Source organism: Aulostomus chinensis, chromosome 15, assembly GCF_037954235.1.
Source record: "Aulostomus chinensis isolate RoL2024-O1b breed Wild chromosome 15, RoL_Achi_v1.0, whole genome shotgun sequence".
Taxonomy (NCBI): domain Eukaryota; kingdom Metazoa; phylum Chordata; class Actinopteri; order Syngnathiformes; family Aulostomidae; genus Aulostomus; species Aulostomus chinensis.
Genome location: NC_141334.1, coordinates 16453387 through 16597565, shown reverse-complemented (window position 1 = coordinate 16597565; position 144179 = coordinate 16453387). Strand labels below are relative to the sequence as shown.

Sequence of the window (144179 nt, the reverse complement as noted above, 5' to 3'; positions counted from 1 at the left end):
AAGCGTGAGCATCTCAGTTACTTGATAAGAAACAACTGATTTGAAGCTATCTGCCCACACAGTGTAGGCTGGAGGAATGAAATGACGTGTCGTTCTGTAAACCAAAATGTTACATATTTCCTTTCTTATGAATAATGTTTTTGATTGAGTGTATTGATTCAGGAGTGTCATGAGTTCATGAGCCAGCACTGGATTCAAAGCTGTCTCATGAAACAGCTTCAAGCTAAATCTTTTCAATCTGACATAATATTGGATGTGTTCAAATGAAATCCTGACACAGGAGGCATCCATGACTGTTCAAGACTGATGGATCTTTCACTTCCTGTCCATGATGCCTTCAAACGATTCTGCCTACGTGAATCTATTTGTGCAAAAGACTTTAATGCATCTTGAAAGAAAAAAAATCACCTCACAAAACTGAATTTGTAAATAAATGTGTTTTGGGGATGTTTTCTGGCTTCGATTTTTGAAAAGCTACCGAGAAATAAAAAAAGGACCGTAAAAACATTTGTATATGAATCCTGGGATCCAGTGATCCTGGTCCTGATGGATATCAGCAGTTGTCCATGATGTGAAACAATGTGGTGACATCAGATATTAGCATATCACAAAAAGTTGTTCAGAGCCTAGTTTCTTGAAACTGTGAGACAATAACCTTCTAAAATGTGCTATTGGCCCAGCTGAGGTACCACAGTGTGTTTAGAAGTGACCCTGAAGCTCCTCCCAACCTCTGTTTGGTGGAAAATTCAAAGTCATGTCAAGCTACACAGAGCAGGTCTAATCACCAGAGAAGAATGACAGGATTCGTTCAATATTCAAAAATTAAACACCCTTCGCAAGTTTAACTCTGTAGCCTCCTCAACTGCAACAGAAGCATGAAAATCAACTAACGAGTTAAGCTATTCTCAATTTAAATTCTTGACAAGGATTAGAGTGTCTTTCTCGTTTTGCACATTACAATTACCCTGCAGCAGTGGCAAAACAGTGATACAAATCAACAGATAAATAGCTGTAAATAAGTCACCCAGTCACAAATAAACATTAGGAGCAGCAGTCGAAGATGCAATTGCTCTGATGCTTACAGCAACACACTCGTACGGAGAGTAGCAGCTCAAAATTAGCAGTGACACAGTTACAGTAAACATGGCCATGTGCCAGTGTGACAGTTACAGTGTTAACAACATTGTAGTGTGCATGTGTGTGTGTGTGTATATATATATATATATATATATATATATATATATATATATATATATATCAGATTTGATGGACTTGTTCTGAGTCGTTATAGCTCTGGGGAAAAGGCATCTCTCAGTCTGGAGGTGCAGGCTTAGAGAGCTGTGTAATGTCTGCCAGATGGAAAAAGTTCAAACAGACGATGGCATGGGTGTGTGTCTAGTCCTTACAGATACTGCTAGCTTTACGGTAGATGTCCTCAAGGGCTGGGAGATGTGTTCCACTGATCTTCTGCCTGCTGAAGACTACTTGTTGAAGAGCTTATAGAGATGCAAGACAGTCACCAGCTTCTGATGGGAGCAGACCAGCTTTCCTCAGCATATCCAGTAGAAAAAAAAAAAGATGCAATGCTTTTATAAGTACTGGTGTTTGTGGACCTTGCGTGGCAGCTGGACAATTTATAAACTCTGCTCCTGACTGATGAGGACTGGTGCGTACTCATCATCCATGATTTATCAGTGTTGATTAGCTTGGAATGAGAGACGTTTTGAGCACCAGCCGATTAGATTCAGCAACTTCAGTCGCTGTTATGTTGTCTGCAAGGTTAACATTTACCTTTGAAAAACTCAGTTGTGTGTGTGTGGTAGGGTGGTGGTTCTCTTTTGGCAGCTCCATCAACTGGCACATGGAGGAAACCCAGAAACATACCGTAAATTCAGGACTATAAGCCGCGACTTTTTTCGACGCTGCATGCCCTGCGGCTTATACTCCGGTGCGTCTTATACGAGGATTTTACGTTCACCCTGGGGTGTGGCGGGCAGCGGCAGCGGGCAGTAATTCCCTATTGTTCCTGATGGCAGCTCCAATTACCGTACTTAGGGAAATTCCTGGCCAAATGTTATGGTAATTTCTCTAAGTACTGTACTTGGAGCGTCCAGTCCATGCCGCGGTGCAGTGTAAAAAGAGCATCACACGATATTTTCAGTCATTTGCACTCACCCTCAAGATGGAGAGCAGAAGAAGGAACGTTTATGATGCAGCTTTCAAGTTAAAGGCAATCAATCTGGCGGTTAAAAATGGAAATAGAGCTGCAGCATGTAAGTTTGGCATAAACGAATCGATGGTGAGACGCTGGAGGCAGCAACATGACCAACTGACCCAATGCAAAAAGACTACAAAAGCTTTCAGAGGTTATAATAGCAGATGGCCCGAACTTGAAAATGCTCTGGAAGACTGGGTCAACACTCAGAGAATGGGCGGCCGAGGTGTTTCCACCGTGCACCGCGGCTTATTTACCGGTGCGGCTTATACGTGTTCAAAGTTGATTTTTTCGCTAAAATAAGCATCTGCGGCTTACATAACGGTGCGCTCTATCGTCCGGAATTTACGGTATGTGATGAGTCAAAAACCTTTCAAAACAGGAATACTATCAAAACATAAATACTTTTAGTTAAAAATACATAAACTGAATTGCAATTCACGATGACTTTGATCTTTCTTGAAATAATTTTGCTTCAGACTGCTTTGTTGTCGCATTCATTCACATGCGCTCGCGTCCAGTCAGCACCTGCTAATATTAGCAACAAATGATGCAAGACAGTCAGCAAACATGACTCAAGTTATCTCCACTTTGGTTCATTTGGGCTGAGGCAGAGTGAAGGCCCCAGTGAGTGGTATGTGGTGAAGTTTTCCACAGGGAATCCATGACACGGGCGCACCTCAGAAGATACCTTGAAACCAAACACCTAGGGCAAGCCGCTGAAAGACAAACTGCTGTTTTTTTTTGTTTTGTCCATGTCCATGATCCAAACATATGCTACACCAGTAGCAAAAGCACAGGAAGCCTCGACCCTGCCAGCCTCCGCATAGCGAAAGCCTGCTCACTAAGATGCCGTGTCTCAGTCGAAGAGATGACACATGTCCAGGGAGAAGGCTGCTGACAGTTCATAACAACATATCTAAGCAAGAAAAGCTTCTCTGCACTTTCTGCAATCAAGACCACATACAGAGGCAGGATGGGGGCTGACCTAGACCTGAGGCTGAAGATGACAAATGTTGATGGCACCCTTTCACATTAGGCTTGTGTACGCTGACAATACTAACTAGCATTCTGGTCACTAACAAGCTAAATAGCTTGTTAGCTTAATATTATCCATATTTAACCTAAATGTTCATGTAAGTAAGTGTGCGTGTGTGTGTGTGTGTATGTGTGTGTGCGTGACAGAGAGAGAGAGAGAGAGAGAAATAATAGTTTGTTTTCGCTGACTGTGCCTGCCTGTGTATGAGAGGGAGGGCTGTCCATTGGTGTATGGCAGGTGTGTGGCTGGGATGCCACTGGTAATGAGGCACCTTTGCACACCGTGGCTGACGGTAGTCAACAAAAAATTTATAATGGTATAAACATATTTTTTTGTAAGGCGGTACTTGGTTTAAAAGTTTGAGAACCACTGAAGTAGAGTGTAGGGCTCAATACATGTCCTTGTGGGGTGCCAAAGTCATTTTTATGTTAAAGGACAGGTGGGGTCCAAGTCTCACCAGCTAGGATCCAATTGTGCAGAGATGAGCTGTGAACTACAAGTCCTTCTGCAGGTGAGGCAGAAGAGTGTGATGAGTCAGTTAGTTGGTGTACACCATGAACCTGTTACACTGGGTCAGCGGCTTTAATATGAGAGCATACTTTCTTAATGAAAAATGAATCCGTTCGCATGTCTCTAGATGAAAAAAAATTGAAATACCAGGGTCAACGAATGTACATAAAAAAATTCCAGCGCTCTTTGAAGACAGTCATGACTGAGTACTTCCACCACTTTAGACGGACATAGTGAATTTCCAGCTGAGTTTTTGGTTTTTCATTGGTCAACTCAATGGAATTTATCCATTTTTTCGTTTAAATGCTGCCTCTGGTTTGTGGCCTGCTACATTTGGAGAGTTTAGCTGTCAATACAGACCTGGGAGTTCCAAATCATTCAGAAGAGATTTTTAAAAATATATATTATTAATTTAAATATAAGGGCGATGATATGGCCTTGGTAGCCTATCTGACAGAGAGGAGTGCTCCCTATGCACATGTGCACCATGAGGAGCTCACTGGAACTGATGCTTAGCAAGACCAAATAGCTGTGTTACAGGGGGCATTGAGAACCCTGATATGCTAGTGGCAGGTGACCTAACTGGTCAACATCTCTCAGTACCTGGGCGCTGAACGTATCAACAGCCAACTTTCCTCAGTACCTCCTTGCAGAGTCTTTTAAAGACCCAACAGCACTTGTATCTGCTGAGAAGGCTAAAAGGTTTTATTGCTACACAACGGTCTAGGAGCTGTGCAGGCTACTCATTAAATCCATACTCACATTCACCATCCTGTGCTTCCTCTTTGTCGGAGTATAAGCAAGATAAAACACCAAAGCATTCACCCTGAAATTACTTGTACCACTAAAATGCAACTCTTACATCTTTACAGTGATGCAGTAAACAGAGAGGCAGCCTCCATCACCAAGGACCCTTCACACCCCCTTCAACACTCCTTTCAGCTACTCCCACCAGGCAGCCGCTTCAGAGCGCCTCTGGCCAAAAAGAAAGCTTTCAAAAACCAAAGCTGAATAGACTGTCACTACTTTTTAATGCAGCTTTGCAGACCTGCCCTGGTCTATTTACGGAATTGTTTGTATTTGAAATCTTCCTGGATTTTTTTACGATTTTACTTTGCTCATGAGCCACTAATCTAAGACAATTTTCTGTCTTTTTTTTTTTTTTAACCTTAACTGATCTAATTAAGAGGTGGGAGTTTGATTTAAACAGCTTTGTTTATTTCACGTGTCGTCCTCTTTCCTCCTTCAGTTTCTTCTGAAGAAGGAGGTGCTGAATTAAAAACGGTGACGTCCTGTACGTTTGCGTGCCAATCATAAATTAGCAACATTTGAATGTATATAATACACGGTATAATAAAATCCACGTTGTCCTGATGAAGCTGATTACTACTTCAAGAATTCATGCTTTTTTTTGTAGACATTCTAAAGCAACTAATCAACTTTAAACACATAGCTACAATAACAGTAAATAATTAATGCTCATAAGCCAGTAATTGCTACAGCCACTTCAATCATTTAAACAGAGTAGAATAAATTGTATTCCGTTTAAAAAGGCTGATCATCGGTTGCCGAGGGATAACTGCTCATCTAAAAAAATCAACGAGCCACGCATCACATGATCTGAAAGGCGACACACAAAATACACACGCACACGCACACACACACATATATATATATATATCACTGCATGTTCAGAGTTAAAAATTGACACAGTGGTTATATTTCAGACTGTGCTGTCGTACTTTTGATGAGGCTATTGAGTCAATATCATGAGTGCATTCCATAGTAATAACATCATCAAGTACATGGTAATTATAGCTGTAGGCATTTCATTGATCTCTGAACAAAAAGGGCGATCCCCTTCTGCAGCAGTGGAAAAAAAAAAAAGAGCTAAACCTTTAACCTGGACCTGAATCAATGAACCTGCTGGATTGCTTCACTATGAATGAGCACCATCATTAAACAGCCATTATGCATTATGGCTATGAAATCATATCCACCTCTGGAGAACCTTCTTTAACAAAACAAAAAAGTCTTTGATGAGCTGATTGCTCTTAATATTAATTATGTTCAGAAAGCCCCCCCCCCCCCCAAAAAAAAATCAGGGTACAGATGAATAATTCATGTTTGTTTTTGAACCAGCCTTGTGAAATTGGCATTCACTAAATAATGTATGGCTGTGTGTCCTTGATAATAGGGTTTGCATTAGAAGTAATATGCTTTCCTTCATTCCATAGGGCAGATTCTTGCCTTGGCCAGTTATTGTGCAAAAATTGATTTCCTTAAAACCCTGCATGTCAGAAGACATTAGTCAGCACTGTCTGGAAGCCAACACTGTACATAAGAGCCTCACGTGTTGCTGCTAGGAGGTGAGGGATCTTTTTTAATCTCATATATTCGGCCTTGATAAATCTGATTATTCCTATAATGATGAGAAATTGCTGAACAAAGAGATCAATAAGATTTCAAGTATACAACCATCCGCAATGATGAGAAATCTGCGTTCTGAATATGAATGAAGGCCTCCCGTTAAATGAGGTTCATAACATCCAAATGAGATTTCCAGCTACTGAGTAGTGAGAACATGAACCTTTAACAATTAGTATTTGCGATACCCCCGGCTCACTGGAGCTTGAAGGCAATGTGTGATGCACGTATAATTCGCTACACCGTGTGTGATATCAGTGAGAGTTAAAATAATTAATTTAATAGATGTTAAAACAAAGCAGGGAATTAACACAATTTGCAAAAACTTGTAGTCTCAGTGGGAAATTAAACTGCCCTCTGGTAGGGAGCTACTGCATTAACATTGGGGTAAATATACTGTATAACTAAGAATAATAAGCACTGGAATAATGATGTGTATTTATTGTTTCAGCGTAACGGCAAGTTATTGTATTTACATCGTATAATACATTGTATTCCATGATAATATTACAGTAACTGCATTCATATAAATATTGGAGGTATTCAATACACTCAGTTTTCTTTCTGCTTGTCTTTCAGCGCACGAGTGATGACGGCTGGTTGATGGCACAGTAGAGAATGGGGGGGGGGGTTGTGTGTGATGCAAATCATACTTCTAACAGCTAATTCATAATTAGCTCATAAACAATGTATTTTCTGTCTTTTTTTTTTTTTCCCCTGAATTTTGCTGAGGGTGAATCAATAACTAGTTGATTAGTTTGCCAACTTGCAGCGTTTCCCTTAAGGTTTGTTTTTACGGTTTTCCAATGTAACCAAAACGCATCACTATAAACTACGTAGGCGGCAGAAATCTACATATAAGATGGTTCGCCAACCACAAGGGCGGTAACTTTTTTCAAACGGCGGAATGGTGACCTAAGAACCTGAATAACTTACTCGTACTGCTGTCCTCATGAGCTCATTCAGATAGTGTTGAAGGTCCAGTCTTATTCAGCAGAGGGCGCTCTGAAACTTCTTAGGTGAACTTTTCACTCCACCCTCCAGCAAACATTTGAACTTCGAATAAAAAGTGACTGAGAATGTTCACTGTTTACTGTCATATGTGTACAGAGTTGGAACAAGAGGGTCAATTCAGGATGGAAAAGGGCAGTTTAATTCCACCCAGCTAAAACAAGGTACCTGTGAAAGCACCCCATCATGTTGACATTTACTGACCAAAACTCCAGGATCTCGTCGTCTCTCCAGTTTGACATTTTAATCGGCATCTTTGAGTGTATAACTCTCCTTCACGCGTATCTTCAAATGCATGCATGATGGAAACATGCCATGATTTGTCCAGGAAATTGCTCTGTTCACACACGCATATCAGACTTTGCACTAGAGAGAGCCGGTAGGGGAAAGTCCATTTGATGTCCAGTCTTAATGATTCAAATATTTGCATCCTCACATACAGCCCCTGGGGGGGAGCGTCGAGATAAGTTCAGTATTGCAGCGTATATGTGAAAGGGGCTAAAGACAAATGACAGATTCCCCCAGAGAGTTGCATAGGAACTTCCCAGCAGGGCACACTTTGCAAGTGTGTGTGTGTGTGTGTGTGTGTGTGTGTGTGTGTGTGTGTGTGTGTGTGTGTGTGTGTGTGTGTGTGTGTGCGTGTGTGTGCGTATATGTAAAAAAAGAGAGAAAAGTTTGAAGCCTCATGCTTGCACTTCACCTTCACTGCTAAATTCATCTTAGGGGGAAACACTGTCACTAAGCCCAAGTTCTTCATTGCTTCCTTATGTTTTCTCCTTTTTCTGACATTTAGCAAAAGTAGTCAAGAGTACCTAAGAGTGAATAAAGAGCCAGTGAAATGGTTGCATTTTAATTTGACATTTGTATGTTTCGTGATATTTTTAGATCCTCTGAATACAAACAACAACATGACAAAGCATTGATCACTGTATTTGTCACAGTGGAGACACAAGAAGAGATTTATGACAAAAACCCGGCTTCATAATATGTCTCGCACATATTCACCATCACAAAGGCGCTGACATGGAACTGGTTTATTTTCCCCGTTTATTACTTCAAAGCTGAGATTAATCACATGGGGGGAAATAATGGCTCAACCCAATCACTGATTTCTGCTTCTTGCTCAGCAATAATTACAATCAAACTGGCAGCCTAGCTATATGATTTATGACAAAACTTGATGGATATTAAAGGATTTTCTGATTGGCGCATATTTGTCCTAAGACTGGTCAACTAAGGACAGCATGGAGACAAGAGTAATTTGAGGACCTTTAAAATATATTTAATTATCAATCAATGGTAATCAAATATTGTTGGACCAAACAGTGGAATCCAAAAGTGAAGCACAGCGATGTCATCCAGTCACAACATTGCAAACAGAACTTCAGTTAACATTTTAGTGTTAGAGCCTGGAACTGAAGAAGAAGAAGAAGAAGGAGAAATTCGAGCAGATAGGTATGGCTTGAAGTGGCGACCACCAGACCGTACTAATCTTAATGTTCTAAACCAATGGTCCTATGTCTGGAAGTACTGAAAAAACTGGACAGAATCCTTGAAAAAATATGCCACGTAGTCCAAAAAATTGATATGTAGGGCATAGTTTGAGCTGCCATTTATATCGAAATGGATAATGTCAGTCTAGTTGCAAGCCAAGTGAAAAAATAATCTTCCTGAAACATGATCTGCTGACTGAAGCATTTGAAAGTAGTGACTGAGAGAGTGAAAGGTAATGAGTGGCAGAGCAGACAGACACGCTAGCACAGTCAAAAGCAAGCAAAGGACGGTAGGTGGAAGAGCACAGCGCAACGCCAGAATACTGCGTAAGGCTCTGAAACTACAAAGACATCAAAAAAGCAGACTTGTGCTGCTTCTGCAAGCACACACAAAGCATCATGTCTAAGTTATCTAACCACCCCCCCCCCCCCCGTTTTTTCACAGAACCATCTTGAGATCACTTCCAGAAACTATTTGGGGTAAAAAAAGGCAGATACTTTTAAAAAATACTTGGTGTGTGATTGGATGAACCATCTGTCTATCGCCCTCATCACGAGCTCACTTCAAACATAAGTCACAGTCAGTTGTCAGAACAGCAAAAGCCTCTTTTCTGTTTAGAAAAACCCTCAGTGGCGTTCTTTGCTCTTGTTTCAAAGGACAGAGGTATAACCGACGCTATAGCAGCATCAATGCTAAACTCTGAACAAACAGTCTCCCCTTTGTCACACTTAAATCATCCTTCTACAGCCTACAACATTATATAGCTTCAATCCTGACAACATGGGGTTCTTGTATGATTTCATGATGGTGTGATCTCGTGAAACCTGCTGTCTCACAACATGAAAAGTTGTCTGCAGGCAATTTGTGTCCCTGCAGCCATTTTGGTGGATCTCTTTACGAAAACGCACAATGCTACATTCTCGGTGCATTATGGGAGCTGACATTCAAGTGAGGGTTTGTATTTTATAACTTTTCAAAAAAGTTACAGAAAGTTTTAGAATTTCTGGCAGAAAGCCTTTTTTGACTCTTTCTGTCAGGATGAGGTGAGGCTTATGAAAATAAAAATGGTGGTTCGAGCTCAAATGGAACCATCCACGATGGCTAGAAAGCCTTCCAGGCAAGTTAGGCAAAGTAAGTTGATGAAACTCTCCACGTGTTTCTAGCCAAGATGCTGCTACTGGCCAGGTCCGAACGTCCAAATGGCTGTTCAGCTTCTTTCTCCTTGAAGAAGCCTGGAGTGCAGAAGTTGTGTTGCTCTCTCTACATCAAGGCGGCAACATTCCTCCTGCTGGTGCGCTGCATTGGTTCTCTATGAATTGGTGCAAGTTGCATCCAACACCCATTGGTGGACCCCTCGCTCAGTGAAATATGACAATCAGGGTCCAGTGTATAAATATATTTGATCTCAAGTCTTTGCAGGTTAATATATTTTTGTCGGCCATTGGCTCTTCTAATAGTCAGGTAGTTGTCCTTTCTGACATTTTTTGTTGTTGTTTTTGTTTCCAGTAATCTGGATCAACAACAGGATTCATCAACGGATGAAATCAGTGATTCATATTTTACAATTCAAATCCGTTGGTGTCAGCCTATTACCAGAAAAAAGGAAATGCTAACTTCCTTAGCATGACGATAAGTTGATGCTGTCAGGCTTACCGATCAATCCATGTTCCAACAATAACCCGTGATCACAAGTCATGAGTAGGGAGAGAAAGAATGAGTGTGTGTCTTGAGCCACTCTCCCATTATAGGGGAGCACTTTTCGTCTTTTTCTACACATCATACCTTGAAGAGCCCCTCGTGGATCTGACTTCGAATTTTCTCCAAAAACTTTGGGAGAAATTGGTGACTGAGGACCATTGTATCAATTTGACAGTAATACGAATTCAGAGAGCACGATTCGCCCAATAATCATATGAGCAGCTCCGTAGATATTAATATTGTATGGAAATCAATTTTTGCTGCCAACTGGAGTGCATATCATTTTAAAGATTATACTTTGAGCTTGTGGTTCTACAGTGAGCAATGAACAAATAAAAACAAATTAACCGAACAACCAAGAGAAGATAGTATATCAAACACTGACAGGGTTTATTTACTTCTTGATGTCTTGGGTATCGTCAAAAAAATGTAACGCCCTAATTAAGGAACTTTATAACCTTATGGTACAGAATATGAAATTTTATAAAGGCGCATTAATGATATAAGACATCACAACGTCTGGCTGAAGTTCAAGGCCATTAGAGAGACAGATGTTTCCTCTGTTTACTGAATGTATCCCTTTGGCAGTTCAAGCTGCCTAAGAGCATGAAAGATTTTGACTCCTCGTGAAGTCAAGTTCAGATCCTGCAGGCTGGAGTGTGAAGGCTGACGATGTGCAGCACATTGCTGAGGAATTTAGAGACAACTAATAGCGGCGATGACATGCAGCACCAATTCAGGTCTCACCCTTTTTACTTCAATCCGATCTTGACGTGTTCGTTGTAAAGTTGTCTTATGTTAAATACACATGTAGTATTTCTAACGGATGACATTTTTAAAATCATGCAAGCATAATCTTGCAATTAGGGGTAGTAAAGCGTTGCATGAGAAATAGGCCTATTCATCTTCAGGATGTGCTTATTTATATATGGTTTCATCATCTGTTGTTCAGCTATTTTTCTCTAAATCATTAAATCATTTTTCAAAGACCAGCTGCTCACACAAAGACGATTAAAGAAACTTACACAGCACAGAAATGAAGTAAGAAAGCACCTTCCAAAATCTAAATTACAAAGCACTGCAATGAAGCTGACATGACCCATGAATGGGAGGAGCAGAGTTTTAATTTGGTGATTAGCTGGAGTTTATATTTTTAATGGGCTGTTATGTACAAGAATGGAAAACACGCTGACACATTTCCACAAAAAATGAACGTGAAAAAACAGTGATTGGCTCTCCTGCAATATTACAGCATTATAATTTATAGCGACATAATTCCAGCCTTAAGAGCGTGATGGAAGCGGAGCAACATGCTAACATGCCTGGTATTTTTGATAATTAGGGAGTCTGCAGAAGCTCTAGGGACTTGTTCTTTGTTTTTTTTTTAAAAAAAAAACATGAGACAGTGTATTTTGCATAATGGGTGACCTTTAAAGTGCATCATTTAAAATGTAACATTGGTTACTTCCTCAAAAGCTATGGAGAATCTCTTCATGTGAGTGACCTACTTCTAGAAGGGCTCTTTTCTCAAGTCTTGATGCTAAAACTGGATTCTGGCACAGTCTCACTGACAAACAAAAAAATTCTTTGCGAGTCTTCCAATATTTTCGTCAAAATAACTTCAAACGTGTTTGATCAAGGTTACATTGCAGAGGCCAGGAACATCACCAAGCACAATGTCAGAGGAGTCCATTTAGTTGTACTGTATTTCAAATGTAAATCGCTCCTAGCAGAGCTCCCTCACAATTCACAACAGAACATCAGGACAATGTGTGAGGACGGAAGTGCCAGTAAAACGACAGGTTGTCAAAAATTAGCACACTGGTTGATAATGGAAAAATCTATATAACTGGACTTAGCGCCAAGACAGTGTCATTGGTAAAAATCAGATCTTTACATGGTTAGAGGACAGCATCAATTCATCATGCAGGCAGAGGGGAAGCGCACAGCCTCCTCAGGAACACAATGACACTCTAACACCAGTCAACAGCCAAGGTCAGCTTAAGACTCTCCTCCAGTCTGAGCATCATATTATTAGTGCATTACTTTGTCCTCTATTTAGTATTCATCTTAGTCCTGAGATCAAAAGTCCATGTCAGTGGAAATGTGTCTAGTCCATTTATTACTTAGTATACACATTTAATAAAACCTCATAGGAAACAAATCTAAAATCAACGAAAGTGTACAGCATTCATTTGGGAAAACAAACAAAAACAAACAAACACACAAACAAAAAATGTTGAATTTCAGGCTAAATAACAGGAAATAAAATCTGAAAAAGATCTGGTTTTATACATACATGTTCTCCCTGTTCCTGTGTGGGTTCTCTCTGGTACTCCAGCTTCCTCCCACAGTCCAAAGACATCAAGAGGGGACGAGGCTGATTGATACTCTAAATTGACCGTAGGTGTGACTGTGAGTGTGAATGGTTGTCTGTCTCTATGTGTTGGTCCTGGGATGGACTGGTGACCTGTCCAGGGTGAACCCTGCCTCTCACCTGAAGGTTGCTAGGATAGGCTCCACCGCCTCTGGACCCTTAACAAGATAAGCAGAGGAAAATGAATGGATGGATATATTTATATACAATCTGAAAGTGAAAAAATCTGAAACAAAACAAAAAGTGCCTTTATTTTCAAGAGGAAACATGTTTTAATAAATTCAAATGTGCATGTTATGAAATTCACATGTCAATCTATCAAATTTCCTCTGCATTTCAATCAACAAGCAAGCTGATACCATTGATCTATCATATCGCAATCACAATGCAGTCCACTGGAATCACAAAAGCACACTTTTTTCCCCCCCAAATCACACAGCAGTAACCACTGTCCCCCAACAGCTCCGTCTCCGACTCTGGACAGTGTGTTTATTCGACATGAAAAGGCAGAAGGAGCAGCTCTGAAACCATATGAGGGTGCTGCAGCGAGTTGGGACAACACATTTCTGGAGCTGCAGGCAACAGCTCAAATTGATACAGTAATGTGTGATTTGTAGGTCTCTGGAGGGGGAAAAGTTCTCCACCTCAAAAAAGTAATTCTGTGTCACTCTCCATTTGGTGTGGTTCCATCATGGCAGTACACTCTTAACACCTTCTCCTCAGCTGCCTCCCCGAGCACAGAGTTCATTATGTGAATCCGAATCGTTATTTGCAGATCCAAAAGTTTTGTTTGTGAATCCAAAACAAAACAAAAAAAAAAAGAATTTGGTTGAACTGAATTTTTTTTTGGGCAGACACATCGCCATTAGACATTTTTTGTTGATTGCAAACCAATTTTAGCTAAAGCACAAAAAAAGAAACAGCTAAATAAGTGCCATTAGATTTCATAAAAAGCGCATTCGATTAGAATCACATCCTCCTTAAACACTACAAAACATGTTGTGTTGTATCACTCTCCTTGTGGCACTCCTCCTTGACAGCCGTTCCCATTTTAGCATGAATACAATCATGTATCGTGCTAAATTAGTGATGTTTATGCTCTGACAACTGCTCTTGTCTCTTACCATATTGCCACCAGTGTCGGCTTGTGCGGCCCAAAATATCACCCTCTCCAGCTGAGTGGGTTTTTTTTTTTTTAATTAAAGGTCCAGTTAGTGAATGTAATATTGCACTCTCATTTCTCCTCAACACACCCTTTTTTTTTATTGTCTGCTTCCTCCAGCGAGGGTGCCTGGCCAGTGATGCCAGGCCAGGGTTGTTTCCGTGGTAATGAGCTGTCAAGGATATAAAGAAGGCTGTTCTGTTTTCTTTGCATATCTCTTCTCTCCAAATAGGGAGTGTAGACGAGAGAGCTAGTCTGGCAGCAGCATCTGTGGAGAGTTTGCCCTGGGGATTCTAGTGTCACAGATGCAGTGTAAAAACCCTGTGAATGGAGGAGCTTTTGCTAACTGCAGGCTGCGGTGCTGGCGTGATTGGACCCTAACACGTCGTCTGTTGAATGAGAACGGAGGTGGTCAGAAAGGCCGGCCTAAAGGATTGATTTAATTTCCCTGAGTTTAATGACAAAAAAACAACAACCCCCCCCCCCCCCCCCAAAAAAAGACATTCACTCCTCTTTTTTTCAGTTTGCTAATGTTTCCTTCTGATGTGATCGTCTCTTTCAGCCTGCCACAAAGCTCAGTAATCCTCCACTAACAATTGTAGTTCAGGATTAAATCACTTTTGTTTTATCGCTAGAAACATTACCATTTTTTGTTGTTGTTGCAATACACAGATATTACAATAAAATGTAATTATTCAAGTCATTTTCTTTAATGTTCCCCATGTTCCCAGTCTCACGTACATGCATGCGGCTTTTTAAAAATGTCATTCAACAACAGTGAAGAACACAACAAATGCAGACTCTTTTGTTCTTGTATTTTCATAGCTTATCACCCAACTTGGATAAATAGATCCAGGATTAAGTGGTTCCAGATAACAAGGTTGAAATGAATAATATTGGCCAGCTGATCAAACTGGATGAGGAGCTGAGTCATTCCAGTAGAGGCCTTCAGTGGCATGAATCATAGCTGTGAGGTGTTCAGGAACACGACGACACAACGGTATGTGTACCTGTAATCTGAGCTATGTCAAAGGAGAAATGGCTAACAGCTAGCATAGGCCTTTCTGTTCTTGTCAGTCTTCAGCTTTGTTGAGTCAAAGAATATTTTTACTTTTTATCACCCTGTTTTTGTGGTGCTCGTGTGTGATTAGGCTGTATTGTTCTCGGTGATAATTGTGTCCGTGCTTGACAAGGTCTGCGTGTGTGTGTGCGTGTGTGTGTGTGTGAGTGCTTGCTTTGTTGTGGCCTTCAGTGCTGTTCAGTTCATTTATGGCTCTGCTCATTTGTCCTGAGCTTTGTCGTGTCAGCTAAAATATAGCTTTCTTTGTGTCGGCTTGTGACAGAGTTCACTATCACCTGGTGCTCATTCTTCCTCTCCCTTGTTCTCTCTCTCTTTCTCTCTTTATGTCTTCCCTGTTGTTTCAGAACACTTGATACGGATAGATTGCTGCTCCTTCCTGGGTCTTGCTTATGAACATTGAAGAAATGTGATTAACCTCTATTTTGTGTTCAGGTAATATTGAGCACTTATTTCATCCAGGACTCTGAACAACGAAAACTCATCCATGATACAAGTTGTTTTCATTTTCTGGGGCTCTGTAGCAGTTCTCCTCCAGTATCTGTTGCTCGCATTTGCCTTGACAGTCATGACCGTAGCTTTAGGCAGCTCGTGTAATATATGCAGTACCAGCATGTAGGCGTCATTGAACCGACCTGTGATATTCTGTCGTCGCGCGTTCCTATACAGTATTTTTGGTCTGTTTTACATTTACTTCCTGTCCTTTCCCACCTTCGTTGATCGCCTCATTTCACTCACCTGTGTGTGCTTCGTTTCCTTCCCTGTGTCAAGTGTGTTTCCCCTGTTTAGCTGCCAGATTGTCATTGTCTCCCTGGTGAGATGCTTCCGTTTTCTTGCCTGGGTTTTGACACGGACTGGATTTATGGACTTTGTTTTTGTGTGTGCGTGTGTGCGTGTGTGTGTGTGTGTGTGTGTGTGTATTTTCTCTGAAAGAACGTCCAAGAGCGTCCAAGTAAAGATTTTTTTTTCCTCACAAAGAAACACGACAACACCATTCTGTTCATGTTGTGTACCTGACATACAAACACATACTGAACTCACCACCCTTTTGCTCACCCTACGTACCCCTGCTTAATTTCTCAGGGTTAACTTCACCAAATAAACATTCCATTTAGTTCGATTTTGGGCCGGCAAAGCAAACTGTTCTCGGCCATGTTTATTTAAAGGTCTCGCATGGTCTGCATGTTTTTATTTTACCCACTAAATGTATAAAGCAAAAGCCAGATAAAATTAGACACGGCTTGGCAAAACAAAATATCTTCACTTTAACCTGCTGCACGCTTGATAGTCCAACCCCCCCCCAAAAATAGAAAGAAAAAAGGAGATATATCAAATAAAACAAACAAAACACACATTCATGAAAAATTCCAGAACTCTCTTTGCAGCGATGATCACTGCTGGCACAAAATACAGAAAGTGCCTCCACTACTCATCTCACGATGTCAGCCTGTAGTGGAAATCAAATTAGTTTTGCAGCCGGGATTGCTTGGCAGACAAGAATGATGTATTGCACTTGATATTAATTTTCCATCATCTTTGGCAAACTTTGCACTTTTTTGGCAGTCTAATAGGGATCCTTTAAGAGTGGGGACATTATCTGTTCAAATTCAAGATAACCTCCTCTTACATGAGGACTATCTGGGTTACACTGCAGAAATGTGGTTCCTTTCAGCCGGTGCACGACGGATATCTGTTGACAATATCCATTTACATTTGTAACAAGGTGCAACAATAATAATATCAATAATAATCCAAATGTTTTGTTTGACACTGTGACTTTTCTTGAAAGCTAATTAATGGCCCTGGAGGTAATTCAAGCATACAAAATCAGTATTAGCGTCGGTCTGTCACAATCTGGCAGATAAACCTTTGCCTCCGATGCAGTCAAGAGTGATGCTTAATTTCTGCTCCACCTGATGAAAGATAATTTGATTTGGTGTTATGAAGTATGTGGTAAATTGTATTTCATATTAGGATTTTGCTTTAATGATGGAAATTTGCAAGTCTGAGTTTGCTCTAGTCTGTCATACAGTGGTGTGTGTGTGTGTGTGTGTGTGAGAAAGACAGACAAGAAATGCATCATTAACAGTTCCAGAGTGTTTATTTTTTTGAAATTAATATATAAATAAATATAATTGAAATAAAAAAAATATTAAAACCCTTCTTTTTAGTGTCACAACCTCAACAGAACATTGTCTATACAGGGTGTGACAGGGTGAGCATGAAGGGGTTTTTTTTTTTTATATCTGAAATGAATAGTTGTAAAGTTCTAATGTTAGGCGGGTAACAAGAACATTCCGCGATTCATACCTGTGTTGAAATAGCAAACAGGCAAATAAACAGAAGTATTTTTATACCTAACCCTCTAAAGTATTGAAAGCAGAGGTAATGCCAGGACAAAATAAACAGATGGCCTCCTCCTGCTACAGACATATCTCCATCAGTGACAGCCTTATACTGTGCAAAGACACACACACACACACACACACACACACACACACACACACACACGCACGCACACACTGCTCTTGTGGGGTTCTCTCATGGGGGGTTGGGGGTATGTAAATCGATGCTAGTGAGGCTTGATTGACAAACACCCCTCAGTCATTACCGCTCGTGCCTTGGCTCAGCTCTGTAATGATGGCTGGTTCAATATTTGCAGAAAGCTGTAAAAGCAGGAGGAAAACCGGATGCTTATTTCGCTCTTACGTGCGATGCATTTGTACTGTTGAGTGGAATTTTGCTGTATTTTCACAAGTAATGATTTAAATATTCTACTTATCTAAATTCACCTGAAAGTGAATTTGTTTTTTGGAGCCAAGACAGAACAATTAACGGCCGGTGCTCATTTTCATTAGCTTAAGCAGAGAAGCATAAATCTGCCCAGAAATGTGGGTGTAGTCTGGGAGTATAAATGTGGAAGTCAGACCAATGTTTTAGCATACGATCGCAAAATCAGCCCAACCAAGTCACATCTCCGAGGTAGCGGTTCCAACAGGGGACCCCAGACTTCTTTTTCCCTATCACGATTAACCAGTTGTGACTGGGGGACCCCGAGGTGTTCCCAGGCCAGTGTGGAAATATAATGCCTCCACCCAGACCTAAGTCTGCCCCAGGGCCTCCTCCCAGCTGGATGTGCCTGGAAAACTTCCCTGGGGAGATGACCTGGAGGCATCCTGACTAGATTCCCAGACCACCTCAACAAGGCCTTTCCTACATTAGAGAGCAGCTCTACTTTAAGGTCCTCGCTGAAGACTGAGCTTCTGTTTACTCCTGTAAGAGAGGAACCAGCCACACGGATCTTCAGGTCATGGCCCTCATCTTTTGACTGACACTGAGAGGAGGAATAAAGACTGACCAGTTGATCAAGAGGGTCTTATTCAGCTCCAACATGGAATCAAGTGATCGCAACACCGCTGCTACTCCTTCCATCGTCCCCTCAGCAAAACAAAAACCTGACGCTAGACCTTCTTCACTGGGGGGGTAAGGACTCGTCCACCACTTGGAATGAGCAGTCCAGCGGTTTCCCAACTCAAAGAGTGTAGGTGGATTATGATGAAATGTGTCCAGGTTAACCGAATAACTCTGAGGAACAATCCATTCGGTTTTGGAATCATAGCAGAGGTTCGCACTCTCTAAGGTCCCTCTTGCTAAATATCCAAAAATACTAAAATACATTTTTCCATCTGTTATGTTATGACTCATGTGTGTAACCACATTAAAGACACTGGGGCATCCGACTGAGAGCCCTCCCCTAGATTTGCTTCTGCATTTCCTGTAATTGTACGATGATTTGAATTAGAAAATGTCTACATTTACAACCGAGTTTGGAGGAATATATTTAACAAATGAATCCACATTTCAAACAATCTTCTCTGAGAATATCTGAGATATTTGTCAGCTGACTTAAAACGCGCCGACCATTAAGAATTCTGTCTTTTTACAGGAGTTCGCTTCCAGAAAATTACATACTAAGGCATTTTAATATAAATATTATATCATAGTATGTTTATATTCTGCTTGTATTACTACTTTTCCACTGGCACATACTCCGCTATTAAAACTAATTATCCAGATGCTGCTGTTTTTCCCTTCCCGCTCCAATATCCCATTTGATCATCTATACTTCCACAGCAGACATTCCTGTTCTCGCCTGCCTGTCTGTGCTCGCCTGCATTGTGAGCAGATACCATTATTTTACCGGAAGAAAAAAAAAAACGACTCTGATGATCAATTTAATTTGACTGCCTAAATTATTCACCGTATTGTTGCCAGGCTATCCAGGTTTCTGTGTTTGTGTGTATTAAGAGCAGTGACTGACTGACGTACTGTAATTACCAGATAGGGTAGCTTTTGTGTTACATCGTGCAGATTGAGCTGACACATCTCGAAGTGCAGCCTCCTTGAGACCCAAACTACCCCAAACGAATCAGTTTATCCAGTTCATTACTGTATGTTCACCTCAGGAATGGTAGGTGTGCCCAACCGCAATTCCCGTTTTAGGCAAACTAAGACAACAAATCAACCTTTTTCTACCATCGTGTAAACATATTCAGTGACTGTTTATCTGCTTGTAATCAAAGTCCAAATTTTCACCTTCTTGAAATAATTGCCCGAGTCATTTTTTTTTTTAGAAAAAAAAAATGGCGTAAAACAACTCCTGATGATGTTTGGGTCCAGTTTTTTTTTTTGTTTTCTAAAAAAAAAAAAAAGAGAAGACTTTTGCGATTATTTTAAGAAAGCGACAAAACGTAAATGCTCAACAAGATATTGGGCTACTTGGACAAAAAAAAAAAAAAAAATACTCCACACTTGACTTACTTTGTGGAAACTGGTTATTCATATGAAATCTGTTCTACGTCGGTGGGGATGCAATAAATTGATAAAAACGTCTGCTTTCAATTCATTTTGTTATGGGGGAAATAAGAGGAAATGTTCAGTGGGTAGAAGTTGAAAGGGTGACACTACACATGTCTTGGACGCTCTGTGTGATGTTTGCTCTATGGCTGTAAAGTACACAGAGGACAGAAAAACTCAGCTTATCTGATCTGATTGTTTGCTGTTGTGTGTATGGATAGTTCCAGAGCACACCACCAATTACTTTCAGGCTTGTTAGCTGTCATCACCGCAGTTCGACTCACCCCCCCTCCAGACATAGAGGGATGCTTACAGCTTCAGCAGAAATGCAGGCTATTATCTATTGTTATGTTATCAGACATCCACTGGTATACTTGTAGGGCTAACACCCTGAAGGGCAATGGTGCTGTTAGCAGAACTGTTCGTTTATCTTTAAAAAAAAAAAAGAAAAAAAAGATAGCATCATTGTTTGACTTTAAGGCATTTATACATTTGATGTGTGTATGTCCCTTTTGCATGCTTTGGAAAGCAAAGTATGGCCATCAGCACAGCCACGGGGTCCAGTGATCTGTGGGATTGGCTGTGACGGCTGCCCCCCCCCACCCCCCCAATAAGATTTGATTTAGTGTTAGCAGACTGACTGTACAGCAGCAGACAGCTCCATCATGACTTCAGTCTCCCAACTCAAAGCATTTTACAAAATCTTCTGTAAAAACCCAAACTCCATTTCAGACAGCACATTTTTCACAAAACACATCGGAAAAATGGTATTGTATTTTTGAAAGGTTGGTGGGTTTTGCCCTGCAGAGCCCCTGGAGTATCTGATGTTTGTGACGTAAATGTAGACAGAACACGCCAATTATTCAAGAAACACACTCATTTGTCCTCCTCCCCAGAGCCAGACAAAAAGACACTTCTCTCCTCTGTGTGTGCATCAGGGAGCTGAGACTCGCAGAGACCCGCTGACCCACCAGTTAGCTTAGCACAGAGAGTAGTTGGAAATGTCGACATAGCTCCATAATGACTGCTTACGAATCTTAGTTTGCCCAGATGTCATCCTTCTCATCCTCTCTTACAGAGTCAGACATAGTTCGTAGCAGCAGCAGCTCTTCTAGTTAACTACGAATGATTTGTTCGCCAAAGTTATCATGTGGCTTTGGAGGTGCTGTGATGGGTCACTGCACCCAATCTGGAAATATATATTTGATACTAAAATGAATGTGTCTTGTAATTCATTACAAATGTTACACACAAACTGCTATAACACCCAAATACTGTTTGACAGAGGTGTGCTAACCTGCCCATTCACATCCATTCATTATGCTAAGCTAACTAGCAGTCATCTGGTTTCTGTGGTTCTCAACCCCCACACACAGAGGAGAGAATGGCCATTTCTTTACGTTTGTTTAATAAAAAAAGGAACAACACGTGCAGTTCCAAAGAAAGTTGGCGAGTTCCTTTAGCAGCATATATTGTCATCTTATATGAGCCGTGCCTGATAAGCTGATCAAATCACAACATTTTAAAAGCACTATTGAGCGCGCTGATGCTACCAAAAATCGATCAGCAAATAAAAGCAGTTTTAAAGCCTGCAAAAGCAAAGCTGCATGATTAGAGCAATACAATATGAGAATTGATCAAGCATCCATTTGATTTGAACGTCTCCTTACTGCCAATCTACTGCGAAATGACATGCAGCTGAACAGCAGTTGGCCGTTTCTAGCTCATTGTTGTGTTGCAGCCCACACACAGACTGCATAGTTGCCTCACAACAGCTCTAACCAGCCAATCCGCACGCTTCAGCCTGTGTGACAAACATGAATCCAACTCATGATTTGATCAACTTTCTATGTCCCGGTATTGTATACATTTTTAACTGCATCAGCTTTCAAATGCAAACTGATCTAATTCTGTGAGAATTGCCAAAGGCGCTGTGTTCTCCTCCTGACTGGAGCTGCACACAGGTGCTGAATGGCATAATTTTTCACACGTGAATTTCCAAAAACAACCCCCCAAAGAATATGTCAATAAATACGGAGTACTTGATAAGGAAGGGGATGCATACATGTTACAACATTGCAATGTCTGGTACATTGATAACGCTTGTGCTTATTTTTGTTTTTACATGTGAATTTATTGGCTTGTACAATCCTGAGACTTTTATTTGATATATAAGATTAAATGGGGAATTCGCTGCCTGTGTGCTTTTGTCTTTTAATTAGGACTCAGCAGGTTAAATTGCCACATCACCATCTGGTGTGTAAATTAAATTGCATTTGCTGAAGTTGTCTGATCAGCATCAATACAGTCGAACAAAAGCCGGCTCACGCCCTGCAAGCCAGCAGATGTCATATAGATTCAGCAAACTTCGAAGCCGCTGATCAAATGGAATTCTTAAAAATGCAAAAAAAAAGAAAAAAAAGGATTTTTCTTTTTGTTACATCTTGGCTGAAAAACTGCTGCCTACTGATAAAACCGGCACTGATCAAAGTGTTTAGATACAACCAAAACATAAAAAGTGCGCACAACACAGTGAACTTATACTGATACACTGGCAGTTGAGTTACAATACAAAAAAGGAACGCTAATAAGAATTCTCAGGGTGACCTCACAGGAAATGCGTTGTTGGACAGCGAACTCTTAACATCACAAGCTGGATGGAATAGGATTATGTGGTGATCGCACTGATTCTCTGGTTCATGAACCTGTCGCAGTTGGCAGGTGGGAGAGTCTTGATTGACTCCCGTTTACTGCACCGTGTCTCACAACTTTAATCCTAACCACCGCCTTTAGTTGAGTTTATTTCATCCATCCACAAAAGAAAAGACAAACAATGTGACATAAACACAAAAAGTTCCCCGAATCCTGAATAAAAGGAAGCAGAAAGAAAAGAAACCCTATTTACTCTGCCTCTTCATACCAAAAATAAATTTACAAAGGGCACCATGATGTTTTTGAGTTTAACTCTAACCAGCGTATCAACACATCATAAAAATGTTTCCAACCTTGAATATTTTTTCATGAAATCTCTGTGAATATGAAATGAAGTTGACTAAACTACATAATGCTGCCCACAACACAAGGTCAGTGCAAGCAGGGATTTCCCATGGAAAAATAATCAGTGGCTCCACCACATAAGGATCCTTACTGACTCGCTATAATGGACTTGTTTTCGCAGACATCATCCCATCACAGCATTGAGAGTTTAAGGTCGTTTCATGTATTTTTATGACATAGGGTTTCATAACCTCTTGTTACCGTGGTTATTTATAAAAGCATAATATTATACAAAGGATAAATGATCCCAACCTTCCCTGTTTTTGTCATATCTATTAAATTCGTCATTCCCGCTGCTTCTCTTTTTCCTTCTTGAGGGTCACGCGGTGCAATCAAGTCAACATTTAGTTGTTGTTTTTTTTAACTGCTGCATCTTTAAAAATGGAACCACATTATTGTCAGCTTTAATGATTGCCGAGCCTGTACTCGACACAAAATGTCCCTTCACATTTGCAAAGCATTTGTCTTCCTCGCTTGACATTTATTGATTAAATTGTGGCATTGTTATGTCCATTTTGCAGTATTGCCAACAAATATTTGGGGGTCTGGATATTGTTGCTGCAGCACGTGGGCAGCCTGCACTGCTCGAGCTGCTGCTTGAGCTACAGCACAGAGCATAAACGGCAAAAATACAGCACTGAAAATCCCTCAGTCAGTGAAATGGTCTCAAAGTCTGATAGAAAACCTCAGTGTCTTTATCTCATATTCGGTCTTTGATGCATGCGCGCGCACACACACACACACACGCACGCACGCACGCACGCACGCACGCACGCACGCACGCACGCACGCACACACACAAACACAAAGACATGCCTTTGTCTCTAAAAGGAGCTGATCTCTGCTTCTACAAGAATAAATCCTCATTTTCACCGAGGGAAACAGCGATTGAGGAATGTCACCAGGTTTTTGTGTAACATACCGACGCCTCTCAAGGAATCCGAACGGAGCACACTTGAGGTTCTTGTCCGTTTTTCATTTTTGTTATTGATTGACCCACAGTTTGTGAGGCTTGAATACTGCATTGGTGGCCTTGAGTCCGAGTCATCTCAAGGAAGCACCTCTTCTTCTATGGTTGTAAATATGGACTTGCTGGACAGGAGCCTTAATCACTGCTAAAGACTGAATACTTGCAATCATGGTGCCTGCAATCAAGAAAAACACCAAATGCAACAGCAAACACAGAATAAACAGAGTAACTGCACAAAATACAGTTCAAAATAGCTTTTTCTTGTATCCAAGAAGCATGTTTGCCCTTCACAACAAATACATACATTTCCACAACTTAGGGGGCAGTATCATGCAGTTTAATTTGGTGTTATATAACTGAAGTCGGGTTGATTTATTGATTGATTGATGATTGATTTATGGATTCAAGCACCCATGCAAGCACCCATGCAACTGTGCGTAAATAAATTGGAATGATAGAATAAATCACTCATCATAAGCAGAAAGATTGTCATGCATCTGCCAAATTTTTGACGCTCCAGTGTCCTCTAAATAACATTAAAACGTCAAATTGAACAGAGGAAACCGATTTGACAGGCAGTTAAGGGTTAATCACCATAGTTGGAGCCGCGGTTTCCTCCATGTCTCCAGGATACAGGAGGATTTCTGACGCTCAATAAGAGCACATTTTCAAATGCTTTATCTTAAAAGATGCACATTTTATCATGCAGTTTTGCCAGGATGTTCATCTCCTGGATTATATGTATTTTGCTGTACTGCTGTAGTAGTTTTATTAGTGCTACCAGCGTTGACAATTAATCTCACAGTACTGCTGTAGTAAGTTTAATGATTATTAATGATTGCAGTGTTTGTCATCAGTATGGCTGATTTTACACTGCTACTGCAATAAGTTTAGAAGTGGAATGATTGCAGCATTGTATTTCGCAGTACTGCTGTAGTAGAGCAGTACTGTACTAGTTCAGTAAGTTTATTGGTATCATGTGATTATGAAGAAACGATAGGAGCGTTTTGCAGTAGTTCAGGTTTATATTGCGATTCTGTTGTCACACCAGATATAAAATGCTGTATTTCAGAAAATCTAACATCTAAGATCATGGCTTTAAAACGATCATCGTGTACACAACGTTTTCTGCTGTTTAAGGAAGAATTTATGCAGCCAGTATTTCTAAATGTAAAAAACTGCAGAGGACAACACAGTTTGTAATGCTGTCATATGTCCTCTATTTTAATTGGACAAGGGATTTAGCCTCCAGGTTTCCAAGCTCTTACCTAACGGAGTGAAAAAGAAACAAATGAAAATCTAGTAGAAAGAGAGAGAAACAGAGAAGAAAAGAAAGACGCAGGGAGGGGAGCGGCCTCAACTTCGTGACAGAGTTGTATCATTCCTGTTGAGTTTTCATTTGGATCGCTGAGACTGAAGAGAGACTTTTTAACAGCGCTTTGCTGAAAATGTTCTTGTTGGTAGCTGAATTAGTTTTCTCTTTTTGTCCCTTATTTATTTTAAAGAGGGGAAACGTACCCTTCCGTCAACACTCCAGTTTTTCCCTTCATCTTTGCTGAAACCTGCCATAAATACCATTAGTAAATGATTATTAAACACATTAGTTAAATGTTAACTAATGCTTAAGAAAGCATTAACTAACTATTATTAATGTTGTACCTTTATTTTGCTAATAAGCTTATATAGAGATGGTTCTTAACTCTGTTTTCAATGGATCAGCAGAAGAATTTTGTGTTAAAAAGCAGCTTTAACAAAATGTATGTTTCATTGAGAGATATAGAAAAGGCGATACTTTCATTACCGCCTGCATCTACTTAAACTATTTGTACGGACTCTCATGTTAACAGTAGATACAGAATGCTTCTGCAAGATTTTAAACTGGTTCCTGCTGGCGAATGCATATCTCCCGCATAACTCTCACACACACACACACACACACACACACACACACACACACACACACACACACACACACACAAACACATGTGGGCACACACACACACACACACACAAACACATGTGGGCACACACACACACACACACATCCTTGTACTTATATCTTTGTGAGGACTTTCATTGAGGTAATACATTCCCTAGCCCCTCACCCTAAACCTAACCATCTCCACTGACTGCCTGACCCTAACCTTGACCCTAGCCCTAACCAGAACCTGATTCTAACCTCGACCCTAAAACCAAGTCTTGACCTTCAAACGGCCCTTTGAAGATGTGAGGACCGGCTAAAATGCCCTCACTTTCCAAAAATGTCCTCCCTCTGTTGGTTAAATACCTATTTTAGTCTTCAATATGTAGCAAGTACAAGAACACACACACACACACACACACACACACACACACACACACACACACACACACACACACACACACACTTGTCTGCGGCTGTCCCTATAGCCCACCCTCAGGTCTCAAGACCAGACACAAACCTCATCTCTTCAGCTGGGCTTCTGAACATCCCAAAATCATTGTTATACCTACACTGCTTTGATTCCCTATTATAAGACCCTTTTGACCTTTTTGACCCTGTGTACATCATGATCGCTCTTCACGCCTAGATGAGTGCTTTTTTCATCCGTCTACATGCCCTGCCTGATTTGAATTTGACCTGTAAAACACTGTGGTCAATTGATGTGCTCCAGAGTTCAATACGACTTGACTTGACTTGACCAGCTGCTGGCCAATAAAGACAAAAAGAAAAATACTGTCACTGTCCTAAACCTTCACTCATCGAAATAATTGGAAATTCAAAACATGCTTTCTAATAGGTGGACACATGAAAGAATATCAGACAAGCACATATAACTTTTAAGGAGAATTATTTTCAACATGTTTTATGAAACATGAATTATACATATATATATATATATATATATATATATATATATATATATATATATATACATACATACACACACACATATATATATTCACACATGTGTATATACATATATAATTCATATTTCATAATGCAATGCAATATACATAACAACTGAGGGAAGTGGCATGGTTGTCAAACCTCACTGAGCCACATGGCCACGTCTGCTAAAGTTTCCATTTGTTATTCCTTGCTGGATAAAGGGTTCATACTTTAACAGTGCACAACGGTGCGACGACGTCTTATTTTTTTTCCTGCTTATTGGAGATGTCAGGACCACGGACAACGCCGTCTGTTGTCGCAGCTTTCTCCGTCTCATGGAAAACACATCTGTCAAGCTATTAAGCAGTGACAGGCCCAGGATTTATGTACGCTAGGGCTGCCTTTAATTGTGGAATATTTCAATCAATATATTGATTAGTACCGGTGGACGTAGTGTTGAAATTGTGCTTAATAGCTCTTTTTTTTTTTTTTTTTTTTTAAAAAAAGGTCTTCCAGATTCCTGCATACACACTTAAAAGGGTTGACGATTACAACATTCAAAATAAAGAAAAGATGTAATGAGGATGAGCACATATAAAGAAGGATTAAGAGCATAGTAGTGAACACAAAGAGAGCTGGGGGACAGAAATAAATGAGAGGGGAGGATGGAGAATAGAATTACGAGAGTAGAAAGGCGGAGGAACGATAGGAGGTGACGGGGAAAAAAACAGGCAAATAAGAGACGACAGGAATAATTAAAGGGTAGATAAGCAAAATGGAGGATAGAAGAGCGAAGACAAGTACTGTGTATACAGAGGGGTGAAACCAATGTAAACAACATAATACAGAAGCGAGACAAGGAGGAATTAATTAAAGTGGAGAGATCCAGATCAGTGGAGGGGAGGGGGCTCGCGACTTTAAAAACTTGTAAGAATCACAATTTTTGTCAAAACATGAATCAAACATTGGAAGCTGTCATTTTGTCTTTTTCAGTTCGGATGAAAACCAAATGTCAGATATTGTGTACAAACAATATTTTTCTCTCTATTTTTTCTTCAATGTAATTCATCAAAATATCATTTTTAATCAAAGTAAATCAAAACTCACGAATTGTACTTTGCTGTTGCTTTTAAAATCCTGTCCACCCTCACATGAGCGCCTCCTATGTGCTGTTGATTTCATGTGCTTTTAAAAAAACTTCAAAAGTACGACAGGTTGTCAACAGGTCACCCAGGGAACACGACAACATTATCGATGAATTAATGTCATCGTTCCACGAGAGATAAATTTAAAAAAACAACAAAACTTCTATCTCTTCTTTTCTAAAAAGAAAACGTAACCTTTCCATCAGCTTTGTACATCTGGATGACTTTTGTGACTCATCAGACACATGCAGCAAAAAAACCCCAAAAACCCCACAACATCTGTCCTACTCATCTGTCCCGCTTGAACTACAGAACTCTACATTATAATAGAGTTTCTTCTAATAGTTTTTCTCGGTCACTTTGGTACATTTCTCAACTCGTCCTCAACATTTGCAAAACTGTAATTGCATTTCTTGAAGCAATTTGTGCAAATGGCAATACAGCCTGCAAAATCTTGTCCAAAAAAAAGAAAAAGAAACTAAAAATGAAATACTGAGGTCAGTAAATGTGCCGGCACCTCAGTGCTTGTGGCCGTCATTTATAAACATGACAGGCAAATACAGTAGCAACACTCAGTATTTCGTAAAAAAAAAAAGGCTGATTTTCAAGACAATGTTTGAAATGACTTGGCTGCACATGTGTGAAATATCAGATTCCCATTCATTTCTATGGGGGGGGGGGGTGTTGAATGCATCACTGTGCATATTACGATTTGCTGACAGACCACGTCATTGCACAGAGACCACAAGGGCAGCGCTGCATCACACAAAGGAAGAAAAAATAAAGTTACTCTTCTTCTTCTTCTTCTTCTTCTTCTTCCAGGCTCATTTCCTTGTTGTTCCTCCACAGTCAGTAGTTGCAACACCGTGTTGTGCTCTGACTTGCTTTCAGTTCATTAGACGCACCTCCGAGCTGGCGCAGCAGTGATTTATCCTTAGCTGATCTGATGCTTCACATTTATTTTTGAAAGTCGAGATTCACCTGAGAGTAATTCATCAAATCAGGACATATTTACAAAAGAAACTCATAGAAATGTTAAAACTATGCATGTCGTATTATGACAACTGCTTTTCAATGTAATGACTTTTGCTGAGATGTTGTTTTTTTTCGGAGGTGGACAGTTGAGAACCAGTATCATATATTTTATTGATATGTCATGAGCAGTTGATAATGTAGGGATTTTAAAATGCATGAATGTTGAAAAGAATGATAAATTGCTTTTATGATGTGCACGGGTGGATGACATGGAGTACCAACGGGTAGCTTTGAGAATTCCAAATTCTGATCTGAGAAATGCACCAAAGTGACCGAGGAGGGGGAAAAAAAACAACTGTCCTATTTTAAATTATTATCACATCAGAAATAATTTAAAGATGTCCCTCTATTCTAAAGGCCTGCTTTGGTCTTGACATAAGAGGTTTGTGTCTGTGGTTGTAACTCTGAGTGAGTTCGCTGGCAGTGGAGGGAAGCACACACTACTCACACTGTTCTGTCTTCGCTAAAGCTGTAGGCCATGTCTGCTGGTAGAATTAATGATTGGTCTCACGCATGAAAATGTAACAGGCTCACCCAAAGGGTACACTGACCTGTCAGCTGGAATAATGACTGCAGTCAGCATAAAAGATAACTAATGAGAATGGATCCATAGTATAGGCAGAAGATTAAAGATGTAATATGGCCCGATTACAGTGTAATAAAGCCTTATCCTTCTGCGTTAACACTGCATTACACCAAGACTTTTGTGTTGTGGGAAAGAATCGTGCTTATTGCAAAATCCGGTGAGTCGTGTAGATAAGAGCTACGGCTGTGATGACGACCAACAACAGGGACACACACACACACACACACACATATTGAAATTACCATATGGATGAATCAAATGACAAGTAATGCTCTGCAGGTAACCTTCCAGTAATGCAATTTTGGAGAATGAATAATAGGTTTGTAATTTCTGAGTTGTCGCGGGGGAAACCTGAACACGTGAGCCGCCATCTTTACAACTGTCGAGCCATGTGCACGACTGCTGTTAGCATTTGCCTCTAAAAATGGACCGAGGACTAAGTGTCATTCTTCTGATGTTGTTGTCATGGAATGATGCTAAATATCAATCACTACTTAACAGCCATGCTTGCCCTTTTTAAAACCAGCAAACAGGAAGCAGCTGCAAGCCCTTTTTTTTTCTTTTTAGTTTTATCAGAACAAATGGTCAGATATACATTGTGTGTTTCGCTCACTGCTCAACGTGTATTTCTAGTTTCCTTCTACAGGTTTGAAAATGAAAGAAGCAGATTGCAGTCGCTTTTCTGTCAAAGAAAAACAAAAGCTACAGCGTTCGTTTGACGATACGCTCAGATAAAATGGAAAAGCAAAAAAATAAATAAATGAAATAAGCGTTGCAGCTGCACTCGGTTTACTGGTTTAAAAAGGAAAAAAAAAAAAATTAGAAAAAAAGTGACCAGGATTCCATAACGGCAGCTTCAGAGGATTTACACGTTATGCACGGAACCGTTCTCGCAGTATTTCTGTGTTCATGCTAATGCCATCATGCTAACACGCTAACACACTAATCCTCCTTGTATTTTGGATACACGTCAACTGACACTCATTCACTCACTCAGTGATCGTGTTGAGGATTAAAGCCTGAACGCGTGTAAGGGAGATTTAGCGCAACTCCTCGTACACAATAATTTGGTGAATGACGAATGTAAACCCTGTAGAATCTGTAGAATTCTTACCGAGTCCCAGTGTGAAAGCTGAATTTTATCCTTATAAAAGTGAATGTTTGACTCTGATTCGAGCATTGCATAGTTCTAATTCGGTACAAATGAACCGACGTGTTCCAGAGGAACGTGACGCATGTGGTGCATTTGAGACGGATAAAAAAAAAAAAAAAAAAAACTCTCATTTTATCTGGCCTTATAAAACTGGTTCTGTTAGGCAAACCTTGCTGCTCTTTCATGCCTTGCTCATATCACCATGACAACACACCAGCCCCTGCAGGCGTCTGAAAAATTGACAGTGTAAAACAGAGCCCACACATCCACCCATTCATCCAACCCCCTCTCTTCCTTTAGCACAGAGAAGCTGCTTATATAGGTAATTACATTATGTACCTATCTCTGATCGTTTATCAGCCGGCATGGATTTTGTTGTTGTTGTTCTAGTTGATGGTGTGTTAGCCATAAACTCATTGATTTCTTTCTTCTATGTTTGATTTGTTGGAATTCAGGAGAAGTAAATAATAAAAGGTGACGCTGACCGAAAGCCTTACAGGTTGAGATGGAATCAGGCGTAGGAACAGGATTCCAGTGTAGGAGGATTTAATAGACCTGTACCTGCAGGGTACACAGGCCTTTTCAACAATTGAGCTGTGATGTTAGGAAGCTGTTTGAAAGCTCGAGATGGCTGTGACAGTTCAACTCTCTCTCCACATAAATACCATCCACTGCATACTTTCAGCACACGGGTTGTATCTTCTCTCCAGCTTGAAAAATCTTTTTTTTTCTTCCTTTTTTTTTTTCTTCCTTTGGAGGGGGGGGGGGGGGGGGGGATGCTTTTTTCCAAAACCAGAAAATCAAATATGTGTAATGGACATGACTCACGTACAAATGTGAATGCAAAAAATTACAAATATCTGAAAAAAAGTGCTCTTGGATAGGATTCAGTGAGTGAACTCCACGTGAAATGCACAGTGCTTGGCTGTTTGAAGATCTTCTTTCAGATCTGTAAACTGTGAACAGATAGCCTGCAGTGTGCAAGGTCTTTTTAATAGACACTCCCAAAGGATTGTCGAATTTCTAAATGCTCTGAGGCTATGTATGATGCTCTTGTCAGTCTGGAGTTGTTTTCAACTCGGCAAATGGAAGTTATTAATTACAACAGATGAGATTGCAAACCGTTTTACATCACAAATGTAACAGTAAATTCATAAACAGCTGTCACTATCCGACAAAAAAACATCATGTGAATCATCTGTACATTGATCTATTTTTAAATGTTTTCTGATTCAGTGATCGGCAAGTGAAGATGAGGGAAAACAATGAGGTCGAACTGTGTCCTCCTCCTCCTCCTCCTCCTCCTCCTCCTTGGGCGACTGTCATCTGACGGTCGCCACCCTCCTGGCCGGATCCATCGGTGAACTACATCACAAACACCGGCGCCAGGTTGAACGTGTGTCTCATCCCCGCTGGGCGCTCGTCAGTTTTGCTGTCCTTTCTCTGTATTGGACAGCACGAGGGCACACTGAGTTTACACCTTCATTTACACCTAAAATATCAACAACAGCTCTCTGGCTCAGTGTTGAGTAGTGTCGCTTCGCAGCAAGAGGGTCTTGTGTTTAGGTACCAGGTCATTTTGCACATTCTCCTCGCGTCTGTGTGTCCCAGTTTCTCTAACCGTCATCACAGATGTGTTAGACCGAGGCACCGATAGAACAAACTGGTGTTAATCCCCAGGCCCTCAATGCAGCCGTTGCTCCTTAGGATGGGTTAAACACAGGCTTTCTTTTTCTACACTTTTCTGAAAAATGCCTTGAATCTTCCTGGACTCATTGGAACAACAAATGACGCGCTGGTCCGGCCTGAGGTTTTATCCACGTGCGCCCGTAATCCCATTTCTATGGTTTCACAGGGACTTTTCCATGCATTATCTCCCTTCCTCTTTCCTTACATTGCAGAAAGCTTTACAGGGGAGTTAGTCATGACTTGGCCCTTCTCTCTGTCTCTCAGGGCTGTTTCGTTGTTCATCGTAATGCAGCAGTGGCTGCATCCTTCCCTGTTGGGATGTAATGTGCTGCCTTTTTTCTCACTGGCAAAAAAAAAAATATCCACTGATATCTGGCTTTTGTCTGCAGATGGAACAGGTTTATTCACAACTGGATTTTTCATTAATTTGAACACAAAACATGAATGGGTATTTTGTAACTTGCATCCAGCGCTTCGCTATCAGTACTTTACATGGAAGCAATGACATTTCTAACATCCAGGAGTTTTTGTCACATATTATAGCAATTTTCTGCCAACATTGTTCTGTTGATGTTGACAATGAAAACCAGACTGGAACAAATGATAAAGCAGGAACCACGGAGAAGCCGTCACTGCCCTCCACGCTGTTGTGGATCAAAGATCCCGGAGAAGCTCAAGACATCGATCTACGGTGCTTTTTTTTTCACCTCTTTGCAGTGTGCTGACTGCTTTCGGGATTGTAAAATGGTAGCGTAGCGCTGCCCTTTTTCTGCTCGGCTCAGATTTCACTGAGAACTCAGTCTGGCGATGAGGGTCATCTTAAGGATCGCACCAGCCAGATGTTTGGACCAATCAGAGAACAGAGGGAGAGTTTGAGTTTTATGGGACATGGCAGTAAATGTTCTAGTCAGCTCACTCATCGTGGCCGTGTTGGAGGCCCATGAAGCAAACGAGCAGTTGTTGAAACCGGGGATCCAGGATAGTGGATTTTTTTGTTGCTATTTAACAACCGATTTGGCCGATCGCCGATATTTGCAGTCTTATCTATTTTGTTTGTACTGAAAACAGACATAAACAAGCAGTCTTGTTGTTGGTTTCAAAAACATTTGGAAAAGCTCCGCGTTCATTGCCTCTTCATCATAAACAGCAACGACAAGAAATAAAGAAACAAATCTTGATTTTCTGGGTTGATGTTAATATCGGCAGTCGGACCAATACAAATACAATAAAAAAATATAGCATTATCTGTCAATACCAATGCTGTGCCAACTTTATCTAATATACAGATATTAAAGTGGAAACTAGAGAAATGCCTAAAGCTGCTGACTGAAGGTAAAGATGTGGTGACTTTACTGCTTTTGATGTTTGGCAAAAGTGTCCTTTGCTAGCTTGATCGGTGGTGGTTGGTTTAAAAAAGCAGGGTTATGTCAATAAGAACTGTAAATAATCTAAACAGGGATATCGTAGTTGTATATCGTTGTGTCACAAATTAAGAAGCAGTGAGTACAGTAGGAATCCATAAGTCCAGATTTCATTTTAAGAACGTTTATTCACTGAGTCTGACACAGCAAACCAACATTGCTACTTTATTTATTCTTTCTTTTAAAACATTACTTTCATGTTTGAAGAAAAGATTTCATTGATTAGTCGAAGCTGCTGGGGCGGAGGTCCCGTTAGGGTCTACCAAACAATAATTCAACAAGTTATTTCAACAAGAAGGGATCCAGATGCACCATATGGCGCATGCATACATATAGAAAAGGATTTCCACATATACGGTCGTGAGCAGGTGGCGGGGGCTGTGATGTGCTAAAATTGAAATGATCTATGCTTATTAGGTCTCTAGTGTCGTCTAATTAGCATGTAATAGGACACCCAATCTAGCACAGGAGGCTTGTTATTTAAGGATAAAGCTCATCTCTCATTTGGAAACATTTTTCATAAGCTGCTCTAATTAAGTTTCATTAGCATTATTAATTAAATATGAAAAGCTTCTCATTTCCTCTGTATCATGCCGTCTACTTCAAAACAGCAGAATGACAGCAGAAGCGTAAGTCAGATATCTCCCTCATGATAACTAATGATGTTGTCCCGAGCATTAATATTGAAGTAAAAAGCCTGACTCTGATCATGACACGTCTATTTGAATTCTTAAACTACACCAGTGTCAGATTAACATATCATAAAATTTGATATCCAAATGTATTAACTGGAATTATTACTTGTTTGAAGCCCTTTTTCAACGCAGCCCCCGGTTAAAGGTACGTTTTCTCCAACGACGTGACCCCGAAATTCAATCCACATCAGGTTTCTTTGTTTCGGTATCAGGTTTCTATCCGAGCGTGTGGCAAATTTGAACAGAATTTTCAAAATTTAGTCCAAAAAAAAGAAAAAGAAAAACTTCCATCTGCCACTCGTATGCGAATAATATTTTTTTTTTCATGGAGATAAACAGTAGGTCGCGCAGTAATAACCACTGCAGAAGAAGACTTTGCAGCATGATTGTGTAATCAAAGAGCAACGGTCAAACCTCAAGCAAACACAGTTTCTGACAAAGGGATAAAAATCAAACCAGTGTGGTGGATACGAAACCTGTTGGGAGGCGATGGAAACGGAGTGTTTTTTAATATTCCAGTTATGTGCTCTCTGAAGAGTTCTGGCAGCAACCCCGAGCCCTGACCGTGATGTAATCGTATCATCATGTTTCTGTTGGATTTATTTGAGCTTTAGTAAATTTGTATGATATTTAGAGATTTGTTCCAAATTCCTGTTTATTTCCACTTAATTTTATGATGCGCAAAGTGAAAATGCTCGTAAAAAGAGCCGGATAGAAACACAAGCGTTGGCCTCCGAATCTCTCCCTCCGTCTGTCTGTCTGTCCCCCCGTTTATCATTTCAGACGGACCTACTTTTGTTAAAAGAAAACTCGCGTATGTTTGTTTATTTTGGCCGTCTCTTCTGGCTGCTCCCTGCCCCTCCGTGAGCATCCATGGAGAGCCAAAGGCAGGGAGAGCAGCAGCAGCAGCAGCAGCAGCAAGACCCTCTCCATAGGCACGGAGAGAACAGAGTCACATTGATGAAGTCAAGTCAAAGTCTTCTATTGTTGTGTGCACGGTTCAAGTTTTTCAATGAAATTCTTTGTTTGCTCTCTGGTATTAATACCATTTACAACAACAACAACAACAACACACCTTTTTAAGACTAATTCAGATACAGCACGTGTCATTATGCCAGATTACATGAACATGCTCATCTGGATAAGAGATGCGCATGAATACTGTTCAGAGTATCTGTAGTTGTTGATCAGACTCCAATAAGCTCCATGTAGAAGGACCCATATTGACTTTACACTCTTCTCTCATTGATGTTTCTGCTGTCTCTGACTATCAACAGCGCCTTCCTTTATTATTGTTTTTCAACTTTGATATCGTCTCCAAATCATGAATGACATTCACAATTATTCCACTCTTTTTATTTACAATGAACAATTATTTATGCTGGCTATTCAGTCATAGAATTCAATCAGGCACACACGCTGGTTTATTCATGCTTACAGCAAATAAAATATGTAACCCGTATTTCCTCTCAAACAGGATCTACAACATTTCACACTTCTTGGCGTAGACTAGTTTCACATTGGAGACAAGAATATATAGGCTACTTTAAACAGTCCATAATGGTGATTATGAATCTTGTTTATGGCTTCACCCTTGGAGAACTCTTCCCCTGAAACAATAAAGTCCAGCTCTCTAACCTAACCAGCGTGCTGCTCAAGTCTCAGGACCTACTGCTGCTGCCCAGGAGCTCCACAGCTGGTGTTATGTTGAATTCTGTTCCACCTTCAGATTAGGTTCATCCCTCGTTGTCTTGCGATTATTGATTAAGGTTTAGGGTAAGGTTGACATCCGCTTAAACACATCAGATGACAAGTGGTTAATCCATCCATCTTCTTCTGTTTATCTGGGGTTGGATCGTGGGGGCAGCAGCCTAAGCAGAGAAACCCAGACCTCCCTCTCCCCAGCTGCTTCTTCCAGATCTTCATGGGGGATCCCGATGCGTTTCCAGGCCAGCTGAGAGACATAGTCTCTCAATTGTGTCCTGGGTCTTACTGAGGCCTCCTACCATTTGGACGTGCCCTGAACACCTCCCCAGGGAGATGTCTGGGAGGCATCCTGACCAGATGCACAACCTACCTCATTCGACCCCTCTCGATGTCGAGGAGCAGCAACCAAGCTCCTCCAGGCTGGCGGAGCTTCTCACCTTGTCTCTAAGAGAGAGCCCAGCCACCCTCCACAGGAAACTCATTCCAGCACAAGTGGTTTGGGTTTGTGAAAACGTCAGCTGCAGGTTAAGATAGTGGGAAACAGAATTTGACAAAACACCCGGGATTTTTCACCACCATTTTTAATGTTGTCCAATTAGAAAAAAAAAAAGTTACTTGACTGTAAATTTTCTGCAAAATAGCAGGCTGGCCAGGCCTTCTGTCAGTAGAGTATTCATGCATATAAACATTGTTCATGCACATTTACCACACATTATGGGCACCTCGAGGCACTCCTTTGCCCCCCTGAGGCTAACCCAGTTAACCTTTCTACAACACTGGTACGAAATATCACAATGGTTGCTAGAGGACTCAAGAAATGGATGACAAAATGCTTTCTGCTGATCTATATCCCCCAAGTTCACCCAAGCCAGTTCTGAAAGTCACAATAATTCATTCCCACTCAAAAAGGGAAGCGCCATCATCCTTACCCTTTCACAGTAAAGCCTCTTGTAACCATCTTAAATCTGTTTCTCTGTCGCCTGTAAATCATCTCATCATCTCAAATGCGGAGCCCATCTGGCTGACAGAGCTGGCTTTGCTTTCAACAACTCCCTTTGTCTTTGCTTCATTAGAATGCACTTAGTTTTAAAGGATGAGGATTCTGGCAATTTATTTTAGATTTGGCATTGGTTTTGTTAAAAATTAATATTTTTGACTAAGCAGTGTAATTGAACATTCGCGGAGCCACAATTTATGTGCATGTTAGCAATAATTGCCTTGGTTTTAATGTACCGTGTTGTTCCCTGAGCCTTGTTTTTCTTAAGGGTTTAAGAATATGAAGCCAATCAGGATTCTTTGTTTTGTTCAATTCAAACAAAGACGCCGCATTCTGTATTCCTGTTAATAAATTCTATTCATTTTGTTGTAAAAAACAAAAAAACACAGCATTACGAAATTGTCAGATTCATTGTGAGAATCATTGCTGATTGTTGTAGATGTGTGCCGAGTAAAAATTAAAATTATCATAAGAATAACAACAAGATTAGTTATGCAGTCCTTCTGCTACACCAGTGAACCCACTTCTAAGAAACAGAGAAAAGAGGCAGGGAGTAAGTTAACAAAATCATGTCTTTGTTAAGCAGGACATCAGGACATGTGAGCCGGGGAGTGGGGGATCCAGTGACCAGACTTGGGGGGTGGGGGTGGGGGGGTGGCTGGAGCCCCGGCGACAGAGGGCAGAGTCAGCCTGACGTTAATGTATGAGCAGAGTCTGTGATCTGGCTGCACAGTGGAGTCGAAACTGGGTATTAATCATGTAGCCTGACTCCTGCACACCTGTCTCCAATCCTACAAGTACACACACACACACATACACACACACACTGGGAGAGAGAGAGTCTGCAGGCTCGGTGGAAGTGGAGGCAAAGGTGGGGGGAGCATGACACTTTTAACACAGGTTTAACTGAAGCTCCTACAGATTTTGTGTTAAAGCTTTTTTTTTTTTTTCGCTACCTGCTGCCAAACTCCAACTTTGAAAAATTAGAAAAATGGAAGAGCTTCACTTCATTCCACCTGCGAGCTCTGCACACGTTTCTGGTCTATGTAATCGGGCAGGGAACGCGTGCCAACTCGCGGTGGTGCGTCCATGTTTGGTGCATCTTCTCACATGGGTAATGTTCTCACATTGTTCCGATTTTCACCACCAGAGGTGGACTCGTAGTTTTGTACACCGGATGTCACATTCTGTCTAAGAAAAACAAAACACACCGTTAACTGAGGTGACCACTAATTTTTTTTTTCTCACATTTTTAAGGGAAAAAAAAAGTAGCTAGACTTGTTTTTTGTAATAATCTTCTTGTAGCTATAAATCTTCACAACTCAGCCACCCACCAGTCAGGTCTGGAGGACATTTCAGACTCAAACAGGGATTAAGAAAACAAACCTGAAGGAGACACTTGGAGCTGAAAGGTAACATCTGGGGCAACCAATTCTAAAATACCAATGAAAAGGAGGACTGCAATAAAAGAGAAAGACACCAGATGCTTCTTCATCAGATGAAGATGAGTGCCTTTGTCTTGTTTGTGTGATCGCAAACAGCCGTCCAAGAGAGACTTTTGGGTCCACAGCATGAAATTCAAGCAGTCCATGAGGGTTGCAGCGCGGGCAACACAATTTATGTGTGCCAGAAATTCAGCTCTGACAAAGACTCCGACAAATGAGATTTAAAACCTGGTTTCAGATGCATTTGAATGTTACTTTTGCTTTGTATTGTGTTTGTTTTTCTGCTGTTGTAGTTGAGACGGATGTAACAGCCGTGCTCCGGGGCTGAGAGAAGTTAAGCGCTAAATCAGTTGTATTATCTGTGGGGGGGGGGGGGGGGGGGGGGGGGGCTAACTGTGACTTTTTTACGTTTTGTTTTTGTTGTACTTTTTACAAAATCCAATGAAACATCTTATCCAGCATAGTCTTTAACTTCCCCGCTGATGGGGCAACATGTAACCCACGTACTATTGGAATGTTTAGAACAGTGTCGTGACAGGCGATAAGAACACATAACGAATGCAAAATTTAATGCTGGGGACTGCATTTATTTTGCTATGCGGGTTTTTTGACACTGCAATGTACTGAACTGAAGATATCCACGGTAAAAGAATGTTAGCCCAGAGTTCTCAAAACAGTACAGGCGGAAACTAGGAAGAGAAACAGATTCAAAAAAAACAAAAAAAACCCAGAATACTTGGGCTTCATCCGTCTCAGTATGATGCAGCAGATTGACGGTGACAAGATGAGACCAATCACAAGCAATGAGGATGCTACCCTAACCAAAAATCTTTTCTTTTTTTTACCGTGTTTTTGTTCCTCACTGCCACAGTCTTGCTATTCTGCCTATGCCAGAGTTAACAGTTCTGTTACAGTATTTCACCATTTCTCATGGCAGAGGCTGCTCAACAAAACCATGCTTGAATATAACACTAAATAGTTGTTTTGGCTCTTCGTCTGACGCTGTCGACCGTGCCGCTCTGTCCCTCCCACATCTCTTGGGTATGGCGTGGTTCCAGATGACAGCAGAACCTGAGACGAGGAGACTAAACATCCTTGTTATAATTTGGCCTCTGTGGTCTGGTTGTTCGTGTTTGGCTGGACGCTGTCTCTCTGATAGCATCTGTGATTCTAGGTTGCAGTGATTCTTTTAACACAATGTTATGTCTGAGTGGAACTTTTTCTGATCTTTTAACCTCAGCTAGTATGTAACCTGACAACCTCGGGACCCCCCTAGCCATTCTGTAGTCAAGACCAAAGACAATTCAGTCTCTGCCTTCCAGGGGCCTCAGGCTTTGAAAACGCACAACCAGAAGAGCTTAAATTGGTGAAGTCAGAGCTGCTCATGTTTTTTTCATTAGATTTCTCTGCACAGACGAGCTTGTATTTCTTTTCTTCCTTTTGTAACAAATGTATTTATTATTTTGCATTCTTTTGACTCGTACGCTTTATTTTGTGAAAAGAAAATAATTGAAAGTGAAATTAAAAGAAGGTATATAATATCGAATGACGAATCAATTTCTTTTACTCTTAACTCTTGAAAGTAAAAATCAAAAAACAAAATTATTTAAAAAAAAAAAAAAACTGTTTCGGGGATGCATCAGTATAAACGAACTGAACGGCAAGAGAAACCACGACCAGTAAGTCTGTGACGTCATTAATCGAAGGGAACATTCCATACACAGAGGACGCCAAAGCTGAAGGGATCAATACCAAGGTGATGATGGTGAAGGTGATGATGGTTAATCATATATGATGACATGATCATCATCTGGGATTAACTTCAGCATTTAAAAGGAGGGAACGGCAAACTTTGGCTGAGGCATGGAGGTGTGTGTGTGTGTGTGTGTGTGTGTGTGGGGGTGGGTGTTTTTTTGTGTGTGTGTTTTTGTGTGCATGTGCGTCAATGAAAGTAAGTGACCTCCCGGGGTGGAGACAGCAGATCTCTCCACTCATTCTGAGTACGAACCTTCCATGCCAGTGATTTACACACACGTATAAAACTGTTCTACTCGAGGAATGGCTGACAGAATAATGAGGCTGGGAGAGAAACAACTGTATATGGAATTATCATTGAAGTTACAATATAATCTTTAGTTCCCCACTTATATGTAAAGGATTCTATAATGTAATTTAGCTGTTGTGCTCTCATTAAGGGGGGACAACTTTGGGTTGATTTATTGCAGAGAAGAGTGAGTAAAATCCCTCCGTGTGGACTTTATACTTTGTTTTCTTCTCCACTTTCTAACCTGAGCGTCTAAATTTGGAGCGTTTGAACGTATCTTATGTCTCAAAATTCCAGAACAGACTGTAAAAAAAGCAGTGTTGTGGGCACGCGCATGACTACTTCCTGCTATGATGCCTAATTTTATATATAATTTTCCACTAAAACTCTATCTTTGACCGTTTGCACAAACTGGCAGCGAGGCTGAGCTGCATATCCAGCTGTCTTAATACATCCATGCTTGAATCACACTGGGAGCGCCTGACTAGGCAATCAGGCTCTCAGCTTGTTAAGTGCCTCATCCCCCCCTAGAGAATTCAGTAATATAAGGGGTCTTATCCCTGCGGAAAACTACAAGGCATATATCATCTTCATTCTAGTAACAAGTCAAAAGTTGCAGCAAGGATATAGAATACACTATCATCGCAAAATTTAACTTCAGTTCTGCTTGAAGTGTTTAGCCCATTAAGGACATTTTTAATAGATTAAGTGTTCGTATTCCTTAAGACACTTACTGTGACCGGTTATTTAAGCTCTGTTAGGATGAAGTGCCACGCAACCGCGGGAGTCAGAGATGAAGAGATATGTACTGTCTAAGCTGAAGTCAGCAAAAAAAAAAAAAAAAAAAATGGGAAGAATACTGAAAAAAAAAACCTTATAGAACTCGAGCTTCCCCACTAAATAACAGCAAGTTTTTTTTTCTTTTCTGTGTATTCTTTTTAAAGGTATAGTATAGTTGAGCTTGCAAGGCTAGCCATTAAAAATAATGTAAAATGGTGCATGAGAGAGTGCCCAAGGACAGCTTTGAGAGAGAGAGAGATTAATCCTTAAAACTGTGAACCTATTTAGAGCAGTGAAGCAGCAGTTTTCCCTCCCTGTGTGGTCTAAACTCTAGGGTTTGTATGATAAGAGTGTATTTTCTGCTTCAGTGCTAGCCGCACTTCACATGAACAAGTTGAGCATATACAAATCTGGAGTCGCATAAACAACCTGACAAAATGGCTTTGCCTGCTAAAAGTGACGGCTCGTTCGTCATGATTATCACCAACCGAATCTTAAATCCTTGATATCTGCAGCATGTGCAGTTTTCATATAAATGTTTTATAAATGAACACAAATTTCACCTTAAATGAAGAGTTTATATTTTATTTATTTCATGTTGTCCTCAAGTATTCCTCAAGGACATGAAGTATCTTTGTGTGTAAAATGAAAGAAATCCCTTTGGTTAAGTCTAATTAAAATTTGGAGGCCAGATGTTTTGCCTTCTCTCTTTTCCCTGAAGTATTCCGTTGGCAGCTTCCAGCCTCTGTATTTTTCAAGAAGCTGCTTGGATGCACAATAAAGCAAGAAAATGTCTTTCATTTTCAGCCAATGAATATTCTTGTATAGATGTCATTCGCTGAATGTTTTTTTTTTCTTTTCTTTTTTTCCCACTGGTAAAGCCCTAGAAGACCGAGGGGGGTATGCACTGTTGCTCTCAAACTATTTCTCTTAATTGTAATAGCACAATGATCAAAAAGTAATTGTAAAAAAGAAAAATAGATTTCTGGCTCTTAGATTAGAAACTTCATGTGAAGAGAAAACAATAGTTTCTTTAAAACGGTTGAGCAGATTAGCAACATGACATCACGGCGTAAGGCTTTTCTTCTCTGGGATTTACAAATGGCCGATGCTATAATGCTGTTTAGGGATGATGCAAACTTTAGTCATGGTTAATAGTTTAAAGGCGAGAACACTTGAAATTCACACGTCAGTCAATGGAACCTATTCATACATTTTTTTTAATTCCAATTGAATGAAATAAAGACACCAGGCATGACTTTTTTTTTTTGCAATTTAACACTTCTATAAAAAGAATAAAAAGTTAATCAGTTAAAAATGTGTCGTAATGCAGTAAAATAAAGAGCAGGAAGTCCACACGTGCTGTTTTTCACCCGTTACATATCAGATTTTCAGTTTTTTGATTCATGTATTTTGTTTTTGTTTTTGAAATCAGGCAACGTTGGGGTCTGTAACGTCTTCCTCAGGCAAGTGTAAGAAAAGAGAACAGTCACTTCTAACAGAGGCAGCGATCAACATGGATCATTGTCACCTGCTGGTCAACAAGCAGCAGGGAAAGAACCAGCTGCACAAGATGGCGTCCACAGCACGACTGGGCCACCACAGGGTACCGAAAACAGCAATCTGTAAAAACGACTCTGTTGATGTAAACATCAGCTGATGATTAATCCACACATTTCAAATATACTTAACAGCCTTCGATCATACACTTCTTTCAAACCTCATACCAAAAGCAAACAACCCTTTGGCAGAGCATTTGAACATGTCAGTGACCATTTTTTTCTATATATACATTAAGCACTGACTTTATGGCCTTGCCTGCTGTGGCGTCTATTCAGTCCAGCTTCACGTGGGCTTGTAACGTGCGGTTGAGTAACACACTTTCGATGCACACACAGAAATTCATGTCAGTGCAGAAGGCATGTTTTGTTTTTTTGAATAAATCTCTTAAAAAAAAACAAAAACACATATTATGCAGCTGAATTGTACAAATACTCACTTGGACCTCATACTGGATAATAATTACTTTAGCACGGGTGAAATCTAAAAGCAGCCCGATGAAATAGGTCTTTATAAATCTGCATATTCAGGAGAAAGAACAAAATAATTGCCTTACAACCCTCTTGTTTTGTAAGCTGTCTTGATGCAGCAGAGCACACATTAAGGAGCCGCAAACAAAAGGGAATATGTAACCGAGGACAAGATGTATCCATTTAGAATATACTGCTAACGGCATAGGTCAAGAAGTGATTCTGTTCATGTACAGTCATAAGATTGTAATGTGTTGTATTTAATGGACTCTGCAGACAGTTATGTAATTGCTCCAGATAGAAGGTGAGAAATTTCTTGCATACTTACTGTGGGTGTGATGTGTTCTGAGTGCGCTCAGATTGATGATTAATACTTTTAGGTTGTCTGAGCGTGTGTCATGTCCATGTCTGCGAGAAAAGTGAGATCCGTGTGTTCTACAAGCTCTCATCTCTCCTCAAAACCGTTTTTTTGGGGTTTTTTTTTGTGCGTTGCAGATGCATTTAAATAGTTAAATATGTGAATCAAACGAAATTAAATGACTGACGGACTGTGTGTCACGGTACCATGTGGAGATGCTTTCAAGGACAACAGTGTTATCAACAGAAACAAGCCATGCAACCGAATGTAATAACATTTTTTTAATTTATTTTTTTTTAATGTTCAGTAGTCATGACATGAGTGATATGAGAGCCAACCTGCCCAGGCCAACGCTTGTTAACAAAGCTCACCCAACCTGCAAATCATCACTTAAATAACAGTGGTCATCAAATAACATTAAGAATTATTTCAACTTTTTATTCTTTTGTTTAAATAATGTTAAATTGAGGTACTTTAAGAATTAAAGATGTAACTCTCTCTCTCTCTCTCTCTCTCTCTCACACACACACACACACACACACACAGGGTTCCAGGATTTAACGTCTTTAGACGTACCTCAAACAAATGACCAGCTGAGCTGAAAGCACTGGATGTGTTGTGGTTTGAGAGAGTGACAGAGAGGGTGGAGGAGGAGTTGGGCTGCTGTGCAGCCATCGCATGCAATGTTTCTTTTATTAATTTATAAACTACTTTCAATGCTGCTGTGTCACTTTTTTTAACCGTCCCGACCAAACCTGCAATACTTTCAACAACTTTCTGCCCGATCCACTGGAACAGATGGACATGTCCATCCATCCATCCATTTTCTTTCGCTTATTCCTGTTAAGGATCATGGGGGGGGGGGGGGGGGGGGGGCTGGAGCCTATCCCAGCATCCCAGCATCTACGGGCGAGAGGCAGGGTTCACCCTGGACAGGTCACCAGTTCATCACAGGACCAACACATAGAGACAGACAACCATTCACTCTCACAGTCACACCCACGGTCAATTTAGAGTATCAATCAGCCTCGTCCCCTCTTGATGTCTTTGGACTGTGGGAGGAAGCTGGAGTACCTGAGAGAACCCACACAGGAACAGGGAGAACATGCAGACTCCACACAGAAAGATCCTGTGATGGAGCCGGGACTCAAACCCAGAACCTTCTTGCTGTGAGGCAACAATGCTGACCACTGCACCACCGTGCAGCCTTGCACAAATATCATGAAACTTAAACTATGACTGAATCAACGTGCAAGTATATTCCTGAAAAAATGAGAATTGTAAAGGAAATTGTAAATCATGACTATGGTCTGAATCACGCTCCCTGTTGCTCGCATGTGCACAAGAGCTAGCGCCACCACTGAGAGGGATAGAGTGGAACAATGCAGCTTTAAATGATGAATTGTACTTGCAGACATCCTAAACATTATTATTTGCAGCAGGGAAAAAAAAGGGTAACAGCAGTTGACAAAAAGTGGTGCAAACATTAACAGTCTCCTAACTATAAATATGGCGTTAATGAAGGCTTTAAACATGATAAAAACATCTTTTCCTGCTGTAGCCTGTGCACGACCGTCTGGGTGTCTGGTTGTTTTTTTTTCCTTGCAACAGATAAATAAGGAATATTTCATCTCTCCACATGGAACTCAATTTTTCACATCATCAGAGGATAAAATCTTGAAAATATTACCACCTCTATTAGGGTCTTGGTTTGGTGCAATGCATAATGAATAAGAAAAGTTTGGAAAATGAGACAAAGATACACCACAATTCAATTAGCCGAGCCTCCGATTTTGACTGCAAAAACTAGAGGAATTCTCCCATTTGCTAATCCATTCAAATCTATAGAATTTATTTATGACTTTGTGCACATTTAATCCTTTTAAAAAGCAAGACCGAGATGCTAAGAAGCTTAATTTGCTCCCTCACTCTCTTTCACAGCTTCTTTGGATGGTGCAGGGTTAGCTGCTGTGCTCTACGGCAAATGACTGCAGGAGTGTTTAAAGCCTACTGTTTCACTATCAGCACTGTTATTGTCCCTGCTATTGCATGCCTAAGTGTCAGGATCATGGGTATGTAATCCAAACCCAGTGGCAAATATAAACAATGAGCAATGGGGAAAAAAAAGAAAGGGAGGAAATGCAAACTCCTGTTGCTCCTGGCAATACTAAGCATGCTGCAACCCCCCCCCCAAACACCTATAAGACAAATAGGCGACTGATATCCAGTGCTGCTGCAGAACCCCAGAATAAACACTGGAACAAGACACGGATGTGCAAGACATGTTTACATGACAATAATAGCATGACTGTACTCCTCACACATTAATTTCTTAGAATATTCATTTGAAACATGAATTCAGAGGCTTTTTTCTCCTCTGTTTTGTGAAGAGGAATTGTTTCTAAAGCATCTTTTTTTCGCAAATTTATTTTTTGCATCTTTCACAAGGAGGTGGGATGATGCGCATCTCTCTACCCCCTTCACTTAATACTCTCTGCTTGCTAGAGAGCCCATTCTGTTAATTAACTAAACCACATGGGGCCAAACATAAGTCCAAATGCTCTCTCTTGTTTTGATTTAAGTGCGATAGAAGCGGAGGCTGATCATGAAATAAATGAGTCTATACATGTGTATAAGCTAGGAGGGTTCACCCTTCACACAGTGCAGAAACGACCCCTTTATTATCCCTGCGCCTGCTGTTTGCAGTGTTACTGACAGCTTTTGGAGAATTGTTGTTGTTTTTTTCCGCTCTCTCTCTCTCTTTTACCCAACTAACTGCTGAGCCCCCCAACTGTCTCACCTGTGATTGTACTTGAAAAAGATAAACAAGTGCGCATGAACTGAATTGATAACTGAATCGATGGCTGTTGGCGGGAATATCTCTAAATAAATTGTTCATTCTTTGCAATTGACGATCAAAAAACACACACATACACAGGCACGCGCACACACGCGCGCACACACGCTGAGTTGAATCATGACAGGAATGATGGAGAGGTCGTGTGGTGCAGGCCGCTTTATGTACACTCATGTTTTAAATTTATTCACGAGCCACTTGGCTGTTGGGAAATCACTCGTGCATTAACACACTTCACTTTTTGTAATGTTCTGGCTTTGTTTGTTGGTTCTTTTAACGCCTCTGAACTGACGATACCCATACAGGCCAGCGTCATTATTATTTGGGAGGTCTTCTTTCTTGTAACCTAAATATCCCAGGGACGCATTGAGGCAATTTGTTCGACACGAATGTCCACCGGGACTCCAGGGTGAATATTTTGGTGGTCGAAGCTCAGTGCCACATCACTTTAAACGTGCGTGATACCTATCCCATGAGTGAAATATCATTTCTTCAAAATGTTTCAAAAAGTTTCCACCGGGATTAATAGATGAATTTAAAATATTTCGGTGGTCAGAGGTACTCATTGCAAAGGTACAGATGTGGTATTTGTAGTGTTTCTCTAACCCTACGTTTACATGTAATCACCTTTTTTGGAAGATTTGAATAATTGTGATATTATCCTTTGAAAAAATTAAGATATACATTAAATACATTTGGTACTAATTTGATTCAGTGTTGCTCCTGTTAAGACAAACACGTCGGCTGTATTTTCTGTTTAAAATGGCTTCTATCTACAGTGATACACCACCATGCTCATTAAAAGGGTTTACAAAGCTAAACTTGCTTTGCACCAATTATATTGTAAATAATCCTCGCTTCCTGCTCTCCTTGACCAAGTTGTGTAATGAATTACTGGAACCAAAATAAAATCTCTTTCACTGGGATATCATTAAACCATTTAATAAGCTAACAACAGAGTTTGGATTAGTAGAAGGTACCATTAACAACTTTCATAAGCTGTGCGCCACAAACTTCATTCATTATTTATTGCAACAAAGAAAACACAACTACTCTACAAACAGACTTCAGACCCTCTCAATTCAATAGCTGAATGGAAAAACTAACAAAAAAATCAAACATTTCCCTACAGGGCATTGAAAAATCTGAAATGTATTATTTCACAAAACATGCTTCAACCAAAACACCATGTAACATTCACCACATTCTGTTTTTATGACCATGAGAGCATGCGTGTGTTGACTTAGCTACACTATTGCCTGCAATTTATCTGTTGGCTGTACTCTCATTGCTTAGTCTCTCAGTGTTGTTTGTTGTGTCCCTTTTATCTGGTTTCATCTGTTATTTCAGACGACACGAATGGAAGTAAGGCTTTGGGAGTTTATTTCGCGATGTGATTTTTACCGTATGTACTGTAGGTAATGACAGCAGTGCAGCATTGTGTTGTTTAAACCATCAAATAAATGCATTTATTAATTCATCCAATACAGTGTAGCGTTAAAGCAGAGATTAGCCATGTAGAAAAAGAAATTGGGCCGCACAGCGAACTGTTACAGCTGATAAGAACTGAACTGAGCAATGAAAATCGAAGAGGATGACTCCTGTAGAATGCCCCGGGGATGACATATATTTGAGGGCAAACCTGGAAGTCAGGATCACCATGGGTTCCCCTTGTCAAAAGCCAAATGGATTTTTATATTGGATTTAAGAGCAAAAAAAAAGAATAAACAAGCTCTGTGTTCCACAAGATAATTTCCACGAACGAACACCACCAGCATAATTTTTGAGGAGTAAACGACAGCGCTAGAGATAAAAAGCTAACGTTGCTTGGCTAACGGCTACAAACGAACCACAACTCAGACTCTGACTTGTGTCACAGTTCTTCATCCAATTCAATACCTCTAACCTCTGCCAACTGTCTTTTGTAAGACACATAAAAGCTTTAAAATTCATAAATCTTGTAATAACTGACATATGTTGTGTCTTACAACAAACGTATTCAAATGACGATCGCTGGTGTTGAATTCTTCCTTGTTTTAGACATGTAAGCAAAAATCACACTGACTTCTACATTCCCTGGAGGCCATTTTCAGAGGCCTTTTGATTTCTATGCACCCAGATTATCTAAGAATCAAATTTATATTTCCATCAAAGTTTGCATCAACTGGTCTGAACACACTATCAAGATTCTTTTCTCTACTTCGTTTGACCTCTCGGCAACTGTCCCTTCTCTACAAGTAGGTGTGCCACAAATTGAAATGTCATATAATTTTTTTTTCTTCCCAGTTGATGAAATTTCTCCAATTCTATTTTTTTTTTTTGTGGTGACATTTAAAGAGTAAATCCACATCAACGCCAAATCACATGCTCTGGCACTGACGCCTGAAGGCTCAAATGTTTGTTGCATGTCTGGCCACACCCCGTGATTTCACAGTGGGTGTTTTCTATCTGCTGTCAAAGGCAAAACACCTGCTGTGAAAGCATCTTTGAACGTTGCTGCCTTTAGAAAGCAGCGGATTTTACCCAGTCGCATTCAATGTGGATTTACGCTTCAAAGTGTTCATTGACAACTTTTGTTGCAGTTTTTAAACTTACCTTCTGTTGCCTTACTTTTCTCTGGTTTAGATATATAGCCGTCTGTGTTGTCTGTGCTATGTCTGCATCCGTCTCTACCTCTTGTGAAGGTGTCTTTCTCTTTTTTTTGGGGGGGGGGGTGTGCTCCAGGTGTGTTATGCGATGAGAGAATTGATGTAAATGAATATGGATCACATTCACATGTTGTGTAGCCGCACGCCTGAAATAGCAGGCAAACTGTGACTTTAAAATTATAACATTCTGCCTGTGATTCCCTCGGAATATTCAAGCATTGCTGAGCTACAGAGTTTTCTGCATGAAAGAAAATGAATGGAGATGAATCTATAAAGAAAACAACACACATTTTCTTGAGAGACTTGCCAAATACTTGATTGATAGAACCTGGAATGGAATGAGGCTCTGATTTTCAGGCCACTGGCAACATACTGCGGCAGATATGGTGGACAGACTGTTATGGGAAATTTGGGAGAGTTTGAGGGTATCCTCTGCCTTCCCTCTGGTGTGCCAATTACCCTTGCCTTGTCCTCATTTGTCTCACTCTTATTCCAATGTGGCCACAAGAAAAAGGTGGGTAGGAATCAGACTAGTGACTAATGAAGGCATCAAATAAAGTAGTGTTTTACCTGGCACTTGGCTGCCTCTATTTGCGCTGTTCCCCATCTTTCTCCCTCTGACCACCAGATGCCCCCAGACATTGTTTTTGTTATCTTGTGCATGACCTTTGCATCTTCCTGGATTTGTACCAATTCACCTGGCATGAACTGTTTGCCATGCTGCCTGATCTAGAGGTCTTTACGGATCACGGACACTTTACAGACTGAAGACTTGCACTGGTTTGGATCCACGTCCATTTGGTCTCATTCTTTTATAGCGGATCTTGGCTCTGTTTATCATGCTGAGCAGATCTGAATGTCTGTACTCAGAAGGGAGTAGAGAGCAGAGGTCACACGCCTCCCAGAGCACAGAAGATAGGAAATTAGCAGTGCTAACATTAGTGGCCTTGACAACGATGCAACAGAACTGCAAAGCAGATTCTCAATGAGGTTGTCATCCGCCACTATGATGGTTAGTAGACATTTACGATGAAATAATGAATGAGCCATGCTTCCTCATCAGACAGAGAGGCAGAACAGAGTACCTGGATGTATTTTACCAGTTTTCTTGGCAAGCGGGCTGGATTACAAGTGTCAGGGACAGGCAGAGAGGAAAAAAACACGAATGTTACATGAGGTAAGACACAAACTACTTGTCCAGCATTTCTTGGTCCTGCATGTTTCCTGGCTTTGGTAATAACAGATAGGTCCTGTTTGATTCCAAGATGTACATTTCCAGGTTACGATCTGTGGACCCACGAGGACCTCACGCCTGATGTTGCTCAGCTTGTCAAATTTTGAAGTTTTTGTTTTTTTCTCCCAGCCTGTCATTTCTGCAGCTTGGCCTGTGCTTGTTGTCCCAGTAACTTAAGCCTTTAGTCTGTTAGCTAGCTAGCCACCACAATGTTTGCCTCTTTTATGGAAACCACCTGCATGATAATCACCCATTTGTATCAGCATGAACTCCAGTTCCCCCCCCCCCCCAAGCTGCTAGCTCTCCTCCTGCACTGCACTATGCTAACACATGAACAAGACTTCCTGCTAATCTATTATACACACCCAACATCCTGCTTAAATTCTGAGCGGCTCCTGCTGATGCTGCAGGTGTTTGTGCCTGCATCACCCCCCCCCCCCCCCCCAAGCCAGATAGGCTCCAGTCATCTACCTCTGAATCCAAGTTCCATTCTTCTCCAGAGCCCACGCAGCAGCAGTGGCTCCTGCATTCACGGCCTGTGTTGCAGAAATGACTGCCTCTTGTTCCTTTGGCATCGACCTGGTCCTTGTGCAGCCTGTGCACAGCCCCCCCACCCCCCACCCACTCTGACCCTCAGCTGGTATCCTTGCAGCCCCTGCACCAATCTCAAGCTGCTGCCTTCCACTCCTGCACTCCAACCCCTGGATAACTATCCACCAGCAGCTACATTTTCTAGTGCCAGCTGTCTTCCTTGACCTCCTCTTTTACCACGCCGGTTGGTCCACCAGAGCGCTGGCACCAGGGTTGTCCTCAGCAGATTTCTTCACCAATCCACCCTGCCTCCAAGCTGCCCTCCATACTGCCTGCCTTCAGCCTTGTTTCTCCCTAATGAATTTTCAATAAATGATATAATGAATTCCTGTTGAAGATTCTCTAACCGACACAGTTGCAATTTGACCTACATGTTTAACGTGAGTATAATTACTTTAAAACGCTGCCTTGGTTTCATTTGATTCATCTAATTTGTTACGAAGAAACAGAAACCTGAACTGCTGAGAGAACGTATTCGACAACAATAGATCATCACAGCAAATTTCTGTTCACTGACAAGAAAATTGAATTTAAATTGTTGTCGGTCACATCAAATCTCACTTTAAATGAGGCTTTCAAGGCTTTGACTAAAGTGGCTTGTCACTCTGAACTGACTCCGAATGTTGAAATCGTCTTTTTTACTAGCCTACATATCAATGTTAGATTGTGTTCCTAACGTTCTGTCCATCTCTTCATACTAATCTCTTCTCAGACAACTTATAGCCCACCTGTGACTGTTCTTAAATGATATTAGTATGGCTGGGGAAGAGCTGCATTAGTGGTAGTGCGTGGGCGGGTGCTCTAATATGATTGGCTCTGGGACATTGTAAGCCTGAGTGACAGCCCTTAATGGGAGCCCTAGAGAGGTAACCCAACAGCTGTGTATTTGCAGCTAATGAGAGGTTGGGGGGGTGTGTGGGGGGGGGGGTGAAAGGAAGGGATGATGGGAGGCGGGGGGGGGGGTCACGCAGACTGGAAACATTCTGATAAACTCTTGTTTCAGAGTAGCCTGGGAAGATAGGAAATCGTGTTTTCTCCGGAGGACATTGCTCAAGGCTTTCCTCTGTGACAAACCCCACATTTGTCTCATTGCTCCCGGTCCATTGTTCATGCTTAAGTAGCTATGATCACTGGCATCTTCAGTTTTAGAGGAAAGGGGGGAGAGTAACATGGTATGGGATGAGTTTCGTTTTTTTTTCTTCCCCCTGCTGAGCCATGCTGACTTACAGCCCTGAGCATAAGCATTGTTTTTTAATTACACTCCTGCAGCTTTAGCAGATGATGTCAAACATAGACTCCAATGCGCATTGACAGTTTTTTTTTAAATCTTCTTTGCAATTGATTTTCACCTCTAGAAGACATTGTAATATGCATTACACCAGCATTATCAAATTCCTCTAATTTCCTCATCTGATGCAGAGGAGTGCATCACTCCCCTTCCATATAATAACCGCCTGAGGGTGGCGCCAAATGAATAAATAGTGGCCAGCCAGGTTCCTTTTTGGGCCACTCATTTTGCTACATGGAATGCATATCAACAAGTAAACTGTCAGTGCGGGCTACCTGTTACATTTGTGGCACACAATCAGTGCATTTGACATTAGAAGAAGCCCTGATGGTTTTGCAGCAAGGAATAAATGGGGTGCAGGAGGTGCCTGTGTGCTCGGTGTGCAGATTTAATGAGGTGCATTCCCTATTTGAGGTGACCCAGTTTGATGAGATCGTCTTAAACTGTAGGAATCACACAATTTCGTGGTAGGCAGCCCGGGCATAATGTGATGTTGAGTGTGAAGTTGCTGCGGTGGATGGGAGCCCCACCTCCTCCCACGCTCGGATGAGAGGAGCGAGGCGAGGGAGAGAGGAGAGAGGAGAGGGGAGGAGAGGGGAGCAAGTCACCTACCCACAGTATCTCGCCACTTGCTCTCTGGAAATGCTTCAGACTGGCTTATTGTTTGAGCTGCGAAAAATGACATACGTGTTGCTGCGGTTCAGACATCCGGTGCGTCCTTAGAGTGCGCTCTCGGCTACTTGGAGCAAACTTGGAGCAAAGCGATGCGCCAACGAGTGCATATCTCGGCGGGAATCAATTACTGAGGATGGCACACAGACAGCTGTGGACCCAGCCTGCTCGTTTCACATCTTTATCGTAAAAAGAATCTGCAGTAAAACGCTTAGAACTTCTATTTCCACGGACAGAAAGATCGAGAAGACTATAGTGAGCGGACGAGGAAGGTGGAGGAAATACAGTCAGCGGCATCCTGAATTTTAACGCGGAAAGTTATAAAGGGATTTGGTGACTCCTGAAGTTATTTGGATGTCAGCAGCGGTGTGACGGAGGTCTGAGGGTTGGACACCTGCCTCTGGGAGCTCTGGTGGACAGAATCAGCTGCGGACGAACTGGCGACGCGACAAGCGCTCATTGAAGTCTCTGGCTCAGGTACTGACAGACATTCTAGCCGCTACTGCTGCTGATGGTGCCGCTGCTGCTGCTGCTGCTGCTGCTGCTGCTGGTGCTGCTGCAACATTCACCAAGAAAGTTGCTTCCGTATAATAGATATGTGTTGAAATTGCATTGAAGTTTCTTTATCGAACATATTACTGAAGTCATATCTTAAATAGCACAGGCCAAATGGATCGCCTCGACAACAAGTTGTCCACTCGTGCAGATTCCTCGGTGTTGGAATGATGGGAAAGGCCAGATCATGTTAATAGGCTAATGATTGCATGATTGATAAGACGACGCACGGCCAGCATCCCAGTGAGCTTCAGGATGCATGAGTAATGGCATTAAGTCTGCATGTCATTGCACTTCAGCTGCTCTTCAGTGAGATATGTGCTGGCGATGGGGTAATTGCATTTTATTATAGCATTATGATCCTGTGAAGCAGAAAATGTGATCCATTTGTATCATCCCTCTACGGCCGGTTTCTTAATACTCGCTGCAAACATCACACTAATTGCCTTTATTAGAGGATCTTTATTTGGAGCTGTTTACTCATGAGCACGCAACAGTGCGCAAATAAATGTGACATATAGGCTGCCGTGTTAATAACTAATCGGCAGATTCCATCATAAAAAGGTTCCTTCATTCAGTTGAAGAAAAAAAAAAAAGATCTGCGCATCCACACGGGAAATCTCCCCCCCTCTGTCTCCCTCCCCCTCCCCTTCCCTCTCCCTCTCTCTCTCTCTCTGTGTCTCTCTCTCTCTCCAGTGAGAGTCTTGGGTGTTGTTTCTCTCCACTCCAGCGACCACCAGGCACATTTTAATAGTCTGTCGTTCTAAGTTCCCACACAGCTACAAGGCCGTCAAAACAGGCTTGTTGTAACCGCCCCCCGCCCCCCCCCCCCCCCCCCCCAATATCCGACATGAACCTGATGAATGTGATGATCTACATCTGTAGATTACACGTGATGGAGGTCTGGCCAGCGTTTATCTGCTTTCTTGAGGTATCTTAATACAAAGTGATGGATAAGGTGCACAGGAAGAGGCTGTCGGCTTGTTTGTGTATCATGACAGCTTGTCATGAAGAGGTACATTTTTTGTCACACAGCTGCTCAGAAACCCCCCCCCCCCCCAGTACTATCTTGCTGTAAGTTGTGAAAGGGATCTTTTTTTTTTTTAAAGAAAAGCAATAAATCAGCGATTCCAACTTCAGAACTGACCATCAAGCAATAAGAAATCAAACTAAACTTTGTCTTTAGAAGCAGAGAGGTTATATAGGAGGTGCGGACCTGTCAGTCATATGTGTGTGAATGGAGCGTCTCTGAGTCAATTCAATGGGATTTTTTTTTAAAACAAGGTGTGACCCTCATGCATTAGTGTTTTGTTTTGTTTGTTATTTTCATGTGGAAGCTCCCACATGAATAACTGATTTAAAACGAAACAAAAATTCCAAACATCAGCACCAGCAGCCAGTACGGGTCTCCAAAAGCAACATTTTCCAGCAAATTCTATTGGTAGATCAACTGTGAGGGGAGCCTTATAGCCGTGATGCCTATTATAAATCATTCCGGTGGGAGGGTATTGGATTTTACCTGTTATACTCACCGAAGGCAGCGAGTCAGCCAGTATATCAAATCACATTGACAAAATCATGAAATCATCCGTTATCTTTGGACACTGTAGCAAAGCCGGGAGGAGCAGCAACAGATCTGGACGGAGTAACAGGTGACAATTTCTTGCTTGTGCAGACAGACACAACATCAGGATGTGCAGGTGCTGCTCAATCATCATCTCCCCCCGTTGTTCCCTTCAAAAGCTACTAAAAAAAAAACCAAACAAACAAAAAAAACAACAACATTGTTGAAAAGGTTTTCCTTCCACTGACATTTTTTTTTCCTGCTCCCGTCACACTCACCCTTGACATGTTGATCATTTACAGTCAGCGGCGGCGGCGGCCAACTTAAAGAGCAAATGTCACGCAGTCAGAGTTGACTCAGTCTGTATGAGTCGGTAGATCGTCTGTCTCTATGGTAACAGGACAGGTGCACGTACATTCATCCGCAACACAATTATGTTGTTTTTCATTATTTGAACACCTTTTGTTCAGCCTTTATAAAAAAACAACAACAACACATACATGCAGACCCATAGCTCTCAATCCTTTCCTGTCTCTGCAGCTTTAAATTAAAATACAGAAAAAAAAGTCATGTGCATTTAAGATAATGATGAGAGTTTGTCTTTAAAAAGGATCTAAATTAATTAGGCAAGTTGATTATTTATATATTTGAACTCCTGCTCAGTATTTTCTTTATATAAGAACAGCTTTTGCGCTGTATTTTCAATGAAACTCAATTAAAATGCCATCTATGTTCCTATTTTACACCCTCAGTAACAAAATCTACTGGTTCTTACTATGGACTAGTGCTCTCCTCATCAGCTGCACAGCTTTTAAGTTGTAATTCATATGGTTGCCTTATGTTTAATGCTTTATGTGTTTCACAGTGTTTGGTCACGAGATGCGAAATCACTGCTCTCAAAATCCCCCCCAAAAAAAATTGAGGTGCATGAAGTTAACTTAAAAAATAATAATAATAATCTTTCCTCCCCCCTATAAAATGTCAAAATTTCTATACAGTTTGACAGCTGCCTGCAGTGCTAAAGCATTTTTGGCAAACCACACATGGGGTAGTTTTGGTATCCGTCAAAACAAGGTCTTTTCATACTTGCCAAGGTGATTCGGATATTTTTCTTCTTGTATTTCCCCTCAGATCCATAAGCAGATAGTCTCCAATGTGGTCTTGATGTTTATTGGCTGGGACAGTATCAGTTTTGCACAACTTATCACGACTGAGGTGGTCTCATTAATCCATTAACCCTCTGGTGCATCCAATTTGCCACAGTTAGATGTGGATAATAGACTAGAAGAAGTTAAAATGTGCTCTTGATCGGCGGGGTCAGTTAGGTGGTGCACTGTGTGTGAGAGCTCCAGGCGGGACTCAATCAGACCTTGTAGTTTGACTGATGTTGAGCTGCCGGTGAAATCTTTCACCTTTTCCTCTGCAAGGAGCAGAGCGGTTGCACTGGCGCTTCTAACTGGGCCTTAAGGGAGAGGTGGATGGATAGAGGATTGTAGCCAGTTGCTACAAGGAGTTTTGGGAGTTCACTGTCATTCAGAATGACATCGGAGGTAATGTGTGGAAACATGAGGTCAGGTGTAGATCAGACGGAAGGGGAAGGGAGCCACAATGTGAGGAGACATCCCCCTGTGCTTTCAACCACTGATGAAATTCAATATGATTGTTCACACAAAACCCATGTTTTGCATATTTTTATCAAATGGGTTTATTGTCACTTATATCCCATCACTTTTCCTGATTTTTTTTTTTTTTAATTTGAAAGGAAGACTCTTGTAAGTTTTCCAAAAGCGATTATATTCACATACTAAGATGTTTGGTTTTTTTTGGTCTATTTTAAACTGAAGTTGAGATCTGAATTAGTTTATTTAAGATGGAGTTGTGTAGATATCAATCCCAGCTGGTCTGCATACATTTCAGTGTAAAACCTCAATATTACAACAGTTGACATAGTGGGCAGTGGGAGTGAGAGCCATTTTCCAGCTATTTTTCTCTACTGAGGTCATTGGCAGGTGACGGGTGTATGATTGGGTGAACCTCTCCTGCAGCCTGTAGATATAGAGTGATGGCCGTTGTGGGCATGAGTCACGAAACACGGACTCTCTAGTCCTGTCTTGTACTTAGACTTGGCACCCTGATGGTCTTAATAAGCTGGCCTCTAGCCAGGCAGTGTCCTTTCTGCATGGCAAGCTTACTCTGGGTTATTCCTCAGGGTCCTAAACTCCTTTTTTACCTTGACTCCATTTATTTATGGAGACTTAAATGTCTTCACTGGAAATCTAGCAAGTCGCAAACCGATTATGTCATTGTAGAGAACACCTTTGAAGGTCTGTGTATGCATGAGCTACAGGCAGCCTTCAGTTTTTATCTCAGATTTGGAACCATCTGGAACATCGCATGATCACAGCATGGGATCTGAATATATGTGGACTGCCGCCTTTGGTGGACTTAAATTTCTCTCCTCGGTTAGACAGCGGATACTTTGACTTTAAGATGTATATTTTTTGAACCTTTCCTAGGAGTACATCCGTATGTCAAGCTCAGTGGGAGTATTGTTTTGTCTGTGTGTGGTGGATATGTTTTACAGCTCAATGGACTCACAGTATGAGCCTCTAGGATGTGCTGAGCCCTAATTCTGTACACTACAGTGGAAAAGAGGTTCGCTGTGTACTGCACTCACAAATCAAAGTACCTCACTCATTTACATGTCATCAGTTACAGCCAAGCTGTAGTTGTAGCTTGACTTGTATTTCTCAACTCAAACAAACAAACATTTGTACAGTGCTAATAACAAAAAAACAGTTTTACTAAATTCAAAAAAAATAAACAAAAGTCACAGAAAAATCATCTGTTATTTTTCCAAAAATGATAACTGCATTTTTCTTTTGGCAGTTTTTTAAATGCATAGGGTGACATCACGGCAGGCGTTAGGTGGTGCAGTGGTCAGCACTGTCGCCTCACAGCAAGAAGGTTCCGGGTGTGAGCCCCACCTCCAGCCCAGGATCTTTCTGTGTGGAGTCTGCATGTTCTCCCTGTTCCTGTGTGGGTTCTCTCTGGTACTCCAGCTTCCTCCCACAGTCCAAAGACATCAAGAGGGGACGAGGCTGATTGATACTCTAAATTGACCGTAGGTGTGACTGTGAGTGTGAATGGTTGTCTGTCTCTATGTGTTGGCCCTGTGATGGACTGGTGACCTGTCCAGGGTGAACCCCGCCTCTCACCCAAAAGCTGCTGGGATAGGCTCCACCCCCCTCACCCCCGGTGACCGTTAACAGGATAAGCGCAAGAAAATGGATGGATGGATGGACATCACGGCTCGATTAATCTTGCAGCATTAACTGTAATTTCCAATTTTATTTTTCTGTTTCCTAAAGACAAAGTTAAACCAGTTAAGCTCACGTTGTGTTTCTTTTTTTTTTTCAACTTCAAAGATGGACCTCTTGATGCTTATGAAGGGGGGGGGGGGACTGTATAGGCAATGCAATCAAACAGAGGAGCCAGAACGTGTCACAGACGGACCCAGTGGGATCCATCAGTTCCAAAAGGCGCTTGTTGACCAGGACTGTATTATTACACACACATTAGCACATACTGGGGAAAAAAAAACAAAAAACGAACCTCTTGTTCCCTCCGTTTGATTTTCTGCTGAGTTATGTATCGCGATCTCCCTGAATCAGCTTGTAGTCTTGTGGGTCTACCACCACCATCTGGGATGGCAGATGATAATCAAGTTTTTCCGAGAGAAAGCGCTGAGACTCAGGAAATGTCACTCCTAGTTGTGTTCAGCAGTTCTAATTTATCTACTTTGCTGCTCAGATAGTGAATTCTGTGAGACACGAAGGAGTCCACATCCTCCAGCAAGTTCCCTTTCCTCCGCCACCTTTCAAGCACTTGCAGTTGCTGCCAAGCTTTTGATAAAATATTTGTGAAATAGCTGAAGAATGCCAGATAAAACCCAAAGGCATTGTGTCAATATTAATCTCATAAGAGATCCCCATTGACTGATGGCAAGAGTATATTAACCAAACAGCATGAATTTTAATGTAAATGTAAACAAAGAAAAAGAGAGCATCAACTGGTTGTGGCTGCCAGGCACGGTGCCATCTGGAGGACAGGCATGAGGCCAACTGGAAGACATTAAGTCATGAGTGTCATCAACCATAACAATCATGTCACAATCAAGGCACGCCTATTCATTCTAGGAAGATCTGTAATGATACCATTAAAATAAAACTATATATTACATTTTGGTTTGTTTCATTTTGTGAAAAATAGTAAAGCTGAACAGTTGGGCTTGCAGAAAAAGCATATGACTTAATCTCAGTCTGTATCGTCCCTGTGTTGTATTAATTATTTTGTTAGTGTTTTTGTTATTTTGTTATTGATCGGAGGTTAAATTACTTTATACACCATTCTTTAATACAAGCTCAGAGGGGACAGCAGCAATATGAAACATTTACAGACAAATTAAGAAAAAAAAACAAAAAAAACTTAATAGCTGTGGCACAAATGATATTGTTTGGACATAAAAAGCTGTGGGTAAGGCAGGCTTAATGTTTCCTCCAATTATATCTTTACTCTGGCGTTCTTTTTCTTTCATGCACACATGATCACACGCGACCATTCATGCCATATTGACTAAAGCTCCCCCTGCAAATGTAAAAAGGGACACATCGATAACTGAGCAATTAGTGCATCAATAATCTGCACTTCCAATTTTAATGTATTCAAAAGGAATTGGATTTCTCGTTGAATGCTGCATATTTGTTTTTTTGCTGTCCAGCTGAATGCATATTTGCTTTGCTCCTCCTGTGGAATGTTGTGTCACTTGAGGAGATGGAGAATTCATGGATTTAAGCTCAGAATATGTCCATATGCAGGTTTAATTTCTAGGTATATCCTTGTCTCCTTTTCTTCGAATCCATTTGTTTGTTACAGTCCCAGCCAATTCCAGAACCTGCGCATTCATTTTGCTTGATTTTGCCTACAATGATAATTTATGGAAGTCAGCCACACTTCACGAATATGAAGATGTTACATATTCACTGAACATTTAATTTTTTATAATTTGAGGAATTCTAAAAAAAATAAAATAAAAATACTAGGTTACATTTGCATTTGACAGTTCAAATGGATGTATCTAGTATTACAACTTGATAATTTAAAGATTGGTGCATCACTGACATATCGTGTACAATTGGCGTCACTGAAAGCACAACTACAATTGAACTCTACAAGAATATTACCCAATGGTAGCACACACACACACACACACACACACACACACACACACACACATACTACTGGTAAAATGTTGTTAACACTAAGTTTTCTAGAGCACTGGACCTTGATACTTAACCTCAATGTCTACTCCCATTTCAATTACGAAAAGTACTCCACACACACAGGAAATAATTATATTCTAAAATCATCGCAGCATGAAAAAAGCCAGAATTCTTTAGCTACAGGGAATACAGATCAAAGAAGACACTTAAATAATGGGTCATAATTACAGAGTTGAAAGGTTCAAAAATCAAACATAATGATTAGAGCGTTTAAGGTTGCCAGCAGCAATGGAGCGTGGATTGAAATTTCTGCATTCTGCATTGTTACTTGCTGAGTAAAGACCTCTGTGACCCTTCATGGGCAAGCTAATGTTGTCATAGTACTCTGTGGTAATGAAATAGGACAAACAGTTTCACTCTGTCAATTGACAATAATACAGCAGGTTCATGAGGATTTATTTTTGAGGGCATTTTTATACTGAAGGTTATTTTTGAGCTATGTTGATACCACTCAATGTCTAGTGGTGTTGAGAAATAATGAGTCTCTTAGGCTGCAAATCTACAAGATTTCGTATTCCACTTTTATTTGATTATGCTGCCGAAACAATCCACTTTGGCCCTGAAGTTTGTTTTGTGTGTGAGTGCACAAGATATAATTTCTTGTTCCTACATTCATTTCAACAGTAATTTGTGAAACTGAGAAATTTTTATTGACAATATTGAAGCTCTGGGACTGAATAGAAACCATGCTGGGGTATAGTCATGATTGCATTTTCTAAAACTCTTCTTCTCCCTTTGTTGTTGTTGTCTAATTATTATGTTTTGCTTGCAGACTTGCTGTTTGATTTTGTACAACATATTGGCAAAGTATTTCATTTTATAGCTTTTGAGTTATAAAATAACAATACTATGAAGGCTGTTCTTTTTCCTGCTGGCTGATTCACTCTGGTCCTCATGACTTGTTGATATGAGCCATGTGATTTTCTCTTATAATAAAAGTTAAGTAATTATAGCTTGTGGGGTTTGATCGAGCTCCCAAGCGTGTCAAGGTTAAACCGTCCAATATGATTTCCTGTGGGAAACCGTATTTTAACAGAAATTCTCTTTGTCATTTTGCAGGCACATCTTCTAATGACCTAATGGAACTGAACTTAAAAGTGGTGCTGTTTTGGCTCCTGGTGCTGCACTGTGGCTCCACTGAAGGCAGTATCCTGTACCGGGTTCAGGAGGAGCAGCCTCCCAACACTCTCATTGGTAGCCTGGCAGCAGACCAGGGACTGCCAGACTCAGGTCATCTTTACAAGCTGGAGGTGGGTGCCCCTTATCTTCGTGTTGATGGAAAGACCGGAGATATTTTCACCACAGAAATCCCCATTGACAGAGAGACATTGAGGGACTGTCGGTCGCTTGCTAAGGGTAAGCCCTGCTACCTGGAATTTGAAGTATCAGTGACAGATCTGATACAAAATCAGAGCCCACGTCTAATTGAAGGACGAATTGAGGTACAGGACATCAATGACAACACTCCCCAGTTTCCATCTTCTGTGCTCACCATCTCCGTCCCTGAAAACACCATAATGGGGGCTCTATTCTCCATACCTCTGGCTACTGACAGGGACTCTGACAGGAATGGGGTTAGCGATTATGCCCTGACAGCTGGGCCAGACGCAGCAACCCTGTTTGGTTTGCAAGTGGCGGACGACAGGGGTGGAAAGCTCCCACAGCTCATCGTTCTGGGCAACCTGGATCGGGAGTTGAAGGATTCCTATGACCTCACTATTAAGGCTGTGGATGGGGGAAACCCACAGCGCTACAGCAGTGCTTTGCTGAGGGTGGTAGTCACCGATGCCAATGATAATTCACCGAAGTTTGAAAGGTCGACGTATGAGGCAGAAGTGTTGGAAAATAGTCCAGTGGGGCACTCTGTGTTGCAGGTAAGACTGTAATAAGTATAGAAATTTTCAATCCTTCCTGCATCCAATGAAACTGCACAAATATCATAAAAGAAATAGCCTCAATATTATCTGTTTTCATTTTAACTTCTCTCCATCCCAATTTGTGAAAAAAACATTAAAAAAAAGTTCTGTGCTTTGAAGTGATCAGTCATCAATTAATTCATTCACTGGCCAATGATTAGTGGAGATAATCGTACACTGTCTTTCTTTAATGCCACCCCAGCAGAAAATTCACACCTTTTCCTTTTATTTGTAGGTCAAAGCAAATGACTCTGACATGGGCCCTAATGGAGAAATTGAGTACACACTTCACCAAGCAGGAGACCCAGTGCCGAAACTCTTACGAATTGATCGGTCCACTGGAATTATCTATGTCAAAGGACCACTAGACAGAGAGGAAATTAGCAGTTTTTCCTTCTATGTGGTGGCAAGGGATAAGGGTCCTCAACCGAAAAGCTCTAAGACATTTGTGACCATTGAGGTGACTGACCAGAATGACAATGCTCCAGCAGTGGAAATACGCGGTATTGGCCTTGTGACCCACAGCGAAGGTGTGGCTAACATTTCAGAAGACATGCCAGTTGGAACAGCTGTCGCTTTGGTGCAAGTGTCTGATAGAGATGAGGGTGAGAATGCTGTGGTGACTTGTGTGGTAGCAGGAGATGTGCCCTTCCAGCTTCGCCCTGCCAGCGACTCCTCCAGTGACAATAAGAGGAAATATTTCCTTCAGACCACCACTCCTCTAGACTTCGAACGGGTTAGGGATTACCGAGTAGAGATTGTGGCTGTGGATTCAGGAAATCCAGCTCTCTCAAGTACAAACTCTTTGAAGGTGCAGGTGACTGACGTCAATGATAACTCTCCAGTATTCTCCCCAACCTTGTTTGAGGTCGATTTTGCTGAAGAAAACCAACCTGGGGAGAAGGTTTTGGATGTTACTGCTTCGGATGCTGACAGTGGCACCAATGCAGAGCTCCTTTATAATATTGTGGCAGACTCATCCATCAAAGGTCTGTTCGAGATAGATCCAAATACAGGAGAAGTTCGAGCCCGAAGCCCCCTTGATCGTGAGCATAAAGAACGCTATGAGTTCCGGGTCACTGCAACAGATAAAGGGTCACCTGTTCACAAAGGAACAGCAAATGTTCTGATAAAAGTCCTTGATCGCAATGACAATGACCCCAAGTTCATGCTTAGTGGCTACAGCTTTTCTGTTTTGGAAAACATGCCCCCTCTTAGTCCAGTCGGCATGGTGACAGTCTTGGATGTGGACAAAGGTGAGAATGCCCGTGTCCACCTCTCTGTAGAGCCTGATGGAGGGAAGTTTGTAGTTCAAAATGGAACAGGCACTATTCTCTCAAGCATTTCATTTGACAGAGAGAAGGAAAGCAGCTATACCTTCCGTCTGAAAGCAGTGGATGGAGGAGAGCCACCTAGGTCTTCATATGTGGGTGTTACCATCAATGTACTGGATGAAAATGACAACGATCCTGTGGTCACTAAGCCCTCCAATTCATCTTTCAGGAAGTTGTCACCTCTAGCTTCCCCAGATAGCCATGTGGAGATTGTTGAAGCTGAAGATCTGGACAGTGGTCCTAATGCAGAGCTGGTCTTCAGCATTGCTGGAGGAAACCCTTATCAATTATTTCGAATCTCCCCCTCCAGTGGGGAGATTACCCTTGCAAAGGAGATGACTCCCAAACACGGTGGTCTACATCGTCTAGTTGTTCGAGTGAGTGATAGGGGGAAACCTGCACGTCATGCCACTGCCCTGGTCCATATTTATGTCAATGAAACCATTTCAAATGTTAGCTTGGTGGAAGCTCTAGTTGGACACAGTCTTTACACTCCATTGGACCGGGATATTGCCGGTGATCCTGACAATGGTTTTGCTGCACAGCGCAGTAACATTTTGTTTGGAAGCCTTGCCGGTGTGGCAGGGGTTGTCATGCTCATCTTAGTGGTGGTTTTTATCCGTAACCGCATCCAGAGAGAAACTAAGAGTGGTTATCAAGCTGGCAAGAAGGAAACAAAGGACTTATATGCACCCAAACAGGCACCAAAGAATGCCAAAGGCAAACGAGGAAGGAAAGGAAAACCCCAGAAGTCCCCAAAACCACTCGGGGAAGACGAGGAGGTCAGCCTTCAGAAGAGTCTGAAGTTCAACCTTGATGGAGTCAATGATAGCCCCAGGATACATCTGCCCTTAACCTATTCACCAGGAAGCCCTGACATAGGCAGACATTACCGCTCCAACTCCCCCTTGCCCTCCATTCAGTTGCAGGCCCAGTCCCCCTCAGCCTCACAGAAGCATCAGGCTGTCCAAGACCTCCCTGCCACCAACACCTTTGTAGGAACGGGCGGCGATGATAACTCCACTGGGTCAGACCAGTACTCAGATTACAGCTACAAGACCAGTCAGCCGAAGTACAACAAACAGGTAAGGTTATGCCATACACAATGCACCTACTGTTTAGATGGTCTCTATTAGAGAAGTGATGTAGAAAGTATGTATATCTGGAGGTACTGAAATTAATTTCTCATACTTATTCTAAGTGCTCCAGACATAAAAATAAATTCCAGAATGAAGATATTTTTATGTAGAACTAGTAACTGGGAGCCAGTACTCTGGGCTGTCAGCTACAGCAAAACTCTTTGATCTATTCAAATAATGTGACATCAGATTTGAATAACTTGTTTTTGTGTTATTGTCCTGCCATCAATCTGGATGGTAAAAAATCATATTTTCCACAGATTTGTTTCCGTCAAATCTGTCTTATTTGCAGTGTAATTCTCTGTGGGACTGCTCATAAAGTGTCCAGTGTCTGTCATGTGTCGACAGATATTGGACAACATTACTTGACGATGATCTAGTAATAAGCTTTTCAGACACTTGTGTTTCAACTCAATAGTGTTTCTCATTATTCATTGCATTGACATGCTGTCATATGTTTGACATCCCATTATATAACTTCTCTGGAGGATGAAATTGGATACATAGAGGAAGTTGCCTCAAAAATCATTAACAGGTATGTGCTAAACCTAGATAGCCCTTCATATGCAGTTTTCATTTCCATTGGCTCTGTAGTGGAGTTGGACAGCGAGGAGTCCATTTCTCAGTGACTTGCGTCTGCTCTTCTGCATGACCTCTGTGCTCTGATCTCTGGAGGTCACTTGCTCTTATCTTTCTGCTCCTTATGCTCTTATCTCCTCTTATCTGTACAACATTTGGCAAGGCTTAAATCGCCATGGAAACAGAAATATTAATAGACTCAGAGGGGATTACGAAAGGAAAAAACTGTAGAGTCTAGGGATATAAAGCGAGTATGTCTCTGGGTTTCTGTGTCATTTACAAGTGTGTGAATGTGTGTCTCGGACTACACTAGTGAGTGTGTGTGTGTGTGTGTGTGTGTGTGTGTGTGTGTGTGTGTCTTTGTGTGTAAGTGCAGAGGGGATAAGATGGACTAACACCGCCTTTAAACTGTGTAATGTTCCTTGAAGTGCAGCAAAGTGCCCAGATGTCATGATCCCATGTTTATTAAAACAGCTATACTCTCCTCCATTTGAGTAAATGGCTTACTGAACTCATCCAAGGGGGGAACCACCCAGTATCAGTAGAATGTCCTAAAGTGTCACACAAGTCCAATAAAACCAAAAACTGCCTGCAACAAAACAAAAAAAAACGTCAAATAATTATTTTCCACCACTCTGGCAAAGAGTAATTATGGATTACACAGATAGATAGTTCCAACAATGTAATATTCAGATGATGCATTTCACTCTGTATTGAAAAGTATTGATATATAAAATGTATTTTCATCCAAAAGCAAACTGCCACAGGCTTTCGGAACACTCCCATACATCAAATTGCTCTGACATACATACAAAACAGTTTGACATTCTCTTAGACTGCTGATAAAATGCGCCAGATATAAATTAGCGACAGAAGAAAAGAAAAGAATTGGAAAACATGTTGCTGAGTTCTGACCACAAGTAGATGACACACTTTGTGTGGAGATATCTTCAGAGCCAGTCTCGCAGTTGGCTGGTTGGCAGTTTCAGCAGATGCTGGCTGACATGTGAGGTGATCACAAGCCTTTGTGGGTGGAGTCAGTTTAGAGAACAGTCACTGCCGTCTCCTTGATGGACAGCATTAGGCTACAAATTCACTTCTAACCACATGTGTGTGTGTGTGTGTGTGTGTGTGTGTGTGTGTGTTTGCTTCTTAAGAAGGCAGCGTTAATTGTCAAATGCTGCACAGATGTACACGTTCAGCACTTGACATTGTTTGCAGTTTTTCAATATGATAACATAAATGCCTATGAAAAATAACTCAGTGATTGACAGGCTGAGTAAAAACACTAACAGATGTTGAAGCTCATGTGACATACCTCTGCAGATGTTGTCTCATGTATGGCATCCACGCTCACATCAGGAAGAACAGATTGACCAAAATATATAATTAAAGTAAACTCCAAGTGATGTGACAGATGTAGAGTGGTGCCCTTTGCCTTAATTAACTGAGCTACACTCGAGGATGGCTTTTCACTGGGATTGTAGTGAGGTGTCTAGGGGTTGTACCGAGCTTGATATTGTGTCTGAAACTTGCAGCTTGCAGTTTATGGACTACGAGTGCATAAATTATAACCATTTTTGTTCTTTTATGACTCTTTTAGTCGAAGGATTTGATGCACTGCTGCTGATGGAACTGGGCTCATCTGCAACATAATTTCTTCTACAACAAACTCAGGCTGTAATTAAAGACAGTTTACTTATGAGCTTCAGTCTATTGTTGGTTAAAATCTGGGACAGTGCTCAACAAAAGAACGAGGTCTGATTTAGAAGCTATACAAAGAACACTAAGCATGTGTGCATTTGTGAGCTATTCAGTTCCAGCTATTCCAGGGTTAATTGGTTCTGGTACGTGATCGGGTTGCTATTGAAGGTGTACTTCCCTTGTTCAGAAACCAACCTAACTCCTATTAAACAAAAAAAGAAAGAAAAAAGATTTCAGTTCAACAATATCCACGTGATTCTTTGATTTTTATTTTTTTCCTGACCCATCCCTTATGAATAGTTTGTTAAAGGTCATTTTATGTTGTCACCTGACAAGTCAGACGAGACATTGAGTTACTCAGCTCGTGGCAGAAAATACAATTAATTAAATTTGTTTTGTAGCTTTTCATGTCATGTCTTTACTTTCTAGACCAAACTATAGCTGATAAGTACCGGTATAGGCGTCAACGCAGTCCGAACGGTACCTTATTCAAGGTGTCGATGAGGGTACGAGTTGGAGGTGGACAAGGGTCTGCTTCATAATGTCACCGTGCATGTACCAGTTAACAGTGTACTGTGAAACATGCATACTGAACACATTTTATATCGTAGCTCTAGTGTGGCTGTTACTATCATTACTACACCAAACTGACTTGCTGTTCCCGTCACTGTTGGTATTCATGTCTACTGAGGAGGAAGAATTCCGATCATTCCTGTATAACATCAGTTCTTGCGAGCCAAGAGTGAGGGTTTGCAACCCTGTTTCTGGGGACATAGGATGTGGTTTATTTCAGTGTTGTTGTTGTTTTTTGTTTTTTGGGGGGCGATACTTCAGGACATTTGCAGCTGTCATTTATTCATTTACTAAAAACAGGATTTTTTTCCATAAATCTAACCAAGTCTTTAATGTACCAGCCCCTAACCACAGTATTGTCAGAACTATATCAGAATATCGCATTTACCACCAAGAAGGAAAAGGAATGTGAGCTTGATGTTCTACCTGCAAGGATTTGCAAAGTCGTTCCCTGTGTTGCGTCAACCAGCAGCGCAGTCCCACATTGGCCTAAAACTGTAGGAGAGGCAAAGAAATCAGAGAAGCCTGGTCACTGATCACGAACAAGTGGTATAGAAAATGAATGGACTGTGTCAAACTTCGGGTAATATATATACAGCAATAAATACATTTATTAAACATACCAGGCTAATATGACACTAGATACCGCATACGACCCCCTTATACTTGCTTATCTCTATACATATTTTGTGCGTATTGATTAATTTATCATTACAATATTTATCTATTTGATTCGCAAACCTCGGTGAAATATTTTCATACATCTGCACTCAACAGTGACTTGTTAAGAGAGCCAAGATACAAACAAGCTGTTGAGATGCTAATCTAATCATAATATTATCTCAGCATTTGCCAGCTATAAGTGCTAAACTGTATTTGTTTAGTTTCCTACATCAAAACTTGTACTCCTTTGATTGCTTTAGATTAACCCACTTTGGGAGAAAATTCCTGAAATGAGTTTTCTGGGAAATAATACATCACAACCAATATACTGCTACTGCTTCACTACAAATGAAAAATATACAACTCTGCTAAAATGTATTTTCCAAAATATTAAGCAGTAGGCTTGGACATATTAGACGTTCAACTAGAGTTGTAGAACCAATGCAACAACTCAGAATCATGGACAAAGCTTGACTAAAGAGAATAACAAAAGGTCCAAGTGAAGCTGATACAAATGACTTCTACCATCCAAGATCAACAACCAGATTGAAACCAATTTAAGAAAAAAAACATTTTTTTGGGGGTTAAATCTTCATTTTACTGGGAGTGTGAAATGATTTGACATCTTCCGATGTCTCTGAACTTTTTTGTTTGGCAAGAAAAAGCCTTTCAAAGTGCTAATGTACCATCACAAAAGCCCAAATTACATCTAGATGTTAAACACAGCCAGCTCTCTGCTTTCTACTGCTGACTAAGGACCTTAAACGTGGTTTCATACTGCTTCCGCTTGTGTTGGAAATAATACATTAAAGTGGGAACATTGTATGTTTTCTTCTTGGTAATCCATCAAGCTAAGCCATCATCAGAGAGTTTTATTTTGATTCTGTTCCCAATTTGTGCAGCTAATTCATATTTACAGCGTTGTTGATGGTAGAGAATAAATGCCTATAACCAACTGCTGTATCATTATATACATAAATGATCTTGCAATGTGTATATTTTCAAAATGAATTGGAGTTTGGTACACATATACAGCCTCTCTCTTCCAGCTCTGCTTTGTCACCTTTTGAATGTGTGATATTGTGTCATGGTTACTCTAGAAACCAGTGACTCGCATAAGACAATTAGACGTAATAATTAGCCCTGTTGGGTTTAAGAACTGCCACCCTTTTTTCACACCACACTAATGAGAATTGCACGTTTGAGCAAAAAACACGTCACGAAATGCTGAGAATTCTATGTTACATAGCTGTCCTGACCTCTTGAAAAGCTGCAATTTCACCTTTTGATATCATGCTATTAAAATACTTGATCAGAAACGAACCATAGGCTACATGTTCATCTCCATTCCTTGCCTGCAGTTCCCTAAAGCCAAGCCAGTGGATTCTCAGAGCAGGAAAGGATATAGACTGAGTCAGTGAGTCTTAATTAACCTGCCCCATTATTAAGAAGACTCACACTTTGTGAACTTTAGGCATCCCTTTGAGCTGGGATTAGCCCAATTTAGCCCTGCACCGCTGTTTGAACTCAGCAGAGGTGTATTTTACGGACAGGCCCTGCAGCAAAATTCGCACTTGTTCTACAAGACTGACACATTATGCTCTCCTTAGACCAGTGAAACCAAAACATATTTGGAAATTTGTCACCCGCATTTCAGTGTGTGGCTAAGGAAGGAATGCAGCTGGCATTTTTCCTGTACCTGTTCCTATCTCATCATCCAATCACCTTTTCTGTATACGCGCACCACATATTTTCCCCGGTTGATTAACCACAAAGGGAAGGACAGTGCAGTAAAGAAGCAGTGATAGTTTCTTTAACTTCTCCGACTGCATTAAAGCATGGAGGTTTAATCCATCCATCATGACTGTCACCATTTCAGGTCCTTAAAACAGAATTTTCATGAGTTGCCTGTACTGTTAGAAGCTGCCTGGGTTGTCAAACCTGCTTACAATATTTAGTAATCAATGCAGTTTAATAATCTGAAAATAATACCTCTGAGCAATACTGCACACACTTGTATAACTTGTATAAATCCCTACGGAAAACCCACCGTTTTCAAGGGTGTGCATGGATGCTATAAACACACACGCGCTTACATATATAATGTGCATAATGTTAAAAGAACTAATGACTCTAAATTCCATGGTTATTGCTTTCATAATGTACAATTAACCGCATCTTTAATCAGCTATACCGTAATCAAGGTAATATAGGCTCTGAAAACTTACTGTATTTAATCTGCTTGGATCCAAACAGCTTTTTCAAAAGGAAAACAACAACAACAACAACAACAAAAAAGATAAAGGAGACCAAGTATTTATTCACATCTACCAGGTGGATTGAAACTAGCTGTTAATTTCCTCCAAAACCATAGGATAGTTTTCTGCTCTGCCATCAGTACTGTTAAGGGTATTACATGAGTAAAACAGACTGTTTACACCGTACATTATGTCAATTGGTGCCAAATTAGAGAGTGAAGGAGTTACTATCAAGTCAAGACACTTGCGAGCCAAAAACTGTTGCAACTGTGGTGACAGTCACAAAGTAAAGAATAGTGCCACGCAGTAGCCGCAGCTAATGCTAGCATGCCTGGAGCCAGCTTGTGAGCGACTTTGACATGCTGGAGATACAATTATCCTCATTTTTTTTTTTTAAAAAGTTAAAGTATTTTTTTTTATTATTACTGAGACAGTTACAGGAACACAACAACTTTTAGTTGAACGAGAAGATGGATACCCTTTCTGTCCTCTGTGTTTACATTAGGGAGCTCAGACCCACTGCTAGTTAGCTTAGCACAATGGATGGTAGCGGATGGAAATGTGTTTGCTTTGCTCCCTCAAAGGAAACCGGGAAAGGAAGCAGAATCTACACACAGAGGAGGGAAGGGTATCTATGTTGTCTTGCAACGTTGACAAATGCATCCCCAAAAACTGGCGTGTTCTTGTCTGCATTAGAAATTTCTACTTCTAGATGTGTAAAGAAAATTTACCATCTCAGCCCAAAGGACTTGCTTCTGTTGCTTTTATGTGGCCAGAAAATCAGTTAAATACCACGAGTGAAAGTTTAACAGCGGCATTTAAACACTGCGTATAACACAACTGAAAATCTGCTTATAGTGTAATTTTAGAAACACAGTGAGTAAGAACAAAGTTTCGCAAGTTCACTCAAAGTCTAATAAATAATTTGAAAAAAACAATAACAACAACAACAACAAAAAAGCAATGTTGAAAGACAATTATTATTTTTGGCTTATTTAAAGGGGATTTTTCTGACATTGTAACAAAAACTGACAGGCTGCTTTAGGAGCCAGTAATGAATATATGGTATTTGATGGAGCCAAGGCATGGCTGGATCAAACATAGTCATAAAGATGACAGGAGCAGATTCTCTGGAGGCAGCTTTCAAAGGTTGGAGTAAGTTTTAATTGGAAATCTTATTCTAGTGGAGAAAGCACATACCATGGGTGTATAAAATAATGCATACTGTGGACTTTGTTATTGTGCATCATGCTTCATCTCTATTTTTCTGCATCTACCACAGGAAAAGTAAATTGTGGGAAAGTAGTTGGCTCAATCAAATTTTCGCGATCAAGATTTACACCCAAATGCACAAACACAAATGACTGATATAATAATACTCTGGGTTATGGATGGCCAATGTGTATGTTTTGAAAGCTTGTATCTACCCCTCATAGGCCTCAGAGTGGTTCGGTTCATTTTAGCTCCCTCTAATTGCAACCGGAATTCCTTTTATTGAATTAATTATTTGTGGTTAAAGTTTTGTTCGGAGACAAGACATCTCTTTGCAAGCGTTGTAATTATCATGACAGAACTATAGACCAATTGTCAATCGTATTTTGATTTTTGTTGTTGAGAATGTCAGATGCGCATTTGTGATATTTGGTTGAATTAAAAAATAAAAGTTGACTTCTAAAAATAAACTAAATTTCAACAGTATTTAAGATTGACAACAGAGTTAAATAATTAGAGCATTTCTGGAAGGCTTTGGCAGTCTTGACTGTTAATTATTTTATTATATTAAAAAATGCTGATAAAATTCCCAAACTGTATCAAATGTCACTATATCCATCCATCCATTTTCTTCCACTTAAGGGTGGCGGGGGGGTGGAGCCTATCCAGCAGCCTTCAGGCGAGAGGCGGGGTTCACCCTGGACAGGTCACCAGTCCATCCCAGGACCAACACATAGAGACAGACAACCATTCACACTCACAGTCACACCTACGGTCAATTTAGAGTATCAATCAGCCTCGTCCCCTCTTGATGTCTTTGGACTGTGGGAGGAAGCTGGAGTACCAGAGAGAACCCACACAGGAACAGGGAGAACATGTAGACTCCACACAGAAAGATCCTGTGATGGAGCCGGGACTCAAACCCAGAACCTTCTTGCTGTGAGGCGGCAGTGCTGACCACTGCACCACCGTGCTGCCCAAATATCACTAAATACAGATAAAACATGTTTTCATCTACATACACATATTTCAAAAGTAACTTTAGATTGTAACTTTGGTGTCCCCCAATAGTAAAATCCAATATCTGACCTTGTCCAAGTACACAAGCAAGGCTGTGGTGCACGGAAAGTTTACTAGGTGAGGTAATTTCAGACTTAAGGCCTTCAAAAGGAGATTGTTTTCAGGTGTACTGTTCAGAGGGGAAAGAAGAAAAGCTTTCTCAAGACACGACCGAAGAAGAGGAATGGCTTGGCTACTAGAGCAGAAATATGAAGTAACATGACAACCAGCAGCCTTGGACTAATTACTGATGAGGAGCAGTTTTGGAAGACAGAGTCGGGACACAAGGAATTAGTGGGCAGGACAAGAACTGCATATATGAGCAAACACTGAGACAAGACAGAGACATGAATATGACATTTTAGAAACCGAACAAGAGAAAAGAGAGGGAGGCAGTGCTGCAGGCGCTGTGAGCTCGTATTTTTAGCTGAGCTGTGATTGCATTCGGTGTTTAACACTAACAGAGCACATACACGCTTGAGACAGAATTAAACCGTATCAGAGATAAATATACAGAAAATTGCGTGCATGCCGTTGAACACTGGAGAGAGAGAGAGAGAGTGACAGAGAGAGAGAGAGAGAGAGAGAGAGAGAGAGAGAAACACAAAACAAAACATAATGCAGTTTTGGCAAGGTATGATTTTGAGATAATACCACATGGGAACAGATTGTATAATCAGAATAGCAATATGTCTTCTGCATGCTAAGAAAACACAAAATGCATCACAGTGTTGAGGGTCCTCTGGCTTCTTTGAGCTGCTCCCATCCCGACTTGTTTTCTTTCCCATAACAAATGAAGCCATAGAATCCGGAGCCATTTCATTACTTTCTGCTGAGGCGCTGCCTTTAAATACTGTGTGCCTCTAATTTCGTTTGGTTTAGGATTGCTGAACACGAAGACTGAACTGGCAACTTTCTCTTGGGACATTAATTAAGTTACAAGATAATAAGGTATTCCTAACACATCCTGGAACAGGGGTACATTGGAATGTTCACAGAAAGTTTCCTAGAAAATGAATGCATAAATAAATAAAAAAAAAATAATAATGTAAAAGTTGTATATCAAAATATGAAAATCTTGTTGCCAACTGATTCTCCTTTTTACTCATTTCCTTTCCTGGTGTGTTATTCATCACAGAAACTTACTCCTTCTAAATTTTGGCATTGCAATCTGCAGGCTATTTGCAATCCAATATCTGCATCCACACGCCGTACACCTACAGTACAAGTGAAACCTTCAAAAAATGAGTTTGTAATTTATTCAGATGAATGGAGTCCTTCCTGAGCTTTTCTAACTCTGGAGCACTAAAGTTGCTGCTCTTGGAATATTGCAGGCTGCTCTTTACCTCACATTTGTGTTTGAACTACTTTTGCTAATAGATACAATGGATAATAGTTTTTTGTTGTTTTTTTTGGATGTGGCTATTGGATATATAAAAGCCTTGGTGATTGTTTGTGTCGGTGTCAGTCTAAATATATCCCGCGTTAAAGGCCCATATAAACCAATACCAGAGCATAATTTACATTTAAATATTCATTGTAATCTTTATATTTACATGTCTTTGGTAAAGTAGGAAGGAAGGACTATCATGGTCATTGACAGATATTTATAGTGTAAAGGTGAATATGCACTCCGGTTAACCATCAGCTAACTTGAACGTGAATAGATAAAAGACTTTTAACAACAAATGGATCATTTTTGATATCGAATCAAGTAATTTTACCAGAGTTGGAAGACGTTTAAAACTATTTATCCAGTGTTTATCAACCGGTTCAAGTCGGTAAAGCTAAAATGTGGTTGCCCACCACCCACCCAATTCCTACAGTTATGATTCAACAGATTCCTGATGGAAATATTAAGGAGTTTTACACTAATAACGGGGGCTGCATGGCTCAGAGGTAGAGTTCCCAACGAGTAACCGAAAGGTCGCTGGTTCGATCCTCGCTTCTCCCGGTGACCATGGCGAAGTATCCTTGAGCAAGATAGCGAACCCCTAATTGCTCCCGATGGCCCTGCGATGGTTGGGACTGGTGACCCGTCCAGGGTGAGCCCCGCCTAGCTGCCCCCACACACATACAGTATACACACACACACACACACACACATCCCGAAACGGATAAGCGGTATAGAAAATGGATGGATGGACACCAATATCAATTTTGAATTGTGAACATTAAACATTTGATTAGGTGCACAACGTTAACAGGAAAACAGAGAAAAGGGCAGATTCAAGAATGTGTACACTGTTGTTTTAAGAATTGAGGAAGTACTCACCCCTTAAGGTTTCGCAAACAAGGTTCCCAACCCAATATTTATCAAAATAACTATATTTTGTCAGCAATTAACCTTTTTTTTTTGTTCTTAATTAACTTGTCAATGATGTCAGTGAACATATTATATCAAAATATTAGAACATTTCACACAAAAGTGAAGTTTCTGCAGCGAGGTTCCTCTCAAACAGTCGGGGGGACTGGGGGAGCTCAAAATGGCCGACACGGTCAAGTTTGATGAACATTTCCATGGTAACAGGGCAGTCCACCAATCAGAAATTTCATCCTTGCAGTTCAGGATACTGAGTTGTGTAGTAATTCCCTTTGAGGACCAAAAAAACAAAAACAGAGGAAGCATATTCACTGAATCAGCACCCGCCTCCTAATATAGGATGAGTCATCGCACGTACGACTGTGTTTACAGGAATAGAACAGACAAGGAAATCGTTTAAAAAAGACTCTGACACTGAGCTGTTTGACATATCAATCAAGAGATGAACGAACAATTAACAGAAAGACGTGATAAAAATGGAAAAGTGCATTTTTTAATTGTTTCATTTGATGTTTCTTTAATCACAAAATAATTAGGATAACAATTATAGCAATCAAATACAATTCACTGCAGTAATTCATATTTTAGTTTTCTCAAAATCTTTTTGGCAGTAGTTTGAAAATTTGTTTTTGGGTTGCAGTTTTGAGTTCTCAGTGTGTCTGTTTGTTTCATTTCGTTGAATACAAGCTTTTTGAAAATTAATTTCAACATTAGAATTAAGAAGTTTTTCTGTGCTGTGCCTGCCAATGCCTCTGCAACCAACTGAACCTCTTATTATGGAGAGACAAACATTTTTTGTTGCTCAGAAATAGCTTTCTGACATCATGGCCCTGGATGCAACACAAATTGAATACAGTACATATTGCAAAAAACAAAAACATGTATATGTAACATATATGATAAAATAGGAGTATATTCTTCAGAAAAAAATAACAAAACAAAAAAACACATATTAAACATCCTATTAATTCCTAATTATTGTCTGTGAGACACAATCACAAAACTATAACAGACAAAAAAATATTTCAACTTTGGACTAAACTGAGAGGAATCTAAAACAGTAACCTAAACTTCCCCGAACTGTGCTTTATTTTTTATTGGCGTAACAATAATTTCACTGTGCGAGTCAAGTGGGCTCCTGCTCAAAATTCTTAAACTCCTTCCTTTTTGTGTGTCTGCTCATTGCTATTAAAAACTCTGCTAGGCAGGTGGAGATAGAGGCCAAAAATATTCATATAGCATTCCCAGACTTCCTTTGAAGTTTTTCGCCAGATGGAGAGGGTGTGTGTTACCTTGAGTTACAGTAGACGGAGATGTCAGCTGTGCGATCTGGCTTTGCATGATATAAAATATGGCGCAGCTCAATAATCAAGGCTTATGCGGAAGACCGCCTGCTGTACTCAGCATATTTGCAATTTCTTGGGACCCTCCTTTTACCCCTCTGATGCTGCCTTGTTTCATGTTCACTTAGAGACTGGAACACCTAACTATCAGGATACATTTTAATTACTCTGATGCCCATTAACTGTGGAAACTTGGAGAGACACTGATTCCTAAATATCAAATCCCGTTTCATGCGTTGATTTCGACTCGATCAGATTAGATTTCCTGCTGTTTTACCAGCGACACCAGTGGATGTGAAAGCTTATTGGCAAGTTACAGGTAAAAAAAAAAAAAAAAAAAAGCAATCACATGGGAAATTGGGCACATCTGGGTTTACATAGGCAGCGCTGACAATGGCAGGAGGATGCCTTTCATTGAGCTCGAGTGCAAATTAGGCCCGTAATCGAACAATGTATCCACTCAATACATAATTATTCAGAATATAATTGGTATTATAATGACAGTAAGTGGTATTTTGTGTCCCTGTTTGTTCTAGACTGCTTGGCTGATTGGTCTCCAAGACTTAAAGGAACACAGCAACTTTTTGGGGGGGGGGAATACAGTAATTTTTCATTTTCCCCAGAGCCAGACAAGAAAATGGATAAACTTCTCTCCTCTGTGTTTTCTTTAGGGAAGTGAGCCTGCTAGTTTAGCTTAGCACAATGAATGGTAGGGGATTGAAAGTGTTAGCATACTCCTGTAAAAATCATCAAACAGATACATTTCAGGGACCTGGTTGGATCAGAAGTTATCTTTCTCATCATCTCTTACAAAGTTAATTTTTGTCAAAAAGTTTCACACTTCCAGTCCTCAACAAATGTTTTGTTTTACTGGCAAAAATTTTGCTTCTTGAAATCACTGTGTGCTTTTCGAAAAGAAGTTCCGGCTATGTGTCGAATCCATCGTTACAAGGTCTTTAATGTCATAAAAGATAACCTCTTGTCTCTCTCTCTCTCTCTCTTTCTAATTCTCATCTTGTGAGCATACTCTGCATTATTTTTTTCTGAGGTATGCTGACACTTCCCTTCTACGACCACACATTGTGCTAAGCTAACTAGCAGTCAGCAGGTCCCAGCTCCTTTATGAACACACAGGGGATAGAAGGGGTTCTACATCTTTCTGTTCGGCTCTGGGGAGGACAGCAAATAAGCACAGTTCCCCCTGTTCCTTTTAGCAGGGTAAAATCATTAGGAGTAGAAAACTGTTTTTTTACAGTATCGAGTCTCCCATGTGTTATCAGGTCGTATTTGCTTTGAGAAGATCTGCCAAATAACATGTACATGCTTCAACGAAGTGTGACATCATTACATGTGATACACGACGTATTGTAAAATGTGTTTTGAACAGATTTCAGCAGCTTTCTCCACATGGGCAAGTACAGTCTAAACAGATGAAGAACAGAAGGGTAAATAGATAATTGTCCTGGTGTGTCCTCTAACTTCTAATGAACAGTTTTTTTTTTAATTTCCCGTGTCCGCTTTAATGTAGCCTAGTAATTACACATTCAAACATTAATGTAACATTGTACTGATTGACGGATGAAGTGAGTTAAAGTGAATAGCTGTTGTAATGGGTGTTTCTGTGCAGCCAGCCATGTCAGCCAACCCCAACCATGTTGACATGGTCGAAATGCCGAGCAATGCTGACTCGCTCTTTGATGTAGAGGGAAAATAATTAAAGCGATGCTCTACGTATTAAAGAGTGATGGTCTCCCGCTATTGATGATCAAATCTGATGAAATCACTTGATGAAAAGCCAGCGGCTCAAAATAATCTGCTCTGATTTTTTTATTTATCCCCCCCCCCCCCCCCCCCGGCTCATACGTTGTCTGCAATTGGCACATGGTCAGATTCCCTCTTTTATGTAAAAAAAAAATGAAATAAAATAAAATGAGTAACTCCTTTAGGTAAAGCTGTGTGAAGGCTCAGCTTTCTGATGGCATTGCCTTTAGCAGAGATATTATATCACCACACATCCCAGCCTCCTTACCTTCTGCCAGGCAGATTACTGCTTTTATCAATAAGCAGCTTAGCAACAAAGTGTCCCTCAATAATATGCCATGGTATTTTTTTCTCTCTCTGCAGCTGCTTTAACTTCTTTTTGCGTGTGCATGTGTGTGTTTTTTTTTGTTTGTTTGTTTTTTTTGTTGCTATTACACATTCTCATAACCTTGCATCTCCCTGTTTCCTCACTCCTGGTATTCTCCACTTTCTTTTACTCTGCATTAACCTCTGACTTAGAGAAACTCTGATACATTATGTATTCTCATCTTCAGGTCACATTAGGAACCTAGACAGAACCCAGGAGGGCCCAAGTGCAGCATCCCCATCAGACGCGCTGCCCTATTAGAAGTCTGCAGTGCACCATAAAACCCATTAAGGTCCATTAGGGAAGTGCTCGAGCCCACAGACACCTTTAAGGCCAGTCAGCCAAAGATGCACACTTACAGATGGTGTAAATCCTTTTTGACTCGTCATTGGAACAACATTATCTATCTTGTGTCAGAAACGCTTAATAATAACAACGTGTGCTACAATCGCAAAAAGTTTCTGAAGTGTAATCTCATCAGTCCCCCCCCCACACACACACACACAATTTGAAATCGGTGATTTCTGGTGGCAGCTGGTTTAACTATTCACTTATCATATTATTTTCTAGTTAGCAAAGCAGCACACAATGCACGATATCATGAGAATGTAATTAGCATAAGCATTATTGAGCTTAAACAGATCCCGGCTGAGATCTCCCTCCCTCTTTTGTTAGCGCCTGAGCGTTCTCCTCCACAAATGTCAGCTCTTTCACCCTCATTGGATTGGAACAATTGCACGCAGCTGTGAGTTTTCAGTGCTCATCTGATTGGTGCACTGTTTATTATGACTGATGAGCCTGACCCAAATCTTCCACGGGCAGACATATTTTATTTATTTATTGTTTTTTTTTTTTTTTGTTTGTTTGTGTTTTTAATAGTGACTTTAAAATTTGAAATCCTTGTTCGAGTCAACGGTGAAAGTCAGACCTGGCTGTAGATAGTTTGGTCTGGTGCTTTTCTCCTGACATCGACCATTTGGTGTCTTGGGATGTTTCCATGATGTTTAATCTCCGTCAAAACAGCTACAAATGTGTGTACAGAGTTTTAAAGTAATACCATGTGTCACATCCGCACATACACATCAATCCAAAAGTTTGCCAAGAGGAGTTCTGGAGAACTGCCAAATGAATGGCTTTTAATTAGCTCCGGGGAAACATTTCTCTTTGTGACAAACTGTTGTGGGGTTATGATTAATTTCTTGTGGTTTTTTTTGTTGTTGTTGTTTTTTTTTTTGTTTTTTGCAATGCAACAGTACGAGCAGCAAACTGGAAACTAAAAGATACACTGACAGTTTTTTGACATTTTTGTCCGTTTTTTTTTTTTTATTTAATTTTTGTTTCGCTGTAACTAAAATGTTGAATCGTTGAAATTTATGAACTCCGCACACAATACACAATGCTTTCCGCCACCAAGCAGGTTCTGTTTTCATTGTCGTGTCTCTGTCGGTCCGACTGTCACCAGGATTACATGAAAACTACTTGGCCAACTTTCATGAAACTTTGTGGGCGGGTGAAGCCTAGGCCAAGGAAGAACCCATTAAATTTTGGGGCAGACAATTTCATTAATCTCCCAGGAAATAATACATGGACCTTGGGTGAGGCCTGCACTCTGCGAATGCCCTTATGGTCACTATAATATACATCCATTGCTTTAGTTGTAAATTTCCTGGCTGCTTGACAGCTCTGAGTAGACTCCCGGCGTGTAGGATTATGCTTGATTATCCTCCATTTCTTTAGGTTCGCCCATAAAGGTTTACATGGCACTGAAATCCATCATAATCCTATAGTAGAAAAAAAAGTTAAATTAAATCAAAAATTAGGTGTATTTTTCAGTCTAACTATATTCATTAATTTCACAAGGTGAAAACACGCTTGAAACACATTGCTCATAGTGTTCCAGAGGAGAAGCATTTCTCGAGTGACATTTGACAAATGGTTTGCTCCCTTAATCCTCTGGCATGTTTTTTTTTTATCACTTCCTCCTCCTCACACCATGTCTCTCAATATAATTTGCGGACAAACTACTTGAGAACCTGATAAGTGAATTAAAACTCTAGGAAAATAAAAGTTGAACTTGCAAAGCTGCCTTGCTTATAATGACTTGAGTTAATTGGCCAACAGCTTATTGATGTCAGTCTGCAGCAATGATCTCGTTGCTGTTGTGGGCTTCGTTGAAATCAAATAGATCGATGTGGAATCGCTCGATGGAAAAAGGTGATAACAAGTGAGATTCAAAACAAGATTATTATTTTTGTTTTATGAAATATGAATTCTTCAAATCGTGGAGATGAATGGGTTTGAGATGACAATATTGCGACCGTTCAATCTGTGATTAGAGACCTTCCTCTGAGATAAGAGATAAAAGACACTGAAAAAAATTAAATTGTGGGCCTATTGCTTATTTTTGATGTGCTCCTGACTATGCAAGTCAACAAAATAAAGATTTACTTTTAGCAGAGCAGCTTCTGTGCACATGCAGACCTCACAGCACAATAGTCTCTTTTATCACATGACAACCCGAGCCTTTAGCGGGGCTAAACATGTTTTTTTTGTGTGTGTGTGTGGGGGGGGGGGGGGGGGGGGCGGTACATTTGTTCATTTGTTTATTTGTAGCAGTAAAATCTATGGCTTCATTGGAAAAGACAGTGTTGCCCACATGACATCCTCATAGGGGCGGGGGGTGGGGTAGCAGTTCAGCTCTCACTGTATCAATACCAGGGATTGATTAAAAAAAAAAAAAACCCACACAAAACTTCCCCCTAACTGTCAAACAGAAAATAGAAAGTAAACAATCTTTTTGCCATCCTGGCAGGGCCCCCCCGTGCCCCCCTCCCTGCATGTGTTAAGCCACTTTTGACTCTCCAATCTTCTCCTCCACATGCTCATCCCAGTCTTGTAACCCTATCTCAGTATTGAACGCGTACAGAATAAAAGTAGATGTCGCACAGTGTTAGCTATTCCATGAACTGTGGGATTGCCACATAAAGCTGAATTGAGTTTTGTCTGTTCGCAAATGTTAAAATATACCAAGGAATGGAGAAGTTTGCTGAGAAATAAAAGATAAAGGAGTTGAATAAATCATCCATGATATATTAATGTCAAGCAATGTGAAAGAATGATGAAAAGAAATTAAAGTAAAAAGGGCGGAATTTACAGATTATATTGCGGCAGGAAGACAAGTAATGAATAGTTTTGCTTTCATAAGGCAGCGGAGGGTCTGTGAGGACGCGCTTCTAGAATAAGATGGAAGGAGTCATGGCCGTTTTTATTATTTGGAAACTAAATCGCTTGTCAGATCATGAACAGATGAAACAAAGATGTTAAGTGGATTAATTATAGACTTATCCAACAAAAACAGACAATTTAGTTAATTACATGTGGTCAAAGATGCTGCAGGAATTCCTGGTACACTGGCGCTTCTTGACTTTACAATATGTGAACCTCTGACTGAGTGATATATTTTGTTTTTGTGTTTTTGTGTTGTTGTTTTTTTTACTGGGGAAGCAGTGCTCATTACAGAGCCCAGGTTGAGGAAGACACTGAGCCAATAAAATGTGGTTGAATTCTGCCTGTGATGCATCCAGGAATGCTATATCAGCATGCTGCCTCTGCGTCATTGCAGTAGGTACATACAGTATAGAGAGAGGAAAGCAAGACATTTATGAAATGTTCAGCCCAAATCAAACATTCATCTACGTAGAGGACAGTACAGTTGCATGGGGATCCCTAATTACATATTATTTTGGTTTTAAAGCAAATGCTAATCCAGGCGTGCTTTTGGAAGGCTGATTTTTCTCCAGGCTATAGGTTGCTACTGTTACTGGGACATACATTCGATTAAGCTCAATGAGCATGTCCACAAAGGCAGACGAAACTGTGTGTACAGTGTTCATTGTAGCATGGGTTGCATCCTCACCTCCAGTGATAGGAGCGAGGGCAGGTGCTGGCAGCGGTCGGAGGATAGATGGTGATGGGTGGTTGGCTTAAAAATGGGGAGGATCGGGGGGCTGGGTTGTGGGGCCAGATCTTGTCCTTGCAGTTATGAAGGAGAAACAAACTGATCTGACAGTGACAAATGAACCATCTCCTCTTCCCCAACTGCCAGTTTTATGCCTCTCAAACTCCTTTCTCACCCTCAGTCTAGTCTCGCCCCCCTTCTCCTCCTCCCCCTCCTCCCCACCACACCATTTTCTTCCTGAGCGCCCTCAACCCCCATCTTCTTCCTTCTCACCTACCAAGCTCTTTTTCAGCCTCACTTCCCTCTGCCCTACATTTTTTTGTACTTTTCTTTTGTACTTCCTGTGATGCTCTTTCGCTTCTCTTCCGCCCCATATTACCCCCTTTTTTTCTTCCTCTCTTTCGCTCTGTTAGCAGGCAAGCACGGAATTTTATTTTTTTTTTTGCATTTGAAGAAGTCCCTCTTCATTCTCTCATCATGGAATAACCGGTCCATTTCATAGGTAGACCGATACTATAGCACCCAATCATTTCCTCAAAGCTTCTGTTTCATGTCACCAATGCAACTAACATGGTATCAAAATACCATGAATTGCCTCGCATGTATCAAAATTTTATTGCTTTTGAGGGGAACTGTCATAGCTGAGTGCCATTAAGCAGAACACACTGAAGTAGCACAAAGGATGAAGGCATAGCTCAGCAGTGATTATTGTTGAGGTTTAATGACTGTCTTGCTCCTGTAATAGACCTTCTGGGGTGTTGAAATGAGATGCCAAGCAGAGAAGACAATTAATTGCTTGGCTTCCTTTAGTCCCCGCCCCCATTCCCCTGTGTATTGGACTGAAACCTGATAAGATAAAGGCTTCGGGCCACCCTAATACCTTAAGAGACTCGTTTCTCTATCTTGCGTTTATTGTGGGTGCATTGTTCGAGTCATGTTGGCTGTTTAACATCCAGTAGGAAATGCTCTGCAGGTTCTGTGAAGGAGGGGTAGGAGTTAAGGAAAGTGAATGTGTTAATATTGATAGTCCATTGGAAATGTAAAAGCCACTATAAGTTGATAGCGGTAGGAATGTATCACGTGAGCGCCAGACTGCCCCTAGCAATCTCTAGAAATGCGCATCAGATGACAGGTTGTTCATAAAAAGATATATAAATGAAAGGGAAGGCACCCTCCATTGGGCGTGCATTAAAATGCTTAAATGTCAGGTTATCGTGCACCATTTCCCAAAGTTAAGAGAAATTTATTCGATGCTGTCTGAGATACAATGTGTCAAGCTAGGAGGAATGAATGAAAACTGGAGAGCCCTGCTCCTGCTAGTCAGTGCAGTTTTACAAAAATGCCCCCCAAAAAAAACCCCAAAAATGCTGCGGAGGGGACACAGGCATAATTCCCTCAAGTAATGTCACAAGCTGATCGCTATCAAAAGCTCAGGTTCTCCAACTCTATGATACTATTAATTAGATGTTTCTCCCAAAGGCAGGCTTACACTCATATCACGGTTGCTCCGCTATGACCGAAGCTGGTGTCATTTCCACACGGCAGCTCACCACTGAACCACCTTAAGCTAAATCTTTGTGTTACTGCAAAGCCACATTTTCATCCCGATTAGTCTCATGTAAGCAAGAGTAATTTCACACCGTGGAGTTGCACAAATGTCACAATCATATCCACAGTTAAATAGTGGAGTAAACATATTCTGTTGGTGGAAAAAAAAGAAGAAAAAAAACAGCACACCCTCTTGTTTATGAGCATTAAAAATGCATCGGTGTTCTAAATCATTATAATGCAAATTCTGAGTCTGTTAAGCAGCAGTACATTGCGCACATTAGATGAGTGCAAATCCATCAGGCAGAGCTAAAAAATACTGTGTACCGAATGTAATTGGAATAACAAAGAGTTGGCTATATTATACTACATATGGTCAATACCGTACAGATTGGAGTCCCAGTTAAAAAAAAAAAAAAAAGGAAAAAAGCAAAATGTGCATGTTTGCCACACCGCTTCCTTTGTGCAGACACAATATGCAGTGCCATCAAGAGAACAGCTTGCCACGGGTAATGGAAATTGTGATGAATAATACAAACTCAAATAAATTCGATCCATCAGTTAGAGGTTAAAAAAAAAATTATATATATTAACAAACAAGGCTTAATACCTTCATGCAATTTCAGTATTTTGTTGTGCATATATACATGTAACATTTATATCTTTTTCCTCAAAATTTGAAAAAAAAAAAACCCAGTCTCCCTCTTTCATAAATGTCAGTAGACTTAGAAGGAAGACTAAAGCATTGCAATGGGAGTTTTCAGCTCCCGAACATAATGACACTCCGAAGCTCCAGCGACTCATAAAGGGATTGTTTCTGGTTTGCAGTCATATGAAATGTCGTCTGAAATGTGACGAGATATGAAGAAGCAATCCCCCTCGGAGGGCTCCACTGAACTGCACATTTTCTTATATTGTTCTCGTGTTATAATCAAGCCCTTATAGGTGACCCGTGTCATTGTGTGATAAAACTAATTATTTGCTACAAGAATTATGGTGGGCTCTGTCCCGAGGTCAGAATAACTGGCAGCCTTCTTATACTATTAAATTGATTATGCTGTGTCAGTGGCCAAGAATTTGCAGCTTGTTGTAACAGAATTGATGTCACATTGCCAAGCAGATGCCACGCTTGTTCTTTTATTTGTGCTGCAGTGTCCGAATAGATTGTTAAGACTTTTTCATGCTTTTTTTTCCCCCTTATTTTTCCTGATTGAAAAATCCAAAAAGGGTGCATGATTTGGCTTATTTTGGTTCCTTTTCTCCTCCTGAAGTTACCCTTCACACATCATCATCCCTTGTTCTTTCTGTTATAAATGTATTAATAGCATTCTTAGATTATCGACTGCTGAAGATCAGCATTCCTCGCTATTCAAACTCCCGTTTTTTGGGGGGTTTTTTGGGGGGGGGGGGTTGTTTTTTGATGAAATGTTTTCACAAACTATCTTGGCTCTGCCTGGGATAACACCCTATTTAAACAGCAGCAGCAGCAGATTGAGGATGATGCAGGCCTGCCAAAGCTTGAGCGTTGGGTTCCAGCTGTTGAGAGGTTTGGTGGCACAGCTGCAGTGGGTTTGCATCTAAAGCTTCTTTTGCTCAACACGCTGATATTTCCATGACTGCACAGTTTGAGCCCCAAGGCAATACAGTATAGGACAATTGTCCAGCTTTCCACTTCACTTCTAACAACATGAATCCACTGCAGCTGCATTCACTGATTCATACGCATTTGTGAGTGTTTCTATCATTGTTGTAGCATTGCTGCGTCCCATGTTGTCAAATGGTGATTCTCGTCACATATCAAGCCGTGTGTGTGTGTGTGTGTGTGCATGTGCAGGTGCGTCAGTCAAAGCCCATATAAAACAAACACTGCATGAGGAATCTTACATTGCCAAAAAAAAAAAAAATTCAAATTAAATGGAGACTCAAAAGAAGACTCTCCACAAAACCGGCTGTGACGGCTGCAGGTTTGTGCCTTGTGTTTTTTTTCTTGAAAAAAAGTGTCCTTAATATTGTTATACGTTATTACTCTTAAAAAGTTTACTTTTCTGTGTCATCCATTGCAGCATATTTTGTAGACTTTTTAAAACTTTTTTTTTTCACCTTAAATAAAGAAAACATTTCAGGCAGTGCTTACTTTCTGTTTTGCATACCATAGGCTTACAGGCTGGCAGTAAGTGATGCCTGTAAAGCTTCCTTTAAAGCAACAAAGCCCCTTAGAACTGAAGAAGCCCCAGAGCTCTAGAAGACAGGGGTAGCTATCTTGTGAGATGTCTTAACTTCTAACTGTGCAGGTATAAAGAGTGTGTTCCTGTTGACTGGCATCCAGTGAATGATCCTACATTTAATAGATGCTTCTGGTGAAATTCTAGAGGCACTACACTGGAGCCAGATAACGAGATAACATTATAATTAAATAGAAAAATTAAGGGCCTCTTAGTTTGGAAGCAGGTATAGAAGCTTAAGGGGAGTTATATGACCTCTTAACCTACCCCCCATCTCTCTCTCTCTCTCTCTCTCTCTATATATATATATATGTATATATGTGTGTGTGTGTGTGTGTGTGTCTGTGTTTCTTACACTTTTTCCAAAAATATCTCACTACCATGACTCTGTACGAGTTCTGTCATGGGAGACCACAGGTCTTTTCTTTTGTGAGTCAAGATGCAGTAGGTGTAATCAACAGAGCACAATGCTGAGGGAGTACTAGCACCATTTTTGTATTTTTATGGTAAAGAGCATGCAGCGCACTGAGGTGCTCATAGAAGTGGGTTTGGATTAAGGAGAAATCCATTTTCATACATAATAGGTGTGTGTAGGGGTTTTTTTGGGGGGAGTTTTCACAGCTGTGCCCAATCACATCTTCGCCTTTATCCCCTTCAAATGCAGCGCTCTCCCACCATGACGCACCGGCAGTTCAGTTACGGAGCAGCTGAGTCCGAGGAACCTTCACCTATTGTTCTCTAGTTCGACATGCAGAAATGATCCAGTCCTCAGAATATTTTTGTAATATTGATTCACAGTTTTGGAGTAAATGCTGACAGTTCTCTGAGCAGAAGTATGAGCATGTATGTGGTGTGATTGTTGCTCAAGCGGCCAACTCTCCCTATATTAATCTGCGTGGATGTAATGTAGAGAAAAGCAATGTGTCACACTCTGGGACCCAACATATGTAAATCCATATTTGGACTTGCAAAGATCCTGATTAGTACAGTAATTCATCATTTCAAAAGTACATAGTCAATGTGCACTGGAGGCTATAGAGTTCCCAAAAGAACAACTGTAAGAGTTAATGCCATAATTCATCCAAACGTGCCTTGATCTCAAAGTCGTTGTTTTGTTTTTTTTCTTCAACGCCATCAATTTCTTGTGACTTCAGAATGCTTATTAGTAGCAGTACTGTCAATTTAAATCTGAGTTGTATCATCTGGTATTATCCATGTCCTCCTTATCTGTTGGCTCAGTAATCCACAAACACTTTAATTTGAGTTTAAAACAAACTACAGCCCTTCCACTGTGTTGCCTCAGTGACAGAGCACGAACACGTCGGTTCAAATGACTGCACCAGCGTCTGTGAATAGTGACCAAGTGACCTTCTTAAACATTTTTTTTTTAAACTTTTGTTCGTTGTTTGCGGCTATCAGGCGCCGTTAGCTTCAAGCTAGCTACAGTACGTGGCTGACTCTTCCTGCATTTCGGAGTCACTAAGAAGTGAACCAGCAGTGAAAAAGGCTCCTATTGGTGAGGAACTGAAAGGCACTTTTTATTTAAAGTATCTCTTTAGGATGAGCACGGAACTACTTGTGTCAAAAATCAGCAGACTGAATGTCAAGAATAACGAAGTCTGGAGAAAAAGAAAAAAAAAGATTAAATACTTGAATAAACTTGCCATTCATCTTTTATAATTACTTTGTGTGCTTTGACAGTTTCTGTGAAGGGTTATCTTTGATTTTCTATTGGCTTTGTTTCTATGGCTCTGACACGTCATATTAACACAGCACATAATACGGTGTGAGGAGGTTGTGGTCATAACACATAGTAATGAGGAGGACCCATTCAGGTGATGCGGGTAGGTCATTCTCCTCCGTGCCAGAGACGCTAATAAAAGAATCCTTGAAGAAAAAAAAAAAAAAGCCCAACTTCATGATCATTTGATTTGTGGTGGCTGTAAAGGTGATTTTCTCGATATGAGAAATAAACACTCATTTCAGCATAATTGTTATCTGACAGGAAATGTGTATATCCTCTCTCAGCAGTGCTTCCTTTGACTTGTTTCCACCTTGTTAACTGGGTAGCAGACAGTCTGCTAAGACGGATAAGCTCCGATACAATGTATCAGAGGCCTAAACATTTCAGGGTGTGTTTGCGAAAGCCCCAAACCAGGAATGTGTTCGAAAGAAACCATGCATTTAATAGTGTTTCTGTATGTGCTTGATAAGCATATGTCCTAAATCAATGAGCTGCAAATGTGTGATAAGCCGTACATTTGATTATCGGCCTCCTTAAAGCATGTGCCTTTGATCTTGTGTTCTCTGTGCATATGTATTTGATCCTAACTCTGTGTAAATGTCTTTAAGCTTATGGATTATTGTCTGCAGCTGAGTACTGAGTGTCTCGTATCATGACTTGATATGCAGAGCAGAGACTCGGTTGCATTTCAGACACTTGAAGCTCTTAACTCTGTCTCTGAGACACTCTGTCCTCCCCGTGGCGTGTCGATGTATTTGACCAAAGATTATAAATGTGAACCTTGTCTTTTGAAGCAGGGAATACTGCACTCGTGTGTACTCTGGGTGACACCTGTGATGCCTCATATTCAGCACGAGCCGCATTTAACTGAAGGAAGTTGTCTCCTGTTCGCCGTGCCCTTGATTTAGCGTTTTAAACTGTATATTTTATTCCCTCAGAGAAAAAAGGGTTATGATAATAACCTTGTATTTTCTCTCTTTCTGTGTTTATTTTTGGTTAAGCCAAAAAAGTCAACTTGCTACACAGGTGTGAAAGATGTCTGCATGTGATAATGGGGTCTGGATTATTTCATTCGCTTCATGTTTTTGATAAGAATCTATTTGAAAAAAAAAAAGCAGCTGAGATAGCTGGAGCAGTTTCAGGGTCTATATTTGATTATAGCCATTTGCTATTTGCTTGATCCTCTGAATTTGTGTATGTATCACTCCAGCTGGGAGCTTGTTTGTGTCTTTCAGCTTGTCTGCCTCACTGTCGGAAACAGCCACTGACTCAGAAACAATTACCCTTATGACTTGAATATAATTCAATTAATTTCCTTCATTTCACAAGTAATAATGCATAACCAAGTTGGCTTTCTTCATTCCTACCAAAGACACAAGGTTTTCAGATGAGAATATGACTGCCTTTAGCTTCTGTATATCCTACCATCTCCGTCAAAGACGAATTTCCATGAAAGTCCGTCATCTCCTTTGCTCGTTTCGGATGATTTATTAGTATGTAGCAAGGCCTTATTTTGTTTATCAAAATGTCTGGTGAAGAGCCGGATGTCAAAATAAGCGGAGTCCTTGCATTTGTCTGTTTTTTGTTGTTTTTTTTTCTGGTCTCTCCCCCTTTTTAAGTGTTTTTCTCCTGCCAGTCATAATAGTGATGATTGAATGGGTTGCAGAGGGACAGAGAAAAAATCACCTCACACGGTTTGAATGTGGCATGTATTTAATATTATGCCACAATCCCATTGCAGGCAACTTGACACCTTTAATCTAAGTCTTGATGACATTCAAGAATCCCATAGCAATAAATTATTTTCAAAAGCAAAATTTCTTTTCTTTTCTCCTCTTTGTAAAACACAACAGCTGACATATCCAGGAAGCTTCTCTCTAGTTCCCAGCTCTCCCAAATTCCTCATCACCTCTGTCCTATTTCCTACTTCCATTTATGGCTTTTTTTTTCCCACTTTTGAGCCACTTTATCTTCATCTGTCCTCTGACCCGAGTCTTCAGAGCTCAGCAGATCATGGGAGGTTCAAATATTAAGTTTCAGATAACAAGAGGTACTTCAAAGCCTATATCTTTAAGTACAGCATGTTATTTTTCAGCAGCTCTGTAGAATTCTTTTCATTGTGTGTGTCTGTGTGTGCGTGTGTGTATACCGTTCCCCCCAAAGATATCCTCATTTTTTTAACTATACAGTAGATAAACCCACTAATCCCATTGCGAGTAGAGAAGGGAAAAAAAAGTGATATATATATATATATATATATATATATATATATATATATATATATATATATATATATATATACTGTGTGTGTGTGTGTGTATATATATATATATATATATATATTTTTTTAAGTTTGTGTGTGTCTAGTAGTAGTAGACAGCAGCACGGAGGACAGTGACCATGTTACCATGGTAACTGTTTTTTACTCTTTTAAGCCAACTGAACTCCGTTTGAACGGAAATGGGTTGAATTTGTGGCTCAGATGACAAACGTGTCACAGAAGTTACTGATGGACGCTTGCGAGGAGCTTTAGAGACACAGAGAGAGGGAGAATTTGGGCCGGGGGGGGGGGGGTGGTTAAGAATGGCCATCCAGTAACCAAAGGGTCACTGGTTTGATCCTCTGTTTCCCTGTTGTATGTGCCCAACTGTCTCAATGCAAGATACTTTACTCCAGATTGTTTCAGCAGGTTGGTGCCTTGCATGGCAGCCCCCAGCATCAGTGTGTGTGTGTGTGTGTGAAGGGGGCAACACTGTCAAGGAAAGACATGCTATATACAGTCCATTTAACACAGGGGACCAAGAAAGAGTTTGTGAGAAATAACTCGTAAGTACCATTTAAACTATTGCATGACATCTTCAATTGAAGACAGCGATTCAGCGTTAAAACTCCACAATTAATGTAATCACTTGGCCTATTCAGTACATAATTTACATTTTATAAAAATCCTAGCCTTACCATTTACTTTAACTTGATACCTGTAGCTTCATATTCTTTTTCACAGCACAAACAGTGTTCAATCAGTCGAGAAATTCTCCTGTATATCAGTATTTTTGGTTTCATTTCATCATTTTATAAAAGGAGAGGTCAGACAATGCTAATTTCCTTTACAGCTCAAAAGAAATTCATTTGATTTGTCTTTAAACGGAGTTTACGCTTCTGTTACGTGCAAAGAAGCAAAGCTCCAGCCCTCCATAAGGTAAAATACTGTGTGTGTGTGTGTGTTTATAATAGAAGAGTAGACCACAATAAGATAAGACAGAGAGAGTTGAAGTTTTGAGTTTATTATTTTATATATGTGCCTCTGCAGGAAAAAGGCATTAACAGTGAGTGGGTTGGGGGGGGGGGGTGTTTGAAGGTGAAGAGAATGTCTAGTGAGAGCTTGAAGGTAGCTGCTCACCTGGGGATTGGGTCAGGTGCAGAGAGCAGAGCCAGAGGTATGTGGGCTTGCAGAGTAGGAGGATGTGTAAATGTTACTGTAGCGTTTGAAATGGAAGGGGGTTGCTAGGATACAAGGCATGAGATCAGATGCTCCTGGAGAGCGCTTCAATTTGTCGACTGGATTTGGAGTTAAAAAAAAAAAAAATTAAATAAAAAAAATACACTCAATGATTATTACTTGTTTATGACGGGACTAGCAGGCGTGAGCAATTTCATGCTCACAGAACTGCACTGCAACATCAGCAGTTCATCACCTACAAGCACTTATATTGCAACGTCTTGCAAATTTCTCAGACTTTTCACACAGAAAATAAAACTTACAGGTGTAAACTACAACCTGCGCGCTTGTGGATAGAGTCATCAAATAGTATGTCAGATTCAAGCTGGGGATGGATGAGAATATGTAGCTTTATCTCGAAGAAGTGAACAGGTCAGTCTGACAAAAGCAGAACACGCTGCATTGTGTCAAAAAGAGAAATCACTACTCACAACGTTATCAGCTCTGTGTATGCATAATTTAAAGGAGAGATGTTCAGTAATTGGCAAGGTTTAAATATCTTGAGCTATGGTAATTGAATAGTCTCTCCACTAATGGAAATGTGTCAGACATGCTCTTACACCCAGCAGACCGCAGACAGTGAATGACGGAGTATAGCAGGGCAAAAGACTTAGACATGGAAAGAAGAAGAAAGGAAATTCTGTCTTAATATTTGCTTGGCTGTAGTGAAGAAGATGTCATGATGAGAAAGAGTGGCTAGGTCATGTTGTTCTGCTGCCATCGATCTGTTTGGAATTATTCCATCTTTTTCTTCTAATATTTATCTTCTGATAAAGCCACCGTTAGCTCCAGGGCTATCCAAGTGCTGTTGGTTTTGTTCTCATCTTAACCCTCCTGGCTATTTAGTTAGGTCTGACTGCAGACTGTGGAAAGACACTTTCTTCTTCCCATTGGGAGAGATTAAAATTAAAAAAAAAAAAAAAACAACTTTTAAAGATATTTGGTTAATCCCTCTCATTTTAGAATTACCGTGCTTGTCGCAAGCAAGCCACATCTGTTCGTAACTAGATTCTTTGTCTTAGTCATCAAAATGATATGAAGTTTGCTAATTAACACGTGTGCGTGACTTGGTGATACCTCTACATTGAACATAGCCAAATATCTTACATCAATTTGTACTGATATCACTAACCGAAAAAGACTATATTACAAAACTGGAAGGGCAGAACTCAAGTATCCATAGCAGAACACTACAACCTGGAAGAACTGACTTAACGATAACATTGACTTCTATGAGTGTATTTGTAATTGTTGACTTTGCGCTCTTTTTTTTTCTCTTTATTTCTGTTTATTTATTTATTTACAAGCTGTTTCATCAAACCTCCACGTGCTTTAGCTTCATAGTGTCACCCCTGTGTGGTTCCTCATCAGCTACGTGTGAAAATGTTAGTGTGCGCGAGCCTTTGTATTTTTTATAAATAGATTTGTTGAGTAATTCTGTATCCAATATGAAATTGAAAAAAAAAAAAAAAAGATATGTATGTTTTAACACGTGCTACAAACCGTATTACTGAAATTCTGAAACACCAGAAAAATAATGCAGTTATTGCTTTTATTTGATATTTCTAGGCTGGCTCAGTTACACATTCAGTTGCAGAAATCACAACTACAAGAGCACGTATTCCTCCGTCAAGGTCCATATCATATTTCCTAGGGATCAATGAAAACGCCCAGTGACGTTTTTATTTTCATGAAATTTCCACCAACATGTCGTTACCCAGTGTGTGATTGACGTGTTCCAGTATGCTGCAGTATATTATAAGCGAGAGCAGCAGCAATGGGTTAACACACTGTAGACGGGTCTCATCATTGAAATTAACACGAGAGGCAGCAGCTCATTACTCAAAGTAAAATGAAATACTGTTTCAACACCAACACAAGTAGAAGTTGAATTGACAGAAATGTCAGTTGGGTGTTCGGTAAACACATCAGCTGGAGAAGCGATCTAATCAGCTGATCCGGACCAGCTGGGAGGGTTCAGCTGCAGCTAGGGGTTGCCGTGGTGACGTTAACTGCTTAGAGTTAGTTTCGCTCTCAAAAGGACATGTTTCGACTCTGGTTTATGACTTAAAGGCCATAACTGCTGTTGCCTGTGGTGTCAAACATCACTCTCATTCACAGCGAGAAGTAAAAGGAGTGCTGCTGATGTCCTTTAAACCTCCAGTGCTCATGGAAGGGAATGATAATGAAAATACAGAAGAGGAATAATAAACTGGCACACAAATTCCAGAGACGTGAAGAAGGCTTGAAAAGTCAAAGAACTTTATTTCAGTGTCACAAGCCGACATGTGCTGTTGTGTGTCAGTGACTGGAGTACATTGAAATATAAAAGACTTTTACTTTTCAAGATTTCCTCCAATGTCAGGCCATTTAAGGTTTCTGTCACAGGGGGTCGTCTTGTTCAGATAGTTTCAGCGTATTGCTTCTACTTGTACTACTAGTGCTTCCACTTCTTGGCAAAAATATGTGAAATTTGTGTCCGTGATGGTGAGGGGGGGGGGGGGAAAAGACATCTTAACACTCCAACCTCCGAACATCCTCGAAAACATAAAACGTCCTTTCTCACAGTGTTAACACAAGTGAACGTGATTCAGACCTGCACTAAAACTTAATGGGTTATTTCTTCAACAACCTTGAGGTGAACAACCTTGATCTACTGCAATCCGAGATATGATATGACACAGTCTTGAGTCAAAATACCACGATTTTACATCTCCGGCTGAACTACGAGAGAACTAGCAAAGCAGCAAAACAGATTGTACCACGAAATGGGATTAGAAAATGAGGGATGTGTACAGATCTGCATCTGTTCTCTGACTCATTAAAGCTACACTGAAGCACAAACTAAGGATATTGTGGGCGTGCACAGAGCTTCTCTGCAGTTATTTTGTGCAACCTTTAGTAATTGCTGAGTTCAATACATCTTGTTCTTTATAAATCAAGTTAGCGCATTGATCAGCCAGGAAGCAGTCTGACAACACTGAGTGGGCTGGTGGAAAATAACATCATCAGTCCTCTGAAGTTAGCGGCGCTTGCCTCTTTTTCATTCTTCATTCAAATATCACTTTTGTGAGCTTTGAATCAGTTTGCGCATCTAGATTTCATTGGTTTAACAAAGGATACCATAGATAAGAGCAGGAGTGTTACTTTTTATTCACGAAGAAACTACATGAAGTGAAATTGCATTTGGGATATTTTAATTCAGTCCGTGTAACGTTTGTTTTTTGAAGGTGTTATAAATTGACTTAGTTTGACTACGAGGCAAAGATAGATGGATCCTCGCTCGAGGTCTTTGAAGAACAATTTGTCTTTGCGAAGGTGAAATGCAAAATGTCAGCCGTGTCTCCTGTCAGACAGCAGAATCAGTGTTGTGAGGATGGTTCAAACTATTTGTGTTGTGATTGACTGGCATGTCAGCAGCTGAGCAACCATCAACAGCTGCAGAAATAACCCCATATGGGGTTCTAGCTGTTTGTTTTATGGTTTTGATTTTTGTGGGTCAGGATGCAGAAGGAACATTACTTAGAAAGGAATATTTAACAATCTGCCAAAACTGAATATCTGGGGACGCATTCTGTTGAAACCAGGACATATTCATCTATTTCAAAGATTCCTCTGGACACCTACTGTGTCACTGAGACATGGAGACTTGGGCTACATTTCAAATTCACTGTTCAGTGGCTCCAACTGTGACAGGATGTGGCATGATTTTTTTGTTTTAAGCCAATCAAATGAGTGGGCATTCCTTGTTTGATCACCACGACTATGAAGTTCAGTCACTGGGGAGAAAATACCAAGATCCCGCTATATGATCAGAGCTGAAGTAACTCCACCGGATAAGGCGATGCCCGTCAGTGGTGGAGATACGGTAGCGATACTCCTGCTCAAATAAAGCACAGGGAAGTACTTTGACTGGAGAGGAATGTCAAAGTACCTGTACTTTACTTGAATGTTTGCATTTTAAGGAACTTCAAAGTAAATATTGTACTTTTTAATTCCACCACTGGAACTAATTTGACACAGTGTATAGAGGTCAGCGTCTTGTACTGGACGCTCACACGGATTCAAGTTCAAAAATACCAAATATTATTTTTTCTGATGATTTTTTCTGTGATCGGCGACGACATAGAGATGTGACAGAGTGACGATACAAGTGGGGGATGCAAAACCAGACAAGACTCCAAACAAGACAACAACAAAAACGAAGAAAAAAAAAACATCAAAAAGGAGGGCAAATGACACAAAGAGACCGCGTTTGAGCAAAATTAACATGTAGAAGTGTGAGTGCATGTCGGGTGAGGAGGAAGAAGAGCAGGGGGTGGGAAGAGAAGGGAAGTTAGAGTTAAGAAATTAATAAAAAGAAAAATAATACCAACATGAGTACTATACTTGTACTTTTAAACATAAGTAAATGCAGTATTAAATCCTTAAAAGTTTTACTGATGTCGATTTTTCGACAGAGACTTTCAGCGGAGTGCTATTTTATCTGGGTTTTTCTAATTTTACTTTTGTAAAGAAATTGTGTACTTCTCCACCTTCGGGGCAAATATGGCTCCGCTACAAGTGAATGTCTCCCTTTTTTTTTTTTTTTTTTATTCAAATTTTTTAGTATTCAAAAGTACATTTTCTTTTTAATAAAGGCATTGAAGTATTGATTTCACAGTGGATTTGCAGAAGTGCCTCGCACTCTGAAACCACCGACGACTTCCTCGTGAAGCCGTTTGAAACAGTTATAAAAAAAAAAAAAGAGTGGAAATGCGCTCGAGTACGCAATTGATGAGTTGAGTCGAGGTTTTCCTCCTGTTAGGGCCATGACATTTGATCTTTTATATAGTCTAAAAAAAATAAACAAACAGCTGACTTGAAAGATTTGTGTGTGACAGTAACGATAAAACTTCCTATGAACGTACTGAAGGCAAAAAAAAGTGGAGTTAAAGTCATATCTTTCCCCAGAAACAAATCAATTAAAGTACAAATAATTGACAAACGCACTGAAGTACAGTATGAAATACATCCAGCTCATTGGTGTTCTTTAGCAACGGCAAATTATACAAAAAAAACAACAACAAAAAAAACCCAACTATGCCGTTTCTCACCAAACATAGCGGAGCGGTGCAATCTGTGTCAAGAATGTCCCCATTTACTTTTGGGTTGCGGTTTAATTAGCATAATAAAAAATGTATAGAACATACGTGAGTTCACCTCCGATGACATCACTCTGCACAATAATCAGCCCCAGCTTGTGTCCTCTACACGCAGGTAATGAAATGTTGTCATCTTGCTTGGAATCTAGCAAAAGAAAAATAAGTGGCGGTGTCAAAATCATTACCACCAACAACTAAATATCCACCGCAGTAAATCAGAGGGTGGCTCTGTCATAATATTCAGACCATCCAGACAGCGGACAGATAGTTTTGCCTCACACTATTAAACGAAGAAATGGGAAATTCATTGTAGAACGAGTGCAAGAGAGAGAGGGAGATAGATTTGAAGGAGGTTGGGAATAACAGTCTGACACGATAGAAATTAATCCTGAATATCCACCGCTCCCAACACACCTCCACAATTGCAGGCTCAGGCTGTCTGGTCCATTCATGAATCACTGGGCCTGGGAGACGTGCAGGAGAAAACCACCATCCCTCATAAATAAAGCAGGAACCTACTACAGTAGTGCCAATGAGTCATCCTGGTTTGTTCAGTTTTGGAAAGGGGAAAAAGCATTACAAACCACCCTCGACACTCATGAAAACCTGCCATGACTGTATTTATTCCAACATTTAACCTCACTTTTATGGTTGATCCAACAGCACAATGTGAAGAAAAAAATATTTAGGTGGAGAGATAATCTCTATATGGAGCAAAATATTAAATTCCCCTTCGGTGATTCATGATTTTGCTTCCGGCCATCAATCTTACGTAGACGATAAGTTGCTTATCAGGTGCAGATGATTCTTCATTTGAACAAATAGTCACGGCTTTTCCATTTTATCATCTCTGTCGACTATAAAAGCCTGCTGACAATTGCTTCACTGTTTCGAAACAGTTTGTTGTTTTTTGGTTTTTTTTTTTTTTTTGCATTTCTTGTCATCATCATGTTTAAGATACTGAATGGAGCTCACATATAAAATAACTTTATCCTACAAAAAACATATAAACAAGGATAACTGACTGTCGTATTTTAAAATCCTGGGCAAAACAATGTAGAAAACACAGTGGAGCCGAAATCTAGAACAATCCAGTGATAAAGATCCTAAAAGGAAAATGTGATGTTAAATTCGGTATCCGCATACAAATTAGAGCTGATAAGTATGAAACTCTGGGGAATCGCGTCACATCTTATTCAGCTACCAATCAATATAAAACTGTGTAGCAAGTCAATATTTGGACAATGTGAAGTAAATGGGAAATGATAGGTGTTTAGCCTTCCGCCTTTGGTTGTGTGTGAGGGTGTTTTGAAGTCTGCGCATACGTCTTACTTGAAAGCACAGGCAGATCATCGCTAATAGACCTTTTAAGTTATTTTTGGAAAGAGGGGCCGATAATACCATTCACTTCACACTGCTACTTTTCTGAGTGTGTATTATGGAGCTAAAATTACATCTTCGCCTTAAGTTTTGTAAGTGCGGGTCTGTGCGCGGAAAAAAAAATGGATAGAAAGGATTTAAGTTCTTTTTTTTTTTTAACAATAACCTATGAAAACAACATAAAGTTTAATACTACTGTTGATATGAATACATGTATATTTTTACCTACGTGGACAAATGGCAAAACAATTACAACGTTAATATCGGTACAAACACATTGTTCATATAATCAGGGTTGTCTGTTGCTCGTCTTTCATACATTTTAGAATTAGCTACCTAAAATGAACCTTTCAAGTCACATAAGTCGTACTTTCTCATTGTAAATGATCGAAAAATTAAAACTAGGAAGTTATTTGGGGAAATAAAGCTCACATTCCACCTTTCTAATCAATTAAAGTTGAGTCGGTGAGAGGTTAGATGTTAATTATGATAATCAACTCATTAAGCGTGTTAGATTTTAAGAAAGATTAATTTTGCCATGCTAAAATGACTAACTACTCAGCATGGTACTCATAGCCATTATATTTTTATTCCCATTTCCATATTTAAATATTCAGTTTGATGTTTCACATTAGACAAATGAAAATGGCAAAATTGAGGGAAAAAAATGAGCAAAAACACTTTTAGAGAAGCATGTTTTTGCTCTCTCAAGGTGTTTCTTGTCCTTTTGTGAATACGAGTTCATTTGCATCACGGACGATGGAAAGACCTTTCCATTCAATCCTGAGCTGACTGTTGTAAAGTTTGACCTCAGCGCAAAAAAAGCGCAAAAAAACTTTTTTTTTTTTTTTATCAGAGCGCTTCTGTTTCAGCTCAGGTCAACCCAAGGTAACAAGCTAATATCCAATTTGTGTGACGGTAAGCTGACAATTATTAATACGTTTCAATAAAACAGCATTTCTGGCTGTCTAAGACGAACTCGGCTAACATTAGCATTTAGCAATAACAGATGGAAGAAGATGTACATTTGCATTTTAGTTTGAAAGTTTAATCATTTGCTTGAACTTACAGATCTGATCTATATGGAGCCATTTTAAAGCTGACTCATGAGCACAGTCAGGTTCTGTTTTACTTGTTTTTCATGCTTTGTTCAGTTTTTTTGTTGCGCTTTTTTTTCCCTCATGAAATCCAATCTAAGTCCTGCGAACTTTAGCCTTTAAATGTCAGTCTGCGACATCGCCATTTTCTATGCTGTGTATCTGTCACATGAAAAATAAATAAACATGAGATGTCAGCTCAACTATGATGTTTTCCCATCTTACTTAATTATTTAATCCCCCCCCCCCCCGACGAGCCGACGTGAACCTCAGTGATATGAAGTCATAGAACTGCAGCTCTTATTAGCAGCATCCTTGCAGACAGTTACATGTGGGCAGGTTTGAAAAGTACTGTGTGTCCTGTATTCAGGCCTTTTCATTTTATTGTAAAAATGAATGAATGAATGAATCACTTGTTTGATGTGTGGTACGAGAGCATCAGCTTCAAAAGAGACGGGGGGAAAAAAAAAAAGAGTATATGTGACCATTAAAAACGGGTGAAGAGAACACAAGAAAGCCCTGGGACCACTGTGGTCCTTTGGTGTTAAGAACATATAGAGATTGGTTGGTGGTTCAGTTGTGTGCGTGTGTGTGTGTGTGTGTGTGTGGGGGGGGGGGGGCGGACAGTATACAGTCTATAGAAATAGATGTTCTCAAAAGATATCAAGCATTATTTTCCACAACCCACATAATCAAAAAGCGCCGCAACGAGGCGCTGAAAATTCCTGCTTATTAATGACTATCTACTTACTAATTATTGATTTTTAAAGCTGGTCATAGAGTTTCAAAATGACTTGATGATTTAAAAATTTCTGTCTTAAGTCAGATCAGTTTCTGTGCAGGGGATGAATGGTTGGTGTGATGTTTCGGAGGCAACCCAGCTTCTCCTCGATTGTCGAGTCAATAAAATACAGCCAACAGAAACCAAACATAAGCTGATCCTCAGAATGACAGCTTTGAGAAAAGAACTGTTAATGATCATCTATTAATTTTAAAAATCGTCATCCTTCCAGTCGGATTGGGCAGTTTGTTATCACGTATGTGAGACCTTCTTAAACTGTCTTGTTTGTGTAACGAAGTAAGAAGCCCACGGTGACACGCTGGCTGGATAAAGGTCACAGGTTTCATATTACCGTTGGAACATTCTATAGGTTATTGGTTCCAGCCAGAGCAATCTACCCGTAGCTGCAGGAAACGTGCTTCTCCTGCCATTGAATTCCTGTAATCTTATGAAGCTCCTTCCATTCAGGCAGCACTGAAAATGTCACCCAGATAGTGATCTGTATTTAGATTTAAGGTTGTTGTTGTTGTTGTTGTCGTTGAGTGAACAAATATGGCAAGCCTATCAATCTGTGTGACACGTGATGTATTTTGTGATCGGTTCTCCTTCGCTCAAACTGGAGTATAAAACCTGTTGTCTTTTAGTAGATAACCATCAAAGGTCAAAGCACTGGGCGGATTTCTGGTTGATACAGGGGTCATAGTTGACATCCCCCAGTTGCCCCCCGCCGGTCTCATAATCCGCCTAGTACAGATGATGTCAGCCCATTAGATGTCTGTTATCGCTGGTGATGGGGAGCAAAGATTTTATGGTAATGCGGCCATTCTGTACCTCCTAATTGGCTTAGAAGGCCATTATCGTGTATTGATAAGAAATGTGGCTCCTCAGAAACACACACTGCAGTACAGAGAGTCAAGACACCCGACGTAACACCACCTCTCAAGTGCAACGTATGCACCATCTTGGTACTTGGGTCCGGCTGAGACACTCCACCTTCATTCAGCATCTTTTTGACTCTATGGGATCATTATTTAGATAAAGAACATCGCGTTGTATTCAAAACTCGTAACTGGTGATGGTTGAGAGCATAAACTCACTTGGACAGTGTTCATAGAGGTAATAATTGAAGAGAGAACTAAGGTCAATTTTTTGGGGGGGGACCTTTTTTTTGAGGTGGACTGCAGACTTTAGACAGTTCCTCATTTGTTTTACTTTTATTGTAGTACCTTGGAGTACTACCTTAGAGCACCGTGGTTGTGCACTGTGCCACAAAGCTAGAAGGCTCCCAGGATCAAGCCCCTCATGTCCCACTTCTTCTGTCGGTGCTCCTGACCCAAGAAGGATGGAAGTCAAATGACAACGATATGTAACGTGACCTCACCACGGAAGACTGCTCTTGGTTCTCCGATGTCAATGCTGTCTTTTATAAATCATGACCATCTCCTAATCCCAAACACGTGGTCATTATGAAACGCCGGCAACAACGTTCTCTGAGCCCTCACGGTGTTTTTGTGCCTAAATCCAACCTGGCCTGTTATAGATATTCCGGAAGTATAGCAGTGGGACTGGATTTGGGCTTTTACTGTCTCTCAGTTCTAATGATATGCACCTTGGGGACCAGTGGGTGCAGCTCATCTGGCGCTTGATAATTGCAGTGATATCAACTGATAATGGGTTGATAACATCTAGGAGGTGTGCACAAACTTATTTGGAGTTACTTAAGTGAGGCCTTGTGTCTGAAGGTGATAAAGGGTTGGGTTTTTTTGTTTTTTTTTTGGACTCCATAGTAGTGGAGCAGTGAGCCTTTCAATGTGCTGATGGACAGGGTCAAATACCATGATCTGTATTTATCAGTGGGATTCTGCTCCTGTGCTGTAAATGTAATTCTAAAGCCTCTTTATCCTCTTTTTGAGGATTTGCAGTATAGCAGATCACATGTGAGTCTCTCTGCACTTAAGCTACACTATCAGCAGCCCAGTAGGCTATCCATAACACACACACAGCCTTCTTTTCATTTGGGGTTTGTATTTAGGAGGAGACTATTCAAAATCATGAAGTAATCTGCTAAGTGTCTAAATGTTGAGACTCGTTTTGTCACTACTTTCAGACAATGAGGGTCCGTTTTGTTCTGTAGGTTGCAGGAATTGTAGGACTGATGCAGTCCAGAGTGACGTGACAACAGATGGAGGGAACGGCATTTTTATCAATACGACATTGGATGCATCAAGAAAACCTGACAGTTTATCGATACTCTCAGGTGGAGATACACTCCGACTAATACTTCCTTTGTGGTTGATGTTTATTACAATTAAAGACGCATGTTTACTGGACGAGGAGACTGCAGCTCGTATCTCCAGTCAAATTTAAATCAATATCCAGCTGAAAGTGCTGTAAAACAAATGGAGATCAGATGCAGAGATGCATTCTACTGTAAAACCTCTTATGGTAATTACGGAGTACTTTATGCTAAATGTACTAATGAATGTCCATTTTATTAGACTATGATACAATGATCCACCTGCACCCATGATATGGTGATTAATGCTGCCCCCCTCTCCCTTATTAAAGAAATATGTTTAAATTCAAACAGTGGCCTGCTGATGTGTTTTTTCCTTTCATGTCCATGAACTGATGGTTCAAAAGCACTTCCTGTGTGTCATAAATACATGCCGATGCCAGAAAAAAAAAAGAAAATCTTATAAAATCAAGAGTTTGTTGATCAACGCTCTATCTGATTATTGTTGTTGAGCCCAACCTCTAAAGCTCCTCTGGAGTGTCATCTTATTGTGGAGATGACTTTCTAACATGACATTACACAAGCTTACAAAAAAAAAAAAAAAAAAAACCTGAAAAAAAGAAAGGTAATATGTAAGTGAATCTATTTTGGCAGCATGTTCCATAACCACCCAAACAGACTTCATAGGGAATAAAGAAAGTGGGGAAGCTAGAGGGGGAGGGAGCCAGTGAGGAATCATGGGCTGTCAGAACCGTGTCTGTCTAAGCTTCAGGAATCCAGGAAGCTAATGCTGTTTGATGTATTAACCATGATGGAGGGGGCAGCGTCTGCGTGTTCATGTGCAGTCCTGTAAGGATTTGGTTACATTGTGTCTGTACTTGCACGTGTGTGTGTGTGTGTGTGTGTGTGTGTGTGGGGCAGGGGTATGCGCGGTAGTTTGTCCACATAGTTTGAACGTGGGTGTGTACGTGTGTTTGTGCTCATTGAAAAGTCGAAGAGGGAAGAGAATTGATGTTGTTTGATGTATTAATCATGCATATGTGGGATTGAGAGGCTCTGTGATGGGATGCTTGGGCACTGATTCTATCTGCAATCAGAGGCTCATTTGAGTCCCTTTGTGTAAATGCTTAACATTGTTTAGCAGAATATAAACAGGCTGCTTATAAAGCTTTTATTTGTGTGACCAAGATGAGTTGTAAAAGAACACGCGAGTCTCCGATTTCTCAACTTTCTCTATTAGAAGCGCCGTCGAGCCACTATGAACCCGTTTTTTTTTTTTTTTTTTTTTTTCTGATGTGATATTTATCAGGCAGCTCTTAGTGCCAAATACGAACAGGAAATGTGTTTTCAAACAGCAGCTCTGTGTATGAGTAAATCAATAATTCAGAGGGAAACGGTGTGACACTGATCTATATGCCATCATGATTCATCAGCTTCATGTTCAACCTTGTGATATATATCATAGATCCCAACTGAAGGCAGATGAATAACTGCGTCCGTTTTATAACTTCACAGTTAATTAGTTGGGTTTTTTCTTGTCTGCTTAGGCACCCACCACTGCAGGTACAAGTCAATGTTCTGAAAATTATTAAAAGAAAGAAATGGTTCAAAATCTACTCCCCCCGCCTTTTTGCTGTGGAAATCTTGTCCGAGAGACACTCCTACTGTCTAAAATTTAATCCATGTTGCTTTTGGATTACAAATGTATTTCATTTGACACTTTAATTCACTGCAGAGCTCCACTTGTGTTGCCTGGCAACTCTTTTAAGGTGCACACAAAGGATCATTACAGATTTCATGGGTGCAACTGTACTTCTTTATTTAAAAAAAAAAAAAAAAAACACACTCTATACCAAGTGAGGAGTGGCATGGCTCAGAGAGCGTGGCCGTCTGGCAACCGAAGGGTCGCTGGTTTGATCCTCACTTCCCCCAGTGACCATGTCGAAGTATACTTGAGCAAGAGACTGAGCCCGCTTATTGCTCCTGATGGCCCTGCGATTGATTGCCGACCTGTCCGTGGTAGGGGTAGGGATAGGCTCCAGCCCCCCCAGCAACCCTTAACCCAACGGGTATAGAAAACGAATGGAAGGATGGACTACACCATGTGATGTGTCAGGATCCTGCGTATATATTCAGCTCCAAAATAAATAGACATCCTCACAAAATCATTCCTGCCAGTAAATTTACCAACTTTCATCTTGAGCTTCTGTGCAGCACTCTAAAAGAATCAAGTGGAGCTCCTCTTCTTGTGCGTCTATCAGACATATGTTACTAACAGGAGATGACAGCATGGCCCACAGTATTTAAATGGTTCATGGTGCTCGTACTCTGATGGCTACGATATGACATGATGAGCCATAAATATGTCACTTTTGATTCAAATGAGCTCTGAAAGGATATAGCAATAGAGTATTCATACTAGATATTCTGCTTTGGGGCTTTGTCTAAAGCCCATTGTGAAGCACTCCGCCAAAATTTCATCAGAAGATTAATCAAATCTGTCATCAATATCATACCATATCTGTATCAACTGTTTCTAGCGTATTCCCTGCAGTATTAGTGCTACTAAGGGGCTGTGATGCGTGGATATACTTTCAGATTTCAAAAATGAAAAATAACTGTTTTAAAATACTCAAAGCACTTTACTTAAATGTCTTAATAGCCGTCTTTCCAGTGATGCAGATGGAATTAATGATAGTGTTTTCATGCGCCTTCGCACGACTGTTGAAAATGTATTCACTCACTCCCCTGTGACTGACAGTCTCCATAAGCAGGACATCTATGTTTTTTTGTTTTTTTTTTGGTGGAAGCTGTAAGTCATCTTCTGTTTGAAGCCTGCAGGAAGATCGTTGCTCAGTTGCAAGCTGCTGTTGCATAAAGTGGAAAGCAGGGTTGTTGGAAGCAAACGGAGAAGCGATTGGAGGTAGGATCTGGAAATGAGAAATGAAGTGGGATTTCATTTGCATGTCTGGCAAACGGGTAAAGAGACAGAAGGCATGACTTTACTGGTGTGTGAGAGTTTGTTTGCGCTATGATTGAGACGCAGTAGCTGGATTACAGAGCTCTCCTCACTAAAAAAAACCAACAAAAAAAAACCACGCTAACTGCTAAAGGCCTCGACAGACAGGGTAGCTCACTCAAACAGAGTAATCTCTTCATCTGATGATTTCTGATATGTTGTTTTTTCTGTCTCGTTTCACCGCGCTTGGCTCTTCTCAATCTCCACCAAGAGATAATTGTGGAGAACACATCCTGCTTTGGCAGTGACTGGACGCTTGCAGCCAGAGATGAAAAAGGTCACTATGAATCTAATTAAGCATGATTTTTCAGTTCCTTGATAAGATCGAGGAGCACGAGAGCTCCACATCCAGTTGCATCAAAAGTATTACTTTGAATGAAAGAATGAGATGCAGACACACTTCTGAAATCGTCCAGCTCTCGGAATGTATTGCCAATCGGGACATCGGGATGCAGAGTAACAAATCTAGACAAGCGAGACCATGCCGTGCTATTATTAGCCAGGCATACATGTGCATGCACTCGCGCTGTGAAACACCGAATGGCACACTCTCATGCATTAGAGCATCGCCAGGGACAAAAAAAAGTTTTAAGTATGGTTGAAGGGTTTTTCATCCCTCTCCCCAATCCAATTATGTTCTAGTTCAAACAAACGGAAGTGTATGCATGCTTTTCAGCTAGATGCTGCAGCAATAGATATTAACTCTGAAGATGGGAAGTTTGAGAGGCAATAAGGTACCCAGCAGGGAGCGGATATCGAGGATTAATTTCTCTCATGTCTGATTCTTTACAGCCCCATCTTCTTCTCTTGCCTATCGTTCCCTTCTGGCGTGATTAACTCTTGATATCTCTTTCATAGAGGCACTTTGGAAGATTTATCTTACAGTATATTACAGGAAATTGAGAGATGTGATGTAAGCTAACTGGCAATCTCCAATGATTATACTTCAAGAAGTGTCAGAGCATTTAAGTAAGTACTTGAAGTAAACCTTGTTCAATTGAGCTTACCATTCCTTGCTGACATGAATACACTGACAAAGTGTATATTGGCCCGCAGTCAGCTATTAAGTTGTGGTGACTGTGCAGCTTCTGCTCTGAGCTTAAAAACAGTAAATATTGATTGGTTGCACAGAACCTGAAGCCACTGTTTGCAATCTAAAACGAATGCTAAATGTAATGTAAACGGAAAGTATCAGCCATTATCCATGTCAGACAAGGCTATGAATTGTGAGCCTCCAGGGAAAGAATCATATTTATTTCAGTAGCTCGCATTCAGATGCCCCCCGATGAGTTCACTTCTATGACCTCTATCTCCTCACCATCAGCAAGGTGGGACTCTGGTCCACTGACTATACTACTCCCCCTGTTATTGCCTGCTTGCCTTTAATTCAGTTTTGTTTAGGACCACAGCTCTTGGAGATTGAATTGGACCCTTGCCCCTGGGAAATTATTTAGATAAAAAATATAGCTGCAATTAACCATTAGAGGGCTCTGAAGCCTAACACACACATTCAACACAAAAGCGCACACACACACAAACACACGCACACACACGCACACACACACACACACACACACACACACACACACAAAGATATGGTGATGTACAAAGCTGCCAAAGCTCCACAACATTATAAAGCCTGGCCAGATGTGATCCAACAAAATTTGGGGCCATTTCCAAACATTTATGTAAAATTTGGTTTCTCTAGCATTTGGAAAAGAAAATAAGGGGCTGCAAAGCCAAATGCTAACTGAAGCTAGCAGTGTTATTGTTTGACCAAATGTTGTTGTTTTTTCTGCTGTTATGGAGAGCAGATAAGAATACAGTATTATACACTTTACTGCACAATTGTGGAACTAAAAAAGAAAGGGGCAATGTTTTTGTTTGGGGAATCATTGGATACAGACTTATGTCACCTGAAATACCCTCTGAAGTCAGATTGTGTCAGTTTTTAAAGCAATACTTCCTCATATAAGTGTATTTTTCCTTCCAAGTACCATAAAATATTCCCTTTGTGCTCTAGAAGACATTTTTCCACCACTACTTCTTAACTTGGTGACTCCAGGATGCAGAAAGGGTCAGTCATGTATATTAGCTTGAAGCTAATGGTGCTCCATGGCCAACAATCACAAACAACCAAACTACATGGCAGGATAAAGAAGACATGGATTACATCCTGAGTTGTGTTTGAGAGATTGTAAACAGGGTTTGTTTTTTGGTTGGCAGTTTTTTTATTGCTGGCAGTCGGGTGCTTCAAGTCAATCCTCATGTTAAATATACTTGGCTGGCTCTTTCTGCATTCTGGAGTCACAAATGAGTGATGCAGGAGGGAAAAATGACCTCAGGAACCCTTTTTGTGGGTACTTGAAGGAGAAATACAGGTTTTGGGTGATGTATTATTTTAAGTTAAAGACAAATCGATCCTCTGCTGGGATTCCCATCATTGCTTATATCTTGGACTAGCTAGCTGCACTCCAAGGTCCATTGTATCAGTGACTGCTGTAAATTATGTAGGGTCTCACACCATTTCACAGTACTGAGAGAGAACCTGATAAACGTTAGAGCTTGAATGAATCAATCACAAATATAACCTCTTACATTGGGGGGAAAAAAATAATATACTGTGTATATTGTATTGATTTTGAAAACTCAACAGGACAAAATTATAGGCCATGCTGCCACTCAGTTAGATGATGGCTAAAAAAATTAGAAATGCAACAGTTTTTTCAATAAATGGCAGGAAGATATTAATTGTGAAATCCACTTATTGTCCATCATTTTTAGTGCCAGTCAAGCAGATAAATTCCTTCCTCTCCCTGACTTCTTGTTAGCTTAGCTGCAATGAACGCTAGCAGCCGAACATTAGACGCTATTAAAACCATTTAAATAATGATAAGAACTGAATAAAATTGAACAGACGTTCTATGTGGATAAAAGGAATGATATGATAGAAGGTTGTAATACGTTAGTAAATCCATGAACGGGTCAAAAGGTCAGACTTTCAAAAGTGGACAAATTATCTTCAGTCGCAGCAGATTGGACAAAAGAGGAGTAATTTCTTTCTCTTGCTGTTGACAGTTATTTATAACATCACTCTTGTCTGGTAAAATCCTCTCTCTTCACATCACCACAGCGATCTCTCCCCTTCTCTCTTTTTGTTCTTTCTTTTTCTTCTGCAAGGTGGCAGAGAATGACTTTAGCGTTTCCCTTCGGTCTTCATTTTCCTCAGGCTCTGTATCGTGTCCTCCATTTCGGCTGCCCTCTTTCCTTTTGTTTCTCTGTTCCGAGCATTGATTTCTTTTCAGAATGTCTGGTGGCATGTTGCTTGCAAACTCTGAAAAGTCTTCTATCTTCTTTCTGTATGATTTCTTTTGCTCCTTTGAGCTCATATTAGCATATTTAGTCCCCACTGTTTAAGACAATGAGTGTCGGAAAAAAAGACATCAGCATCTAAACCCAAAACCAATCAAATTTTAATCCTGGGCCCTTCCCAATTAAGTTTTACCACTGATCCTTTCTCCGTTTTCCCAAAAGCCGGCCCCCCTCCTAACCCAAATCTCTCTTGACACCAAAGAATATTACATTTGTGTGCAGTTCCAGTCCCATTCCATCATCTCATTTCATTCTGTCAGAAAAATACCAATAATGAAACTATCATTAATCAGCAATCGCTCCCTGTATATATTCACTTTAACATAACACACACAAGCTCAAAGATACAGTTGTTACTGATGAATCAATTACACTTCAACTGTAACTCAGACACAAAATAATTAGGCTATTTGATCATCAGATAACGACCAAAATCCCATTATGCAATCGTATTTTACTTGTAAAAGTCTGCTGTGCAGTAGATAATCGCAATCTTGCCGGAACACACAAACTGCTGCCCTCCTTCAACTTACTGCGGTTTGGAAAGAGCAGGCAAGTTTCACTTTTTAGATGATAATTATGTGGCTTTGGTCCATAAAAAACAGCACATAACATCTTTTTCTTGGGCTAACATTTGTGACTTCTTAACACCTGCGCCCCTCTGTCAGGAGGACGTGTTTTGCCTGCACAAAAGCAACAAATGTTTTCAAGGGTAGCTGTGCATAAATATAGATTTTTAGAATTGGATTTATTTCTTGACATTGTGTGTCAGATGCATTTAGCACTCATCAGACATTAAATGTTCTATTTTGTATGATTTTCTTTCAAACCAAGTCAGTGAAGGTGGGAGTTTTTTTTTTTTTCCCCCAGCGTGTTAGCCGTGGCGGTGGGACAGGATCATTGCTGGATGATGCCCCGCAGCTGACAGCACTGAACCGACCAGAATCCGTTTCATACCCTCACTTGAAATGTGTTCTGTAGCGAGAAGTGTTCTTTTAATGGAGAGAAGACATCCATAGCTCATTGTGGGACGGAGTGGCTGACGGAGAGCGTTTTGTCGCAGGGTGATGCATTCACACCAGCACTCCCACATCCTGTCATATGGAATGGCGTGAACAGTCAGATTTGTCATTAGATGTGGCAGCTATATTCACACTCGGTGGGTCCTGCTGCAGTAATACTTGGTTTTACTGTAACAACATTATGGTATTTCAAGGCCAGTGCTCCCATTGAAATGAAATTTCCACTGTAGAAAAGAAAAAAGTAGCCCTGAACAGGCGGTGGCACAGACAGTGAAGAATGTGAATTCAGTCTTGCCTATCAAGACCATTAAGGTCTATGTGATTGTTTTTTAATGTATTCACTCCAGTCGTTTTTCTCTCTCTCTCTCTCTCTCTCTCTCTCTCTCTCTCCATTTACAGTATATGAACAAAGGGACTTTTGGTCTTTATCCAACCCCCTCCCCTGTCTGATCACTTCATCCTCCACCCAAACCCGTGCTGACTCCTCTGCACTCTTCTCCCCTCCCTGCCTCTCGCTTATGTTCCCCCCCCCCCCCTCCCCCTCTCTCCAGCGTGTCCCCTAGTTTTCTGGTAGCTGTGTCTCTTTGATAATCCAAGACTCTTTGAAGACTCCAATTCCACGCTCCTTGCCTTGGAGCTATTGCACCTACAAAAACAACTGTGTGTGTGTGGGTGTGTGTGTGTGTTTGTGTGTGTGTGTGTGTGAAGAGGAAGAAGAAGAAGAGAGCAGTAGATGAGATGTGAATGGAGGACATAATGGTGGAATGGGAAATAAAAACAGTTCCCTATGCATTTCCCGTGCAGCTGCTTCAGTCTTTATGGTTTTATGCTTGCTGCATACACTGAGAGGTGCACTTCTTCATTGTCATATTTGTTGGTGCAGCTCATTTTTTTCTGGGGCTTCAGAGGGAGCAGCTCATTGATTCCTGCGTGCACACCCAAAATGCCAGTGCAGGCATACTCACAAACACTGTAACAAATGGAAATTCTAGCTCTCACATTTCGGGGGAACCCTGGCAGGATATCAAAGAGTTAACATGCACGTTTTGTAACTATTGCAACATTTAGAAAAACAGGGGATGTATATGTTTCCTCGACATATGCTGCTTCCCTAAGCTGTAGCAGCTGTCAGATCTCAACCAAAAAAAACCAAAAAACAAACCATCAGTTTCTCTGGTAGCTGTCAGATGCTGCAGAGAGGTAATTAAAGAAAATTAGTTGGCCAAACTTAAAATGCCACACTGATCAAAATTAATCATTTTTCTCCCATCCACTTCCTCCCTACTTGGTATCGCGGCCTCTTCATCTTACCTCTCAGTGAGTCGGGCTGCTCTCTGTGACTCTATTCCTCCATTGTTTCAGTCTCAATCTTTAGTCTCTGGTTTTGTTTTTTTCCCCCCTCCATCTTCGTCTCCAGCCCTCCCTCTTTGACTCCATCGTTCGGCTTCTTTTTTGGCACAGGAGCTTGCCATCGGGATTTAGAAGAAATTGAATTGAATTATGAAGGAATTTCTCTGCAGTACGATTGGCATCATTTCCTCCACACAATAGAACATCATTCTCATATCTCTCAGTGTGGGGGAATGAAAATAGGCCTTGCACCATTCTTTCTCTCATCCTTTTAAATTGAATTTTTCATATCATAGGGGCACTGAGACATCAGCCAGTTTCCTTTAACATGGGCAGAAAACCCATTTCATAATATCTCAGAGACACATAACTGTGATTCAATAGGAAACGCCTCGCTTCCAGCGCCAGTACTCATAGGCTATACCTCAATCCAGGATTTATAAATAAGGCCACACAGGTTTCCTTTAGTTTGAAAACTTGCGAGTGCTCCAGCAGAGTTCACTGTAGGTGTGTGGCTTTCCCAACGGATAAAAGCACTCCATTGTTAAGTAAATAAAATGCAGCATTGGACTCATAACCTTATATATTCCTTTCTTTTCCACCTGTCTTTTTTGTAGGAAGCATATAAACTATGTTCCCCTTCACCTTCGGAAACCTCCCATTTCGCCATTTTACTTTTATTAGTGGAAAAGCTATGACTCCCAAGCCGTTTGTGCAGAAGCAGTATTTTCTACTTGCAAATTGCACCCACGTTGCTGTACAACACTGTAGCAATGACTATGCTTAGTTGGCTATTATTCACGTTCAGAGTTATGAAACTCAGGAGTTTGTAGTGCTTCATTCCTGCAAGTGAAAATCTGAATATTCAGCATTTTTCTCAGTGAAAATAATGAATAAAAAGACAAAACTGTGGCATAAAAAGTGAGAGCAACATGATGCATTAACACCCATTGAACATGGAGAGCAACACGAGATTACGCACACAGTATTTGTGTGCTGCTCCTGAAAAAAATGGCTGACTAGATTGATTCAAATTATGTATATTCTTCTTAAGATCCAGTAAATTCACAATAAGGTATCAATAATGATGTATCAATAATGATGTTTGATCCTTACACAGCTGGTTGAGTATTATAGGGAAGAAAATGAGCACCGACATACGCAGTCATGAATGCTAAAGCATTCACGCGGATATGAATACAGTATGTTGATGAGTTAATGTTATATTTAACCATAAAATATTTGGAGCTGAACTGTTCCATCTCTCTTCTTTCTGCACAAACAGCATCCGCTGTGTCACAGGTCATACGTTCCGGCTGTTGGGATCAGGCTGTTCTCCTCTGGTCATGGACAGATTAGACTTCACATCAGTCTTTTGGTGGCTTTTAGTCGAAATTTTAGCCCGTATTCATTTTTAAAATTTTCTAATATTGTGTCTTATAATCTCGCAGTCTGGATGCTCTGATTCCTCTAATTAAGGGAGGGCAAAATAAATGTAGGCTATTATTTGATTTTAACTCTAACCTTGTTATTTGGCCTTTAGAGGTTTCTAAGTGATTAAATCAATTCATTTCATTAAAGATACTGTAGCACCAGGCGATTTTAAGTGGTGAACTGGCAGTCTGTTTCTTTTCTTTTTTTTCAAATTATGACCATGACACACAAACACAATGAAAAGCTATGTTAAGATTTGTTAGCATCTAGTTAAAACACCACATGGATGAAAGGAATAGCAGGATGCAGCTTCTATTTGATATAATCCATCCAGTAGTTGTTGGTTCAGAGGATGCATTGCTTTATCCGTCATTCCTCTTCTCCTAAGTATCCTCTAGCAACCATGCAGACTTGCTGAGAGGGAGTTGCACTCTGGGCTGCAAGAGTGTTCCCAAAAAAAGTTTAAAAAGACGCACACGCATGCGTGCACACACACACACACACACACACACACACACTGACGCCTCTAACACGAAGGCTCTAACACTGACAGGAGCACTAACCCGTGGATGCAAAAAGACCCGACACTCATCAGTCCTGCTGTTCTATCGTGTTTGTGATGTCGAACGTGACACATCGGAGGTACGGGAAACAAAAAAATAAAACACAAAGACTGTTTACTGGTAATACATGTAGCAGGCTATCCCAATTTAAAAAAAAAAAAAACAGCTATTGATACTCATTTTAGAGTCAAAATGGTTTAAATCTAACTGACTCTCTGACTCTGCTGGAAGTCTGCTCTAAAGGTGGTGGAGTAGATGGAAAAGCTTTCCCATCTGCATAAGTGCTAGCAGCCCTGTGGACTGGCAATCAGTGAGGCTTGGCTGGATGACAGGGCACCTGACAGCAGAGTGGTGTCGGATAGCTCCAGGGCATTGACAATGGACTGAAAACTTGGTGTGATGGGAAAGCACAACAGCACCGGGGTCGTCCGTCTCATCAGGGATCTGTGAAATGGCAATGGCAATCGAGATGCTCCGCCGCCACCAAAATGTTATCATGGTTGCTGAGGGGTTGCAATTTGCCCCAGGAATCTCTTCTTATTTCCTCATTCAAACGGCAAGCAAATACCTTTTTTTATTTTATTTATTTTTCAAATCCAATCATCGAACAGACTGTCCAGCCTGTATTTGTAAGTGATTAGATATAACCGTCGACGATAAGCCATCTGTGTCGGTTGCTGGGGAAATGACACAGACTCAACTATTCATAAATAGCTGCATTTTCCCAATAGAAATGGCAGGAAGATGGCTGAATAACTCTTTACACCGTGGCAATATCACTCTTAGCGCAAAGGTCCACTTCCATTATTGATAGAGTGCCTAGGAGGACACGTGGCTATGGAACTGTTTGCTTGTACATTTTTTTCCCCCAACTACCAAAACTTGGTCTAGAATACAATCAAATCCACGGGTAAACATTCCATCTTGGGATTCAGAATCGACAATCTGACCAGATCATCTCCAAATATTAAGCACCCGTCCCTGGTAATATTAGTCCGCGTAGCAGCGGATTCGAAAAGATCACATGAGAAACCACCGGGCTTACATTTTTTTGTATTTGTTGTCTGAACCTGCTGGTGATTCCGACCAGTCGAGGAGGGGAAGGGGCCGCTATCGGGATTTTGATGTGATTGGCTAAAGTTATTCATTCGTCGTTTCTCTAGCTGAGCTCTACGTTTTCGATGGTCTCGCGTGGTTCTATGAAGCAAACTATCTGATGCATCTGGTTAAATATTAACTCTGCAAACTTCCTACTAAATCTCACCAAAATGGGATTTTGACACATGGTGCCAACAAACAAACCAACATGCTGATACACACTGGTCATCCTTATCAGAGATAATAATTGAAGATACACTCTTAATTCCAGATTATTAGGTTTACTTTAAAACCGTCAGCCTCAGACGGTTTCCAAATTATGACCATTTGTCATGTAGTGTCGCAGTATCTTTTATACACTCATCAATAAAGACAACTCACAAAGGAGTCCATCGATTCCAGTGTGTGTTTAGAAATTCTGTTGGGCACAAATTAAAGTGCCACAGTGTACACATTATTAACAGTGTTGTGTCATCAATAGTTCTTATTAATAAAGACTAAAGATGTACGAACCGTTTTCAAACCTGTGAATGTGATTCCACCCAAGGTTGATCCAAGTAATGGCCAGTGATTTTTTTAAAAGCTGCTATTATGTGGCTGCCGGGATGTAGCTGTCGTTCAGCAATGACAACAAGTGAGCTCTATCAGGGTCGGAATGCTTGTTAAGGTAATAGAGAGATCTGTTGAACCCAAGGTGAATAGACGAATGTAGCAGCCGTCCTTTTTCTGTCGTTGTTGTTTTAGTTTTAACTTAACAGACAGGTGGGGAGATTGTAAATAAAACTGTTTAATCGTACACTTGACCGTGAGATACCTCGTCATACAGTTATGAAGAAAAGAAATGAAATAATTAAACGGCTGCCAGCGTCTCTTTTTGGCGTATCAGTGAATCAGTGGAAACTGTGTGTGGCTTGAGATTATTCTGAGGCGGCAGGTTATAGATAAAATCCCTGGCAGTCTGACAGGGGAAAAAAAAGGGAGCTCTGAATGCAATGAGAGCTCCAGGTATGCAGTGGATGATTGGTGTTTATTACTCTTTTAAAATGTGTCTTGGTCCCCTCGTAAAGACAGAATCCTGCCCAATCTTTCCACCTGCTTTGGGATTGTAATATTATGCGTATAAATGAGGCCATTTTCGCTCAATCTAAATGGGGTTATGAATTCAGATGTCATCATAAATGTCCCCTCTTTCATTCTCAGCCCTATAGCTTCTTACTCCTACCCACAATGCCCAAACAATCCCACTCTCCCGCCTCCAGTCTCCCAGAATCTAATCCTTCTGCTTGTCCCCTCTAGCCAAAGCGCCGTCCTTGTCTGCCTGACCAACTCCCCACTCCTGCTCAGCCTCTGTTTCCATCCTTCTGTCTTGCCACATCCCTGCAGCCCCCAAGGCCTGGCAAAGGATTTGTGCTCAGTCTAAAAGGAGAATCTATTTCCCATCTCTGCAGCCTTTGCTAGTTATCATACCCAGGAAACATGCTGACTCTCTGGAGTGATGCCTCCAGGAGAAGTTTAACCAAGAATCCATATTTGAACAACTAAATGCCCCCACCCCACCCCACCCCCCACATTTGGAGGCACCGAGACCTCCAATCATATTAGGAATGCACCATTTGCCTGGTCAGCCACATTAAGCCGGAGTTAGTTCGTTCAAATGACAAAACAATGGTTAGAATAACAGAGTAAAGTGAGGTCTGATACTGCAAATGTGTGAGTTAAGATAAACAGTGTGTTCTGTCTGTAACAAATAACCAGCACAACGTAGAAGCCGTTTTTGGGTTAGCGAATGTTATTGTGCAAACAGGCACCAATCAAAGGGCATGTTTAATAGAAAGAAAACAAATCTTTTATTCTCGTACACGCTCAGACACACACACTCATCCCCACACACGCAGTCACCCCCATCCCCCAACCCCCACCCTTCGTCTTCTTGCTGTTGCACGCATACAAATCACAAGAGGCCATTTTTAAAAGTTACGACTCTAGAATCTTTCACTCATGTTTGGACATATATTCTAAGTTCCATAAAACGGTGAGTTCTAAGTGGAACGGGATACTGTACTATGATTCATGGACGTGCTTGGAGAGGAAAAAATATGACGCAAACCACAATTCAAATATTCAGTGTTTAGCTGAAAGATGGAGCTGTAAAGGGAGGTAAAAATATGAGATGAACAGGTTTCTGGAAACATTCTGAAACCCTCTGATTGCATTAGAAACGGTGTTCATTGCACTTAGCTTTGCTCAAAAAAGCATTTCCTCAATATCTGGTGTATATGGGCTAAAAGGGTGATGGTTCCAATGATTTCTAACATGGATTTGTTTGCCAGAAAAGTGGTTGAAATGGTAGAAAGCAGAGACCTGCCATATTGATCCAGGCTCTGACTCGGAGAGCAGAGGCAGCCCGCTTGTGCTGTATCAGTGCTTTCCTGACTTTTACAAGAGGCGCTCCTGTGGGGGGGGGGGGGGGGGGGGGTGATTGCATGTGTAAGGAGTCATCTTTCTGTTGTCGAGCGGCGGTAAGTCACCATTAGTAAACTGATCTCGGGGAAGAAGAAATTTAATGGTCCCCCTAACTGTATTTACAAGCCATTCAATTTGATAAAGCGTGTGATCTTGAATGATTTATTATTAAGCTGCCCTGCTCCTCCTCCAGCCATCAAATTCAGGATGTCATCTGTACTTTTTATTCATTCATTTATTCTTTCATCAGACCTCATCCATGAAGAACAATGAGAGCAGATCTAATGATGCAATTTATACTAATGCAAGCAAAATAGCGACTCTCACCAACTGTATTTTCCAATACTTTAGCGAGTTAGTCGTGTTTTGATCTACTTGGGATTCCATTTCAGTTAAATTGCAGAAATGTTGTCTAGTTTCTGCTCGGTTAAACATCAAAAGCGTGAAGGAAGGAAATATTAGAATATGGAAATAGGAAGTAGGTCACTGGGGCTATTCATTAGCATAGCAATCATTGTCATCAGAATTTATTTAGCAGTGGAGGATTTAGAAAGTAAAACGGACTAATAAACAAAAACAGAATTATTATTTGCACATTTTCAATTTCCGTAAAACCTTATGACGCTTGTTTTCTTCTCTTTTTGTGGTTCTTTGTGCAAGCTGTACAAATGTATTGACATTGTCATCACGGGAGGGTTTTGATCTAAATCCACAGGCTTCCTCTGTAAAGTAATATACTGCAATTTGGTAAATAACTGTCAATAATGCGCATGTAACATGTGTATTGCTATTTTTCTGCACATTCTGTGCTCCACCTCCATTCCCTCCTAACATTCTGTGTCCTGGATAAACTGGCTGTTGTAAAGCAAGTTGATTTGTTCATCACATCACCACATAGATGCATTCGCCTAAACTTCCAAGTATTTATTACATCCCGCACACAAACATATCTGAATCATTATTTACATATACAGGACAGTATCATACAGCATATTTAAACACATAGCCCCATATTTTAATTTTGTGGTATGGCATGACATATTTGAATAATGTATGTATTTTGGTACAATTTATTCCTCTCTGCTGGTGCTGATATGCATACTCTCATTATTAAAGACCATAACCTCTGCTGTTCATATATTTCTACCTTATATAATCTTCAGAATAATAATAGTGCAAAAGACTATTTAATATTTAAGAGTGTTAAATATTTAATGCTATTTTCTGACTTTTGAAGAGTGAACTTCATAAGGCCGGCAAAATTCAGACAGTAGTCTTAAATGGTGGAGTTTCAGCTGTAATTAGACGACCTGCTGGGCGTCTCCATGGAAGCAACAAACAAAAAGAAAGTTTGAAATTAGTTCTGTAAAATTTAAGATGCTCATTTGTTGCCTTTTTGGTTTTAGCATCCCCATCGGCGAGTGACCTTCTCCACCAACAACCCAGTGCAGGACCTGCAGGATGCCTCTCAGCACAGTTACTATGACAGCGGCTTGGAGGAATCGGAGACACCCAGCAGCAAGTCATCGTCTGGTCCTCGCATCGGACCCCTGACCCTGCCCGAGGACCACTATGAGAGAACCACTCCAGATGGCAGCATCGGAGAGAACGAACACCCTGAAAATGGTATGAAGTGAAATATTCTCCTCAGTTCTCCTTGAATATGATTACTGCTACGTGAGGCTTCTTTGTGTGTGTATCTGTTTGTGATGTGCCTTACGCCATTATTTTAAATGGCTTGATTCATACTTCTACAATAAAGCCACGGCATTTCTAAAGGCAGAAGTAGTCCAGGCCTAAGCATAACCTACAACGCACCCACACCGACAGTTTTCCCCATTTCTTGATTCTCATTTTCAAACCACGTCCTCTCTGAGCTCGTTTCAACATTATATTTGTGTCAGTTAATGTTAACAACTATAAATCAAGTGTAAGGCCATAGGCGAGACGGGTTAAGTTTGTAACATGAAATACAAAGAGTCCCCAACACGAATGAGGACACGCGTGTTCCTAGCGAGGGGTTGGACATTCAACGGCATAAAAGCTGCGGTGCCTTTAACGTTGAGTTGCTGTGGTTGTTGATGACTGTGTGAAAGGTTATTGGTTTTTAAGCTGATCCGTGATTGTGTGTACGTGCGGTATCAAGGCCGGAGTTAGCTGCGTCTCCATCCTCCTCATCAGCAGGTCCTCTGTCAGACATCCTTAATGACCCTCTCTCACAAGAGCGCTAATTAAAAAGTCTTACTAATGGAGCATTTGCCCTCCAAATAAATCTGAACCATGGCATCTGTGCAGACCGCACTATTTACCCTTAAGTATTTCCTTGCCTCTAGTTGGACCCAAGTTAAACTGCAACTTAGATAGTTAGGAGACACATTTTTGAAGCGGGGTCGACAAACTGAATACTAATCTTCTCAGCATGGGTCAAAAGTAAGAAAAAATTTGGGAGTACAAGCCGTGACTGCCATTCTGATTACATCATTTTAAACTGTGACCTGTCTCGTAGCACACTATAAGAAGTGATTCACACAGTGTAGTTCTAGTTATTATAGTATTTGACAGTGTGACACTTTCAAGATACGACTCTTTTACATGGTGATATTTCGCTACTCACCCAGATTGTCTGGCTTTTATCATTTTCTTTGAATGAGGGTATTGCTTTTTTTAAGTAACGGGTGAGACTCTGCAGTTTGTGTCTAAGAGATGGACTTTAAGGCTAAGTATTATGGATTTTAGGGCCCTTCCCAACATGGGGTATAAATAATTGATTTGTTGTTGATTAACATTGACAGTTGCTTGGTTGCACAGTCAGTGAAAAACAAATGAAACAATTTGCGAATGAGCCCATCACTAATTTGCAGAGATTCTTTTTTTTTTTTTAATTTAAAGGGAGGAAATCTGAAATATTCTCATATGTGAATCATTGCAAGATCAAAGCGACTAAATAGCAGATGTTAAATCAAAAAGGGCTGAAGAATAAGTAGCTCAAATAACTCCGAAATTTATTCACATTGTTAAGCATGAGGTTTTCTTGTCTCAAAGTCACTTTTGAATGAGCTTGTGGTTAAACGCTTGAAATAAGGTCTGTGCTTAGCATTCCTGATGATATTTAAAAGTTTTGTTCTCTGTTTTGGATCTATTTACCTGTTTCATAACAAGCAATTGCTAACAAGTAGCGATAGAACTGCAAAGGTGGGACAAATGTTCATGTTCTGCATCGAAGACAGAAGAAACTGAATCTAGCCAGTCATGCTTCCACTGTGTAGTTCGTTAGCATAACGTTAGCTTTGTTCTTTTAGAAATTACATTTATGCTTCAAAAATTGTTAAGGTGGTGTTCACATGTGAGGTTTATATCCCAGTAAATCTGAATAACATTTGGTATTGTTAGTTTTCGGTAATAATCCAATAGTCACAATGCTAAATTCTGGATTGGCTTCCAAAAATACATTTCCCAATGGCTCTCGATTCTTTTCCATTGTGAGTCTTTATCTTTTCACGAATCCAACACAAGTAATCAAGTGGGTGTCATTCGGTAACTTGTGGTCTCTTTGTTGACATCAATGGACACGGTAAAACGGTGAGAATAGAGGACGATTGCTGCCAGTGTTGCTGCTCCCTCTGGCCCTGCAGAGGTCAGACGTGCTTATTATCGCTTTTAATAGATAGATTTAGTCTTCTCATATACAAGCTCGCTGTTTACAGCCCAGGAGCCAACAGTTGATTATTTCCATCTGCTCTCTGCACCTAGGACATATAATATATGCATTCTCCTTTTCTTCTCAATTTTTGAGGCTGTTTATTGTGCTTTGCCCATCTGCAGCACACAGGTTTTTGTCAGACAGGGCGCTCTTTGTTGTCAGCAGCAGGAGAGCGGGATTGTGAGTGGAGATGGAGCAGTTAAAGAATGAAAAGATGGCACAGGATGGGGGGAGATGTTAGATTGTGACAGGGAACGGGGACTAAGAGTCTCTGACAAGGAAGCCCATAGGATGAGCACATAGGTCGGGGGAGATGTGAAGATGAACCGCTAACCAAGGATAGACCTAATTAAAATGTGATTCCCACTTCAGGGAGATAACCGAGAGCCCATATAAAATGAAGGATTAGACAGAAAAATCAAAAGAGACGGAAGAATTTCTCCCCAGCTCCACCTGAATTGTGACATGAAGTCCTTTTTTTTAAGCGTTTGAGTGACAGAGTGACAGGTTGTACTGGTGCAGAGCTTTGTTCATTGCAGTAGAGATGACTGGCAGGCAAAAACAGGGAGGTGAGCATGATGTGCCACTCCATTTAAGTTGGATAAAAAGTAAAATATGAACCACAGACTGTCAGCCTTTGCATCTCTGGGCCCTGCAAATATCGACATGGATATCTGTTTTGTTATACAAGTCCAACTTTGACAGCGGCAAATCTACATTTTGAGAGTGAGCTGATGGGCCTACAGTGGAGAGTAATGTACTACATGATGGGTGTTTATGGAAATTATGGAACCTTGACTGTATTAGATGGGTATAAGGTCAACATCTTGATTCTGAGCACCGTGTAAAACCACTGTAAAAATTCATGTGATTATCTGCATGACTACAATGGAATCCGTGCAGATTTCTACTCACACAAGCATCTGCGGAGTGTAGTATTGTCAGTAGTGGGAGTCCATTCTCATCCCAAGGGCAATGGTTTCTGTAGGAGGGCAACGGGGTCAGCTAACTCTGATGTAAAGCTTTTCTCCTCACTATCTGCGATGTGCAGCATTCATATGATGTTTCTTTAAAAAAAAAAAAAAAAAAGTTATTATGTCCTCATGCACAATTCATACCAGCAATCAATGGACCTGTGAAAACCCCTGTTGTGAGAACTTTAAGCTAAATGCCAGAAATTCCATTTATTCTCAATGGAAAATGCAATGATTTAAGATGACAGCGCTGCAGTTGAAGACTGGTTGGGTTTAAGCATAAAAGCCAATTGGTTAAGGTTAGTGAAACCCTTTTACACCACATACACATATCAGCATCTACAAAGGCGCACCGTTTCTCGCCACAAAGACATCTGCGAATGTCCCTTCATTCTGCGTTCCTGGATCTACAAATCAGGGCTAATTCATGATAAGGTAGTCAAGACAGGAAAATGGCCTGCTGCAATTTTCAAATCACAAGAAGGTGCAATGTTAAAGGTTGAAAAATAACATTTAAACGAAACTAAACTCCGTGGGGCAGAGACGTCCTTCCTGCTCTTATTCTTCTTCAGACATCTTTGTTTGTAGCAGAAATCGTTTGTAAGAGTTTAAGTATGTTATAAATTCCATTTATCATGATTATTATTATGAAATCCCCGCAAAAATCCCACAATCATCATTTTCAATAGTTGTTTTTTTTTAATGAAAACCAGAATAACGATCCAAAAATTAACATTCCCTCTAATATTGCCAATCATATCTTATTCGAAATCAAGTCGCAAATTCGTATGTTTTTGGAAATCATAGGCCTTAAAAAGTGGGAAATGAGAGAAGCCTTTAACACGGTGGCCGTGTGAGTGACCCTTCAACAAAAAAAAACATGCATCTGAACCCAAACTGATCCCTGCCTAAAACTAAACGTTCTTCGTGCCTGATCGGACTCTGCAGCACCGATACATTATTAAAACACAATTGTTCAACATTATTTGTTTGCGAGTGTTTAAAAACCCTTTACGCTGACTGTTCACTGTGTTATTATTGGAAATGAAAAACTCGTGGTTGAAAACCAGAATCAAACATCCGTCTCCTGCTGCAAACCGGCGTGTTTGTGGGACCGACCTGCTTCACTCGGCTTATATGAAAGCCTGCTGCGCCTGCCAAAGGGTGCCTGGTGCGTGGGTATAAGAAAGCTGTTTGACGAGCTTGGAGCGCTGTTCTTTGACATCGCGGGTGTAGAGAGAGTTGTTTATTTAGGTAATCAGTAAGTCAAGTATTAGAATAAGAATTACCAGTTGTTTTACATAAGCTGGTGAATATTGTTTTTAATATTGCTGGTGTTTGTTGTCTAATACGACCTTGTCTTTTTGAGCTGTTTGGCAAGGACAAAAGGGTTTTCGTTTCTGTCAAACTCACTGAAGCAGACATCAAAATATTCCCTTATGGTGCTTTGGTATTAGGCGTCGGTTAAAACTGCAGAAGTAGAATTCCTAAAATAAGACATGCATGCTGTCTGATCTGCAGCAATTAATTTCTGGAGTTCCTCTTTTCCTGTGCCTGAGCAGCTGCTCACTCCTCCCACTTTTTTTTTTTCTAATTCTTGTCTTCAGGCTGTGTTAGAGTGCACTCCGTTTCAGTTTTCCCTTGTGTGTTTTTTCACTCTTGTGTTCATGCATGCGCACCATTCGACTGTTGCTTCATCTCATCAGAAATGTTTATCCATTGGATATGCACCTGCATGCATCGGAGGGTGTTGCATCACACCCCAAATCACAAAATCATTTTGATTACAGTGCTTCTTTACTTTAATAGACTCTCATCATAATCACTGAGCTCTGTAATTCTCTCCAAATTGATCGCTTCAGACGGCATGAAAACTGCTTATCTTGTATGTCTGGTTGCTGTCAAGATCCATGACTTGTCCCCGAGGACTGGCGTCTGTCCCGTCTGACTGGCCGCCGTGTCTCAGACGCTGCCGATCAGATTTTGATTAATGAACAAGTAGCGTTTGAGCATCTTCGTCTTGAGAGTTTTGTCTTGTGGGCCCATGTGACTTGCTGGCACTTCAAGTCCCATGTAAAATACGGTAAAAATAAGCTAAAACTAGTATACTTCGCAAGATGCCACTCACAGATCAGCAACATCAGTTACCTTGAATTAGTTTTGATCCCTGAGTCGACTCAAATGCTTCCAGCTTATATTTCATAACAATAAAAAAAAGCATTAAATATTTGTATTTGATATCTTTTCAAGCACTCTTTTTAAAGGGTTTTCATCCGGCTGAGCTCTGGCTGTGACTCACTGGGGAGACCTCTACTCTCTTCTTAGGCCTCTACTCACTTCTTAGGGCACATGTTTGACCACCAATTCCAACATGTCCGGTCCAACCAGGACAATAATCACTCTTGGGAGGGGGGCAGGGGTTTTATGTCTGGGTTGTGATATGAGGGCTAGCACCTACAGGACACAGGTGGATTGAAAGCAGGTACCAGGATGTACACACATACACACGAATGACCACAGATGAAGGAATTTTGATGGGCCCAGCGTGCAGTCTCCCCGTGTCTTTCTCACTGCCATATGGGTTATTAAGAAGGGCGAGATAAAATGGAATAAATGGAATTTGCGTCACAATGAGCTTCTTTAAAAATGCTGTCTGATTTCCCAGCCTTAGATCTCCGGGATGATGCATGTAGTGTCATATATTTGTTCCTTTTGAACTCCTGTCAGGGATTTTCCTTCTGACTTCAATAACTGACATATCAGAATCACAGGGTACAGCCACACACACTTCCCTAGAAATATTTGGTTTGCTTGAGTGTGTGTGTGTGTGTGTGTTTGTGCGTGCGTGCGTGTGTGTGAGTGCGCACTAAAATAATGTGCAGGGAGCATTTTAAAGGATCTGGAGGAAGACGTGTGCAGACTGAGAGGTAAAGTGTCAGCCTAATGGGCCTTGTTTGTCCCGTGAGTCCCAGCTTGGGCCCCTGCCCAGGTGCCAGTATTGTGTGCTGATGCAGCGGTGTGGGTTTCCTCACACACAGAGCTGCATCTTGTCAGTCCCAGCCCATTAGTACCACTGAGTGGACCAAACCTGCCTGTACCAGCATTGTGACCTGTACCTCTGGATCTGCCACCACCCGAGAAAGGACAGGTCATGGTACTGGCAGTTTTGTGGAGGCTTCGTGGGGAAGGAAAAAAAAAGTCCTTATAAGTGGCCCCCTGAGGCAAGTTGTCATGAGTAATACGCCTGTAATTCTGCACTCATTCTAGCACACGCATTGTGCTCTGTTCACATCAGCGGCTGCTGTTTGTTACCCCCCACTGGTTTGTAATTTTATTTCATAGCAAATAGGTCAGTGGATGAACCTAACTGGAGCAGAATTAAACTCTCTAACCTGGATTAGGCTTTGACACCATAGACAATGGTTCACCATCACTGTTTAATGGTCAATGCAGCTGAATCCAAACTCGGGGTGTGTGTGTGTGTGTGAGTGTGAAAGCATAACGCAATTGAATGTGTAGATTTTCTTTGGCCAATCTAAAAATGTGCTTCCGCCCGTGTGGTCCTTATCAATGCCCCCTTTACACTTTGCACTCATCCCAAAATTTGGCCCCGCAGATTACAGCACTCGTCACATGACCTTTGAAAGACGGCGGACATCACGGCCCTGGCTAATAACGGTTAACACGGAGTGAATTAGGTTTCATGTCATTTCGTATAAACTGGTGCTGGAATTGTGCTGGCAAAGATTGCAGCCACATGTGAAATCTAGACGTGGAGTCGAAAGCCCCATTATCCCAATAAATCTACCGCCTTCAATTTCATACCACCTTCTTTCACACATTAAAGCGATTTCTCCGTAGTTTCATCATTGTGTCTGGCTGACTTGAAGACTTTGATAACATCACTGATAATAGCATGTTTTTATCAAACCCCCAATTTCATCTAAGCTTTACTTCTCATTCTGATTGTACTATTTATTTCATTTATTTTTTGATATGGTTATCCATGTATCGGCTTGGATTTCCTTCTTCAACCCCCCCTCCCCCCCCCAAAAAAATCAACAAAACGCTGTGAAAAGTTTGATTAAATAAAAAAAAACCCAACGTATCTTGGTGTTGTTTAAATAATAAAGAGGAAGAAAGCAAAATTCATGAAAGATTTAGTAGAAGATTTCTGGAACGTTCTCAAGGGACAGCTCCTCTTCTGTTCCTCTTCAACTTAATTGAGATCAACACAAGCTTCCCAGCTCTTATCTGCATGTATAGAACATTGATTAAAAAAAAAAAAAAAAAAAAAAAACCTTGATGAGTGTTCTGAATTATTGCCAGAAAGTGCATTCCAGAAAGTACATGCATATAAGCACACATTAGGCTCCATAAATAGTGCTTTTAACACCATGCTGCCACTAAAAAACTCTGGGTTTAGCACTAAGCTTGTAAAATGAATGTGAGAGCCAGTATGCATAAGCCAGTATCCCTAAGCTTTTAGATGTGCTCATGTATTACTCTAACAAAAGTGGATGGCTCTCTGTACTTTGGCAAAAAAATTGGGTAGCATGCTGTCTGCTCTTGCTACGCCAGTGAGTCTGAGCAACAGTGTGCTGAAGCAGCAGGTTTGGAGGTGGATGTGGGTTTGAAAGTACAAATTTCTGAAGACACATGGAGAAAGATTCTCTTAATTAGCCCAGTGTCACTCGAAAAAAAAAAAAAAAACAACCTCTCCCTACATAGCTGAGTGTCCACTGGCAGGTCCAAGGGATCCTGAGTGGATTTTTTTTTTTTTTTTTAAGGATAATTATGAAGACAGAAATACAAAGTGGTGCAAGTGCTCTGCTGCTCTCAGTGGGTCTTACCCAGTCTCACCTCAGATGTGATTCGTCGAGCAGGTAGAGGAATGCGCGTCCGGGGAGGGGGAAGCTGGCGAGGGGCCAGATCTACTTCAACCTCAGTTGGTTGGGCAGCTCAAGCCGGCATCAGAGAACGGCCCCGGGGGTCATCTCTCCATCTTAGTGTGATGGGGACCGAGAGCCGCCGAACCTCCCTCTAACTAGTGTTCTGCCCTTCGATGATGGATGGCACTTGAGGGACTTCAATTGTACTGTATGGGTCTGACATGCATTTCCTTATTTTCAGTGAGTCACAGAGGAATGAAGCCACTCTCGCTTTAAGGCTTTCTCACAGTCAGTTGAGGATATCTCAGAATTCACTGCAGTTCAAGGACCATACACACTCAATGAACACGACATCCTCTCTACACCAAAGAGAGCGCGGCAGTACATTTCTTTAAAAATGGAAATATCCTTGTGGTGAAAGGATCAATTCTTAATTTGCAGTCTTGTGTTAACATGGTATATCATTCAGTCAATATTTAAAATGCCTTAAGCTAAATAGAAATGACTTGAATTTGTCTTACTTAACCTCATAGCCCTTCCACATAGCATTGTTATGCATTGTAGCTGCCATAACTTAGATTTTACTGTGCTGTTATGATAAAACACCAGCATACTTTTATGCGGGCTTGATGGGGGTTTTGATCAATGCCACGTCTCAGTGTAAGGCATTTCAACACACACCTGAATACACACGCTGTGGCTCAGAGGTGTCCCAATCTATTCCCAGACTAATTTTGACAGAGTTTTACACCATGAAGCTTGTTTTCACGCTGCTGGATCTCCACTTTAATTAGAGAGTGTGCTTCACACCATTGTAATCTTGCCACTGATTTGTGCTACTTCTATCTATACAGATCGCCTTGCTCTTCTTTTGTCACAACCAGAGGTCTTTCCCACTTCAAGTGATCATATGGCTTGTTTTCATGTTCCCTCTGGGTAACTCCCTCTCAGATGACCGTGTCGCAAGGCCCCAACACTTGTCACTCATTTTGATAAGCTGTCTACTTTGAAACTGTATCTAGCCTGGAGATGATGTACTCATCATGCACAGACACTGAAAAAAAAAGAGAAAAAAAAAAAAACAGATGGCGAGTGCAGCCATAAAAAAACAAAAACACAACAGGGCTGTTTACTCGTGTTGTGCATTTGCTTTATGGGTTTGGTGTTTGTTTTACGGCTTTCCTGGTTTGTTGTTGTTATTACTTTTTTTCTTCTTTTTTTTTTTACTTCCACCTAATCTACTTTAAAACTCTCTACCTTGACACACAGAACGGAAAATATCACCAGCATAGTTCCAAAAAGCCCCCGCCTCCTGCATCGTGACCTAATTTACCCTCAACTTCATGAAAATTTCATTTGATTATCTTGTATGTCCACTTATATTATTCTAATGCAATAAAACATTTATGATGCTCTTTTAATGTCCTTTTAAAACATAAGGCAGCACTAAAGTGCAGGTATGGTCTTTATTCTATTACCCAAAGACTGAAGCGCTGGGGTGTCGCTGTCTTCCTCCCCTTCATCTCAGTAAATATTAGGTCAGCTGCGTTTCTGTGGTAGACGACTATTTCTGTTAGAGGTTTTTAACATCAAAGGACAGGAAGGCTGACCCTTTCACCATACCAAAGCTTATAAAAGTCAGTCAGCAACAAGCAGCGCAATGTGATGGATCGGTAAGGAGGAACAAGGGCGGGCGCCGGGGGGCGGGTGGGAGGGGGAGGCATGCGGGCCTCAAAAGCAGACACGATAACCCCCCGCTGCCTTCTGTGTTTTGTGCCTCTCTCTTTAAGTCTGTATTTCAAGACAGAAATCTGCAGTTTCCCTCAATAATTACATATTCAATCACGCTCTTGATTCCCTTTTCCCTCTTTTCTTCATCAAAGTCTTTTTCTCCGAGATGCTCGAGCCGGCTGCGTTAGAATGGCGAATTTCTCTGTGAATTGTCAGTCATGCAGCAGCTCTATTTACAGTAAACGGTCAAATAATGCACTGTCTCTCCAGGGCCGTTATTTAGCAGCTACACAGACAGCTTACATGACTCTGAAGATTGGATTTTGTCAGATTATGTTGATGTTTGCCCATACTCTTGCCTGAAAAATGATGTATCTTCTGTGAGTGCATTATTTAAATATGAAGTTGTTGTTTTTTTTTATATATGTCATAGTTATCTCCTCACATCACTCACGCTGATGTATGCACTTTGCCTCACGTGAATGCCGTCTACACAGTGCTACCATCACTCTCTGAGATTGACCTCTTTGTCTCTGGTTTGAGGATGTAATGGATGATCAAGGGATACGTTGTACAGGAACAAGCGTCGCCATAGGCAAGGCTGTGAAGCTCACAAGGCAAGAATATGTTGCCACGGTGAAGAAAAGAGAGATTTTCATTTCCCTTTCGGGATTGTACCCAGGTCTAAGACTTGTTAGAAGCTAACGTCAGACCAATGTGAACCATGTCTAATGCTGTGGACTCTGAGGATCAGAGGGAGGATCTTGTTAAGTCACGCTATCACAATGGACAAGCGAGAGCAAAACAACACATCTGCTTAACGTGTCAATATATCAGTCAGATGGGGAGCGCAGGGTTTTCCGGAGATTAAAAAGAAAAACTAACTTCCTTTGATGATTTTTCTTATTAATCGAAGTTTTGCAGAAGTTCGGCGTTATTTGAACATGTCGTCGTAACAACAAAAGCATCCAGAACGGATAAAAGAATATACACAAAGGGAGATTTCCCTCCCACGAGCCTCACAAGTGAAACCAGAAAGGCTCTCTAATGGGTTAAATGGAGGCTATTAGAGGCAAGTCTGTCTGTTGGTTAAAATCCTAGATAAAAGCACAACAGTAACATTTTGACCTGAGTTGGAAAAGAAAAATCCATTACTGTATGGAAGTCGCTTCAAGGAAATAAACATCTAAATGCAATGAACGTTGACAATAAAGCTACTTTGGTTCCCCCTTCTGCTGTTGTTAAAGGAAGCATCTTGTACCTGCGAGTATGAGGCCGCCGAGCGCCGCCACCGTGCTAGACAAGGCCACAGAGAGCAAAAGTGAAAGCCTAAAAGCTTTCAAAAGCTTCAAAGGCAGAGACCAAGAAAGAGACATTCAGAGAAGATGAAAAAAAAAAAAAACACGTTTGGGTCTGAGACAGGAATAGACAAGTGACTCTCAAGTAAATGTCACACAGCGATCGGAGAGGGGTTGTGTGATCAAACAGTCTGTCTAATTGTCATGACAATATTTCCCATTTAATCAGTCAGAACATTCTCAGGTAAGGTATTTTTGGCGGTTCATTTCTGTCAGCTCCATCTCGTCTTCCACCCTTCGTGCTTTCGCCAAGCCAAATATATCTCGCAGGTTTTTCCATCAGAACCAGATTTAGTACGCACCAAGGGTGCGTTTGCAGAAACATGTTGATTTTAAACCGTGAGTCTATAATCTAGGGAATATCAAACTGAAACTTGGGTTGTTTTGATAAGACGTCTTGTTTTGGTTTTTTTCCTCTCTTTTTTTTTTTTTTTAAGCGCTCAAGGGTAAATCAATCAAACCCATGTTGGTTTATATATCAAAAGAATAGCTTTTATCACTAAAATTTAGCGCAAAAAAAAAATCAATCTGTTCGGCAGTGAGCAGCTGAAAAAGTAACATTTTTTTTAAAAACAAAGTTCAATTCCAACTATTGAGGGCCCTGTGCTTCTTCTCACCTGTGCAGAATACGTAATGAAGTTGCTCCTCGTTGAAGAATAATCAGCCTATTGAGTGTCCAGTCACAACCGTGCACAGCAGGTTCTGGGTCTTCATTTCTTTGATTTTTTCTAATTAAATTACAAGTGAATGGGAAATACAAGGTTTCCTATTTCAGGAGTGAGGGAAACATGGAGAAGATAAAGCGCAGTGTGCCCAAATGTAATTATGCAAGAAGCTTTTCACATGGCCACCATGAATATATGACAAAACAAACCCATGAAGCTTAAATGTCTGTGCAGTCATTTTTGTCATTATTCAATCTTTGATGTTGTTTTCGTGCAGCTTTACACATTATTATCGTTATTTGCACTGACGGATGATACAATACCGTATATCATGTTGTATTTATAGACAGCGGGCGCAGCATCCCTGAGTTTCTTCTTACACCATCAACGGAGGAGTGGCCTGCAGTAAAGATTTAAATGAACAACATTAATAAAATACCTGTATTGGCCTAAAGACTGAATTCAAATGTCTAAATGTGGAGCAAGGCGCTGATGATTAACTAATGCCTTTCAACTTTAACATGCACGTTCAACTCCAAGCCCCTAAAGCTCTATGTGCATGAATATGTGATTGAATACAGCGTATAGATTAATGCTGTTTATTATCTGGGCTGACTACCATAATGAAAGATTTAGGTAAAGCAATACAGGCGTGAGTTCTTCTCTAGGCAATCTTGAATAAGAACCAGGAGCTTAATGGAGGCCGTCTGAGGGCTGACGCAAAGCATCACAGGGTGCGGCGAAACCGTCAAAGCATCGCTCGTTTTCCACGAGGTGTGATTAACAAATGTGCTCGTGCTCACGTCGATGGTTGCGTTGATCTAAAAAAAAAAAAGAAAACTAAAAAAAAGCAGAGGTGCAGTGTTGGTGCGTTCCTACCTTTAGTATTTTTCTTGCTATTTAAAAGGTGGAAAGGTGGACAGTGACTGTGTCTGTTCACAGTTCAGCTGCTTGGTACACACAGGGATGCAAGGCAAGCACAAACGTGCAAAAGATCACCATGAAAACATACGTAACATAAAATATTGTTACATTGAACGTCACCCCCCCCCCCCTCCACTGCACATTTGATTGGTATCGCATTTAGAGAAGCACTACGCAGCGGCGTAGCTTCGTGACAAGATGGCTTGTGATTTACTTTTGTGAGGTATCACTGCACTATTTTCTTTGAATCTTACACAGGAGGCTTTCAGTCAGTACTCTGTATTGTTGGCTTCTCATGCGTGTAAAGTAACTTCCTTGCGTGCAGCAAATAATATATGGGATATTTCACAAGCAGATATGGAAAATGTAACCCTAAATTGGACAGGACGGAAGAACCTTGGGTATGGAGAGGAAGAAAAAAAAAAAGATCTCAGGATAAAGCTTCTGAAATACCAAGTCCACCATTTTTCTACTCGTCAGAAAAACATTTATTTCACCATGTACGCCTCCTAAGTAATGCGCCAAGGTGCAGGTGGCTGTTGGAGGAAGACGAAGTCGGAACTGTTATTGGGTAGATTTGTGTATCAACACACCCTGATTTAATTAGGTGTCTAATGACAGGCCTTTTACTCCTCATGCCGGACTTCACTCTGAGATTATTAACTGTTTAATTGATTTTGGTGGATTCAGCGCGCCCCCAAAGGCACATACATCTTGAATTAGTAGATTGCTTAAATAGGGTCAGATACCTAACTGTAAAAAGATAGGAAGGATATCTGGCACATATTCAAAAGTTTTATGTCATTTTGCAATCACAAAACCGTAACTGATAATACTGTGCGTGACAGTTGCTTTTCAACGCGTCAGTAATTCACTTGGTGCAGTTTGAGATGTGATAATCTGGATAATTGGTCCTTTGATAATAAGGAAAACAGTCTTTAGATTCAGGATGTTTCTTTTTTGTTTGTTTGTTTGTTATTTGTTTGTTTATTTTATGCATTTGCATTGGCAACCACTGTGGATCAATATTCTGTTGTCAAGGTTCAGACTGCAATTTCCAGTCAGTAATTGACCAGCAAGCCGAACGTATTGTTGTGGCCAGAGGCGTGAAGCTGTTCTCCACACCAGTATTTCACAAACACCTCTGCGCACAAAAAGAGAAATGATAATATGACTTGGAAAAGCAACTGCATCATCATTTATCACCATTCCCTCCCACTCTCCCACCAGTGTTTTGAATCTATTTTATCTGAAGATGCCTTTTGTGTGTCACACTTTATCAAAGCCTCATTGGTTGACATATCACACCGCATATCAACTTCTCAATTGGAGGAGCTGGTGCATAGCGTGATCTGTCAGCAGGTGCTAAGGCTTTGTCAAATGCAGTGATACAAAAAGCAGACTTCAAATAAAGGAACTCTAAGACAAAATGGTGGATGTCGAGAGAACTGACAGGAGGTGTAGCATCACCCACTGAACCATCTACAGCAGCTTTTCCTGACGTGCCGCTGGCGGACATTTCCACTCATCAGACTTTGTCAGCAAGAGTCTCGCCTGCTCAGGAAGCCGAACATTTCGATCCTACAGGGTTAGGGTAACTTTGACACGTGCGCCTTAAACTTCAATATCAATTCCTATCCTGGAATCACCTTACACACTACAAATCGATGGAGAATTGATTAAGATCTTGTTACTCCCAAAACATTTAACCAGTTAAAGCGCAATACGTACGAGCTGTGCTTTTGTCTCTGTGAAAGGAAAAATATGAAAGCAGCTGAGGGAAGCTGTTTATGTGTATCAGGCTGGAATAAAATCATTCCAGTACTGTGACTAAATAGTAAACTGCTCTTTTAACTCATATGTCACTTATGCTAATCTGACAAAAGCCCGCATATTCCAATCTTGCTTGTGAGAAAACGTATGAGGTGACAAACTCCAGCACGGCTCTTCTACATTCAGATGCAATGAGTGAGAGGAATGTGCATATCGACACTATGTTTGTGCGCTTGTAGTTTTGCTCTCTCAAAAATTCACCCCTCTGGAGAACAAAAAGCTGCTTTCGGTTGCTTCAGCTTACTGAGAGAATCTGTTCCGAGCACTTGAATAACAAGACTTGACATGTCATAGCTAAAGATATACAAAACCCTTGTTTCTTGTTGTTTTTCCTCACGGTGCATGACAACGGTGTACATTCACACCTAGTTATTACCCAGATAGCCAGCACCAGACACCGATGTCTGCTCAAATATGGCATATTTCTATTTCCTGGAAGTTGTTTTTTTTTCTTTTTTTAGTCATTTGCTACATTGACTGTTTGCAGGGACCACAAATACATCATTAATATCACTCACACTACCAAACGGTAGTAGCTGCCCCTCCCCTCCCCCGTTATCCCTCTATGAGCTGTGGGTCTCATATTTTTTTCTCCATCGATCATAGCGGTGTGGCACACACGCTAGAAAGCAGCCGGTGGGGAGAGGCAGCATTTGCAATCAAACAGAGAGCAGCAGTGTGAAATCTCAGGAAGAGGCAGCTTCCCCCATGCCTATGGGCAGGGGATCAGACGATGAGGAAGCCTGCCTCAGACACTCAACACCTCCCACTGGCACCCTGATGCAAGCAGCATGCAAACCCACCCCTCACATGTATCTGTCAGCCGGGGGGTTAAGCTCTATGTACACCCCTACTCTGTAACCGCGCTGTGGAGTGCATGTTTTGGTACTGCAGTCGAAGGTGGTAGAAGAAGGTGGATTTTTTTTTTTTTTTTTTTAATGATTCGAGCTTTAAGCTCACAGATGGAACTGACCCAATATAAAAGGAGAAAGCTAGACTTGCAATCTATCTTCAAGTAGAGAGGGAAAGATTTCTGGCATGCAGACAGGAAGAAATGTCATCGAGTCACTGCTCTTCAAAACCAAATCACAAGCTCTCTAAATCCAGTCCGCCTGTTCAGCCACTGGCATAATGGTGTCGGGGTTTGCCTATCTGTGCTCCGTCATCCAACTCGCTTCTCCATCCCTGACATACAAGACTATAAACTCTTAAGAGTTTGTTCCCGACTGTGAGCTGGATTTTTTTTAGGTGTATGAAAGTGAAAATACCAATTTTCCCAATGCGCCTTTGGCTGCTCCTTCACCCCTTAGATGACTCATTTGCTTCATCGTGTCCAGCAAATATTCAATCAAATCTCATCAAAGTACCTTTTGATGTGTAAAGCAGACAGTGTTCTACCACACTGTAAGTGGCTGCAGATGGCTAATGGCCGTGGCAAACGTTCGACTCAAACGTAATACTATCCGTATTGATTTTTATGTTGAGAGATTTGAGTGCGACAGAAAGGTCATTGCAAGCAATTGTTAAAACATGTTCTTCAACAGAGTCCGCTTCAACACAGTCTTTCCTGTGTTTTTGTCACGACCCTAAAAGTGGATTTTGCCTCTCAAGTTCTCAAAAATAGGCGTCTTTAGCGCACAAAGATACCACCACCCACCCACCCACCCACCATCACCTCTATGTGACCCCAGAATGCAGAAAGAGCCAGCTTTACCTTGAAGCTAATGACAACTATTTGCTAACAACAGCCATAAAACCACACGTAGCAAAACTTGCCCAGGATAGCTTTTTTGTTTTTGTTTTTTTAAATCTCGAGTTGAAGTGTTCGTGGACGAGTGATGCGCTTCAGAGTTTGTTAACAGGCCTTTTTGGTCAGTTTTTTTGTTGCTGTGTCACTGTAGCTGTTACTAGCACTCAGTCACCATTAGCATTCAAGCTAAGGAGACATGGCTGGCTCTTTCTGCTTTCTTGACTGACAAGGATTTAACTTTGTAGGGGGGGGAAAATACATCTCTGTGAGTTTAAGACATTTATGTTTACTGGAAAGCCAAAACACACTTTTAGGGTGAAGTATTGCTTCAAGAGCAAAGGGAACTGTGCTTTTGAGGTTGTTGGTCCTATAAATGTTGGAAGTCTCTCCCTCTGGACTTAATTTCTATGGAAACTTTTTAAAAAATATATCTCAAGACCTGTTTGTTTCTGCTTGTGTAACTTTTCTATTTGTTGTCTATTTCTTTTTATATTGTGTTTTATGTCTATATTTATATTTTCGCTTATTACCTCTGTGAAAGACTTTTTGACATCTGTTCTTGAAAGGTGTTACATGACTTAATTTTTATGTTGCCCAGTGTTTTATGATAGCATGTTGATGTGTGACAGCATGTAGCAACAATCACTTCAACATGACAAGTCGCAGGAGCTGAATATAGTCCTCTTACTTCTTACATTGTCAACGCTTCTTCAGGAATAAATTCTGATGAAGCATTAATAGACAAGATATTAGAACACTAAAATAGTTTGGCATCCCAACATCAATGTTCTCCCTCGATGATATGAGATATTTACTTTGGCGCTGTTACTCTGGCAAGCTAGAAGATGCATTTAGCTGTCATTGCTAATTTTCTGGCTGCCGCTGCTGATGATGGTGATGAGTAGAATTCAGAATTCGGTGGCTTTGATTCCGTTCCTCCAGGTTCATGGGGTTACTGCAAACTTTCTTTTTGTTGCTATTTCATTAAATCAGAACAGAGAGCCCTTTGGACCTTTTCCTGACAACCCCCCCCCAGACCCTCTACCTCACCCCTCTCTATTGCTTTCACCGCACAGCCCCTGCTGATCCTGCCTGGACCTCGTGGCGCCTCCCCTTAAAAACACTGGTGCAAAGGGCAGACCCTGACAGAGTAATAATGCTTAACTTAGAGGGGATGTAGAAAAAGCAATGCGTGGCACGATTATGTACATGGAGTAGAAAAAATGTCATTTGCATGAACTGAATGACTTAAATGTAAGGAAGTGTAGAAACAGTGTTTGGAATATATTCGTTATCGCTCCATTAACGACAGTATTTTGAATATCATCTATATATGGTGAACTATGAGAAAGTTACTCATGAAAACAGAGGAATGAATTCCAAAGAAAATCAATAAACGGAGGGCGACGTGTGCGCCGACACGCGAGAGGAATAAAACACAAATGCTAACAGGATAAGTTGACAGTAATTTCAAAATAAAGGAGTCAAAACTCAGTAGGAACGAAGAAATGAGCAAGAATGTCTTCTTAAAAAAAGAAAAAAAAAAAGGGAAAAACAAACAACCTCTCACACGAACTCAAACTAGAGGCAATATGAGTATTCATGCTAGAAACCTCATCCTTGTGTTCAGGCATGGTTGAACTGTCCAATAGGAGAAGCTTCAGTATTTCCTCAAATCAGAGCCAACCTAAAGTCAATCACCAAAACGTGAAGCTGTGGCAATCTGTGTTCATCTTGAACTTTTATCTCCTGTGTTCAACTGAATTCATATCCATCTTTTTTTTTCACGTGTGCGTGTCTAACTCACGAAGGAAAACCAAAAAAAAAAGAAAAGAAACACATTTCATGGTTACACGAGAAGTGGTTTACCTGTGTCAATGTAACCCCTTTTCCCCTACAATGATTTTTTTTTTTTTTTTAGTCACAGAGCTATGCAGAATTTTACACATGGCCACTTGCTGTAGTGGAAACCTGCTGGAAGCTTTGGAGAGGTTTTAATTAAGTGTGAAATCCTTTTGGAGTAGATGCCTACACGACTGTGCTTGTGCTCGCAAACGTCTTCCTCAACACTTTCCTCAACTCTCTCCCTGTGAACATCTTTTGTAGTAAGAGTCCATTTCGCTGCAGTGATGCATACAGACGACGCTCATGGGAGCGCTTGAAAAATGAAACTCCAATCATCATGCATGATGCAGCGCACGCGTGCTCGCACACACACACACACTCACACACACAGGGTCTTACCTTAGTTGTCTTTCTTTTCGAGTTAATTTCTCTTTCTTTCTTCTTTTTATCAGGCGTAAGAGTGTACTTCATTGGAAAAGAATTCCAGTTCAGTGGCGTTAGTCTTAATAAACAGAAGGAAGCATTTGCCACTTAAGCACAGTGTAATTAAGCAAGAATAAGACTGAACGTTGCTCGGTTGTGTTTTTTTTTTAGGAGAGTAGACATTTTAGGATTACAGGAACAATGAGATTAAGAGCAACAATAGATCGAGCTGTGCATTCTCCCGTCCAATAATTATTATTTTACTGCACAATGGGACAATTGAGTATGGATTACCTATGATGAATGGATATTTTAAGACATAAATATGGAACATAAGAATGAGAGCAAAACACAAAGCTCTGTCATTTCAGCTTTTGATTGACTGAAACGTCCTTGGTGGGCCAGATGCGCCTTTTCCAGCCTCAGAGGTCTGACATTTTGTGGGATAATTATCTTGCCACTGGTCATGAGTACAATACTGATGGTTCATCTCATAGGCTTACTGTCAAGATGGCATTTCCTCTACTGGCTTGTGAACTCTCACTAATACGTCATCTCTAGAGGTTGCATCATTCACATGCTGCAACATCTTTCTACCCTGACGAACAAATACGCTGTCTTTCACACACACTGTCCTGTAGCTACTAAACAAGGCAAGGCGTCAGTGATGGACACGTTCTTTCATGGTGTGGACAACGCTGTGGCGTTACAGTAATGCATTCATCACAGCCATCAAAACATCGCATGTGGCTGATATCACAGGCTGGCAGATCTTACAACGGACATTGATTGGCTGTCTTAGTCTGTGTCTGAAGGGATAACAAAGAAATATTGAAGGCTATTTCCATTTAATTTGGGCCGTATGTTCCGGCTTGTCAACAGGTAGGCTGCTTGACGGGTCTTTAGGCTGCCAGCTTTCTGTTTGCGTTCTGTGAAGAGTTTCATTTTTTGTGGCACTCTAGAGTGAAAGCTGAGGCGACTTATTTTGGAGCTTTTTGCGTGATAAAACGAGGTCACTGGGTCGCAGACCCATTTATTTAATTAGGAAGAGTCGAATAAAAAATGGATGATAATCAAGGGCAGGGAACTCATTTGAGCGCTGTCAATCAATAACTCTGTCGACTTTGTTTTTGCCCAAAGGAATCCATTCCCTCCATTTGTAACCAAACACTGTACTATGTGTGTGTGTGTGCATGCGTGTGTGTGTGTGTGTTTTAGCGTGTTGACACATATTTGAAGTGTTTTCCACAGCAAACCATCCACATGCAGTAGAAATCAATACATTTCTGGTGAAATTGTTAACAATACTGTGATATATCTCAAACATACAAGACAAACTGCTGCTGGATACTTCTAAATGACATAGACACAGCACGCCATCTCCTGAATGTATCACATCAGTTAGTGGACTACACACAGCAGCGCTCATTACACAGTGCATAGCAACAGCTACATAGCAACTGCTGCCGACTGCTTAGCAACAGCTGCAAAGACCTCAAAGAGGGGGGGGAGGGGGGGCGGGGGTTGGCGGTGGTGTTCGGGTTTCACGGGGTGCTTCAGATGACACCATTTCTGATCACAAATGGCTTTTTACAAGGGTTTGTTACTTTTATGGCTGTTGTTATGATGTGTGTGTATGTATGTGTGAGTTCTTAAGAAGCCTCTTTTCTGTCCACAGATATTCGCTCTCTCCCCGATGTGGCAATGACCGGAAACTGTACAAGTGAGTGCAGTGAATTGGGCCACTCAGACGCCTGCTGGATGCCAGGGCATCCCTCCCCTGTACGCAAGACCAGGAACCCCCCCAAACTCTCCACCTTTGTGCCTTACCAGGAGAGAGGGAGCCTGGGGCGCCTCGCAAACGGGAGTGCCAGGCTGGGTGGCGAAGAGCACCGGTCACGCCTTCCACCCTCTCGCAGTGCCTATTCCAGCAGTGGTCACGACGCCAGTCAGGACTGCCCCTTAGAGGAGATGCCCCTGAGCGTAGCCTCTGAGTTCCCACCCACCTCTCCATCTGCTCACACTCCAAAAAGAGAAATTTATCTGTGAGGTCATCTTAATTGGTGCACAAATGAAGAAAAGATACACCCGTGTCAGAAGAACAAAAAAGGCTGTCCACACGCTAACGCCGAAGCCCGTTTAGTAGGAAACAGTATAGGCTGTGACTCATCCAATCACTGGCATGAACACTTTTCTTTCATCTCCTCCTTAAATTATTAATTTATTAGCGTATTTATTGAGAATTCCACAAAGTTAATCAATGCACTCATTCATTTATTTATACAAAATCTTGAAGGACACAGATGAAAGCGCAGATGGTAATTGCTACTTAAGTAGTAACTAATTATTGTTGTAGTTAGCCTATTCTGTGAAGTGATCTTTTGAATTTGAAAATTGTGACCCGTGATCTTGTGCCATTGTTAGATAATTTAATAGACAGCCGGTCAAAGCCTGATCAGCAGGCGTAACACTTTGGACTAACAATCAAATGAAATGGTCTATTTTACTGTACAGTGCTGTAAATACATTTGAATGGTGTGTTATACATATATTTTTTGTCTGGCATAAGCTGAAAAAAAAAAAAAAGAAAGAAAAAAAAAAGAATCCTCAGAATTTTAGCATATTTAAGCTTTTCTTTGCTGCTGCTGTTAAAACTTGATTGAGACCATCTCCAGTAGTGGAGCTGAAATATTGTGGAAAGCATTTAGCCATTCCACATAATCACACACACCTTCAACCCATAAACATAGTAGAATGGCCTTTAACTCTGCTCCCTGTAGAGCTCTGCCGGTGGTGGAGAAAGCTGTGTGGCAACACATGGAACAGACATTACGTTCCACTGACTCTCAGCACTGTGACCTATCGTTCGTCATGAAAACGGTTGACTTGGCCGCAGTACCCCGGAGTCACAATGACCCGACACTGACCGCTCGCTCCAGACATTCTGATTGGCTTTTCATTCAAAAAAAAAAAAAAAACAACCTTGTGACTCACACTGTTTGTGAAATCACAAACGTCGTCTTCTCTACCCTGACAATCAGATCGGCTCCGTGCGAAACTCTTTCCCTCTGAAAGCCCGCGCCACTCCTCCCTTATGGACTCCTGTCGATCTAATGAATGCACAAGTACTTATTTACATGAACGTTCAGAAGAAGAAAAAAAAACTAAAAAAAGGAAAGCACTTGAGAGCGTTGGAGAAACGGAGTACTTATGAAGTAACGTTGATGCAAACTAGGTGAGTGCTATATTCAGAGCGCTTTCAAAGTTTCCGGCTCTACTCTCACTGGACGTATACTTTCTTCAGAGGTGAACCCCGTGTTTAAGTGTGAGGGGGGAAAAGAGCTCTCCAAATAAATTTATTTTCCATAGCGGTTCCAATGAATGAAATACTTTCAATGTAGGTTTAGATAATGGAGTCGGGGCTCAGTGGACTGCTTTTAATCATGATTTCCCTTCGACTGAAGACGATATACTTAATGGTTATGAGGCATTTCCCCTCATTTGGCTATTGTTGCTAAGAACAAATTATTGGCCAAACCCATGGGTTTCATTTATCTTTACAAAGATTTGCCAAGTGAATCCGAAGGATATTTGTGAAGGACACTATGTATTAGGCAGTAATTGGATGTTAATAATGACTACATTAGCTTGCCTTACAACAATGTGGAGCTCGCCCGTGTCTTTGATTTGAACATTGATTTGATTAGATTTGTAGATACCTTTCACCTCTGCAGAGTATTTCCATGGTGAGATTGTGTCTCTGAGTAAGAGTGGAAAAGCCTGGAATGGACACTTCCTAATTAGGGTGAGTAATGAGTCCTGAGCTAGGGCGTGTGTGAGCACACCCCCAGGACAAGGCACCCACCAGATAATGCAAATCCACCCTGCAGAGCTACAATCAGTTAAAAGTGGTATTTTTATCAGCACTTACCTCATCACGCCACCATTGAAAACCGCGTTTAGAATAATTAAACTGAAAACATATGGAAATTACTGGACATGGCCATGATTAAATAATGTGGGCGATTATCCTGTCTTGAGGGGGAGAAAGCACATTATGCCGTTTTCAAAGCCATTTAGCAACTGGAATAAAATTCAAACAACAGCCATGATACACTGTGATTAAACCCCCACGGCTCCCCTAAGCGCCCCTCTCAGAGCTGAGGGTAGCAAGTCAGATTGCTGACCGGAAATTAATGACAAGATATTGACGAGCGATTAAAAGCCAATGTCGTACAGCTTCACTCACAACTTGACCTATTTGAATCGTCACTTTTGCATCTGTATTCCTCACTGGGATTAATCCCTAACCTGATTCCAGCCTATGAGAATACTTATCGCCGTAGTGGATCTGGGATGTATCAACTATGTGGGGGGATGTCTTAAGCAGATAAGTTGTGATCTGTCGTTGATCCGGATGGAATGACAGTTTGATTTATGCCCTCCACAAAATAAAACCAAGCCTGGGCTTATTTACCCCCTCTCTCTCTCTCTCTCGATGAGTCACACTCCTTAACTCCAGCCGATAATGACCCGCTACTCACCCCGGGGGGAAAAAAAAAGACAAAAACAACAACAAAAAAACAAAACGAGAACAACAAATATGACGATGTTTGACCTTCCTTTTGATCCGAATGAACTCTCCAACAACAGACAATGAAAATCCATCACGGCTCACCTAAATATATTCAAAAAATATGTTGGATAATGTTTAATTTGTACTTAACATTAATTTAATGTTGAATTCACTCGAGTATCTTTTTGCCTCTCTGTAGTCTGTATTGTATAGTGATCATTTCTGTGGACAGATGTACTGAAATTGGCAAGGGACTTTTTTATTTGGAATTTTTTTTTTTTTATTATTACGTACTGGTCAGACTTAGCAAACTGGTTGTGTGAAAAAAATAAAGAAATCTGTTGATGGTGGTGTAGTGTACATAGATCTCCACAACCCTGCGTCTGCTGGCAAGCAGGCCGTGATTTTTAGCATGAATTCCAAAGATAATTGGTAGAAACTGTTTACTCTTCCTGTTCTTTTACTTTTATGAAATGTCAGTGCTGGTTCATATTCAAAAGGCCCTTCTCCTAAACGGACTGAAATTAACTGCACATTTAATCTTTTTTCACAGTTCATCTAGAACAAAGACGATTGCCTTGAAAATATGTCTTTGCAAGAGAGAATCTAGTCGTTATCCTAATTGTTGGTATATTTATATAGGATAAAATGCTTGTGATGCCATGTTTTTGTACAGTTTTATGTACATACAAGTGAAGCTTTCTAAAAGTTCCGAGAAAAGCCGATGGCATATAAAAATTGTAACCTGTTTTTTCTTGAGATGTGCACATCTTGCCTTGGTTGGATTGACCTTTGCTGAGTCAGTGTGAATGTGGCCGTTTTATGCCTGCACCGTAGTCATTCACCGGCTCCCACCTCCTGAGGACTTAATCAGTTTTTATGTTTATCGTGAACAGTGGATTGTCTTATCTTACCAGTTTGTTAAACTCCTGTGTTCTGCTTCGTTCTGTTTTCGCATGTTGACAACTTCTCTTGTAATACTGTCCTCATGAACTTTGTAATAAAATCACTTCAGGGAAAAATGAAGGTTGTCGGTGGGTTTTCTTTTCATTTTTGAAGGTGTTAAACAAGAGTTCAGCTGTTCTATTTTTATGTCCCACATTTTACACAACGACAGTGCGTTGTGTGTGTCCCCTCTCAGACTCCGGGCTCATTACGGAGAGCGAGTATTCTTGTCATGTAGGGAACAGCTCCTCATTTCTAAGTCAGGAAGCACCAGAATGTTGAGAGGGGATGCATTCCAGGGTTTGAAGTAGGAGAGTCCCAGGACCTGTGTTCACTACTTCTACTAGAAAAACAAAGTACCACAAGTACACGGTCCCCATAATGCACTCAGCATAATAAAGGACATTTCTTTTACGCATTGATGAGCTGTCCATAGCAGAAGGTTTAGGGCTTGTGATGTAAATCTCGAGATGTGGACGCATTCAGAGTTGCTTTTTTCTTTTTCTTCTTCTTTTCCATGAGCAATGTCCCACGGTTGAAAGCATCCAGTGAAAAAAAGGAACTCTCAAGATGTCTGGATGTCAACATCTCCGCCGCGTTTGAGCTTTAGCACATTAGTTATGAATTGAATTGATTAAATTATTTGTGCACAAATGCCATATTATTTAATCACGTGTCAAATTACAGTAACATATGAGCTGCCATTTTTATCAGCACTTAAAAACACGATAAAGGAAAACATGTAGATTCTAATAAATGACGGCATGCCTCTTATAGTCCTGCTTGCTTGCTGCATCTCCACCACATAAAACTTAACCTTCTAACACAGCACTCGCCTTCATTTAATCGATTATAAAGGGCAAGAAAAACTTTTCCTCATAATTTTAATTTTAAAAAAAGGAACTCGGGCAAGATGCGCTAGTCAAATAAAACAAGAGTGTTGAAAATACTCGGAGGAAATGATGATAAATGAGATGGCAAAAAAGATAACGAGAGTATAGCTGCAATGTAGTGGCTTTTATTTTTTTAAGACTAACACACATTGCACTGAAAACCATATTGTTCAAAGTAATATACTGACTAACTTTGGCTGTGCAAGGTTGACATCCAAGGTCGTTATTTAAAAAAAACAAAACAAAAACATGTTTCGGTCCAAATTAGGAGAACATCAATGCCTGGTACCCTGGAGCCTTGAGAAACAGTTTGTCCAGTCATGTTTGAAAATTGGAGCTCCCAGTAGTGGAGTAGCGCTGGGCTGGCAGACTCATAAGTATTAATACTTCCATGCCAATTCCGTCCCAAAATTTCTTCTTAAGGGTTGAAAAATCTCAACAAAAAAAAAACCCCAAACCACATGCTGTCTACATGACTGGAAGTTCAAAATAACTTTATTTTCTCCCCTCATAACTGGACTAGCTTGTCTGCATACACTTATATGTAAATATTCAAACTTTTTTGTGGACAATTGCATTTTTTACATTAAAGAATAAAAGCAATACTAAAGCTCCTCACCCTCAGTGTATTTTGATATATATATATATATATGTGTGTGTGTGTGTGTGTGTGTGTACCTCATCTCAGGTACTTCTCAAGGAAAAGCCAAGAACAGGTAGCATCACGGGACAGAGCCACATGAAACATGGAGTTCAAGCATAAACTGAATGAACCTGAATAAACTCAGATCTGTTGAAAGGGTCAGACGGAGTAATAAAACTGGTATTTATCGCTCAATTCAAAAGTAATAATTACCCTACCAGATTGGTGCCTCCATACGAAAGCCGCTGGAATTGCTGCAAAGT

The 144179-nt window shown here is 40.8% G+C and overlaps 1 protein-coding gene across 1 annotated transcript; it reads left to right on the top strand.

Annotated features, from left to right (window-relative positions):
• The first annotated feature begins 52993 nt into the window (after positions 1–52993).
• pcdh1a (protocadherin 1a) lies at positions 52994–142447 on the top strand. Its single transcript, XM_086227242.1, has 5 exons — positions 52994–53619; positions 61663–62477; positions 62755–64938; positions 118171–118390; positions 138538–142447. The coding sequence occupies exons 2-5, from the start codon at positions 61683–61685 to the stop codon at positions 138906–138908; spliced, it is 3570 nt and encodes a 1189-aa protein (XP_086083368.1). The 5' UTR covers positions 52994–53619; positions 61663–61682; the 3' UTR covers positions 138909–142447.
• Positions 142448–144179: the final 1732 nt, after the last annotated feature.

Bases quoted from the DNA above. Each gene is read 5' to 3' on its own strand.
- pcdh1a (XM_086227242.1), top strand. From the start codon at position 61,683: ATGGAACTGAACTTAAAAGTGGTGCTGTTTTGGCTCCTGGTGCTGCAC. The intron at 64,939-118,170 runs GTAAGGTTATGC...TTTTGGTTTTAG, and splicing joins AGCCGAAGTACAACAAACAG to CATCCCCATCGGCGAGTGAC. The intron at 118,391-138,537 runs GTATGAAGTGAA...TTCTGTCCACAG, and splicing joins GAACGAACACCCTGAAAATG to ATATTCGCTCTCTCCCCGAT.